We start from the raw sequence: 144179 nt of genomic DNA on the forward strand, positions 1-144179 counted from the left end.
GCGTAACCTTCACCATCCCCATGCTACAGAAACTCACCAAACCCTATCTCTCCTACCTCCTCCACTAGAACGTAGCACCCGTAACTTAACCAGTGACCGTCTACTACCGCTGCTCGTCACCGAACTGCTAACGCAACACAACATCAACTCCCTAGTGAAACAGTACAACTCCCTACTAACTAATGCAGTAGAATCCCTGCGAAACCCACAAAAGGAAAATAATTCCAATTATAATAACACCTGGTTTACCACCCAGCTCCATTCCCTTCCATAAAAAAAAAAATGAGCCACGGAAGCAGCTTGGCAGAAGGATCCCAATATGACTAAAAAGGCACTTGTCTCAGACCCGTCCATTAAGTATAAACAAGCTATCCTCACGACCAAAGCAGCCTCTTACAATAATAGGATTATGGAAGCATCCTAAAGCTTGCATGAACTGCTTATAATTCTCTGCAAACTAGAATCCCCCACTGCACCCCCATCACCTGTCACCAAAGATAATACCTGACGCACCAGAATCCAAGATGCCTTGACAGGCAAAGTTGCCCAATTACGATGCAAAATTAAAGCCAAATCTGTTATCATCACCTACAGGCCACCACAATGCCCCCACCCTCAACTGATCCATCTCTTGCATTTCAACCCTATCTCTGAGCCTGACCTATCCAACACTGTGAAGGGTCTCAAGCCATCCTGGTGCAAAGATGATATTTGCCCTACCACCTTAGTCAAACAATGTATAGAACTTCTCACGCCTCTAATTAAGAACACTCCACCCTCACTCCCTCCCATTCTGGCTTTCGCCCTGGCCATGGAACAGAAACTGCCCTCCTTGATCTGAAAAATCAATTGGATGACGTCAATGACACAGGAAAACTCTCCTTCCTGCTTCTACTTAATCCCTCAGCAGCATTTGATCTGGTGGACCACAAAACCTTATGCCATCGTCTGACCTCCGTAGCTTGGTTCTCACCGGAAGCTGCCAATTGGTTCGCCTCCTTCCTTGACAATAGGATATCTTGAGTTTTCGCAGGCGAGGCTGCACACCCGCTAACACCAACTATATATGGTGTGCCGCAAAGATTTTGTGTGTCCCCAAACCTCTATAACATTTATACAAAACTGCTATTTGACCACCTCGACTCAGTTGGGATCTCCTTTACAAACTACGCAGCCGATATACAGATACTCATTCCCTTACAGTAGACTATGACCAGGCCTGCACCACTATAAACACAATCTATGAGACAATCCATACCTGGATAGCTCAGCACAGCCTCTGTTTGAATGACGAGAAGACAGAGCTTCTTCTAGTCGGCCCCCCAGCCCGTCTCGCAAACCTGTACCCTGCGTACCGCCTCTTCACTATAGATGGCCACAAGATCTCTGTCTCCACATCAGTGAAAACATTGGGCATTTACTTGTTGTAAAGACCAGAGGGGGGGGTCTGCACTTCCGCTCTCTATATGGTAGAGGGGAGGCACAGAGACCCCTGCCAAGATTCTCTATTACGGTAGCAATGGACGAGCAATCAAGGCCTAGCTTCTCGGGAGGTGATGCAAGCTGGTTCTTAAGCACAGTGTAGTCCCCAAGCACCCACGAAGGAATGTCCACACACTGTATCGGTTAAAACACAGTCTTTATATAATTAATATTTAAAGTCATATACACGATCACGATAACTCACTTTGTACTCTGAAAATCAACAATGGTAAATATGTACAATTCCAAAGTGGTACCACTAACGTTACTCGATCTTATTAAAGTGCATACGGTCAGAGTGACACACAGATCAAAATAAAGAGGAAACCACCAGTAGAGAGAGGAAGGGAAACAGGATGGTTGAGCAAAAGGCAGAATACTTATAACTACCGTTAAACACAGCTCAGTGTGGAGATCCCCCCACCTGGGCAACCTGTAAAAGAAAGACACAAGCCCAGTCCATATATTGTTCACCCTTAGACTTCCCAATAGTTCTGCAACCCCAAAGTACCTTGGTGTTGTAGCGTTCCGCGTCGGGGAAATCGACAACCCTTCTTGAGTGTCCTCCCTTTCAGGCAGGAGTCACGGGTCGTCGAACGTCCGACGGAAAACAGGTCGGGCTACGACAGTGAAGTGGCCGCGTCGTTCCTAGCGGTGCTCGTTGACGGGGGAGCATAAACGTCCTGCAAGGAAGAGGCGTGCGGGGCACCTCTGTGCCGATAGTTCTGGACTGCAAAGAGTTGAAGAACTGTGGCCAGCAAGGGCGTCGAGTCGTCGGCATCTCTGTGGTCTTTGGGTGGTGAGAAACCCACCGGTGGATGCTCCTCGGAGCGTCAACGGTCAGGTCTTCTCCAGCAAGATGCAGCGGCGACGATGCGGACGGGAGCGTCCTTGGATCAATGAAGTTTCTTAGGCAATGGTAGCACGGTGACTCCAGTCGGCGACGGCGGTCGGCGACAGTGGTGGACAACAGTCCTGGCGCTTCTCCTTGGAGTTCCGCAGCAGTCCCCGTATCGGGTCGGCAGCCTGTCGAAGGTCTGTCTACCAGGGAGCTTAGGCAAAGATCAGCTGTGCACGATGGTCCCTCGTAGCTCAGGAAAAGGGCGCCTTACCAGGTCCTCTCTGGGTCAGTTCTTGAAGCACAGCAGCTTTCAGATTGTGAAGGAGAGCAACAGCAATTCTTCTCGTCCAGCAGGGCTTCAGGATTAAGCTTCACTCCAGTTACTCGTCGTAGTGAACTTCAGCTTCTGAACATGATTCCTAGCAGTGAGAGGTCCCAAGATATACCGTTGATCTCCCATTCATTCCGCTGGGTTGCAGTCAAGCATCCAATCACGACTACGGGAATTCATGCAGGCAGGCAGCCAATCAGGCACACAAGGTATTCAGGCCATTCACTTCTCTCCAGACACTCACAACAAGTTATGTGTATTGGGACAAGTACCGAGCCATTCAACACTCCAAGCTGCATTCATACCGGTTTCGGGCAGGGCTGTCTCAACCATTGTGTCAAACCCCAGATACTAGACAGTCACAACATAGAATGTACATTCGTCACACACTCCACTCACCCAGGTCCCACCCACAGGCGTATCCACAACATACAGTCGTTGAGAAGGCTCCAGCCAGTCTGGTCTGCACTTCCCCACACTACCATATACGGAACTTCCACCCAACAGCCAGTCAGGGGGAAGGGACAGAGGCAGGGCTTCCCGGGACTTCGGGAAGATCAGGGTAACAGGTGATGGAAGGCAAGAGGCCATAGGGGCCATTTTGTCTCCATCAGGAATCTACCGATTCCAATGACAGGGCCTGGGCATCCCGAAATGGAGGACGCTCAGGGCACCAGTCATTTTAGCACGGAGCTGCCACCAGCCCATACCCTGCTCTGTGGGTCACACATAGGTGCCCAAAAACATACACTAGGGGCACATGGTTGTACCCCTACCCATGGGTGCCATCTGTAGACATATGCAGTAAAATGTTGGTACAGAGAATGAATGAATGAATGGTAGGGATGAATGTGTGTGAGCCTAATTTGAATATACTGAATTTTATTTAAAGATGTATTACACAGCATGTATTTCATCTTTTTTATGATTAGAATAATAAAAAGAAAGATGAATTCCAATTGAGACATTTATTGGTATATGTAAAAAGATAAATGAATATGACCTGTCATCCTCTATCCTATTGGTCCATTGTTGTTATTTACAGTGGCCACGGTCTTCGGTCTGTGGCCCACATTTCCCTCTTTAATAAATAATCAGATCCCGCAGGCCATGGCCTCAGAGATGAAGAATATGAGGTGAGTTGGCCATTTTTAAGTGTTGTCTTTCCTTCGAGTGCCCGTGTGGCTCCACACTGCAGGATGTGGGTCTTGAATCTGAGTTACTAAAGCTATACCTCACCTTCCTTTGGCTCAGCAAGCGGGGCTGGCTGTGACGGTTTGTAGACCACACTATTCCAAGGTAGACCAGTCTCGTAAACCATAATGGTTTCACGCCGATTTTTCAGGAAGCTTCCAGCACCAAGTATCTTCCTGATCATGACATGCCGGCGGTGGTCCTCAAACCTTGAAGCTCAACTGCTTAGGTGATTCAGAAGATGTCCTGGAGAGCACAAGACACTTTAAAAAGGGAGAATGGTGACTGCATTCAATAGAATATATAAGCAGTTCTGGCATTTGGGGTGGGGCTTGCCAACTACTCTAACTGAAGGGGGGCTCAGCATAAAACCGTATGTGGAGACCATTGCTCTATGGTAAGGTACAAGATTTCTAAGGTGAGGAAGCAGGGCCCTGCAGTGGGGTTCTGACCTATTGTTACAGCAATGGGAAGAGCTCTTTTAATTGCTTATCTCCCTCGAAGGCTCGATACTGGCGCAGGGACACTAGTCGATGTTTCTGGTCCATAGCACCTTGATGGGGACAGGAAGCACTGGCATAGCTGAAGCCCCGCTGCCACATGTCATAAGAGGGGACCCCCACGGACTGGCTTCCATGTCATGAAGTGGGGGTGAGCCCTCGGACTTCAAATATAAATACTTTCCTTAAAGCTCTCTGACTTTGCTCCCATAATGGAAATACTTTCTTTAGGAAGTCAGAGTGACTTCAAAAAGAAACAATAAAATGTTTAGCTCATGGGGCCCAACCCCACCCCATGAAATGAAGGCCTCCAGATCCTCTGCACGTGACGGGAACAAGCGTTCCTGGCTGCTGCACGGTGCACAAGGCCTAATTCCCTGGCGGATTCAGAAAGTTAAGAAAATGTATTTTGTTTAAATGTGTGTTCGTGCGTGTGTATATGTATATAATGTAATGTGCGTGAATGGGTGAGTGTATGATGTATGGGTGGCTTCCTGGGTGTGCGTACATGAGTGTATGGTGAATAGGAGCACATGTAAATGTACGGGTGGCTGGATGTGTGTGAGTGTATGGTTAATAGTGTGTGTGTGCCTGTGTTTAATGCCTGGATTACTTTTTGGTAATCTTCATTACTCCTAGCCCTACTCGTCCTCCTCCCAGTACTTATCTTTGAGGCAAGGTGCCTCATACGTAAGCACTGGGATGAGGAAAAAGGACATGGAGGTCATTCTGGGCAGAGGGGCTGATTTTGTGGGTTGATGTCGGCGTGGGAGGGAGATGGGATGTGTGGGGTTGAGGGAAGGGGTTGTGCACTAAATCATAATGGTCATCCATGTCCAAGCTATGCAGGCATAGTGTGTGTTAATAGTGGCTAGACAGGCATTTTGGTGCAGCCAGTCTAGTCATTTCTTACTTTGGCTTAACTTTTTTTAAACTTGCATTCTCTGATAAAGCTGTCCTGCTAAGTGCAATTACCCGGCTAGACTGCCATTTGGGTGCTGCCAGTCTAGCCATTTCTTACTGTGGCATTGCATATTTTTCTGGGCATCTGTGATAAAATAACCATAGGTGTCATTGCTTTGACTGGCATTTTGGTACAACCAGTCTATGCATATCTTAATGTGACATGACATTATTTACTTTAATATGTTATTATGTGTCTAGACAGGTCTACAATGTGCAGCCAGTTGGACATGTTTTCATTGTGGTACAGCTTTTTTTAATAGCAAAACATTCAATTAATCACAGCATTAATGTTCCTGTGCACTGTTGGTGCCTTGCATGTATTCGATTTTTGGGTTGGTGTTACCCTACAAAACAATAGCAAACGCTCTGGGTTTTTAGACAATTCTTCCCAGAAAGTGTGCTGTATAATGCATTAAAACAGATATTTATATCTTTCTCCTAGTGAAGTGTGTGGCGTGCCCTGCAGTAGCATAATTGTGTGTATTGTGAAAGCGTGGAGTCTAGGCCGGCCCAGAGTGCGGCGCAACCCCGTGATTTGATGGCTCACAGGGGTGGGGGCCCACATTTTGTGCTACGCCACTGTAGGAAGGTGAAATGAACACATGCCACGTGTGCACTCCAGTCTGGGAATGGAGCATTGGTGGCCTGCCCTTCCATTTCCTGCTACGAGGTTCTGAGAGGCCTTGAAAATACACAATACACTCAGGAGATGGACATGTTCGCTACTTATCTCTCTCTCAAAAATAATTCTGATGGCACTGCTTTCTTTGCTACTCCGTTTCTGCAAATGCCTCGGACACAGCTTCTCTTCCTGGCATTTGGTGGTTATTTTGTAAAATTTTGCATGCAGTGATTTGATTGTGTGGAAAGTGCTTTTGATTTTATTATTCAATTTTTGATTTTTTTTATCTTATGTGTTTCACAAACATCAAATCCCCATATGTCCTGCTATTATTATTAGCAAAGCGTTCTGGAACCTCATGTTTATTTTATTTACCATATGAACTTTGCACTTCTGCTTTTACCTTGCTCACATTTATGAAATATATGTAATAATGCTGAAACTCACCAGATGGCGCTATGAACTCAGAAAATAAATGATAAGGTTCTAATGTGCAAAGTTTTGAGGGAAAGTGGAGACCGAGCAGCGAAATGCGTTAAAGTTTAGAAAATAAGGAATGGGAATGGAATAAAGTAGATTTAAACCAGAACAATTTAGGAGGACAGCGGGCCTTGACTGTACCGTGAATGAGTCCAGAGGAGCACTTACACAGTGCCATAAGCCTCAGAGAACAGACTTAATAGAAACACAAATGTATACATTCATAATATGCCTTCTGTTCAGCTATGGAATATTGACTCTCTACTTTTCACAAATAAATACCCATGACTTTAAAGGGACAATCCAGTTAGTGATGTCACAATAGATCTCAAAATTCCAACCAGATATTCCAGACAAAGAGACATTCTAGAACACGAATTAGCACCTGAGGGAAAAAGGACTGCCAATCAGGAGGCTGGGAAAGCGGGCTTGCTCAGACGGTATAAGCCAGTGTTCCTTTCCAGCCTCCGCCACCACTCCCCCCATTCTGCATTTTTTCGTTTCCGGGGATGTCCCTGCTCTCTCCTTGTCTCCACCCCCTCCCACCTCCATTTATCTCTTCTGCTCCAACTAGCCCATTTACCTGCCATTCCACTTCCCAGGGCTTTAAGTGGGCTGGGGCTTGAGGGGGCCAATCCCTGGTAGTCTCGCAAAGCTCTGGTTGAGATGGGGATCGCTCTCTACCAGCAACAAAAGACACTTTTGTTTTTTTTGCTAGAGCTTGGGGATTCAACCCTGAGTCCTGCCACTATCAAGTCAGTGTCCGAGAGTTTCTTGTTTTTCAATAGATTCCTTCATGTGACAGGCTTCATGTTTCAGTTCATTGAATTAAACAAAAAAGATTCCAGCACCTACGAAATAGCACAGTGTCAATTCGTAGGTGATGAATTTCTTTAGTTTCATTTAAGACTGCATGACACATGCATCCCCTAACGGGCTTCATGTTTCGAACAGTCTATTGAATGGAACAAAAAAAGTCCAGCGCTTACGAAATAGCACAGTGCCATTTCATAGGTGCTGGATTTCTTTCATTCAAGACTGCTTGACACATGGAGCCAGTAATGGGCTTTATGTGTCAAAGAGCCTTTTGAATGAAACAATAGAATTAGGTACCTATAACATAGCACAGTGCAGTGTGATACTGGCGTTTCAGCAGTAGGGCTTGGCTTCCAACCCCTAGCATGGGGAACTAAAAAAAAAGGCAAGGAAATTATTGTTTTTTTTTGGTCCCATATTGGGAATTCGAACCCAAGCTCTGCAATGATAAGCCAGTGTCACATTGCACTGTGCTACTTGGGAGACGCAGGATTGCTTTTCTTTCATTCAGTAGACTGTTTTACACGTAAAAGGGTGACCAAATGTCCCGAGAGTTTTTTTTAATTTAAAAACCCTGTCCCGGGTAGACAACAATTATAATGTTATTTTATTTTTAATTGTTTAAAAACCTTTTTTTTGCATTTTAAACCCAAAACAGAACACCAAAAGTACCTAAGCAACAACTCACAACACATTTTCGTTGGCACTTTCGAGTTTGAGTTCGTATTGTTCTTTATCTGCTCTGTTCATGGCTAGGCCTCCTTTCTCCCATTCGTGATGTCCATATGCTGTTCTGTGTGTTGCACCCGTGTGTGAAAGGGCCGGCTCTCTTCTCCTTGGGTCATTTCAATTTATCGTCCCCCAGCTTGCTCTGTCCTTTGACTGGTCTTTCACCAGTTCGCCTGGTTCGCCCATGCTGTCTCTTTCGTTGTTTCCAAACAGGTTTGCACAAGAGTGTTCCATGCCAATATCCTGGCCCCACTGTTACCTTCTCCCCTTTGCGTAGCCCTTGCCCAGACTGCTGTTTTGGCTATTGCCCATTTTTGCAGGTCCGCCCACCATCCCTCTATCGAGGATCCCGTACTTGTGTTCCACGCCATTGCGATGCAGCGTTTCGCCAATATTGTCATCAGGTCTTTCATCTTCACCAAATGCGTTCTCTGCTTGTCTCCTCTTGGGAACAAACCCAGTAGGTAAGGTGCCGGCAACCAAGCTTGCATTTGGATTCCTGCCTTCAGTGCTCTTTCCTTGATTGTGATCCAGAAGATCATTATTCTCGGGCATGACCAGAACACATGCACCATGTCCGCTAACTCTGCTTCGCAGCATGGGCAGCTTCGGGTCTGTCTATTCCTCATGTTTGACATTCTTTTGGGCGTTAGGTATGCTCTATGCACAATATAGAGCTGCATCTGCCTGAACCTTGCGTTCCTGGAGACTTTCTTCGCGTACTGAAGGGCCCTGTTCCATTCCAAATCCTTGAAGGGTTTCTGAAGCTCTTCCTCCCATTTGGCTCGCGTATGAAGTACTCTTGTATTGTTAGTTCCCAACATTTGTTCATAAAGCCTGGACACAGTGTGTCCCCCCTCAGAAACATCGTACCATGCATCCAGTGTCCCTCCTGTGTCTTCCGCCTCTGGTAGGGTCTCCCACCTCCTCCTTATTATTTGAACCATGCTGTTGTATAATATGAATTGGCCCCTGTGTATGTCTTGCTCCTCTACCAGGGATTGGAAGTCTGCCCAGTGTCCTTCTTGCCACAGATCACCTATTTGGGCTACTCCTTTGTCTTCCCATTGTGTTCTGAATGTTGCCAGACTTGCGATGCAAGTGTCTACTAGTCCCGCTAGGGGGATTTGCCTGGAGCAGGGGTCCTTCATGTCCTGTGCTTTCCATGCTCTTTTCCATAGTGCTTGGCCCAGCTGAACCATATTGGGGAGTGCTTTGGGTGAAGCTGCGTCTATCCACAGGAATTCTCTTAAGTAATATCGCTGGAGCAATGGTCGAAAAAGTATTGCGTCTATGGAAGTGTCTTCGCCCAACCACCGCACCACAATTTGGAGTTGAGCTGCCAAACAATATTGTTCGAAGTCAGGGAGCTTGATGCCCCCCCACTCGTAGCCCCTTTGTAGTGTGCTCAATGCTACCCTGTTCCTCCCTCCTCCCCACAGGAAATCCCTTGCCATGGTGTGTAGTTGTTTAAAAAAGGGCCCAGGGATGTTATAAGGAATGTTAGTAAAATAGTATAGAAGCCGGGGTAGGACCACCCTGCCTATCATCCTCAGCGGTAGTGTCCTCCAAAACTGCATGGCTTTCCCTATTTTATCCAGGGCCGCCTGTGTGTTTGCCTTGTGTGTCTCAGTAGTGTTGTGGTATATATCTACTCCCAGATATCTAAAGGTGAGTGGGGTCCATGTGAGGCCTAAGTCTGGTAGCTAGTCTGGTGCCCTCCTCTCAGGCCCGCCAAGGGGAACATTGAGGACTTTTCCTTATTGATAGTGATTCCCGATAGCCTGCCAAATGCTCCCAGGGCCTCCAGCAAGTCCGGCAAATGGGCACATGGTTTCTGGACATAGAGCAGCATGTCGTCTGCATAAATTGTTATCTGGTGTGCTCTCCATCTATCACTATTCAGGCGTCCCTGTACTCAGCTTTTAGAAAGGCTGCAAATGGTTCCAGGGCCAGGATATATAACATCAGGGACAGCGGGCACCCCTGCTTCGTACCCCGCGCTATGCTCCACTCCCATGAAACGTGTCTGCCCGTCTTTACCCTCACTCTCGGATCCCTGTATAGCAGCTTTATCCAACGTAGGAACCCTTCCTCTATCCCAAAGTGGGCACGCACTCCCAGAAGCCAGTCCCAGTTCACTGAGTCGAATGCCTTTATGGCATCCAGTGATGTCACTGCGCTTTCTCCCTCTTCCTGATTTGTCTTGTCTATGACGTGATGGAGTCTTCCGGAGATTCCATGCAGTGTTCCGTTCCAGTACATACCCCGCTTGGTCCGGATGCACCAACGTGGGTATCACCCTTTTGAGCCGGTTGGCCAGGGCCGCTGTGAGGATTTAGGAGTCTTGGTTTATTAGGGAGATTGGTCTGTAGGACCTGCACTCTAGAGGTGGTTTCCCTGTTTTTAGTATTGGTACTATTATAGATTCTGACATGCTACACGGGGGCCGACCCCTCTCATATGCCTCTTCTAGCGTCTCCAGTAGTCTCGGGGCCAGGCTATCCACGTACCTCTTGTAAAATTCCCCTGGTAACCCATTGGGCCATGGGGACTTTCCTGTCGGTAGCTGGGTTATGACCTCCGACAGTTCCTCTACGGTGAGGGGTGTATCTAACATTTGGGCTTGCTCCTTTGTTAGTTGTGGTAGCTTGATTTCCGCTAGGGCATCAGCTATGTCTCCCTCTTCTGCCTCCTGAACCCGGGTGTATAGTTTCTCATAGAATTGTGAGAACACTGCATTTATACCCTTCTGGGTCCTTATCACCTCCCCCTGTTCTTCCTTAATTGCGTTTATCGGTTCCCGCTTGTTCTCCTGTTTAGTTAGCCAGGCTAGGAGCCTGCTGGGCTTGTCTCCCTCTGCATGTAGCTTCTGTATATACTTCCTGTAATCCAGCTTCCACAGCCTCTCCCAGAATGCTGTACACTGTTGTCTCAGGATAGTGAGATCTCCCAGTTCTCCTCCCATCTCGCCTGTCTGCGCTTCAGCCCTCTCGATCGCCTTTTCTACTCCGTCTAGTTCGGCCAGAATCTCCCCCCTGAGACCTCCAGTTTTCCCTATTGCCGCTCCCCTGACCACCACCTTAAGGGCCTCCCAAATAGTTCTGGTGCTATCCACGCTACCCGTATCATGCTCAAAATAGTCATCTATCGTGCTTTGGATATACTCCTGGAATTCCCTCTTTAGCAGTGCTTCTGCCCTCAGTCTCCATGTGGGTATGGGGGCTCTCCTGTGTGTGTGCCCATGCTGCTCCCAGTGGGGCGTGGTCAGACAGTGTTCGTGCGTGAACGTGTGCCTCAGTGAATTCACCCTGTGTTTCTTTGCCCGTGAACAGGTAGTCTATTCGGGTAAATGTCCCATGCAGGGCGCTATAATGTGTGTATCACCTTTTGCCCTTGTGTACGTTTCTCCAGACGTCTTCTAGCTCGAGCTGGTCCACTATCTTCTGTAGTGCTCTTGCCGGCGGTGCTGGTTTCTTATGTTTGTTGTCCAACCTGTCCAGTCGGGTGTCCAATATGCAGTTAAAATCACAGACCCAGATGATCGTTGTGTTCCTATATGGGGCCAGCCGGGGCAGGAGTGTCTTAAAGAAGTCTGTTGCGTCGTGGTTGGGGGTGTATGTATTCACCAGGCACACTTCCCGGTTCTCCAGCATTCCGTGTATGATCAGGACCCTGCCCCCCGCATCCTTTTCTTGGTTTATGAGTTAAAATGAGATACCAGGGGCGATCCAGGTCACCACCCCCCTTGCGTAGTTAGAGTATGGTGTGCTGTACATCTAGCCTCCCCACTTCTTGGCTACCTTGGTTTGCTTTTCGGCCGTCAGGTGTGTCTCCTGTAGTATTGCAATGTGGACCTTTGCTTTGTTCAACCAGGCGTAGACCCTCAGCCTCTTGACATAGGCGTTTAGCCCTCTGACATTCTATGTGACCACATTTAGCGCCTCCTGGCCCATGTGTCAGCTGAGGCAAGACACTCCTCATGATACATCTGCTCTCGTCTTTGTCTACTCTTCCTTTTATGCTCATCCTTTTTAAATCGTTTCTCTCGTTCCCTGTCTTTTCTACTCTGTTCGTCTTGATCTTCCCCTCTGATACTTAGGAACCTTGACCAGCCCTTTTGAAGATCCTTCCAGTCAGGTACCTTATTACATAGGTGGAAACTGCATTTTAGCCTTCTTTAATATTATGTGTTATATCACCCTATAATATGCGCTTTTCTCCGGAAACATCTGCATTTATTCTTAATTCCTTTTCATCCATCCTTTATTTCCTTTGTGGCATACACTGTACCCCATCTGGTATTTTTCATTATTCTAATACTTTCCCTACAATCATTCGCTGATATCTAGTCAGACCTCATCCTATTTTGGATGGGCCTGCCCCTTAGCCCAATTAGCAGCACCAGCAATTGTTACTATGAAAAGGTTATCCACATTATCATATGCTATTAGTAGGTCAGACCGCATCCATCTATATATATGGGTCTGCCCTGCATCCCTAGTAAAGCACCATCGCGTCAGAGTAGCGCGATGGCGTTGCGCGACGCAATTACATGGTGACGTCACTACGTGCGTGATGTCATCACGTTCTTGATGCCAGGCCCCATTTCTTCACTCGCTTTTGTGAGTCACCAACACAGCAGGACCCGAGGAAAACAAGCGGTTTTCCCCTGAAAGGATGTCCTAGAAGGACCTACTGCTTCTTACTGACAGTGATCCAGAGAAGGTAAGCCCTATAATTGGACTTAAATCTAGAAGACCTGATTCCCAGAACTTTGTAACAAGCCAGATTATTTACTATTTTTACCACTACTTTTTGTCTCTCCACCTTAGGAGACTGCTTGGAACATGGAGAATTTTTACTGGAAGTCCCTTGGACTACTAATTAACCTATGGCATCTATTTGGCAGGTAAGCTGCCTCTATCCTATGATCCATTGATGATCCATTGATTATGCATAAAGCCTTATCTCATATACAATAAGAACCCCAATTGGTTTTTTTCTCCTATAGCCTTTGGGAATACAACCCTGAAACACTGGAACTCGTGTTACACAAACTTCTTAGCAGTAATCCTAAACACCCCGAAATTGAAGGTACATTTCTCTTCTATCCCTCCATTATCCCCTCTATGATATTCCAACAAATATGTCTAAAATACTCTAGTACTAAGGAGATTCACTTTTTTGTAGGTGATATTCTTGCCTTGACAAGCTACTGGAAAGTGATCTTGAATAACTGCTGTCATTACAGTATTAGAGACAACCTCGGAGTACCATTGCGAGGTAGGAAACTCTATAATGAACGGCAGATTCAATTATAGATTAATAGCTGTGTAATGTGGACCAGATACATTCTGAGAATTATGGTTTCTCTTATAGATATCCTGTAACATCCACATTGAAGTTTAGAAAAAGAAGAATTTTAGAAAAAGAAGTTCTATGGACATGAATAGACTTTTGAGAATCCCTAATACCCACTCCTGATGAAGGGATTTTTCCCAAAATGCGTCCAGTGTTATGCATCATTACCTGTGAAAAATAACAGAGATTGCTACATATTTGCACAATTTTGTATCACATTCGAGTAATTTGTTGATAAATGTTGATGTATGTTAATACGTGAAACCGTGCAACTGCAAAAAGAATGATATGTGTGTATAAAGAAATATCTGTTTTCTAGAAATCACAGTGAAGATAATTTGTTATAAACACTGATAAAAAGTGGGTAATTGTGGAAATATCATTTTTAACTCCTACTGTGTAGACAGACCTAATATTCACTGTACTAGCAAAAGAATTACTACTGGAACTATTCCCTTTACATTTTTTTCCCCCTTAACATGTTGATTTATATTACTACATAGAATCGTTCCTTGAAAAGTTTACCTTTTGACTGTCTATTGGCAGTAACCTTGAGTGTGCAGGGGACGCGAGGGGTCCACAACCTGTGGATACCCTTCCTTTTCCTATTTTCCTAAACTCAGAACCTAGTGTCAGGGTTGTGTCTTTCTCCTCTGCACCTCACTATTAATCTAAAAACTACTAAACAGGTAAATTCCTGAACTAGTCAGGTGTGCAAACATGTTCATTTCTTCCCCATGTGTCAGCTCAATCCGGCGGCCCGTTTGTTCCATGGGCTTGTGCGCTGTTATTCTTCCGGTGTATGGTGCTTTCGGGAATCGGTCTCTCTCCTTTCCCCTTCCGCTCTTTTGACGGTCAACGATTCTGTCCCCTCTCGTGTCCTCTCCTGACCTAGCCGACCCCTCGGCTTCTAGTCTCTGGTCTTTTCTGGCCCCCTTTCTTGGTGCTCCCCGCTGACTTCCTGTGTTTGGGTATGGCCATGCTTGTTCCCCTTCTTTGCCTCTGCTGTGCCCTTATAGTTTAATATGTCTTCCTCCTCTCGTGCCTTCTCTTAACAAACCTAACCACACAACTACTACAACCATAAACAAACGCCCAGCCACCCACCCCCTGCTCGGGCTCTGCTGCATTCCAGGTGCTGCCCTCCTTTTCGTGGGCTCACTCATCACAGCGTGGTGTCTTAGAACTGACATCGCAAACTCTGTCTCCCCTTGGGGTCCTATCTGTGGGTCTTGGCGGTCTGATCCCAGAAGCTATGAGCTCCCATTTTCAAACTACTGGTTTAGGTCTCTATACCACTGTTCCACTGTTTGTTCTGCTTCTTCTTGTTTCATTGGGGTACGTCCCCGGTTTCGTTGTTCCCATAAGGTCTTATGGCATCCGGCGGTCTGCTCAAGTGTTGTTCAAGTTTCCCTCCATCAGGCTATTGGCCTACGCCTCTGGGGTGTATGCCTGTTTCTTGCTCTCACTCCGTGCCTCACCGAGGTGCGTCTCTATTCCTCTCGTTCTCTTCTCTTGGTTGTGGGATCCCTTGTTGGTCCATCCACTTTTGGGCGTCAGCTGTGGTCTCAAAAATATGTGTCCTCCCGTTGTGCAACACTTTTAGTTTAGACGGGTATAACAGCATGAATTTCACACCCGCCGCCCGAAGGCACTCTTTGGTCGGCCAGAACTGTGCCTGTTGTCTTTGTACGAGCGCCGTGTAGTCTGGGTAGACGGTTACTCTGGTGCTATTTCTCATTATTACCCAGCCCTCCCTTGAGAATGCCAAGATCTTTTCCCTGTCTTTGAAGGTCATGATCTTCGCAATCATAGGTCTTGGGGGCGCTCCCGGGCGGGGTCTCCTAGTTAGTGCTCTATGTGCCCTTTCCACTACAAAGCCCTGGGACAAATTCCCTGCTCCCACTTCTTGGAGCAGTAGGCTCTCTATGTAGTTTGTGGGGTCTCTGGCTTCCTCCCCCTCTGGCAGCCCCACTATGCGCACATTGTTGCATCTAGCCCTCCCCTCTGCATCTTCGGCTCTGCGTTCCAGCATGCAGATCCTATTCAGTGCCTCTGACATTTGGGATCGGGAGGTAGTCACATTTGCTGTGTTGCTCTGTACCTGTTGCTCCACCGTTGTCACTCTCTCTGCTAGGTTCCTCGTGTCCTAACTAAGGAGCCCCACATCTACAATCACTGCATCTAGCTTGCCCTCTATCGATGCTTTGAGCGCTTCTATGGCTTCCAAGATGCTGCCTTCTACTTGTCTGATCTCTCCTTGTGTGGGGTTTGGTGTAGCCGTGGCTGCCCCTTTTGTCCCGAGTTGTGAATCTTCATTCTTACGGGCAAATGACTCCATGCTGGTTTGTCTTCCTCTGCCTCCTTTCTGTTTGTCAGGCATGTTTACTTCCTTGGTCTTGCATCACTATGCTTTGTTGCTGGCAATATGTCTCTGAGCTGCCTCCCCTTTGCAGCCAGTGCTCTCTCCTTCTAACAGGCTGTTTCTGTCTGAGCGCTGTCCACCTTGAAGCTTCGCTGTCCCTACTGCTTCTGGGCGCTTTCCTTGAGTCATGCGTTTGTGGGGTCAGTGTCCTCTCTCGGAGGTGTTCACTTTGCAGTCTTCTGTTGGGTTATGGTCACCCTTATCGTCAACCGCGTATGCTGTCTTCCTGGGATGTGGCCTTCTTCTTCTTATTTTGCTCTGTACCCCGGTAGCTACATCCACACTGGTCTGTTTCAGCTGTTGTCAGTGTTTGTGCAGGGAGGGTGTCCTCACTCGCATCAACATTTGTGCGTTTCTCGTTGCCTCTGAGCTGGTGGTGTCCCTTACCTTGTCCTGTGGGGGTCCCTGGGCTTGCCCCCCTTACCCTCAGGCAGTCTGCCTTCACCCCTACAGGGCCTTTTCACAAGCTGGCGTTGCGATCTTCTTTCTCTGACGTGGAGGCCTGCTTACGGGGCTTTTCCCGGCTGTCTGGATGGCCCTCTGATGTGTTGTGCCCCCGAAGAAGGGAGCTAACAGGCACTGGGGTGCTCTCCCTCCGTTGGCTTGTGTCCTTTCCCCTCGGGGCCAGTGCCTGTTCGAAGAGCTATATCCCTTGCATGTATTGTGTACTTGTTGTAGAGGTCGAAGGTCTCCTTCCTTCAATATGACCTTCTATTCACTGGTAACTCTTGGCAATGCTATGGTTCTCTTTCATCCCCCTCTTCTGCCCTTTGCCCTTTGGTGCCAGAGCTGGTAGTGTTGTCTTGTGCTCTGCTTGGATGGGCTGTGTCCTCCCACGTGTGTAACCGTTGGCCCTAGGCTGTTCCCTTCTGTTACTCTGTTATTGGCCTGTGCTCCGTAGTGCCCCTTAACGTGGGGCTGCTCTCCCCTGCTGTTTCATGTGCCATCCATCCCTCTGGGTTCTTCTGCCACTGTCTTTGCAGGGTCCTCCTTCCACCGCCCTTCCCTGCTCCCTGTGGGTCCTCTTGGTTATGTTCCTTTTATCGGCCGCCCAGCCTTGCCCCTGATATAATGTCCACTCTCATATATGCTGATCCGGGTGCTAGCCATTAGTCTTCTCGCTGCCCAGTGCCGTCCGCATTGGAGTGGTCGGGGGAAGATCACACTCACCGGATCATCAATATGGTGAACCCCTCTGGACGCCCTGGTGTGTCCGCCGCTTAGTACTGGGCGCTCGGTATCCACCAAGCTGGGATTCTTCTTCTGTTGTGTGGTCATATGCTCTGGGCCGGGCTGCCCTCCGTGGCCCCTGGCTTTATGGCGGTCCCCAGCCGTGAAGGTCCCCATTGGCCGTGCATCCCTGCCATGCTCCGATGTCTGATGTCTGATGAAGCTCGCCCGCTTTAACAGGCGATCTGCAGCGTGTCGGGGTGCACCTCGAACAAGGTCCAGATCCTGGTGCCTCCTCTTGCGAGTCTGATGTTCTGCGGTGTGGACGCCGTCACTTTTGTTTTTGGCGGTGTGGGTCCCTGACCAGGACCACTGAGTCTCTGATGTCCTCCCCGGTTGTCCTCAGTCGTGGCTGCCAGCGCCCTTGCCTGTCGCTGCGCAGCCTCAGCGGAGCACGTCTCCGTCTTCCACCCTCGGTGGGGTGGGCCGTCTGGCCACCTCTTCTGGTCCCCGGCTGGGTGGTCTCTGGTTTCCGCTGCTCATCCTTTCCCCTTTCCTCACCAGCGGTCCGCGTCCCTGCGCCTGGACTTTCTGTGCCTCCGGCTGCTCCTTCGTTTCCTCAGAGCACGGCCGATCACTCAGAGAGCCGCGCCCGCCATTTTGTGTGACGGTCTTGCGTTTACTTCAGACTCCGTCCTGGCCTCAACGCACTCCGATTCGATTCGGGTCTTCGCTCCTCTGCTCTCCAGACCTTCGGACGTCTCCTCCTTGATTTATTCGATTCTCACTACATTCTATCAACCAGTTTCCAGGATCAAGATACGGATCACACGGGAGCTCCTAGTAACTTTCTCACGCTCGCATGGCCGCCAAGCCACGCCCCCAGACAACAATTATAATTGTAATTATTTTCACAAAACTTTCAGAATTTTGAAGGAAATGGAGGATTGGCTCAAACCCCCAACCTTTCAGGTACAAGCTGTGGATACAAAAATTAGTAAGTCCATGCACTTGTTGTAGCAAGATGAATCCTGTAGAGCCCCAGAGTAGAAAAGGGAGATTAGGTGCGACTAGGCAGTGTTGCAAAATTTGTTTTCTTGTTAACAGATGTCAAATTCCAAGAAGAAGGGAAGGGCAGAGGGTGGTAAAGGCCTGGCACGACAGATACAAGATTGTCATGAACAGCAGAAGTGGATTCCCTGAAGAGGGCCCCTGAGATGCCGAGAAGGGTGTAATGACTGTGCAGTTGTAGGCTTATCAGCTCACCCCAGGAGTGTGTTTACGAGGAACTCTTCTGCACGAAGGAGGGATGGGGAAGGAAGATTACGTGACTAACTGCTATGCTTTTGTAAACTCCTTTGTGCACGTGCTAGAGATTGGAACCAATGATATTTGAAAATGTATATAAACCCTCCAGACCTATTGCTTATCAGCTCACTTCCCCGTTCTCTCAAGGACGCTGAAGTCATGCCCTTCCACGGAAGATTGACAAATAAACCTTTGTGACTTGACCAGCCGTCTGAGTCTTTTGGAGTGGGGTCCCCTTTGACGGAAGTGGGGTGAGCGAAAGTGTACCCCCAAAGCCACAACACTTACTGGCTGTGCCACAGAGACTGGCTTGGAAATGATCGTACAGCAAGCCATGTAATATCAATTAGAGCAAAACCTTGTTTTCAGTTAGCGTGAAAGATTCACAGACAAAACTGCACAATTTAGATCATATATCATTTATACAAAGGAGAAGTGCTGGAAATAGTGTTGGGTGGTGGTTGTGGGGGCATGTTGGGGGAGGGGCGGTAATGGGTGGGCTGCAATGGGGTAGTCCTTTTATAGGATGACCAGATGTCCCCGTTTTCCCAGGACAGTCCCGGGAAATCGACCTCTGTCCCGGTTTCCCAGGTTTTTTTTGATTTTATAAACCCCGTCCTGGGATTGGAAGGGCGGGTGGCTACGGTCCCAGTTTTCGCCAAAATCTGTTTTCGAAATCCAGAAATCGGGCCTGGCGTGACTCTTCCTGCGTGTGAATGGGGGCGCGAAGGCTTTTCAAGACCCCATTTACTCCCCTGTGAGCACCCTCCCACCCGCAATAGGCTAGCAACATAGAAGTAGGACTGCCGTTTTATGTGTGTTTACTTTAGTCCTACTTCTATGTCTATCGCTTGTCCCGGTTTAAAAAACAAAATCTGGTCACCCTACCTTTTATGTTGTTGGCCGTCCCTGTTTTTTGTTTTGGAAATTTGGTCACCCTACACATAAAGCCTGTGTCAAGCAGGCTATTGAATGAAACAGGGCTCGGATTTGAATCCCCAGCACTGGACAATACAATTTTTTTTTAACTGACCGTGAACAAAGCCCATTTTTTTACTGTCCCATGTAAGGGACACTTCAGGCCACACTCATTATTTAGGCCACACACCCTTGTTAAACCCCCTCGGCCCCCTCGACTTCTCACCCTACTTAAAGCACTGCCTCTGTCCCTCACTGCCCACTTCGGCCTGCCACGAAAGCTGCCACTGACATAGAAAACAGATTCATGCCCCTTTCTACAGTGTATGGCAGCAATCTATTTCTTATAAACCGAATCAGGCTTTCACTATAAACATGCACTCAATTCCTTTCAAAAGTAATATTAGCCCCCCCCCCGAGGGTGCTAACAGTGTCAAGCAAAGGGCTGGGCGTGGGCTCGCTAGGTATAAACCGTTGGCACTCATGGGGGTCCCTGTTTCACCAGCCAAACCTGCCATTCAGACGGGTCGGTGCTTAACACGACATGTTGACAATGCCGGGATGTTGTGTCACGTGAGATTCGTAAAGCTCACTTTTGCCATTCACACAACCTTGGGAACTCACGATCATCTTGTGTGTCCGCTAAATTCTGAATGTGGGGGAACTTAATGTCGGTCTGAGGGGTTGGTGTTTGGAAGGTGGCCTCGTGAACACAAGTCACTCTCCAGGGTCACTCTCCATCACCTTCCAGTATGGGTTTGTTGAGGTGATCTGTGAGACGCCTGTCTTGTGGCCTCAGGAATAGGTCAAGGGTGGGCTTCTCCTTGAAAGATAGGGATGATGCATGCCAGTAGTGTATGACAGTAGGGCAGATGATGGTCTGTGTATGGAGGCAAGGGTAACCTTTGATAGAGAGACATGTAGATATATAGACAGTAGACAGTCTGAGATAGGAAGACAGGTAGACAGACACACATCTAGGCCACATGCCCCTGAATGTAATAACCACAAGACCACAAGTTCTCTGTCTTAACCACTTAACCACATGCTCCTGAAAATAACTGCAAAGCCACTAGGCCACATGCCCCTGTATGTAACCACTAGGGCACATCTTCACATGCTTAACCATGCTTTCCTGGTCTCACACTTTCTTATTCTTCCACCTGGAGGCCCAAGGTTAAAATAGTTAGTGGAAGTTGGGGTTTATGAATGATGCACTAGCAGTCTGTGGTCCCAGCTGCAGTCTGTGGCCTTGGTTGCAGTCTGTGGTCCCAGCTGCAGTCTGTGGCCTTGGTTGCGGTCTGTGGTCCCAGCTGCAGTCTGTGGCCCCGGTTGCAGCCTGTAGTCTCAGCTGCAGTATGTGGCCCCCATTGCAGTTTGTGGTCCCAGCTGCAGTGTGTGGTCCCAGCTGTAGTTTGTGGTCCCAGCTGTAGTCTGTGCTCCCAGCTGCAGTCTGTGCTCCCAGCTGCAGTCTGTGCTCCCAGCTGCAGTCTGTGCTCCCGGCTGCAGTCTGTGGCCCCGGTTGCAGTCTGTGGTCCCAGCTGTAGTCTGTGGCCCCGGTTGTAGTGTGTGCTCCCAGCTGGAGTTTGTGTTCCCAGCTGTAGTCTGTGCTCCCAGCTGCAGGCTGTGCTCCCAGCTGCAGTCTGTAGTCCCAGCTGCAGTCTGTGGTCCCAGCTGCAGTCTGTGGTCCCAGCTGTAGTCTGTGGTCCCAGCTGTAGTCTGTGATTCTATCTGCAGTGTGTGGTCTCAGATGATGTCTGTGTAACCAGCTGTAGTCTGTGTACCCAGCTGTAGTCTGTGTTCCCAGCTGTATTCTTTGGTCCCAGCTGCAGTCTGTGGTCCAAGCCGCAGTGTGTGGTCCCAGCTGCAGTCTGTGTTCCCAGTTGTAGTCTGTGGTCCCAGATGCAGTCTGTGGTCCCAGCTGCAGTCTGTGGTCCCAGCTGTAGTCTGTGGTCCCAGATGCAGTCTGTGGTCCCAGCTGCAGTCTGTGGTCCCAGCTGTAGTCTGTGGTCCCAGCTGCAGTCTGTGCTCCCAGCTGTAGTCTGTGGTCCAAGATGCAGTGTGTGGTCCCAGCTGCAGTCTGTGTTCCCAGCTGTAGTCTGTGGTCCCAGCTGCAGTCTGCGGTCCCAACTGTAGTCTGTGGTCCAGCTGTAGTCTGTGGTTCCATCTGCAGTGTGTGGTCTCAGATGTAGTGCTAAATGAAAAAAGCCCTTATTGGGACAAATGGACAGAGAGTTTTGGCCACGTTTTCTCATTTCTGTGAGGAGGAAATTGATGGCCATATTATGAATTAGTCTGACGTGCGTGCCAGAAAGATTAACCTCCATGATAGATGATAACCATAAAGGCAGAGTGACTCGGCAACAGCACCACTCCGGTATGCGGTGTCGGAAATCAGAGAAGAGCGTGGAGGCTTAAGTCAATGATGTCTCTCTCTGACGTGTCATTTTGTCGAAAAGTGCTAAGGCGGTCTTTGTGATCAGCTAATGGTTTGTTTGAATAGCCAGGTTCGGGAAGACCTGCGGTTGTAAGTGCATGCCAAGTGAGGTGCTGTGTTTGTCATCACCACGCCTATAGTTTAGCATACCTTGTCAAGTTTTAAAGAGCTGGAAGGCCGGGCGTCCAAGTGTGTGAAATATGATGTGCAGTTTTGAGAGAAGAAAACGTTTTTTGATAAGAGCCAGACCAGCTACCTTTGCGTGCTCCCCCATGCGCGAATTTGCGCACCCTTCAAACAGTGTGTGGGGTCCCCTACAAGCAGACCTGCATCTCGGGGACCCTGTGCGGGGTCCGCTGTAACTGTTACTGGCACCATGACAACATGCGTATGATTTATCATAACTCGGGTAAAACTCGAAAAATCTGGGTGCCAACCCCCGTAAACAATTCCTGTACACCGCTACACAGCGTACGCGCACCCCTGAGTCAGATCGGAACCCCGGCTGCATACATGCAGCCCTAAATCAACACCCGATCTTACCTCGGCAAGGTGATTTCCATGCTCAAGTGTCTGTATGCCTGCGTGGCCATTTCCCTGCTGAGAGGTTGGACGCGGTCTGATTCATGAATGTGTATCGTTCTGCCCAATTGTGGGCGTGTGATGGACTGCCTGCAGGAGGGCTGTCCCTCATAACTCCTACTTTTTGCCTTGTTCTTCTTCACTTTCCGTGTTTCACCCCCTACCCTGCCCTCTGTGCAAGCCACGCCCACACTCTGCATGGTGTCACGTGCAAGGCTCACTCCTTACAAGGAGACCGGATATTCCCACTAATTGTAAAGCTCCAAGGGCATCCTGCGCCGTGGATAGAAAACAATAAACAATTTTTCAATTGCAGTCGTCTATTAATTAGCAACATGCCAGACATCCATGCCATGATATGATCATTCATTTAGAACGCGCCTGTACACAAGTGTTTCGAGGCGTGAAACTCAACAAACTCATAAACTCAGCAATCCTAGAGGTAGAAGTAGTTGTGTCCTATGTCCCACAGGAAAATTGATTTCTTTGCACCTGGGAAGCCTCCCACCATATTGAACACCCTTCTCATATTCCTCCTCTCAGTAGATGCCTGAAGAATAATGGCCAGTGATGAGTTCCTCAAGTGAGGGCGGCAGAAGAGAAATGTCGGCCTGTGGGAGCCTCCAACCCCCCAAGAAAAGGACAGGAAATTGCTTGTCGCAAATGAGAAAAAAAATGTTTTGCTAAATTTGATTAAGATCAGTAGTGACCTGTCAGCAAAAGGATTACAGACCCTAATTATTTTGAAAACATTTTCTAGCTAATAGAGGGTTTGGATCGCAATATAAATGAATAAACAATACAACACAATTAAATTTGGACAGGTGAAAACGCCGAAACCTGTAAAACACTTGGCCTTGCCAGACTGACCGGATTTGGGAAATCAATCGCTTAGCTGTGTTTCAAAGATGTATTTCTGATTTTGTAAGAAACTCAGCAAAGAATTGAATAATCTGAGAAATGAAACGAATCAAGCCTTCACATTTCCCTGTGTTATAACTAGTGCGCACAGAGACACATCAATGCAGATATGACCCCGGTAAAACATGTGCTGGGTCCATCCAGGCGGATACTTTGAGTGAGTTGCTTCCAATCCAAAGCAGAAAAACCTTTCAGGCAACATCATTGCAAAACTTTGAAAAAACATTGATCAGTCAGATGTGCAAAAATATTGGGGCTGCAACTGTTAAGGAGGTGTGTGGGTTGCTGGATTGCCCCTGTTCCGGTCTACCTTGAATTGCACCGAGCTCCTAACAGGTTGTTGCGCGGCATATCAATCGTGCACATTTACGTCCCGCAAACATTAGTGCATTTTTTAAATCTCCGAAACCCAGGAGCAGCACATGCAATGGGAATTTTACATGCAATGTTGCATGATCTTGAGTGTTGCTTGAGGGCATTAGGTGTAGAGATTTCTTTTAGAAGTGCGCGGTGCAATTGCAGCTTGATGTTCAGGAAATGCTCAATAAAGTTTTGATTCTTGGAATTGAGAGCGCGTAATCAAACTAAAAACAACAGTGAAGAGAATCGTGCATTTAACAACGGAAATTGAATGATGGAGATCAGACACATCGCAACAGCCAGGACCAGCATCTTTCCCCTTCATTAGTAATCCCCGTCATCAAAAACTTTATTCAAATGGATCATTGCAATTCATAAAAGTACATATTATATCTTAAGAATGTACTACAAGAAAACATGAAAGAGACTCCGTTTAAAAGGTTTCCATATACATTCAAGTCACTGAATCAGGGCTCCAGTTGTCATTTGTCGAAGTTAGACAGCTTTTCGCAAATACCTTTCCGACAGTGTAGCAGCCCACAAGTCTGTGCATAAAATCCAGTAGTTAAACGCCGGAGCACACGGTCTTACATTAGCAAATTTCAAAACTGGGATCAAGTGTTGTGTACCCAAGGCGGCATATTTCGGGCACAACAATGCAAAGTGGAGACTTTATCCTATTTTAACCGGACAAAAGGGGCAACAGGCATTTAGCACTTTTCTTTGGTTTTCCATGAAAATAGCCAATTATTTAAAGGCAATACATTCAAACGTAGCATTGTAATCAAGACAGGCCCCCACGAAGCCTGCTTTGTTAACACACTACCCTCTGGAGTGGGTTACTATCCCCCGCTAGGAACAGTCAAGTCATTTGGGTTGGTGAAGGTGGCAGCATGGCCGAAGCCCCAGACTCAGATTCTGAGAGTTTGGGAGCTGCCACCCAATGGCAGTGAGAAGCCAACGCTTTGTTGGCTCGCGCACAATTCTAAAGTGCTGTGCCCTGTGAAACGGCGGCGAGGGTCATCACAGCGGGCAGACAGAGTACATACATCGGCCCTCGGCTTTAGCGCTGACCCGAGAGACAAAGGGAGCTGAAAGCACTGGCAGCGCTTGGCCCGCCACCCTGCATTCCTGGCACAGCCTGTATGGGCACAGATGAAAAAAGGATTTCAGTCCGGAACTTGGGCAGGGTCCACTAAGAGCATTTTCTGCTTAGGTGGCCTGGCTTGGCGAGCCGGCAACCCGACGTGTTGACTCAATTGTGTCTGCTTCTCATTCAGTTTGGGGTTTGTTTTTTGGCAACTTGATTGATGGTTCAGGGTCCAGACTTTCGGTCTATAAAACCTTTGTCAGACATTTGTGGAGCTCGCAAAATAAGTTGAGTTACCACTTAGCAGCGATTCTTGACCTATTCCCCTGCGTGCACCCCTTTTATGTGTTGCCCTGTCCTCACACCAGGAAACATAGTTACCTCTTCAGGTTAGAGAAAAGCCTCTGAGGTTGTTACATTGGACACATGAGTTACATGACCAGTATTCTGTGACATGCTATCATGTAACATGCCATCCTCTCCTACAGGCCAGCCCTTCCTGGGGTCTATCTGAATCCTGAACAGTGAATGCTAGGCAGATCAAGCATCAGTCAGTTGGCTATCAGCCTAGGGCAGGGGCCTGCAACCTGTGGCTCGCCAGTTCCTAAACTACAATTCCCATGATCCATTACCATTCACACTGCTGGCTAGGGGAGGAGGGAGTGGTAATGCACAACATTTGGAGAGTCAAACACTGCAGACCACTTCCCCAGAACCAGCAATAAGACTGTCAGCCTACACACAACCTCAGCTGACAAATACACCCGGGATGGTAGAGTGCCATTATCGAAGGGTGACAGAAGACGGAAGCCTTTTCTCACCTTAATGTTCTAGCCCTATTGGGTTTCTGCCATTTGTCTTCTTAGCACACGTAGACAGTGGTGAAGGATCATGGGAGCTGTAGTCCAAAACATCTGGAAGCCATCCCAAGGACATTAAAAGGGTCTTCAGCAAGAAACATACTAGTAGATGCACTTCATTACACCCCATACCACTTGCATACACCTAGAAGAATTGCATTTTTGAAAGTTAAATATTAATTACAAAATGTCCATTGGTTGTACATGTGGAACCTCTGAGCCTCTCTGGTCCAGCAGGGAATACATATATTACCTTTTTCCCACACTTTGACAAACTTCACTCATTTAAAACGCCTGATCACCTTTGGGAAGACACAAATGCAGTACACACTGAGAGCAGGATATAATTAACATGTTCTTTTTAGATCTGGGGTCCAGCCGTCTGCTGTTCTCGTATTGGAGGCCGGGCTTTCTCGGTGGCCGCAGCACAATGATGGAATGACCTCCCACTGGCTTTAAAAACCCTGTCTAATCATTTGGCATTTTGAAAGTCTCTAAAAACGTATCTGTTCTAATTGTCTGTGTTAGATGGGCTTGTGGATTACTGATCTCTCTCTCTCCAGTGCCATGATACCCACTGGTGACCACACGCTTTATAAGTTTCAATAACATAACATAACAAACGTTGGCTCCCCAGATGTCTTGGACTACAAGTCCCGTCTTCCTAGCCAGCATAGTCAATGGTGATGGATCATGAAAGTCGAAGTTCAAAACAAAAAATCTTGAGCGTGACAGGCTGCAGACCTCTGTTTTAGATGGACCGGAGGCGATAGTTGGCATCTCTGACTTGGGTCCACACAGCTGCCACGGCAGTACCAGAGAAGCATCCAAGCACACTTTAATGAGAAATAGATGGAGCCATTGTCAACACCATTGGTCCATACCGTGTTCTTCCTCTGCCAAAATGCTCTTCTCGCCAAGCTTGTGCATTGATACCTGGTGCACTAAAAATACTTGCCACCGTCACAGAGATGAGTTCCAGGATTCAGGCAAAATGAAAGTGCATTTCAGCTGCACTCACCAAACGGTTGCTGGTCTCGGCATTTTCAAAATGTGCATGATTTATACGAGACAGGCCCCAATCGGGCATCGCAGCACTGTCCAGAAGGCATGGAGCGAACCTTACCCAAAGGTATTTACAATTGCATAGAATTGCAGCAGATTGGAATCGACTTATACCTGAGTTGTTGAGGAACAAGTACATGTTTCATGGCTGAGCTGCTGCACAGCTCGCATAGGAGTGAACTAATATGCAGCATTTAAAAAGAACCCAACGATGGCCTTTACTTTTCATAAGATTACGGTAAACCTCAGCTAACAACGAATTCAAAGTACAAAACTGTACTCTTAAAATAAGAGAGGATTGTGAAAATATGGATTTATGTTGGGATGACGAATGCCTGCACAAGCAAAAAAAAAAAAGAGTTACACTGTTTATCTGCCAACATGTTGAAAAGGTAGTGAGATAGAGGTTGGCACAGCAAGCATGGCTTTGCCTGAGTGGACTGGGTGCACAGCGGGGAGGGGTGACACAGCTGGATCCACGGGATCTGGGCAGCCAAGAATCTTTCATTCTCTATGAAAGAAAATGCAGGGATTTGAAACAAAAATAAAATGGGTCCAATAGAAGGTACATGAAAGAGAAAGGACCAGCTAAAAGTTGGCACTTTCAATTTGTACTCATTCCACCAAGGGCAGCTTCTTGGCAGGACATAAGATGCATAATATGATTCAAAGGCACGGGCCTGCAGCCTAGTGCTCTCCAGATGTTTTGGACTACGACTCCCAATACCCCTCTCCATTGACTGTGCTGGCTAGGGCTGCTGGGAGTTGCAGTTAAAACAATCTGGAGAGCCAAAGGTTGCAGATCCCCCATTCTAAGGGATCAGGAAGATTCTTTATGGGCTTGTGCAAAGGATCCGGTTTAGTCTCTTCGGTCCTCCCCAGGGACTGCGTCCTTCCTCTGCGGCTCTTCTTGTAATGCTATCGTTACCTTATTGATCTTGGGTTGGACCTCCTTCCCCTGTCTTGGAGCCTCGATGCTCAAAATGCCATTGTGGGATAGAGTGGCCTTCACCAATAGGGGATCCACGTTGATTGGCAAGATGTAGGTCCTGCAGAACTCTCTGGAGATGAAGCCATGGCCATCTATCTTCTGCGGATGCTGGGCCGTCACCTCCAGCAGGTTGTCCACCGTGCGGACGGCGATTTCATCCGGCGTGAAATGGCACACGTCTAGAAGCACCTGGAACTTGTGGTCATTTGTGTTGACTTCTGAGAAGCCCCTGTCCTGTGGTGTGTTCATCCTGGGCCTGACGTAATAACCATGATACAAGGTGGGGGCCATGATGTCACCTGGAGCCAGACCTTAAAAAGAACAAAATATAATATTACAATCATGGGAAATACTCAAGAACAATCAATTCATATAACTGCATTGACTTTTTGACACACCAAAAGGCCTTTGACACACTAGACCAGGGGTCTGCAACCTTCGACTCTGCAGATGTTTTGCACTACAACTCCCACCTGCCCTAGTCACCATACTGAATGGTAAGGGATCATGGGAAAGTTGGTCCAAAAAATGTGGAGCACTACAGGTGGCTGACCCAGCACTAGTCATAAGTACTCTGTGACATCATGCAAATAAATACTACCCAGGCACAGGCTATTATTACACGTTAAATAAGGCCAGATACACATACTCAATAATAGCATCACCTCTAAACACTGGCTAGACTTGGGCAGAATTTGACATCATCTCTTTTATGCAATGACCACAGAGGGATACTCTATGACATCATCTCTTTTAAATACTACCTAGACCCACAAGCACAATGCCATCATCACATGTCAGCAATGAATAGACACAGGTACACTATGACGTCATCCCTCCTTAGCAACGAGATGACACTGCTACTCTGAGGCAGCTTCGCTATGACATCATCTCTTTTAAATTCTATCTAGACTCACAAGCACAATGCCATCATCACATGTCAGCAATGAATAGACACAGGTACACTATGACGTCATCCCTCCTTAGCAACGAGATGACACTGCTACTCTGAGGCAGCTTCACTATGACATCATCTCTTTTAAATACTATCTAGACTCACAAGCACAATGCCATCCTCACATGTCAGCAATGAATAGACACAGGTACACTATGACGTCATCCCTCCTTAGCAACGAGATGACACTGCTACTCTGAGGCAGCTTCACTATGACATCATCTCTTTTAAATACTATCTAGACTCACAAGCACAATGCCATCCTCACATGTCAGCAATGAATAGACACGGGTACACTATGACGTCATCCCTCCTTAGCAACGAGATGACACTGTTACTTTGAGGCAGCTTCACTATGACATAATTTCTTTTCAATTAAACAACGGCCAACACATACACTCTGTGACTTGAAACATTGTTGGGGTCAACAATGCTTTTGTTCTACATCCAATCACCTCCTGGAAATCCTCTAGAACCAGTAAAACAATAGAGACATACTCCAGTCCTAGAACAGGTGGGCAAAGTGCTGGACAGTGAGAGGAAAAAGCATTGTTTTCCCAACAATGTTTTTTTTTTTACCACCAATGTAAGCACTAGATACCCTTAATTATCGACAGTGAATAATATTGTCTGGAGAACATTTGTTTACACAATTATAGCCATCCTAGAATATGTTGGGAAGGCTGTTCAGTGGGAAAATAAATTTATCCCAGCAATGTTTTTACAACCGATATTATCACATAGAACTGGACCAGGCCAGATTACCACCCTGCTATCCCAAATCACTTGCTCTTTTGGAAAGTGAATAAATCCCTCTTTCCAATCTATGAGAGATTTCCATGGCTTGACAGATAAATAAGCTGCCTGCTTGGTGGTCATTGTAGGGGCCTGAAACTGTGGATCGATGTAACACATCTGAAATTCAAATTGCACCTGGTTTGTTGCACAAGAGTATGCATAGGATTTGAGTGTGGAAGATTTGTGTGTATGGGAGTTGTATTCATAGCATTTGTGTAGATGGGATTTGTGCATTTGGGATTTGTATGTATTGGATTTCTGTGTGTGGGTGTTGTGTGTATGGCGTGTGTGTGCATGGGATTTGTGTGTATCGAGTTGTGTGTATGGGAGTTGTGTGTATGGGAATTGTGTGTATAGGAATTGAGTGTATGGGGTTTGTGTATATGTGAGTTGTGTGTATGGTGACTTGTGTGTATGGGATTGTGTGTATGGGAGTCGTTTGTATGACATTTGTGGGTGTGGGAATTTTGTGTATGGGATTGAACGTATGGGAGTTGTGTGTCTGGGATTTGTGTGTATGGGTTTGTGTGTATGGGAGTTGTGTGTCTGGGATTTGTGCTGTCTCGGGAGGATAGCTCAGGGGCAATGTGTTCACCTTAGAAGCAAGACGACGCCAGAGCAACACAGATTTGATCCCCGGGTCCCTGCTTAGAAAGCTCTGGGTATTAAGCACCTTATAAACAACCAATTACTGTCATTATTTTTATGGGAGTTGTGTGCATGGGATTTGTGTGTATGGGAGTTGTGTGTATGGGATTGTGTCTACGGGGTTTGTGTGTATGGGAGTTGTGTGTATGGGAGTTGTTTGTATGACATTTGTGTATATGGAATTTGTGTGTATGGGAGTTTTGTGTGTGGGATTTGATGTGTGGAATTTGTGTGCATGGTATTTATTTGTATGGAATTTGTGTGTATGGATTTGGTTGTATGGGATTCATAAAGTGGAAACCTAGCTTGGGTGCAAGAGTTTGCTGATCTCAGGGGAGACGTCGAGATGGTTACAGGTGTGGTGTGGGGGTAGCAGAGGAACTGGATGGGTATATGAACACTGACAAACAGCACTTATACACTATAAACGTCTCTGGTTTTGACCGTGGATGACCACAGCTTCTCCATAATTGTTACTTTGGATTCTCCCTCAGGGAAGTTGTGGTGCAGAGATTCACTGCGCCACAACTCAGCCCAAGGGAGGGGTCACCGTAACAACTCATGAACGTCACGCTGGAACTCAAACACATGCACAGGACCCTCATCAGGTCATGTATCGATTTTAAAAACACACCTGCTAATCTTCTTTGTATAATGTTTGCACTTCAGTGTTCTGGATAACCATAGCCAGTGAATATGTAAGACTTCAACATAAAACACAATTTTGGTTTCCTGCCATTCACACATGCCAATCCCACACAGTACTGAGCAAACCTTATTTGCTCTGATAGCAGAGAATCGCTGCCCGTTAGTACCCGGGGAGTGGGGGTGGTGGCCTCCCAGCCAAGGAGGAGGCTTGGAATGGGGACCTTATCACACAGGGAAAGATTGAGCTCAAAGCCTCCTCAGAGCGAGATTCCGCCATCTTCCCTCACCAGGACCTAAGGAAAGTGCTCTCCCCGAATCCCTTGCTCTTTCCCCTGACCCCCAACCCCCTTATCCACATTTCCCTTCCCCTCCCTGCCCAAACCCCACTTACCTGTGATCCTCTGTCCCTCACTGGTGCTGAGAACAGGACTGTTCCAGGCGCATCTCTGTCAAGCGAGTACACGCAATGCAAAGGGAGAAGGAACTAAATGTAGTCCCTTCACCCCTTTCCATGGTGGACATTTTGTTTGTTCATTTTTTTTCATTGATTTTAATGGCCACCATTGAAAGGGAGAAGGGAATACATGTAGTCCCTTCTCCCTGATGGTCATTTATTTTTTTCTCAATTTGAGAAATGGTTTCAACCCTGTTTCTCATCTTCAGAAACAAATACTATTAGAACCCTGGTACGACGTGCCAGGGTGCTAATAGCAATTGAACCCTCTGAGGGGAGCCTTACCGGTCTGGTAATGCCCGCGCTGCTACATTAAAACTATGGCCCTGAGGGCATTACCAAACCAGTAATGCCTCCCTCCTTGGGTTCTATTGCGTCATTCTACACCCATAAAGGTTTCGATTCTGCCCTGGAAAACTTTATTAATTGTTCTGACTCTGCAGGGTTCACAGCAAAAGCATGTTTTGAAGGTAAACAAAAACAAAACAGCCACATCCCCAAAAAATTATTTGTATAGAAAAGGGGCGGGAAATACTCTGGCGTTGCATTTGCTCGTATAGGACTACGCATTAGGTAATTAAATAGTCGTCATTTAAACACTAGTACATGAATCGGAAACATATTCAATGCTTGCTTTTGTGAGGTGACTTCTAACAAATTGCATCACCATTTGTGCTCACAGTTTATCTGTCACTCTTCAGTACAGACTCATACAGATGGAAACAAGTTACTTTCCAGTCTATATTTTTTTGCCAAATACAGAAAAAAAAGAGAAGCGTAGACAAGCCACGCACTATGACCGTGGGTACACTGGAATCAGTGCAGCCAAGCCCGACCATGTAGTTAGCTCAGAAATGTTATTAGCCCAATGGATAGGGCATGTATTATTTAGCATATTTTGATTGATCCAGAAAAATTAAAATTCAAGTGTCACAGCGGAGGAAATCATAAGACCCACCCCTATAGCAGACGTTAAAAGCTTACGGTGCACGTCTTGTCTCCCCTCCACATACCAACCAAAGCCAATCCTGCTTAGCTTCACAGATAGGCAGGGTTGAGCTGGTGCAGGCTGTAAAGCAGAACACAACCACTGCTTTGTACTAGCATCCTGAATGCTACCAATCATTTGTGCAGCTAAGCAGGATCATCCTTGTTTGGTTTGCGGATGGGAGACTGCCAGGGAAATACCAAGCTTAGTGATTGCTGCACGTGGATTGTGTTTAGAAGTTTTAATTTGATCACAGCAAAGTCTAATCTGTTGGCCATAATAAAAAATATTAACATGATGTATCCCATCCTTAAAATGAAATTAAAATGTATAAACACAATCTAGGTGCAGCAATCACTAAGCTTAGTATTTCCCTCTCCAGTCTCCCATCTGCAAACCAACCAAGGCTACTCCTGCTTAGTTTCACAGTGGGTCAGCAAATGATTAGTAGCATTCAGGGCGCTAGAATACGGCGCACATTGTATTCGGCTTTAGAGCCTGGCTGGGATTGACCCTGGTGCTTGTGAAACTAAGCAGGATCATCCACAGTTGGTTTGTAAGGGGGGGGCTGTTGGAGAAACACAAACATTCATGATTGCTGCACAGGGGTTGTGTTTATATGTTTTAATTTGATCACAGCAAAGTTTAATCTTCAGGAAAGTTCACTCAAATATTTTATGATGTAAACATTGTTGGCCATAATAAAAAAAATATATTAATATGACGACTCCCATCCTTCAAATTAAAACGTATAAACACACTTCATGTGCAGCAATCATTAAGGTTTTGTGTTTCAACTGTAGTCTTCCATCCACAAACCAACCAAGGCTGATTCTGCTGAGCTTTAGATAAGCAGGGTAGGGTCAGCAAACGATTAGTAGTATTCAGGGTTCTAGGACCAAGGACTGGTTGTGTTCTACATTACAGCCCACACAGGATTGACCCTGCTGCACCTGTGGAGCTAAGCAGGATCAGCTTTGGTTGGTTTGTGGATGGGTGACAAGACGTGCACTGGTCTTGTGACAAGGGGGTGGACGTTTCCAATGATGTCAGCACTAGGTATGGGTCTTCTGCTGGGGCACCTGAACATAGGAGATCAAGCAATGAATACAATTAGCACAAGAGATCTAATTAGTGCAACATGATGGCTTCCATATGTACAGGAGATCCCAAATGCAGCCCGCACTCCAACCGTCCATTTTGAAGAACCAGAAACGTTCACGCCGAAATATGTGACGTATGATGAGCAAATAAACCAGCAGAGAGCCTCTGTCCAGTACCTATCAGAAGAACAGCACCTATTGAAGTACCGATACCAAGGAAACCATGGACAGTAAGGTACCCATTGAGAAAACCATATAAACAAGTGAAACAAATTAAAGATCGTCTAAGTATAGTCCTTGAAGAAACCAAAAAGGTCTTAATGGAAGATGAATGGTGACAACACGAGAACCCGGACAGACTCACATATAGAAGAAATGACGACCAGAGAATGACGTAAAGAGACGAAACGCCATGGGCCAGGGATATCGTGAACCTAAAGTGAAAGGACAATGTCAAATGTAGGAAATTTAAACCATGACCATGATGAACATATTCGACCAGTTTACGCATGTACATATGCTTGGAGCTGCAAGAAAGCTAAGAAAATCATGCGGCTTCCTATGCTTAGTAGAAAGATAGTGCGGCAAGCGCCACCTATACATGTCTACCTCAAAAGAAGCACGTTATATAAGTATACATCCACTTTGCACAAGAAGCAGAATTAACCAAGGTTACTAAAGGCCACACGAGGAAAGCTTCATATTTAGCAAAATCGAGAATAAGCAGCAGAAAACTAAACTCAGCAGAAGCAAACCGTGCCAGGAAAACCAAGGTCGTATCAGTAGAATAGACGAACAGTAGCTACAATTAATTGAAGTGAAGAACAGAATATCCTTCTCTGAAAGGTCAAGATAAGTAACTGAAGGCAGGTGGTGGGTGAAACGAAAATCAAATACACACATTACATAAAGAAGAGGCAAAGTCACAGTGTCTGAATCACGTGACCAGCCGAGCAAGGAGAAGTGAGACCTTCACACCTACGCATGGCAACAGGCCAGGCGAAGATATCAGAACTTTTCCAGACAGGAGATGCAGTCTCGAGGCCAACCAGAATGAAATAATTGACATATGGCCACTAAAGTGATGATTGATTGTAACAATAATTGGAGGAAGGCCCGGGGAGCTAAGGGGCACCCTGCACCTGGCCGACCATTCTGTGTGCTGCTAAGGAAAGAGGAAAAGTATGAGTGGGGTTGGTTCCAACCCAATCACAATGAATCAAGTAATCTAGGGTCCCATAGTTAGTAAAACCAATAGGGTGTTGTACTTTTAGTGACGTCTAGAGTAGCCATTTTGAAGGATGGGCTTAGATGCCCCACCTGACAGTGTTTACCCCATCCCCTTACTCCATTACCATATACAGATATAGTACCTATATTAAAGTTACCTTTCCTGAACCAATGGAAGTGCATGCCAACTTTTAAGTCTCACACGTCAATGATGATGAGTTTTCAGTATAAATGTTATGTTTTTTATGAAGTTCGTTGGAGTTGCGAAGCGAGAGAGATGATCATGCATCCGCTGATATTCATGAGACTCCCTGTTTTTTGTACTTGTCATTAAATAGACTCCCTTTGACAAACCGTTGAGTTGTCATTATTGATTTGGTGTTGGAGTATTAATCTGCACCCCCATCCATCTCAAGGGTACTGCTATCTTGTCTTAAAGTACTTCTGGGCAAACCCCGACTCAATGGGCCGGTTGGGGGTCCCGAAGCACACATGTGAGTTGGAAATGAGAAGAAAACAAAGGTAAGACACAGGAAAATGTTTCCGTATCACCGAAATATGCTGAAAAATATATGCACTTTCCATTGGGCCAAAAGATTTCTGAGCAAACTACCCATTTATAGTCAGAGCCCCCCCTAATGCGACTATGCAAACTGCACTGCAGCCAGCCAATGAGGAAAGAGCTCACTGGTGGGAGGGCTGGACTGGGAATCAAAAGTGGGCCTGGAAATGTTTTTCAAAGTCACCGCATATTAAGAGATCCTGGAAGCTTTCTAACAAATTCTTTACTTCATTCCTACTCAAAAGAGGCCCACTGGGAAATCGTCAGAGTTCCCTGTAGGCCAGTGCACAACTTATTTGAGGGAGCACCCTTTTCTTTCCAAAATCCCAATGTTAGGTAAACATGTTGGGAAAGGCCGTTCCTGGCACTGAGATTATTAGGAGTGGGCACACCATTTCCAGGGCACAGGTCCTAACTTTTCCTATCCATACCTGTGGCTGGGCATATGGGGGCTGCCCTTGCAAATCATGAGGCGATGCAGAGGTTGTAGTACATGTTACAGGGAATGACGTAACTGGCTCATGTGATACTGAGTGTCTGTATACTAGCCATGCCCGTTACCAGGCATGTGGAGACAGCCATTTTCTGCTTCTATAGCAATAATAATCCAGTCCAAGCATTGCCCCAGTCATAAATGATCTAGGGCCCAAGTTGTAGGCCTGAGCGAAGTGAGGGTCTAAGCGCCAAGTCTCAGAGCTGTTTCTGGGTTGTGAAGCCCACGTAACAGGTTGTTATTGCTCCTGGGCTGTGGCCAGCGCCATGGGGCTCTTTGTTTCTGGAGAGGCTGGCTTTTTAGTTCAGGCCTCTTAAAAAAAACAGGGGGTTCCACAAGTGTAACACTTTGAGCAGTGATCCTAAATAAGAAAGAATAGGAACAACAAATCATTTTTCTTTCTGGAATTCTATACACTAATTGCTTGGATCATTAAAGGTTTATTTCAGGCACACTTCAGGGGGTGAGTCACTGATTTAGTCTTTTCTTAAACACCTCAAAATCACAATGAAGACAATCGTTCCAAAAAGCATTTAGAGTAGAATAAGCATCCAGTTTGGACTTTGTATTTTGCTTTTCACAAGTTGCAGCAATAACCTGCTTTTTTTCCGCCGTTGTCTGTTACGATCATCACAAGCTTGCATACAGTGTAGACATTTTTAACCATGGCACATAAAGTAGCCCTTGTTTTCATTGTGCCACAATTAATGCTTTGTTTTAATGTGTCTATCTTTCCTCGCATGCTGTTTAGGATGTTTGCTTGCTTGTGTGAGGTACCGAGTGCTCACAGTATGGGTTGCCGTGTGAGTGCGATGCTTTTCCTGCACTACTCTAAATTCTTTAATACACAGTTATGAACCCTCCCAATGGTATGTATTTTTGCCATCCTCTAAAGCCTGAAATGTAGACCCACGCAGGCTTCACATGTGGCCAACTTTGCACCAGACCTGCAGGTGAACTGGCCCGCTGTTAAATCTCACTGACCAGTTTAATGGTATCCACTAAAGAGTGTAATTTGCTTTCTGACTTTGAGAACATTCAGACGTGTAGTTGCTCATTTCACTATAGCCGGTAAACTAGCTCAGTGGGTTGAGTGTTTGCTGCTGCAATGTGTGTGTGATCTGGAGTTTGCAGGTTTCAATTCCAGTAAGGCCAACACGGCCTTTCATGAGGTTGGTAAATTAGTACCAACACAGGTTGGGTGATATTGAATGCATATTTGTTCCGTATAAAGCGCTTACGTGTAAGTGCTATATAATAACACATCATTATCATTTGGCCTTGGACATCTGCTTGCATTAACAGTAATTTGGTAATATGGGCCTATACGCGCTGATCTTAACGATACATACGGTGATCCATTCTTGTATGAAATGTGTATCACATTACAGTGATATCATAGTCCTATTTTACTTAGTGTACTCAGGAACAATGCTATGTGATGCCACTTCCTATTTTGTCAAGGGATGAAAGGTCGTGTTCCATCGCTTCCTGTGATGTCACGTCGGGTGGGGTCAAATGACATCACTTCCTGTGCTGTCATCAGCGGTCTAAGGTCGGGTGCTGTTACTTCTGCTAACCCAGGCATGTTGGTGAAATAACGTCTCTGATACTGACATTATTTTCAGTCTCTGTTCGTCGGTACCGGCACTTCGTCACTGGCCCTTTGTGTTTAAGCTTAAAAGTGTCTCTGGAAAAGCAATAAGGACTGGGGGGAATGAAATGCAGGCCAACAACAACAACAAAATCACCAAACGAACGTTGACATGAAGCGAAGCTCAGGCCGGAGGCTGCAGCCCTCGATGTCTGCCCCTCAGGCATTAAATCGTGAACAGCTGCACTCTACATAACAACAGGCTGCATTCCAAAATGCTGAAACATTGAACTATATTTGAAGATGAAGTCACGCGGACAGATTTATTTATTTGTTATTTTGTATCAGCTGCAGGCAAACAAGATGGTTCAGAGGTTCTGGTTTGATGTAGAGAAATCGGATAGGACAAGAAAAGGGGGGAAAGGAGAAGGTGGGAGCCCAAATGTGCAGGTTTGTCGATGCATAGAAAACACTCTCAGGCACGCGGCATTCCAGCCCCAGGAGACAGAAATAGCAAATATTGATTGCCATCATTATAGGCAAACATGTTTAACAATCGGGGAGCTCTTGACTAATGGGTCTTGGGGAGGACACACTTCGAGAGCTTGGTAAATCCTCAGGAAAGTGTTCCATAAAGGATGTGTTTTTAGGGCTTTCCAACCCCGGTGTTTGGGTTTCCTTGTTCCAGTCTTTGGAAGTGATTTTCATATTGTGGGACCTTCAGCAACCAGTTTTTTTCCTTTTATCTCGTTTGATCTGTAGAGTGATATTTGCTGAGCTCGACCGAAGTATTCTGGGTGGGGTGTGTTTCTTGAAGGGTTTGGAAATGAAAGTGACCCCAAGTTCCATAGGGCTTTCCTTCTAATGCCAAGAGGTTAAGAGTGTAATGCAGTATTGGAAGGGGTGACCACTGTAATGCAATGCAATGTGATGGAATTAAGCAATGTACAATATACCTCATGAGATCCTGGGCCGTTACCTCACTGGTAATGCCCTCCCACGGAGGGGGTTATTGCTATAAACGCACCTGCATGCTTTCCCGGGTGCTAATAATGTTTCTTAAAGTGGAGAAATGGTGCGGTTAACATTTCTCCATTTAAAAAACCCTACAAAATAAAATGGCCACCAAGGACAAAAGGAGAAGGGAAGTACGTGTAGTCCCTTCTCACTTTCTATGGCAAGCATTGCCATGACAGGGAAGCACAGCTGGCGTGGGCATGGGATGAGGCCGTCACAGGTAAGTAGAGCAGCAGTTGGGGGGGGGGGGGGGGTTGGCTGTAGTGGTAATTAGAGGAGTGGGGGAAGGGGGCGTGGGAGGACTTACCTGCTGCCTGTCAGGGAAATACTGCTTCTGAGGATGCTCCGAACACAGGCAGTACCTGTGGAACAGCCTGCCTTCTAAGCTTCCTGATTTGCTGGGAGGCTCATTCCCCCAACACCCCCCACCCCCCGCCACCGGTGGGTGATAATGTAAAGTAGTATTGAGATTAAGCAAGGCCCCCAGGATAGGGCCACCTTAGTAGGACCAGGATCATGCCTGCACATATGTTTTGGATGGCGTGTTCTTTGGCTATCTCTTTTTCATAGCAACCAATATTTATGTGCTATTACAGTATTTTAGTTCTGATAGTACTATGGACTAGATTATCATTATTTCGTGTTGCTTCAAACCATACCTGTTTGCCCCACACAATACCCTGCCCCTCCATGTCCCCGCTGCCACCTGTCTATCCTAATCTTTCGATCCTCTCCTGAAAACATCTAGTAACTTCTGTTTCACCTCCCACCTTTTCAACCTTTGAACCTTGTAAGGTGCTCCAAGAGTCTCTGGGTGGGGCCAGCACTGAACACAAATTCTAATAAAATGAAATAATGTTGCACCTCGAGTGCTAGTGCCATCATTCTCAGTAGGAGCAGCTGGACGTTGGCGCTGCTGGAAAGTACTCCTATTTGCCGTAAGAAGGAAAACTGTCAGATGCTGTCCACTCTCTGGCTTTTCTTCCCAGGCTGCATTGCAGGCCCAAGGCTGCGCGTGAGAGTCTGGGCGAGTCCAAAGCTTCGGCTTTACCTCAGGGTAGGATGACTTTCCTTGTCGAGTCTAAGCAGAGGCCGTTGTCTGTCATCTGTCACAAGATGGCTGCCAGGCAAACTAATATTTTTAAGAAGCATGTGGCTTTGCTGTTGAAGTTGATTCTTAGTTGTGTGTCAACAGTACAGATATTAAATGGCAACTTGAAGTGATAGATGAGCGCAGCCAGTGGGTGGATTAGTCCCTGGGGTACTCCACAGCCCATGTTCACCTGTGTGCAGTCTGCCAAGACGGAACTTGAAGTGATAGATGAGCGCAGCCAGTGGGTGGATTAGTCCCTGGGGTACTCCACAGCCCATGTTCACCTGTGTGCAGTCTGCCAAGACGGAACTTGAAGGGATAGATGAGCGCAGCCAGTGGGTGGATTAGTCCCTGGGGTACTCCACAGCCCATGTTCACCTGTGTGCAGTCTGCCAAGACGGAACTTGAAGTGATAGATGAGCGCAGCCAGTGGGTGGATTAGTCCCTGGAGTACTCCACAGCCCATGTTCACCTGTGTGCAGTCTGCCAAGATGGAAATCACCCGCTTCAAGGCTAGTTCCTGCAGGACTGCAGGCAGGAAGGAAGGATAGCAGGGTCGACGGTGTTGTAAGCTGCCGAGTGGTCAAGTAGATAACTGCTGCTGGTTGGTTTTACACAGAATAAGTTCCCCCATCAAGTACTTTTAAAGGCTATTACAGGTTACCTGGGAGTTATATCACTTTAAAAAGCTCGGAGCCTGTTTTCTGGATATGAAAAAAAGAACATGAAAAATAACTACTATATCACATATACAGTCTTCAGAATGCAAACTTGGGGGTGCATTATTCAATATAGCATTGATCAGGTCCAATGAAGGAGCTTCGTTCTGACATTCCAAGATGTTGTTAACTATTAACAGGCCGGATGCATCAATAAAAGTCTATGTGCATCATTAATCTAATATTAGCACTCAGGGATCAGCCAATCGGTTTACGTGGATTGCGGGATTAATCCAGCGATAAGGGACCACATTCAGAGCCAATTTATGGCCTCCGCCCTGCGCTCCTTCCACGCCTGTAGCCTGATATTCCTCCCACCTCCTCCAAGGTTTCAAACACCCCTCACCTGTCCTCGTCTCTCAGCTAGACCGCCCCCCCTCCCCGCAGGCCGCCATCAACATGAAAAAGGGACTAATTCTTGAAAACCCCTACCAATGTGCCTGGCGGCCAGTTGGGTAATGTATTGTGAACATTATTTTGTGTTGAACCGGCTCGCCCGGCCAGGCCCAAGTCCTAATTCCATGAAAATAAAGTCCCCATTAGCCGCCCAGAAAGGCTACAGGGGGCTAATGGGATTAATGGCCACTGCGGTCCTTGCTTCTCTGTGGCGAATCAATTGGGGTTAGCAGGCCATTAACGAGAGGGTCAGCCCACCTTCTCTTTAGACAATCAGAAAGCGTAGAATACAGGCTCCTACCTCCAGTAGAAGCCCACATCCCATACTTCTCCTTTGTTTTTTTTCCCTGCTTTGCTTCTCCTTTGTTTGTTCTTTTCCCTGCTTTGCTTCTCCTTTGTTCTTTTCCTTGCTTTGCTTCTCCCTTGTTTGTTCTTTTCCCTGCTTTGCTTCTCCTTTGTTCTTTTCCCTGCTTTGCTTCTCCTTTGTTCTTTTTCCCTGTTTTGCTTCTCCTTTGTTCTTTTCCCTGCTTTGCCCCCCTTTGTTCTTTTCCCTGCGCTGCTTCTCCTTTGTTCTTTACCCTGCTTTGCTTCACCTTTGTTCTTTTCCCTGCTTTGCTTCGCCTTTTTTCTTTTCTCTGCCTGCTTCTCCTTTGCTCTTTACCCTGCTTTACTTCACCTTTGTTCTTTTCCCTGCTTTGCTTCTCCTTTGTTCTTTTCCCTACTTTGCTTCTCCTTTGTTCTTTTCCTTGATTTGCCTCTCCTTTGTTATTTTCCCTGCTTTGCTTCTCCTTTGTTCTTTTACCTGCTTTGCTATTCCTTTGTTCTTTTCCTTGCTTTGCTTCTCCTTTGTTTGTTCTTTTCCCTGATTTGCTTCTCCTTTGTTCTTTTCCCTGCTTTGCTTCTCATTTATTCTGTTTCCCTGCTTTGCTTCTCCTTTGTTCTTTTCCCTGCTTTGCTTCTCCTTTGTTTTTTACCCTGCTTTGCTTCACCTTTGTTCTTTTCCCTGCTTTGCTTCGCCTTTGTTCTTTTCTCTGCCTGCTTCTCCTTTGTTCTTTTCCCTGCTTTGCTTCTCCTTTGTTCTTCTCTTTGGTTGAATCTCTCTAGCTAATCAGCAAGTTTGGAATGGGGCCACAACCACCTGTAAATTCTGCATTCTAAACTTCCATTTGTGGTGTGAACACACTGGGCACTGGCCAAGGGGGCATGGGCGCACTCTGCCACAGGAAGCACCAAGTGAGGATTCACTTCGTTTCCCTGGCACAAGCTCTAACAGCGTTTGAGGCCTGTTGAGTGCTAGGTGACCTTTGCTCTCTTCATCTTTAGCTCGTGAACACGGAATTGGAGTGGTCACATATGTGACAAGGTCAGTAATCTGACCTCGTCACAGGAGAAAGAAACCCCTCTTACCCTGGGGTGGGAGACCTAGCGGGATGCAAGCTAGAGACAGTCCTACCTGAGGCGGGGCGGGGGGTTGTTTGGTGGCAGTTTAGAGGTCCCCGATTCCGGTCCACTCCCCCAGTGCCATTTTGTATTTGAATAGTGCCACCTTGCATCACTCCATACTTATGACAATACTTGCTCACCAGTTTTGCTTTTTTCATTGCAGGGAAATTCCAGGCTCAGAGACGCAAGAGAATGAACGTTACTCATCATGGCCTCCACCGTTGTAAGCAGCGAGAAAGAAGGGCCAGGCAGCCGGGGGAAAGTGGCACACTGCAAAGAGTCAGTGGCCTAGTATGCCCCAGCAGAGACGCCAAATGACCCTCTGACAGACTTACATTTCTGTGCCTGGCAGAGACTTGCAACGCAAAACAAACTGGTGTACTCACCAATGCAGAACACCTACGTTGCAGCACGTTGGCCCCGTGCAAGGAAAAGGGGCGGCGCCTAGCCCCTGTTCTGTGAACTGTGACCCACGTCACACCACCCGGGCAGGAAAGACACAGGATCGGGTAGGGAGGGAGGCCCAATGGAAGAAGAAGGAGGAGGATAAGAGGCATGACAGGAAACAGGAAGGTGGGGGTTATTCCGTGAGATTAGAGCAGAAGAATGTAGCGGAGCAAGAGACCCGCCAGAGAAAGGATCCTGTACTGGAGTGTTGAGGCGATTTAGAGAAAAGGTCGGGACTTGGATTGTGAAAGTAAGTGGTACTGTTTGGTGAGTGTGCGTGCCAAGTGTGCGAGTGAGAGTAGTAGGGAAAGTGTACAGAGTGAGTGATACGTGATTGAGAGAGTGATGGGAGGGTGACTGAGAAGAAGGTGGGGAGGAGGGAGTAGTAGTTTAGTGGGGGGCTCTGGGGGCTACAGCCCCGGGTCTTTTGGTTGTAGCCCCAGATAAAATCTCAGGGGCTACAACCAAAAGGCTAGCTAGCCCCGAGTCCTGACAGTCTCGACATTAGCATAGCCACGGATCTTTGCCAGACCTAGCAACACCCCCAGCGTGAAGAGGAGAGATTCGCAGTGTGGAGAGGAGAGGGTCCTAGCATGGAGAGGGTAGCGCAGTAGTGTGGAGAGGGGAGAGTAATTGTGTGACAAGACACCAGTAGGGGGGATTAGGAGGATCTAACATCGAAGGGTGGAGGTAGACTGTAGAAGGAGAGAGAGACATCAGAGGACAGAGGAGGAAGTTGGACAGGGGAAGTTAGAAGGTGGGTGGGGTTGGATGGACGAGAGTAGCAAGGGGAAGGTAATAGTAGCAGATGTAGACGAACTCTAATCGGACATGAGACCACGTTGGAATAGAGTGTCTGTCAGGCACAACCCTATGGATAGGGTAAGCCCAACATAGAAAGAGGGAGCTTTAAAAGCCAGTTACGAGTTAGAAAACAGAGGGCATTAAGCTTTAGATAATAACCTGGGAGATATAGACGCCTGGGCTAGGGTGGAAAAGGCTTCGTCAAGCGAGAGAGTGGAGGACGGCCCTAATTCTTCAATAAAACCCCTTGAAACATCGCTGGGAGTTGGCGTGTTCTTTGGGCCATCTGTGACACATATCACACAACTGGTGGTGCCTCTACGGCTGTGCTATGCATCATACGATTTATAAGTCACACCGAAGAGAATAGTTAGCTGTTTGCAATGTGGAGGACTGTGCAAATGTTTACTTTTTATGTATAATTTATATCACATGATTTGACTCAGCACTCCGATGTTTTACACATTAGAGGACGCGCAGAGAAATACATTGATTTTCCCAGGATCACACATTGTGTGCAAGCAGAGATGCCAAGCTTTCAATTGAATTCCCTTGGTTCATACTCAACAATTTAGGAACTAGACCACATCTTCCGCCCTCTCCATGACCACTCACCTTCTCCAAAATTCTGTTCATAAATCTTGCTTGGATTGGCAAACTCATATGCCGCACTCATGGGGTAGGCATGCGGCACGCTCCTGTCTTCCATGCTTCCCTCGGGGGCGACTTTCTTGGGACTTTACCGGGTACCCTTGGTAAGCTCCCTGGGTTTTTCGGTTGCCTGTCTGAGCACAAATGAGTTCGAAGAGGGCTAGACGGCAGATTATAATGTTTTTATATACAGCAAGTTCCAGAGGGAGGGGAGAGTACGCAAGAGACCTACCGAAATAGACTGAAATACACACTGCTGCCTCGCCGTGTTAATCACTGGGATGAAGGCAGTGTCTGTCTCGCGTACCAGTGCGAACAGCTCTGCGCTGTCGGAAAATGAGCCTATATATATAATATATATATATATATATTTTTTTTTTTATTGGGTTTACTTATTTCAACTACACAATCCTAAATAGACAATAGAAACACACTAAATAATGAAAACCAATTGTATTTGCTGTATGCAGCTTCAAACAAGTCACCGTGTAGCCTCTTCAGAGTTCCCTGTTACACGTATGCCTGAGGAAGACATACAAGTAGAGATGTTAAGGTAGGGGAGACCAAGCGCCCCGGAATTGGGCCTCCTCTGTCCCGCTGTCCACAGAGGTTTTTTTCGATTTAAAACCCTGGCCTGGGTTTGTTAATAGCCAACAATTATAAACCAAACTAACATTATTCGTTTTTCAGAATGTTGTCATCTAAGGATGGGCTCAAACCCCAACGTTCTAGGTACCAGCCTTATGCATTAACTGCTTGCCACAGAGACAGGGTGAGCAACTGGTAAATAGCAAGGCATGGAAAGTCACGTGAGAGCAACAGCTCTTTTGTTATATACGTGCTTTAAAAAAAAAAAGTGTGCTATAGTTGAGCTGGGCAACTTTGCACACTAAATACCAATAACAATCAAGTTCACTGTACACATATAACATTAAAATACATTATTCAATCAGTATTATAGTCTATCATGCTTGTTATTTACGTGCTTTTATCAACAGTCAGAAACGCACAACTTGTATGCAGATTCTGTGGGTTTGGGGGGAGGGTAGAAGGTCAGGTTAAGGCGGAGGAAGAGAGTTCTGAGTGAGTTAGTCCCTCTTTTATGTTGTTGGCGTCCGTTTTTTTCTTAATCTTGAACATCTAGCCACCCTATGTTAAGGACTTACATGGATGCGAACCTTTGGCTCATCAGATATTTTGGACTACAACTTCCATCACCACTAGCCAGCTTAGTCAATGGTGAGGAATCATGGGAGCTGTAGTCCAAAATATCTGTAAAGCTGCAGCTTGCAGACCTCAGGACTAGAAGAAGGGTAGTAGGCACAGAAAAGCGCAGTAGGCATCCAAACACAACAGGCCTGATTCACAAAAAGGTTTTACAATTTTGCAATCCCATTGAAAAACGCTTTGTAAATCAGGCCCAAAAAGCCTTTGTGCAAGGGAAATCCCTCTATTAGGCCAACAGATATTCATATTTTGCCCGCTCTCATGTGGCTCATATCACTTCCCCAGTCTATAAGTGTCATTGATACACTAAAATGTGCACAAAACTTCGCTGAAGGGTGGGGAAGCCTGAGGGTCAACTCGCATCATTAAGATGATGGATCAGTGAGGCTTCAGCGGGGGGACTTGGGACGGGTGTTGAACAGAGCCGGGAAATGCTCAATGTGTCTCGTCTGTGATTCTATTCGGTGCAAACCGCTTCAAACCATGAATATCAATTGGCTCAAATCTGCTTAAACCGTCTTGAATCTGAATAATTGACTCCTAATTCCTTCAGTTGTAGTTTTTTCTTTAACAAATAGCCATATTTACTAACAGTGCTGCTATTACTACTAATAACAATAGAAATGCCAGATATGATTGTTAAAGCATAATAATAAGCAGCATTATTATATTAACAATAACAATCATTGTAATTGGCACTTAAGGGGTTAATAAAGGAGAAAACATTAGAAGGTATTGAAAGGCGAAATACCGAAATCACCAAAAAAGGCCTTGGCACTGGGGGGGGGGGGGACCCATGGCAGTTAAAAGGTTAATACATATTTATTATTATTGTTGTTACTATTATTCCTGCTCCTAACAAGCATATATATATATATTCAGTGAAAAAACTTTGTTAAAGGGACGTTATGGTTAAGTTGCTCTACTTAAAACCTATGAAATTCAGTGAAAAAACTTTGTTAAAGGGACGTTATGGTTCCAAGTAAAACCGAAAAACCCCTGAAATTCGCCAGTTATGGTAAGCTAAGCAACCATAACTCGCGCCACCACCGTGCACTGCTAAGACTAACACCCACGACATCAAAGATGACATCACAAATGTCATTGATGACATCACTGATGACATCACATGTGTATGTACTTTTCATGAAATATGTGTACAAGGGATTCTTATTATAATGTTGCGAAAAAAGTGTCAAGGATCATTGCAATAAATATCATACCCCAATTAGTGCATTGAACGATGCATTGATATAAATAGCATTCTATTATGGGGCTCTATCTAGTATACTAAGCTACTCATGCAGAAACATAGCATTGTGTGCAGCGGACAAGATGAAGGTATAATATTCGTAATGTTAATATGTTGAATAATGAAATGATAATTGTTTTCTTAATAGATTTTTGTGTACTGTGAAATATGTAATAAGTAGCTAATAAAACCCATGCATTACATAATTGCATTACTATAGACAAAACACAAAGAGACAAGAATACATACCAATATAGGTATATAAGGGGAAAGTGAAGTTAGCAAAAAAGCACAAGTAGTAGCAGAAACAATTCATAACCTAACTGATTATTTTCATGCAAATAAATGATTGCTGTTTCAAAGCTGCTATTTACCCTATGTATATGTATCACTTGATGTGATTGGACCCTAAGGAAAGTAGTGTGAGTACAATGTATACAAATATGACCATATACAGGGAAAGAACAGCCATAAAAAACAACAGAACTATCAGAAAGTGCTGATAAGTCTATTGATTATCTTTATGCACAAAAAGGATTGCTGAATTTCAAGCTTTTGTCTTCCCCTATGTATATGTTTCATATGATGTGACTGGACTCTAAGGGAATTACTGTAAGAACCTACTTGAAGGATACGTCTACAAATAAAATACATTTTTTAGTTTCTGACTGTTACTGAAGAAAACCATGTGGCCTAGATATGCTTAGCTTACCATAACTGGAGAATTTCAAGGGTTTTTCGGATTTTCTGGGAACCATAACGTCCCTTTAACAAAGTTTTTTCACTGAATTTCATAGGTTTCTAGTAGCGCAACTTAACCATAACGTCCCTTTAACAAAGTTTTTTCACTGAATTTCATAGGTTTTTAGTAGTGCAACTTAACAATAATGACTTTGACTTTATATACATATCATATGGAACTGACTGAATCTCTTCTACTGTACTTGATGTCCGCGAACTCATTTAATGTTCGCGGACATGTTCGAAGAACAGTACCACTACCTAAAAACTCTGGGGGGGTATGTTTGATTGTTATATCATAACATAGGAACATTTAACAAATTCAAAAAGAAGCACACAAACACATTATATGTACTAATACATAAGAAATGCAACCCATATATGTAACACACTAACCATTCATTTAAATGCACTATGTTCTAAAATGGAATATACCACAAGAAAATAAATTGGCTTCCAACATAATTACCTCACAAACACGACAGAACTGAGAACAAGAGCAGACCCACTGAGTACTGTAAGGGGATTCAATTCAACACTACAGCTAAATCAACGCCTAGTCTATAATACTGAATGAAAACCCTTATTGATATATCTTTAGGTCCAGTTCATGCGTTCTGGATGACTACCCCTATATAACACCCCTCTCTTGGAATCCCCCTGACCCCACTGAGCCAAGAAGTAGTTCTGTTTTGCAAGTTAAAAGGTTTATTTGATAATTTACAATATATATATACCACACTTTATAATAAATTAATAATTGAATATCACACTTAATCTGATATGATAAATATTAACAACGGAGAATCTGGCACTAACACACTTCTTATAATCACTAATGAGTTGACATGAAATGGATAAGGTAGCACACTGGTAAATAGGAACAAAAGTATAATGTGGTAGAGGATGCTTTATGTAAGCTCAGGTGGATGCAATATTCAATGAATGCAGTACAGAAAATACTCAATATGATTTCAACCAAACAATGTAATCACTTTTCTCTGGCAATCCCCTCCCCCCCTTGATGCAAGGCAAGGAAATGGAAGGAAAACACACAGTTCTCAGAAATGCAATCAAATGTGATTCAGTTCACCCCAGCAAGCTTAGACTACAGAAGTTTGAAAACACAGGCCCAAATTGCTTTGATATGTGCTGGCAATGAATTAAAAAGTATGCTAAAATACTTTTAATTCCCTTTCAGAGGTTCAGGGTGATTGGTATCTAGTTAATATTAGTCCAGGCTCCCTCTTGCAATGATGCAGGGATAGTTAGCAGGTTAAACGAATTTCTGGCAAATGGAAGGCAAGCAGCAGCTGTTTTTTTACACGAGGAGAAATTTGCAAATCGCGGCAAAATTTGCGGATGCGCCGAGCGCTATTACAGAGGAACCACAAGGACTATGTCTATCGTTTTAGGGTCCTAGGAAAGCCTAGGATCTCAGCTTCCAAATAAAAGTTACTGCAAGTCTCTAGCACAAAGGTTGCGGAGATATGAGCGATTAAATAAAGGTCGTTTTTCAGATTTGAAATTTTAAAGTTCCAAAAGACAAGTGCAGCTTGCAACTAGGAAATGACAAGTGACAGCTTTACAAATGACAGGTGACAGTTAGGAGGCAGTTCTACTTAGATTAAATAGATTGAATTATATTATTTTAACTAAGAGATTGGTTCTGCACAGTTTTGCTATGTACTCACACTATATTCTTGAGTGAAATGGGCCTCGCCATGGATCTGGTCAGGTTTTAAACTGGCTCTGGTCTCTCTCTTCACAGTGATCTGGGTCAGCTCTCTCTGGTTCTCTGGTCTGGGTCTCTAGTTCTGGATAGATTGAAGTCTCTAGTTTGGCTCTCTGGAGGTTTGATGGAGGTAAAGTATGGATTTTTCCGGCAGAGCGTCCCGCTGCAGATGGAATTGAAGGTCCCTATCTGTCCTGTCTGTCTGCTTTTATGTGTTTAGAATGTGGGTGTGTTCTAGCATCACTGACCCTACCTCTCTCTCAGCTTCTAATTGGTCAAACTTCCATTTATCATTTGATTGGGGAATGAACTGTGAGTCAGAGGGATGTCATTTTATGGCTTGCAGATAGGACACTCCTCTGTCAGATTGCACATATTCTATATTTGATAATAAAAGACATATTTCACAGTTACACAGTTGCTTGAAATTACATATACATGGTGTGGCTTAATTTAGCCATGTCTCTGTCCAAATCTGCTGTTTCTAAGAGCTTGCATTCAGAAATGGCACATAATTGACTTTTTAACTGATTTTTCACTTTCTGACATTGACCCAACTTTACATACATGTGTGCAGGGAGTATGGACATTAACTGATGAAGTTTCAGATTTTTAACATGCATACATTTAGAGTAATATCCACTTTTCCGCTAAAACCCCCCTGAACACGCCACCGGGTCGAAAAACCTCTTAAAATGTGGGCAGAAAAATCACAAGAATTATGGTATCATTTATAAAATTTTCACATGTCCGCTCTATGAATGATCCATCTTTTTAAAGTTATGTTCTGGCTCCAAAGGAGTGTGGTTTCCTCTCAGCAGAAGGTAGAAATACTGGTTTTTCCAGTTCTGCCAAGCCAGCTTGCTCTCACAGGCAGTGCTCCTCCCCTTTCCTCAGGAGGAAGCCACTTTTTACGACCATTTACGACTCCTGCCAATAAAACCTTTGCCTGAGCCAGGACAGGGCTTTGTTCACTTTCCTGCAGAGCACAGGTAATTCAATTATCAGATAGATGGCATATCCTTAGTGTGGCCAGCAAAAAGGCAGATGGCCTGGGAACACAGCTGTGACTCAAGTTTCACTCCTGATGGGGGTAGTTGCCAGGCAAATTGGAATCTCTTTAAGCTGTCATTTCTGTTCCCCAGTTTCTGCATTCAAATAAAACTAAACATTTTCACATATGCAGCTAGAAGGCTGATTCTAAGTTTAAAACTATGACATTTAAACAATTGCAAAGGCATGTGACACCAAACATAGGTCACTCATTTAATCTAAACATTTTCGATTTTAGTGTCTTTAAATCCAGTGCAACTTAAACTGCTGTCTCCATAGCAGTTTTGTTATAAGCATTGTTTTGGGCTCTTCATTTCCCAGATTTTGTAGGCACACAACACTCCATTCTACCAAATGTCTGCTGGTGTCCAGTGAGTTTTTAGATGTGTTGCAATGTTTAAAATAGACACTTTGGCTTGCCTTCAGAGAAACACAGGGTGGTTTTAAACTGCCGGCTTTTGGATAGTGGTGAGTACTGGTACTGCACCCATTTTTGGGATTTAAGAAAATGAATTCCCAACAATTCTAGGTTGCATTTGGCAATCAGCATTGCCATTCCCAATGGTTTCAGACTACTGTGCGGGTAGTCCAATGGTGGTTTTAAAGCGCTTTGAAGCTAACCGGCGCTACTGTTTTTCCTTTGGCAACCCATTTCCCTCATGGCAACCCGGCCTTTCATTCTCGCACTGGTGGGTGGCAAGTGAGGCAACCATTTTGGTGTGCGCACAAACTGCGCAGCTTTCCTGGATTTCGGCGCACATGTGGGTTTTCCGCCATCTTGAATTTTCTAAGCCCACAGCACCAAATGTTGTGGCATGATAGCTTAAACGTGGGTCAGGACACCCAACAGTACATAGGACATATCTTACCTGAAATAGTAAGTGTACTTAATTTTATTCAAATATTTATAAACTTTCTGTATTAGATAAAAAAAATATATTATCTTTTTTCTTTTTCTCTCACAGAAAGGTCTAGTACTCTGGAATGGCTAGAGGAGCAATTCCCACATGAAGAAATGTCACAAGATAGTGAAACTAATGGTAAACACTTTATAATATAAACCATTCAATTATTATTTTGTATACATTTAACATATATATATATTTTTGTACAGAGCATACCAAAACAGAAAATACTTCAGAAAAACATGTTATGGATAACACTTTTCACAGTATAGAAGAAAAAATGGATTTATTGTTGACTAATTTTAATAATTTGAAAACTTTTGTGGAAGATCATTTTAAACCAAAAACCTCGTACCATTGCCCCACATGTACTTGACCCTCCTCACCATATCCCAGTCAATTATCCCCAAACCCTCTTCATAACCCAAAACGTTCTGATGAGACTTCCATCCCTTCTTCACCTAATAACAATCATGTTGAAACCCCTAATTCTCCTGTTTTTGTTTCTGTTTCTGCCTCTCCTTCTCTGTCATAAATTATTAATATATGTTAAATAAAGTTTAATATTTATATTGTGTTGTAAATAGTTTCATTTTTTTTTTAAAACAATGTAGGTGTCCGCGGACAGTGCAGGTGTTCTGAAATGTTCGTAAATAAACGAAAATGGAGGTGTCCTGAAGAACACTATACCTGTTCGTACTGTTCGCTAGCAAGATGAAACTATTCTAAGAACACACGCGGTGTCCTGAAAAGTTCGTAAAAAAAAATAAAATTAAAGTGTCCTAAAGAACACTATATCTGTCCGTAGTGTTCGCTATCAAGTTTAAACTCTTCTAAGAACACAATTGGTGTCCTGAAATGTTTGTACGTAAACGAAAATGGAGGTGTCCTGAAGAACACTATACCTGTTCGTAGTGTTTGCTAGCAAGTTCAAACTGTTCTAAGAACACACGCAGTGCCCTGAATTGTTCGTAATTGAACGAAAATGGAGGTGTCTTAAAGAACGCTATACCTGTCCATACTATTCGCTAGCAAGTTGAAAATGTTCTAAGAACACAATTGGTGTCCTGAAATGTTTGTACATAAACGAAATTGAACGTGTTCTGAAGAACACTATATCTGTCCTTACTGTTCGCTAGCAAGTTTAAACTGTTCTAAGAACACACGCAGTGTCCTGAAATGTTGATTTCACGTGCGACGCAATTTTAATTAGTTCAGGACCCGAACAGTGTCCGTAGAACATCAACGCGCATGCGCTAGCCAATCTCTGTGCATTTGGTGTCCTGCGGACATGCGCTTCCTTCGCGGACTTGTTCGCGAACGGATCATATGACCGCGCCCACGCTGATCGCGTGTTCTGAATGCGGACACTGTTCGGGTCCCCGAACAAATTAAAAGTACATTTTCAATTAATCCATAATATTTTTCAATAAAATCTCACCATGGCACAAGTCCCACATAGTAATCCTGGGTTTCTACATACCTTTTGAAACTTTTCAAACTTTTTTTGTGTTTGATCTGTCCGCGGACAGCGCGCATGTCCGCGGACCGCGCACAAGCACCCCTATAAAAGACCACGCCCTAGAGCTTATTCTCATTGTGTTTCTGGCTGTTCTTCGAAACACAGCAATTTTTGCTGCCACCTGCAGATTTCCATCGCATCTTTGATGGCATCCCTGGCTGCTGAACTGCCACCTGGTGCTGCACCTTCTTCAGCACCACCCCCACCGCCTCCACCGCCACCACCTCCCCAAGGGCCTGAAGAGGGGAACAGGAGTGAGGATGCGGAGGAGGAAGAAGAGGATGATGAGAATGAGTTAGAGGAAAACCCTACTACCGGCACTAGGCGTGAGTCTTGGGTGTGGCGGTTATTTACCATGCATGGGAATGTTCCTAAGGCTCGTGCGAACCGTGTTACCTGCAATGAGTGCAAAATGATACTCAGTCGCGGGAAGCACGGTAAGTACAGCTTTGGGACCACGACTATGAAGCGACACCTGAGGTCATTTCACTCTGGGGCTATTCGCAGGGTTGTACCTTGCGAAGAACGTAGCAGGTTGATTTCCTCTACTTCATCCTCTGTTTCGGATCCTGTCACCACAAGGATCACCTCTGTGGGACAGCGTCTTCCTCAAGCTGCCTCACAGGCCATACAGAATGCTGATGACCCTTACCTTTTGGGTCACAGTTGTATGTATGTACTGTGACACAGTAGTCTGCAGGGGGGAGCAACTTCGTAGTGCTTTTGAGACTATCGTCTCAGAGCACGAGAAGATCTGCTCACTACCCAAATAAAACCCACTCTACATCTTCCTCTGTCAGCTCGCCCTTTCTTATCCCTGTGGTTGGTGTCCCCCCCTTTACCTTCCTTTCCCCTCCTCTCCTAGTGTGTCATGTATAAAAAACCAAAAAAAATACAAAATATCAAAAATCAAAAAGAAAATATGGCTCTTTTCGGAGCCGCCTTTCACAGTTAAAAAATAGACGTGAAAATAAATGAAGCAGGGAACAGTTCGCAAACATTTAAAAAATTGGGTTGCTACCCCATTACAAACATTGCAATTTTCTCTGGGAGGAAGTGGTGGCTCTGAAAAGAGCCTTTGGGAGGTGTTTGTAAGTCAAAAATTATAAAAGCTTAACACCTACTTCAAAATGGATGTTGTAATTCCAAAAAAGGTCGCAATGCATTTTGTACATTTCTCAGAAAAATCTGATTGCCACCATAAGTAAGATGGACTCCATCTTTGCGAAAAAATGTTTGTACTACGAAACAGAATATTTTCATTGTGAAAAGAAGACATGCCAAAATCTTTTAGAAAGGCACAACCAGCTTTATTAACATTGCGCCTTGCTTTTCCATTTGTGGACCAAATGAAGAAGAATGAAGCCACATTTCTCTCTGCGCAATCTGGGAAAATATCACTTGAGAATTAGGAAAAATGTCCATAACCTTCCCAAGTCCTTCTTTCATAGCAAATTGCAAAAGAATTCCAGCCACATGTCCTAAACTGTTCCCTCCACAATGAATTACAATTATGTCTGGATGTTGCTCTGTCTCCAAAGTAGCACAGAGAGGTAGCAAGTCCAACCACTTCATTCCACGTACTCCATGCCAGTGTACTTCCACATGTGGGAATCCAAGATCTACAGCTACTCCACAGCTTTCTGCATGCACCATCAACCAATATATCCATGAATCTCCCAAAATCCATACAATCTTTTTCCTAAAATACACAGACATAGCTATCTGTTGTTCTCTCAGCAAAAACAGTATATGAGAAACTCTCTTCTGGCACAACACACTCACTAAACTTTCCTGACCAATCCCTTTTAGTACTCATTCTCATTTGCATGACGTCTGAACCCAAAAATCCCCGGATGTAACTCCCGATGTCCGCGGACTACCGCCATGTCTGCGGACATATCGTAACATGAACAGCCCTTCTACCATTTCCACTTCACTCTCTCTGCCATTCCCTCATTGGATGTACCTCAAAAATCACCTGACCATGCACCAATCACATTCAAGACCTCTACATCTAACTGCATCATCATAGATCAGCTCTGCAAATGTACTGTGAATCTATCTGAGTACAAGTGTCATATCATTGGCAAGCACCATCTACCGGAAATATTGTACAAGTCTCCAAGATTTCTACTTGCAGCTCCATGCATATCCATATGCATGAACACAAACTTCAGGTATGCATATTTTCTGTACAGTAGATAAACACATTTTCAAACAGACTTTTAGCTTGTGTAATCTGTAAAATGAATTTACTGTATTTTTTTCAATTTCCTAAAATCAACTATCACTTATAAACCTTTATACTATTTACTTTCTTTATACACACACACTCAAATCATGTTAAACTAACATTTTTTAAATGAAATATATAGACTACATATATTCAAACAAAATTGCATGCAAGCACAATCTATGTTTAAATCTTTAAAAAAAATACTTATACAATTTCATATTTTTTTGTTTTTATTTATTTATTTACTTAATTACTTTAATTTAGACATGACATTGAGGCGCTATTACCTAGAACAGCTTAGTTACAGAAATAGTGGTATTCACTGGTATATTATAAATTTCACAAGACATAGTAAAGATATTTTTTTGCTACAGTTAGTCATTCAATACAATTTGTTCATTAAGAACATATCATATGTACTGAACTAATGCAATATATCTTATGTAAATAAATTAGTTTAATGGTTTTAAAGAAGGCACTGAGGATTTCAATTAAAAAAATCAATATCTAAATTAAAAACAGCGCTATGTACAAACAAAGTTACTAATTTGAAGCTTTTACAATTGCAGTGAAGACCAGTCTCCTGAAAAGAAGCAGCCGAATTCGAAGAACAAAGAAGAACTAAGAAGTTACCTGTTAATTTAAGAAAAAAAGTAAGTAGAATATCACCATAATATTTGTATTATTACTCAAACATACTATAACGTTAATACAAGCTATTTCTGTGCCTAAAAATAGAGATTGTGTACCATTTTGTCCAAAAATCTCCATGTCTTAAACAGCGATTTACAGCCAGAATGGCCCACAAATTCCTATTTTTGGGCACACAAATTACCCAACTGAACCGCTACAATTTTCATATTATAGAACAAACAACTGTTTTAATTGTATACATTAGATTTACTATTTGTACTTTTCCACACCACTAGCTTACTTTTTTTGTCATCTGAACTCGAGTTTAGTAACACATAAATTCAAGAATACCTATCCCTACTAGTTGTAGTTCCCAATGCACAATCACACACCATTACATACATCTTTATCATCTTACTCAAACACTCATGCACACAGCACACATACATTCCAGAACACCCCAACCCATATCTTCTTTATTTTTTTCAACAGACCCTAAAGAATGCCTACCAAAAGTCAAGTCCGTAGAAAGCAACGCAAAAGTAGAACAAATGAAAATAAAAGTGTCCAACATAAGCATCCATCTCTAGCAGAATTTGTAAAAAAAATGTTGAAACAAAACAGCTAATACAGTCATTTAGTGAAACACAAGAAGTTTCAAGTACAAAAACTTTGCCTCCTCTATCAAAATGTAAAACAAACCAAAAAACAATTAACAGAAAATCAGCTATCCCTACAGATAAAACTACTTCTTCAAATTTTAATATAGTGCAAAGTAAGCATACCAAGAAAAGTATTTTAGCCAAAATGTACCGTCACAAAGTCCTTCAAAATCTTATAAAAACAGGAGAGAAATCAGGTTCAATGCTTAAAACCTATCATAGGAAATTAATCTTAGAAGCGCTGATGGACAGTGCAATTCTTCTCAAAAGAAAGTTATTTATTTTACTGTTAAACAAAATGAAACCACTAACAAAACTAATAACTAAATTACAAAAAAGACTGAAATGTCAACAGAAATGTCAACAGAAAGAACTTCTTAAGTATCTGCGGAGGTGAATGGAATCACACTACGAGCACAGAACCATATTTTAATGAAGAAGCGCACAAACAAAAGCAAACAAATACAATTGCCATACATAGCAGTGGTCGAGGTTATGAAAAAGTGAATAATACCATAATGGAACAAGAAGTACTCCTTACAAAAATATGCCCTGAAAACCTAGAATTACCCCTCCATTCAACTGAATCAGAATGTCTAGTGTACAAATGGCCATGCACGTCAATGTGTAACATTCCCAAAAAATGTTTCAAATCTTTACGCCAATTCCTCAATAAATATGTAAAAAGCAAAGACAAAATCAAAATTAAATTGCTGCAAAATATGGATACCTGTCCAGTGCGCAAGTACACAGGACTACAAGGACATTCATTGGCCTGCATTACAGGACCTACTTGTAAAACCACTTTCCATGATATCAAAAGGATATCAACACATCATTCAACAATAAGAAATCTAGTCTATAAACTGTACTATGCTAAAAGTCCTGCTTGAGCACTATCAAAGTTAAATAACATCCTTCTACATGGTACAGCAAAAGACCTACTTGAAGAAATTCACTATATCCAGAAAACATATTTTGGAAGTGAAAGCCATTTACAGAATGAAATAGCTTTAAACCAATTAAGCAACAATTCTACACATGGCAACCTTTTGCTAAACACATACAAAAAAGAAATACTAAAATTTAAAAGTACATCAGCTGAAGTACCAAACCATGTATGTGTATGTTGCCGTAGAACTTTTTATAAAAGTAACACAAAAACCGTAGACCTATCATACAAAATAGAAGACAATGAAGATTCTAAATGGTTTGAATTAGCTCTCTACCTAGTAGCAGAAAACAAATACGAAATAACTGAGCCCTTAATACTTTGCAGTTACTGCACTACAAAACTTGACAACAACCAAACTCCTTCACGTGCTATCACAAATAATTTGGAATTATACCCAGTACCAAAACCCCTACAACAACATATGAGAGCATCATAATTCAAACAGTACACCCATTTCAAGCAATAATACGCCTTCAACCAAAAACAGCAAAATTACCTCCCTCTGAATTGGCAAAAGGCATTTGTGGAAAAGTAGTTTATTTACCATTAGATCTAAAAGAAAATGTGCATACTCTAGGAGTGCAACGTCCAATGCAGCAATCTTTAATTATCTTAGTAAATGGAGTACCTACAAAAGACAAAAAAATATGGCAACAGCTGGTAGATTTATATAAAGTTAGACAAGCCTTCCAATATCTTAAAGAGAATAATGAATATTACAAAGAAATTAATATTGAAGAAAACTTGAAAGATACAACTGAAATAATTCAAGAAACACAAGAAGCTGGTCAATTTGAGCTACTAGATCCTGCTACAATATCAAATACTTTAGACCATTATACAATTCATCCTTTGCACTGTAATGACACCGTAGAAGATGTACTGGAAACTTACCAAATGCGTCAAACAAAAGGATCGCCAATCAGCATATGGGAAAAAAGTAGAAGCACGTGCTTTTCCTCTACTCTTTCCTACTGGCAAAGGAGGAAGGTATGATGATAGACCTATTCAAATATCAGCTTCAGAATACTGCTCATTACGGATGTATTCTGAAGATCCCAGATTTAGACAAAATGTGGAATACATATTCCACCTACTCTTTGAAAGTGAACTAGCAACTCTATGTTACGGAGTTGCACACATATTAAAATCAGGATCACACTTTCAAAATATGACAGCTACACAATTATTAGAAAAAGTGCAACAAAAGGATGAGGTTTTACAATCAAATATTACAAATCTATTAGCAAATATGCGTGGTACTAAAGAGTACTGGTTTCGACGTCATGGAGATGTACGTTGTATGATCAGAAACCTTGGCCCACCCACTTGGTTTGTTACATTAAGTTGTGCAGAGTATGCATGGGAAGATTTACATGATTTCCTACACATATCAAATAAAAACAAACCAAACATAGATATACTAACACCTGGAGAACTTTGTTCTTTGGATCCTGTTAATGTTTCAAGATATTTTCACCATCGCTTCATTGCTATGCTACATTTTATTTGTAATAAAACTGTTCCTCCCCTTGAAGAAGTGCAACACTTCTTTTGGAGAAAAGAATACCAAGCCAGAGGAGCACCACTTATCCACATGCTTTTATGGATTAAAGATGCTCCTAAATTTGGTTAAGACAGTGATGCCACTGTTTTACAGTTTATTGAAAAATATGTCACTTGTGAAATTCCATCAGAAGCCACAAATAGTGATCTTCATGCACACATTTTACAATTTCAAATACACAAATGTGGAAAATATTGTCGTCGCAAATACAAAAACAAAGGGAAATACTACACCAAATGCTGATTTGGTTTCCCTAGACCAGTTACAAATACAGGTCAAGTGAACAACCTCGTGTCTTCAGTTAGACATAGTGTTAAAGGTAAGTCACCTAAAAATACATATTACATAAAAAGAAAAGAAGAAGAAAAATATATCAATGATTATAATGCAATCATTGCCCACTTATGGAATGCAAACATAGATGTGCAGTACATTGCAGACAATTCTACTGCAGTTGCATGATATGTCACTGCATACTTAACTAAAGCAGAAAAGACAGAGCTCCAAGACCTCTGGAATGACCTGTCACCAGATAAAACAGTATCTCATAATTTATACAGCCTGGGCATAAAAATGCTCACCCATAGAGAATGTGGATCATATGAAGCAGCTGATCGTTTAACTGGTACTGCATTGTATGGTAAATCTGAAAATATAGTATGGCTAAGTCTTGGTCCAGCTAAATCTAGAAAAAGAGTTCTAAAATCATATGAAGATATAGAAACAATAGCCAAACATGATCCCAACAGCCAAGACATTTTAAAAAACAATTTATTGGACACATACTACCCAAACAGAAGTAATACTTTGGAAAACATGTGTCTATACCACATAGCCCAAAACTACACATACAAAAATAATATGAAACCTGATGAAAAAAAGGTAAATATAGAGTGACAAACTGTGAAGGCAGCTCAGTTAAACTCACTAAACCAAATTTAATTAATCATATCAAATTGTCATTAAAGACTCCTCAACATAAAGAAGTATATTACATGTCCCTGCTACAACTCTTCAAACCATGGAGAAAAGAAGAACAATTACTAAATAACTATACTCATCTGAGGATGCTTTCAAAGCAAATGAAAGCACTATAACTGATGTAAATTTTACACAGTACAAAACAATGTTGCACAATGAACAGCAACACGAAGAAGAACTCCAAGCCCAACTAGATAAGGACACTCCTGACAGTAGTCAACCTTCTGTAACAGGAAGCCAAGAACCACTGGGAGAACCACTAATAATAAATGAGGCAGAATTAGCTATGATAGAAGTAGAAAACACCATGTGTCAGTATGAAGATAAAGCAGACTTAACTATACTACAATCAAAACTAAACAATGAGCAAAGTAGGATTTTTCAAGAAGTAACAAAACAAATTGCACATGGTGTAAAACATGAACATAAAGAATGTTCCTGCCATATTTATAAACCTATACTACTGTACGTCAGTGGTGAAGCTGGTTCTGGCAAAACATTCCTAATCAAAATCATTAGTAAGTTCCTTCAACAATTGATAAACAACAAACTGTCAGCTGTTGTCACTGCCCCCACAGGTTTAGCTGCCTACAACATAGGTGGTGTTACATTACACTGATTACTACTATTACCAGTACAACACCAGAACAAATTAGACTATTACAAACTTTCTGCAGAAGCTGCAATGGAATTACGCAGAGTATTGAAACAAATGAAAATGCTACTAATAGATGAAGTGAGCATGGTCTCCAACCTGATGTTAGCTTTGATTCACCTCAGATTACAAGAAGTACTCAAAACAGACTATGAAGAGCTCTTTGCAGGAAAACACAATATTGTTTTTGGAGATCTGCTTCAATTAACACCAGTAAAAGGTGAGCCCATTTTTAAGACATTAGGACACAAACTCTGCCGTAAAACTGTTGGCAGCATTGGAAATGTCAACCTTTGGCAACATTTCCAATACAGAGAATTAACAGAAAACATGCAGCAATCTGCAGATCTCACTTATGTCAACATTTTAAAAAGTATCACAGTTGGTATACTTTCTAAAGAAGCAGAAGCAATATTGAAAACCTGGCACATTAATGCACTTTATGGTGATAATGCATGTGCTACAGATGTTATGGAACAATTAGCCCACAAAAATGTCAATTGTATGGCCTCAATGCCAACTCTTGCAAGCTGTTTCAAATTCAATGAAATCATGCTAAGTAAAGAAATGCAACCAATCATGGAAATTAGCGCCACAGACAAACTAGATGTACATGGTATGACACTACCCATGTGTGACCAAGCCACAACAAGACTAAATAGTTTAGAAAAATCAATCTCAAACACAGCAGGCTTAGAAAAGATATTAAAATTATCCTTAAATTGCAGAGTAATGCTTAAACGTAACCTTGACGTGGACGAAGGACTAGTTAATGGAGCACTGGGTACAGTTGTTGGCTTTCAAACATACCCACGCGACAACAAAATTCAGTTTGTCAATATACTCTTTGACAAACTTTCAGAAGTAAAAAGGATAGGACGCTCAACAGCTAGATTCCTTCTCTTCAAAGATATGTATGTACGCAGAGAACAATTTTCTCTAACTCTTGCATACGCAGTGACGATTCATAAATCACAAGGTCTTACCCTAGACAAAGCAATGATAGATATTGGTAACACAGTCTTTAAAGAAGGCATGAGCTATGTAACACTATCACGCTTACGTACACTTGACGGTCTATTTCTAATCAACTTTGATGCAAGTAAAATAAACGCTGATATTCCTTGCATTTCAGAATACAATAGACTTCGCTCACTATACAGTACCCACCTAAACACATATTCTGTTCCACAAAAAGTAAAACGTTATCAAAGAAAAATAAATCAAACAGAAATGCAACAGGATGTCACTGCAAATCCTCCAAAGAGAGTAAAAGAAACTAATACTTCATCAAGTACCACAAGCAAAAAAGAATCAATTAGGGAAAGTAAACCAGGTACTTCTTTAAAGAAGGAAGACAAACTCAAAAAAAAGCAGTTAGATACAGAACTACCTGGACCATTTAAATTCTCAAATATAGTTGGTGTAAGTTGCTACGCAAATGTAGCAATGAATATTCTATTTCAATTACCACCAATTGTTGACAACATTTACTTACACAGTACAGACCCATTGTGTTTGCAAATGTTAGTACTTCACAGAAATGCAGCAAACAATCCTGACAACACGTTTAGTGTTTATGCAATAAGACAACAATTGGACTACTGTGCTGGAATGGTGAAATTCACTATAAACTCACAGGAAGATCCACAAGAATGTCTAATGTACTTACTACAAGTACTGGAAAACAAAAACATACCTATACATGAAATCTTTCGGATTTCATACATGTGGAAACATACATGCACTCTCTGCAACAATGTGACACAAGAAGAAATCCCCAATGAACGCTTCATATATATCAATACCAAATTGTGAATCCATTCCATTTCAGCAACTTGTACAAAATGCAAACCATGGTAGATTATGCTCTACCTGCAATTCAGATAATTGCTCCACGTTAGTAATACAAACACATAGTAAATACATAATACTAATGCTTCTACGTTACAATGCAGATGGTACCAAAAACAAGTGCAAGCTGACTGGATTCACACATGGTCAAATAACACTTGGTAAGAAAACCTTCACAACAATAGGTATAATCTACCACGCAGGAGCCACAACCAATTCAGGGCACTACACTGCATATATAAAAAAGAAATGTGGATGGTTTGAATGTAATGATAGTACCATTACTCTAAAGCAGAGATTACCAGGAAATCTTTCAAACGCTTATTTGATGTTCTTAAAACCAAAATTTGATAACTAAACTGTATTTAAACCCTAAGTAAACTTGTGTTAAAAAAATATAAACTGTTAGAATACTCCAAAAGCTATCTAACTGCTCAAAGATTCTACAACAACTAATCAGATAAATGAATACCACTAAATTAGACCAAAAAATACACAGTTAGAATACGCCAATTGGTATCTAACTGTCCCAAAATTTAACAATATCCAAATAGATAAATCAATACCACTAAAATATATTAAGAAAATAGACAGTTAGAATACGCCAATTTGTATCTAACTGCTCCAATATTTTATAATATCAAAACAAATAAATAATATGTTACTGCTCCAAAAAAATACAACAAGCCAAAGTATAAAGCATTAGCCAGAAACAACAAGTGAACACTGAAAACAAACAAACAAATAAACTGTAGCATAACAGAAAAAGGTTTTTTTTTAATCCAACATGGATTTTTCTTTCTCCCACAGACCCAATGATTTTAGCAACAAATACAGAAACTGAGCAAATTGCACAGTACTCTGATTTGTAATCTACTAAATATGAGGGTCCAAAAAAAAGTATATTGATCATACAATGTAATAAGTCATTACAAAATACTAATACTAACATGCTCTTTTCTTTTATCACAGAAATTAACAAGAAATACATGTACTCCGGTTACTAGACCAAACAGTAAGTATACAATAATAAGGAGGACCATGGCAGCATATCACATCCATAGTATCTAATACCTTTGTTCCTTATACATTTGTTTTTCACCCAAAGTTATAAGCAAATATGAATGTGATATGTTGCGGTGGTTGTTGCCAGGGCATAGAGTCTTGGGTGCATGGCCAAATGGACATGCACCCAAGACTCTATGCCCTGGCAACAACCACCGCAGCATATCACATCCATAGAGTCAAACATTTCAACTATGGTTTATGGAAACCTTTAATGTCTGCGGACATTATGAGTGTTCTTAGAACACTTTCAACTTGCCAGCGAACAATACGGACAGCGTTTTCAGGACACCCCCTACGAACATTTCAGAACAACGCGATAGTTCTTAGAACACTTTCAACTTGACAACGAACAATACGGACAGTGTCCTCAGAACACCCCCATTTCGTTTATTTGCGAACATTTCAGGACACCATGAGTGTTCTAAGAACACATTCAACTTGACAGAGAACAATACGAACAGCATCTTCAGGACACCCCCTACGAACATTTCAGAACAACGCAAGAGTTCTTAGAACACATTCAACTTGACAGAGAACAATACGGACAGCGTCCTCAGGACACCCCCATTTTGTTTATTTGCGAACATTTCAGGACACTGCGAGTGTTCTTAGAACGCATTCAACTTGCCAGCTAACAATACGGACTACGCCTTCAGGACACCCCCTACGAACATTGCAGGACACCGCGAGTGTTCTTAGAAACGTCTTCAGAACACCACCATTTTGTTTATTTGCGAACATTTCAGGACACCGCGAGTGTTCTTAGAACACACTCAACTTGACAGAGAACAATACGGACAGCGTCCTCAGGACACCCCCTACGAACATTCCCCGGACACCGCGAGTGGTCTTAGAAGCGTCTTCAGAACACTACCATCTTGTTTATTTGCGAACATTTCAGGACACCGGGAGTGTTCTTAGAACACATTCAACTTGACAGAGAACAATACGGACAGCGTCCTCAGGACACCCCCATTTTGTTTATTTGCGAACATTTCAGGACATTGTGAGTGTTCTTAGAACACATTCAACTTGCCAGCGAACAATACGGACTATGCCTTCAGGACACCCCCAAAGAACATTCCAGGACACCGCGAGTGTTCTTAGAAACGTCTTCAGAACACCCCCATTTTGTTTATTTGCGAACATTTCAGGACACCGCAAGTGTTCTTAGAACACATTCAACTTGATAGAGGACAATACGGACAGCGTCCTCAGGACACCCCCTACGAACATTCCCCGGACACCGCGAGTGTTCTTAGAAGCATCTTCAGAACACCACCATCTTGTTTATTTGCGAACATTTCAGGACACCGGGAGTGTTCTTAGAACACGTTCAACTTGACAGAGAACAATACGGACTGCGTCCTCAGGACACCCCCATTTTGTTTATTTGCGAACATTTCAGGACACCACAAGTGTTCTTAGAACACATTCAACTTGTCAGCCACAACCCCCATTCATATTTGCGAACATTTCAGGACACAGCGAGTGTTCGACAACGTCTTCAGAACTCCCCCATTTTGTGTATTTGCGAACATTTCAGGACACTGCGAGTGTTCTTAGAACAGTTTCAGTTTGCTTGCGAACAAAACGGACACATATTGAGTCCTCAGAACACCCCCATTCAGTTTATTTAGAACATTTCAGAACACCCATGATGTCCGCAGACAAATCGAACACTAAAAGAACGTCTAACACATAAAAAGACACAACTTTCATCCTATCTCATACACTCCCACCCTCCCCAAACATTCCTACATACCAACACACTCTACTAAATACAAATTTTGAACAAAGTTTCACCGCGCTGTCCGCGGACGACCGCGAATCCAAGATGGCGGGCGCTACCGAAAATCTGACGCGCATCACGCTCCACGCCGTCCAATCAGCGAACACGTTGCATGTCCGCGAACATCACGCAAGCAGATTGGCCTATCAGCACACTGTCCGCGGAGCGAACAGGGAAGTGTGTCCGCGGACTGAACACAGATATCACTAATTTTTTTAGACCTACTTTTTGGTCATTTTAAAAAAAACTACTGAACGGATTTTCACCAAATTTGCAAAAGCACGCTATCGGGACCAAGCCGCTGCTCCTGGTCTGAATTTGGTGAAAATCCGTCCAGCGGTTAGGGCTGTAGACGCGAGCAAAATGTTTTTCCCATTCAGTCTATGGGAAAAAAAAAAGTTTTGGGACCCCCCTATAACTTTGCCCCCCTTGGACGAATCCTCACCAAAGTTTGCAAAAAAATTCAGAGTGACCCAAATACTTTTTTTTGCAAAGTTTGGTGAGGATTCGTCCAGGGAGAGCGAAGTTATAAGCCACCCAGAATGTGCTCTTCCTATGGAAACACCAACTTAACCATAACTACATGGCCACTACCGTGGCCATGTAATATATATATATATATGTATATATATATGTATATATATATATATATATATATATATATATATATATATATATATATATATATATATATATATATATATATATATATATATGTAATTTAAGTGGTCTCATTGACAGCCTTTTTGCCACTTTTGGTGGACTGGCTGCAAGTGGCTCTTTAAAAAAAAAAAGGCAGGGATTGTTAGCGAGGTAGTGGAAGAGGCAGATGTGAAAACACTGGTGTTGATGGGTACGGTTGGCGGTGCCTGGTTCCTGTGTGCCCATCTTCTTTCTATGGGTTTGGTGGAGAGACTTGGGAGAATGTTATCCATAGGGGAGAACCCAAGATGTGATGGGCTTCAGCGCTTTGGATCCGTTTAGCCGATGATGTCGGGCGGGGCAGCGGGGGTGCTAGGGCTGAAGAGAAGAGCTTAGTTGTGGTTCGTTCGTGTTGATGTACTAATGGCTTGGCATGTGGTGGCCGTTCATGGGTGGTATGTGTGTGTAGCATGAGGTGGTAGGAGATCTTGGAGTGGAGATGGCTCATCAGTGGATGAGAGGAGTAGGCCTTACAAGGCAAACCTTCAACCCTGCACTCCTGTCACTTGCCTCTTGCAGAGAAGTCCCATTTCACTATCTCACGTTGGCATGTCTATCTTCCTCACTGTTAACAACGTGATTCAGAATAATAAAAAAAGCTACCACTGGCCTCAATTATGATGGCTTTGCAGTTGTCTGAATCTTAGCTAAAGCGTTGCAATACCCCAAAAGTGCCCACCTCCTGATGAAAAAACAGGAATGCTTGTACTCACAAGGAAAATCCTTGATAGAGGGGAAAACCCAAATCAGGAAACCGCTGCTTTCAGATTCCAAGATGTAGTCTGAAAGTGAAGAACAGTAGAGTTCTTGGTAAGTCAGTGACTGCTCAGGGTGATCCCCACTGTGACCAGGAACCATGCCTGTGAAGAAGCAGGAATGAAAACAGTAAAATAGACCAGAGGCACGAATCTGAGCCGCAAGCTGTTTGCAGAAGTTGGAATGCAGAAATAAAGCAGGTAGGGATGTATACCGCAGAGCTATGCAGGATGAACGCAGCGGGAGAAGGCAAGCAGACAGGTCAGAATTAGAATAGTCTAGAGGAGCAGATGAATGCCTCTGCAGGAAGTCCTGCCCCCATTTTGCCTATATGTTGGAAACCGGAAATTGCGACATGCGCAACGCCAGTGGTGGTGCCTATTCCACGAAGAGCCTTTGAGGCAAGATATCCATTGAGAAGACATTATGTGACGTACCCTCGCAGAGATGACAATCTCTTGGAGGCGGGCCCAGAAGGAGTATGAAGATGAGAAGAAATGGGATGGTGACTTCACAAGAAATGAGCGGAACGCACTGAGACGAATGGTCAAAGAAGAAGATGCATACACCTTATAGAATCTGATGAGGAAGCAAAGAATCGAGAAGACTTTCATGTGCCGAATGAAGATTGCACTTGTGAAGAGCACTGCAGAAAACGCAGGCCATTTTATAACTGTACAGATGCTGTAATGCAAGTAGACTTAGTAACCATAAAGGCTGGCTATACATGGTGAATAGACTGCAGGCGGTGCTGCCATTATATAGAATTCTGGACATCGGTGTCACATATTTAGTAAGGTCAGACCTGTGAAGAAAGAAGGATCAGAGGGCTGTGTGTCACAGTAAGAAAACAGCTGAAGATCGAGGAAAGGCCTGGAATAGCTGTCTGGCCTGGTGTCAAAGGATGGAGCAGCCAAGAACCGGTTATCTATCCTTGAAGAACATTGGACGTGAGAAGCTGAATCAGCCCTTGTTAAGATGCGAGGAAAAAACACCATGAGTGGCAAGTTTATTGATTCAAGACAATTAAATGCTGCAAAAGAGGCCGAAATAAGTAGCACGTGAGTCGAGGATGAAAATAGGAGTGGATGCTCCGACCTGAACTATGATAAGGATGTGCCTATACTCTCAAATGTGCCTTTAATTCTCAGGAGCAGTGATACTTCGCAAGGCCAAGTTCAAAGACAATCTGAATGGCAGAAGGCATGAGCGATGTGGGATGTAGGGTTAATTGGGTGGGGAGACACGGTCAAGTCCACCCACTAGTACCTGGGGTACCAGCTTACATGCTGCTAGTGAGCGGTATGTTCCATCGAAAGGGCCTTATAGTTTGCGAGCCAATAGTGTATTGTGTATCTAGTGACCGATGAGGATGACTTGCACTAGGGGTGGGCCTAAGTTGTCCACCTGACTAAAGAGGTCCAATCACAACCTGATCCCCTAAAGAAAGTATACTTAGATGTTCCCCTTGAACCTATCACAATCCCACATAGGTTTTCTTAGTTTGCCACATAGTATAACGCCACTTATGACCAGTGTTTAGTACTTAAGTGTGTTTTTTATGCAAAATGATTGAGAGTACTCTTGATCAACTGTTGATGTCTGTTGTAACTCCCTGTTTTAGAAAACTTAAAATAAAACAGTCGGAGGAGACAGTTTGCCAAACTTCCTGAGTCGGTCTTATTATTTGGTGTAAGAGTTATTCTGCATTCCCATCCTTGTATGACATGGTACTGATTTAAAAGGGCCCATTTGTGGGTTCAATAGAAAGGCAGCAGCATGCGAGCAAGTCAGCGGTTCCGCTCAGGGCACAGGATTCCAAGGTAGGCAGAAGCGAGACAAGGCAAAGAACAAATGAGCTTGCAAAGGGAAATTCTCAGAACAAACAAGAGCCAGGATTAAGCAGACGCAACGTGAGGAGCTTAACTTTTCTGTCCCTTATGTAATGAATGCTGATGTTCCTGCATCGGAGAGGACTCCACCATCTTGTGGGAACACTAGACCGTTGCATTCAGTTCTAGTGAAAGGCACAGAAGAGCACCATGTTGAAGGATATATCTATCCTTCGAATGGGTAATCATTTCCACTTATGACAGAGAGACCAGGCTGTGTACAGACTCCTGTCTCTCTCAATCTCTCAAATAGATACATTGTACCCTATGTACAAGAAATAAAGGACATGAGAATTGGGAGATGCGGGAGAGGGGGCAGTCTAGAAACTCCACTCTTTACCATAAACTACATGCTAATATTTAAGGGAGGCAAGAACTACTGGTTCAGAGAAAGAACTGCCTGAAATTCACGGACCGCAGGCGCCTCTTTCACCTTCCTAAATATGTTTGTTGACAGTCTGAGCAAAGCCTCAACTCTCTCTCTCTCTCTATCTCTCTAACGTGCTCAGGTGCTGTGCTCAGTGGCCTGTTGGGACTTGTTTCCATCTGGGGATCGCCCGTTGGCAGTAGGACAATGTGTTTGTCAGGCGTTCTTTTGGTCTGGGGCCAGAATCCATGTTTGTTTCCCCAAGAGGTTTACCCTGCTGTCTCTCAGAAGCCTCAAGCTTCACCCTCACAGTGCACCCAACCGGAGGCCAAAAGGAAATTCTCCCCGCCCTCACTGGGCATCACTCAGCAGGTGTTGCAGCAACACCAGAACTACGGTTTCAGAGTGATGCTACAACCAAGCCGGCGGATCTTCACAATGAAATGAGGAGCAGAAAATATAGAAGGTGGAGTATGGATAACTCGAAGATCTCAACTCTAAATGATTATTCTAGATTGAAAGGTGCTCACTTTCCTTGATTACACATTTCGTATTACAGATATCAAGGCACAGTGACATTATGGAGATCTGACATTTCCACTAAGAGCCAGGACTTTGAGCTCCAAGGGCTACTTTGCAATGGACATGGATCACTTGTCGGATGTTGGGATGGCAATCCTGAGAATGGGTGTTAGGGAGGCATTGGAGTAATTGGGTTGTAGATACAAGGGTTTGGCAGGGTGATGCAGCACCTCGGGAGGAGAGAGAGAAGACAGGGCAAGAAGAACGCCACTACGCGGGAAGACAGCAAGGGGCCAAAAGCTAAGGGGAATGCGGAGGATGGCAGAACAGTGCAATAAAAGTTGTATGAGAACCAGTGGTGTGTGGCATAAATACAAGGTCAGAATGGATCAATAAAGGTTTGAAATAGACCAGTGGTGTGTGGTGTTAATGAAATATTATGATACAGCAATGGATGAATGGCAATAGAAGGATTAATGGAAAGGGATAAGGGACTTGGGACAGGGGCTTAGCTATGCAGGAGGTGGAGGAAGGTGGGAAAAGGCTTATCTGAAGCCCTGCAGGAGCGTCTGACCTTCTTCTGTCGGGTGCGTGTTCCAAACCACTCCTTCCCCACAGCAACACAGTTTGGTAAGAATAAACCCTGTGTACTGTACAGTAGGGAGTGGCTGGAATGATGTTCCCCAGTGATGGATGGATAGGTCCCCAGTGATGGTTGTGTAGGCCGAGGCGTAGCTGAGGTGTAGAATCAAGGGGTAAGACAATGGGAGATTACTTATTGCTAATACCTACTTCCCTCTGCTAGTTGCTCACACCTCCTTCCAATCTCCCTCATTTATACCCACTGGTTTTACTGGCTGGCAGGAAGGCTGGCTCACCTCTTGTTTTGTTGATATGAACCCACGTGTGCAAGGTAAGGCACCAAGTCCAAGTCCGTCACTGGCGATGAGCAGTCCAGTCCAGCTGAGACTTGCGTGGTCCTGGGGCAAGGTGCCCTCTCTGTTCTTGCAGTGTTGCTTGAATGTCTATATAGATGCACACTACGCCCACTAAGACAACAGTCTCTTTTTAAAATAAAAGTATAGGAACAGTAATACTTAGTAGAAAAAAGTAGAGTAGACCGTGGGGAAAGAGGAAGTGAGGAGGAGGGCAACCACTTGGGTGGGAAATGAGCAAGTGGGGAAGAGGTCAAGTCACTGGGGCACACAATTAAGGGGATAGAGGGCAGGACACCTGGGGAAACAAATAATGTCAGAAAAGCTCCGGAGTCAGGAAAGGGAGTGAGTAGATAAGGGGTCAAGACACCTGTGGAAATACGCGATTGGGTACAAAAGTATAACCACGGTCGAAAGGAGTGAATGGGAGAAGATCAAGGCACTGGGGAAATGGGCGTGATTTAAGAGGCCCTGGGTAATTACAATGGGATAAGAAGGCAAGACTGGCGAGGGGGGGCACGAATGAGGAAGTGGGGAAGAGGGCAAGATCCCTAGGGAATTAAGGGGTTGGATAAGAGGTCAAGGCACTGGACATAATGACTATTGGGAGTAAGGGCGGAAGAGCTAAAAGGAACCCGGGGAATGGAGTAACTGTATAAGAGGTAAAGACACCTGGGAAATGAGTAATTGTGTAAGAGAAGAAGGAGTAAAAGATGGATGCACAGCAAGCTGCCAGGGACGTCAGAGTTGAGAGCTACGCAATTGCGGCTAATATAATTTACTGAAAACAGCACACTTTAAGTTTCCACAAGTGGCAGAAAAGAACACAGTCAAGCCTGGAAGAAGTCCTTGTGGTCGAAACACGTGTCGGCTGTTTTCACTTTCATTAAAATATTCCATTCATCTAAACTTAACGTGTATGCGCAGTGTGGTTGTGAATCCGTTGTACTTAAATTCTTTGTTGGTTACCCTGGGTATGGATCCAAATCATCACAACCGCCCGCTTCAACTTCATTAGAGAGACAACCAATTCTCAACCTTGAATTAGAGGGTTAATATTTACATAGCTCAAGTTATAGCATTGACAAGCGCTTTGTGGTTCCAGTCTTATGCCATACAATTATTGTTGTAATTGTGTAAGAGGCCAAGAAACCCTGCGAAATGATTAACTGCATATGGGGTCAAGTCACCTTGGTAAACAGTATTGCATAAGAGGTCAAGAGACCTGGGGAAATGAGTATTGGTTTAAGAGGTCAAGACACCTCGAAAATGAGTAATTGTGTAAGAGGCCAATAAACCTTGCGAAATGATTAACTGCGTTTGAGGTCAAGTAAGCTTGGTAAACAGTATTGCGTAAGAGGTCAAGAGACGTGGGGAAATGAGTAATGGTTTAAGAGGTCAAGACACCTGGGAAACGAGTAATTGTGTAAGAGGCCAAGAAGCCTTGGAAAATTATTAGGTGCGTATGAGGTCAAGTCACCTTGGGAAATAGTCCTAGGTATGAGTTGAAGGCACCTGGGGAAATGAGGAGTGGCGGAAGAGGTTCAGGCACCTGGGAATCACCTGTTCGTTATTGTGAATGCAAGCTGGAACTGTAAGTTTCCAAGCAACCACTGTGTTTTCATTCATCCGAGAATAGCCAGATTTAACTTCAAGATGGCCACCTGATTAAAATCTTAGTGCAAAGCTATCAGTCTGCCAATGATTGGCTACCCCAGATAATTACTGACCAACCCGTGAACCGGTAGGCGGAAGCCGGCCCCTTTGCTGTAAGGCCCTGTATGTAAGGCGTCTGTCCCGAGACTGTCGGAGCCGGGTGGGACGGGAGTAACGCAGTATCACGAAGGTAAACTTCAAAAATACCACTTGCTCACTACGAACTGGTGCAACCCCTACTACGTACACTGCACTTGCTGCTTCTACGTAAGCACACAATCTTTTTTTTAAAAAACTCTTTATTGTTTTTAAAGCACCCAATTCTTAACGCAATCACTGTCTTTCAACCTCGACAAAATCATTACTCGGAATTGCTGCTCGTTAATGCCTAGATTGCCATTTTTGTTTCCTTTTTAACACTGCACATTCCCACCATTGCAATTACCAAAGTCGCTTGCCCATATTTGTAATAGACCTATTCTAAAGCGGTCCTCGGTTGTACACACTGCCACCACGGTGCATTATTCTATGACTGTAACGTTGCCTAGATACATCCTTTGACTGTTACACTGCCCTCTAGATCCTTTGTTTGCATTACTGCCTAGCTTATTCCTGTTGAGACTTATAAAATCGTCCCCAATGTTGGTAATAGACCTTTGCATTCCTAACTTGGTCCCCAGGTGCAGTGCATTATTCTGCATTATTTTATGTTTGTAACGTTGCCTAGCTATATCTTTTGACTGTAACAATACATAGCTCACTATATTGTTATAACTAAAGTCATTCGCGAACAATGTGTCTAAGACCGGTACATGCCTAATCAGTTGCTAGACATTTAGATTGCTGCTGCTGCCTATGCTAATTACGGCCCGCAGCCACTGCTGCACCTGAATTCCTACCTATGCCTCAGTTGATCTCGACTTAAAGGGCTGATAATGCTGCCTTGCATAGATCAGCTACAGGCGGCGCACACCAGCCCTCAGGGTGCATAACATAAGGCAGCTACACATGCCCACTCTTCTCCACAGCACAATACCACCTTGCTCCTATGCTCCCCAAACCAACACTAGTGACATGACCTTGAGGCCGCCCAAATCAGACCACATCCCCCTACTTCCCTTATACCCTCCTTCTCCAGCCCCCCCAAAATTTCACACACTCAGAAATCCTGTGCCAAAGTTAGCCCCCAGAATGCTATGTCTGCAGACTAACTATGCCAAGGTGTCGCACTGAGCCTCACCTATACCAAGTGCGCACTAGGCCAACAGCACATAGAAACCTACTACTGGGCTTGCGCTCTTCACACACCTCAGCCCCCATGAAGCCTAAGTCACACTCACAATCACCCCACCCCACCAACCACACATTCCCCACCTCTCCGCCAGCTACCAACATCGCTCTGCCCAAGTCACCCCTAGGCACACTCACCACCAATCCAAGTACTCCCCTCACTGCACTTCAATGTGCCCTCATAAACACATGCTCGCTACCAGCGCACGCTATGGAGATCCATGACATTCTCACTAACCTCGACCTGGACCCCCTCGCCGTTACCGAAACCTGGCTTCACGACGCAGCTGGACCTGCCATCTCACTAGCCCTTCCACCAGGCTACACCATACTCCGGCAGGACAGACTGCATACGAAAGAGGGTGGAGTAGCGTTCATAGTCAAGGAATCTCCCTTAGACAAATCAACTCCCCTCTGGAAGGTAACTCAGACTCCATGGCCGTCAAACTATCCATCTCCCCTAACTGCACCATTGCCATTCACATTGTCTACCGACCCCCAGGCCCCTCCACTGACTTTCATGAAAACCTACTCCACCTACTAGGTGAGAACTTAAAAACCTCCACCAAAACCATCCTACTGGGTGACCTAAACCTGGGCCTAAGTGACCCTAGAGGCAAGCGAGCCAAATCACTTGCAAGGGCACTTCAGGACATGGGATTCCTGCAACGAGTCACTAACCCCACTCACTCTAAAGGATGCACTCTAGACTGGGTGGCAGACCATAACTGCCCCGCCGCCATTAGCTCTAACACCCCATGCCCCTGGACCGACCACCACCTGATTCACCTTTCTATCACGACCTCCCCCAAAGCCATTAAACCTAACAATCCCTCACCACCAGCACTAGCTAGGAGCGCCCACAAACTTAGCAAAGATAAGCTCCTGCCCCTTCTGAAGGACCCAGCCCTCAAGCCTCCTTTCTCCAATGACCCATTGGTCCTAGCAGAATTGTATAACCTCACGCTCAAAAAAGCAGTTGACTCCATAGCTCCGCTAGAAATAAAGAAAGCCAAAATGGCGAGGCACGCTAACTCCTGGTTCACATCAGAACTTTAGAAACTCTGCACCCTCAAGTGTATTGCGGCAACTAAGTGGCAAACTAATCCACAAGACTCCACCAAGAAGAATACAAAAAACTGTCCACCCAATACAAAAAAGCCATTATCTTAGCCAAATGCACCTCTTACTCCATGAGAATTACGAATGGCAAATCTGAATCCAAGGAAATGTTTGCTATATTTAGGGAACTTGCTACCTATGCCCCAAGCACCATTCACCATTCACTGCGTTGTCCCACAGGGCTCTTGCACCTCCCTCACCCTGTAAAATATAATTACCAAAGCTCTCTTCGACAAGCTGGATGCTCTCGGCATAGCATACACAAACTATGCCAATGACACCCAGGTCCTCCTCCGATTCTCTGGCTCTAACGAAAAAGATGCCAGGACACAGCACAAGACCTATGCCACGGCAAAGCATACACAAACTATGTCAACGACACCCAGGTCCTCCTCCCACTCTCTGGCTCTAACGAAAAAGATGCCAGGACACAGCACAAGACCTATGCCACCATCCAAGGCTGGATGGCAGCCAACGGGGTCTGCCTCAACGGGGACAAAACTGAAATCGTCCTGTAGGCCCCAAGGAAACACTCAATAAAGGTAATAAACAATACAGCGCCTTCATGATAGAGAACACACAAATCATTGTCTCACCCTCAGTAAAGACTCTGAGGGTGTACCTCGACTCCACACTCTCCATGACACGCCAGGTAAGTGACATTGCCTCCTCGGCCTCATTCACAACTAAAATGATCAATGCAGTTAAGCCCTACCTGTCAACGCAGAACTGCCTATCAATAGCCAGAGCCACCATTGGGGCAAAGCTTGATTACTGCAACGTTCCTTTTACTGGCACTTCGGCAAAACATCTCAACAGACTTCAAATCATTCAAAATAATGCGCTCAAAGCTGCCCTGAACATTCCCAAGAGGGAGAATATCTCCCATGCTACCGCGCTGCACACTGGCTCAACGTCAAAGAACGCATCATATTCAATAACCTAGCCATAACCCACAAATGCCTCTTTTACACAGCCCCCTCCTATCCCTCAGAAAAACCAGTCAGAGCCAGCTCTGCCAGACCCAAACGATCACACTACGCCAACCTGCTGAACATCCCCACCGTCAAAAGGGCCAAAGCGGGCGGCTCCAGGTTCCCATTCATAGCTCCAAAACAATGGAATGCCCTCCCAAACCCCTTCAGCAATGAGACCTCCCACATGTCTTTCCGCAAAGCACACAAAACGAGACTCTTTAACTAAGTCCACTCTACATCCCTAGGCGCACCCAGACATCTTTGTCCAGGAAGGTACTAGAAGGTACTAGTTGTTTCCGGTTCCCCTGTAACCATTGAACCGCAGAGCTCACCACCCATTGTAACATGTCTGGAATTAGGTTCATTGTAACCACGAACCACAGATAGGCTGTCTTGCCGGCGGTCTTTCCTTCTGTCTCTTGTAACTAAGTAAGACACGATTGTAACAGCGCCACAGGGCTGCTTTGTGCGCTTTATAAATGTAAAAAATAAAAAAAATAAAAAATATGTTAAAAAGATCTAGACAGGGATGTATGGCCGCCATTTGCAAGAAGAAGATAATCTGGTTATAAAGATGTAGGTTGCGCGCTCAGAGCAGAACCCTGATGCTGCACCGCCAAAATCAGAACACCTCAAAGCTATGCGCGGCCTAATAAAGCAGCTGCAGCCTTTTCCATCCGCAATTGGTTGTCTGTTTGATATTGTCACTGCGGGGCAAAGGGGCTGGGCGGCGGAAGGCAAGGAAAGAGGCAGACAGGGGCTGTCAGGGAAAGGGGGTGCAGGAACTTACATACGAGTTTGGGGGGCCTCGTTTGCGCTGTTGCAGATCTACGCAGTGGAACAGGATAGATTGGGTTTCCAGAAGATTCTCCCCTGAAAATGGCCCTGGCTTCCTGAACTAAGCGCTGAGATAAGTCTTAAACCGTGAGGACCAGGCACAAATGTAACAGAGGCGACTGTGACAGAAAGAGCAGTGTTACTGGTGTGCATGAGTGGTGTGTCCGACCGTCAGAGGGCATTAACAGACTTTAAAACAACATCATTTAAATGTCCCATAATAAGGAGTGTTGTCATGTCTGGCCCCCCGTTCTGATGTCTTCCATTTGCTTTTGAGGAGAGCTCTCTAATTGATGTTCTGTACTCAAGACTCACAGGGGAAGCTTGCTTTTCAGAAGAGCTCTCTAATTGATGTTCTGTACTCAAGACTCACAGCGGAAGCTTGCTTTTCAGGAGAGCTCTCTAATTGATGTTCTGTACTCAAGACTCACAGCGGAAGCTTGCTTTTCAGGAGAGCTCTCTAATTGATGTTCTGTACTCAAGACTCACAGCGGAAGCTTGCTTTTCAGGAGAGCTCTCTAATTGATGTTCTGTACTCAAGACTCACAGCGGAAGCTTGCTTTTCAGGAGAGCTCTCTAATTGATGTTCTGTACTCAAGACTCACAGTGGAAGCTTGCTTTTCAGGAGAGCTCTCTAATTGATGTTCTGTACTCAAGACTCACAGCGGAAGCTTGCTTTTCAGGAGAGCTCTCTAATTGATGTTCTGTACTCAAGACTCACAGCGGAAGCTTGCTTTTCAGGAGAGCTCTGTAATTGTCGATGTTTCCAAGACTCACACTGGATGCTTGCATTTATTTTTGAGAAGAGCTCTCTAATTGCCGAGGTTTTGTACGCAAGAATTACACGAATTGCTTGCTTTTGCTTTGAGGCAAGCCCTCTAATTATCGATGTTTTCGATACTCACGCTGGATGCTTGCATTTGCTTTTGAGGACATCTCTCTTATTGTCAATATTTAGCAGTCAAGACTCACAACGACTGCTTGCATTTGCTTTTGAGGAGAGCTCTCTAATTGACTCACACTGGGTGCTTGCATTTGCTTTTGAGGAGAACTCTGTCGATGTTTTGTAGTCACGGCACACACTGGGTGCTTGCATTTGCTTTTGAGGAGAACTCTGTAATTGTCGATGTTTTGTAGTCAAGGCACACACTGGGCGCTTGCATTTACTTTTGTCGGGATTCCGTCCATCTATTTCCTCTGACCCGGACTTACTCCACCCTGCGGGCGCAGGAAAGGAGACGCGTAATTAGCAACATTGTCCTGCATCCCTGTTATACCAGCAGGGGTGACAATGGGGTCAGCAGCAGAGACAGAGTTTGGTACCGGAGGGGGCAAAGGCATTCTCAAGGGGCACCGGTCAATTACATGTCACTACTTTGTAGGTTGCAGGGAGGGGGTTTTAGGATGTGAAAGAATCCCAGTGGGGTTGAGTCCCCCCTCTCTGACTCCACCCATTGGAGTAACTCATGACATCTAAATGAAAGGGACCCCTGCCAAATGAGTGGGACAAAATGGTGTTCCACAAAAGTTCGGGGGGACAAACACCTTTGTCCCCCCCCTGAAATTACGCACTTGGCTCTCCACCACTAAAACTCTTTGGGTTCTCGTCTCTCCGAGGTGGGGGGTGGGGAGGTAGGGGTTATTTGTGTGTGTCTCAACACATTACAGGCGATCTGCACTGAGCTTCACCCTGCCTCTGTGTGTCTGAGCCTAGTGGCTGAGCTGGGTCCTCGGGCTTCCGGGCCATCGAGTACAGTATCATACGTTCTGATTGTGCACCTCTCTTTTGATAACAAGCCCCGGGCGGCGCGCCATCCGCACTTCTTGCTGACTAAATAGGCACGGGAGCGGGGAGGGTTAGGCCCCCAGGGCACCAGAGGCCATCAACCCCGGTTGAATGGCACTAGACAGTGAGCCAGGATAATGAAAACCCTGACCTCACAGTTTTAGAAAGTTCAAAGGGTGGGTGCGCGCGAGGGCATCGGGGCCTACATAAAGGCCCCTTGTGTGGTGGCGCTGGCAGGACTCCGCGGCCAGGCACCGACATCTTCTCCCTCTCTCTCTCTCTCTCACCCCCTCTGGGCTAGTGGTACCTTCCAAGCGACAGGGCGATGGATATTACCGTGCAGCACCCCTGGGCCCGTCGCCCCTTTTACTCCTTCCTCAGGCCCAGCCGGATCTTTGATCAGAGCTTCGGGGACCACCTGTCGGAGGTCGATCTGGTCCCTTCAGTTGGGGCCCCAAATCCCTTTTATTTCAAGTTCCCTTTCCTAAGAGTGCCAAGCTGGGTAGAAAGTGGACTCTCAGAGGTAACTATTCTGGTGTTTACTTCATTGCTGGTATCGCGTGCTATACAGTATTATTTGCTGGTTCAAGTAGTTGGAAATGTCATATTTATTTATAGACACCCCACCATTAAGGGGTCCTTTAACAAATGAGTATCTAAAGTGCATGCCCAAGATCACACAGCACATCAATGAGGTGACTGAGGCTGGACTGTACAGCTTAAAGGGGGCCATTAGCATTCTTAATACATGAATAGCTGAATACGTGAGAGGGAATTTCTGTATAGTGCTTGATGCAAACTGAATTGCCTCTGGGCACTAGTGACTCTAGATCCCTTATGGACACTATCTAACCAGTGCGCACTACCAAACCCGCCACAACCCCACACAACACACCAAAACCAACACAAAACACTACCACACACCCGAGGCACTAAATCTTGCCCATATGGTTACAATGCACGAGGCCCCTTACACAAAGTCCCACAAGCGAAACAACACTTACAGATGCCAGTTCCTCTTGGCTCTGAACCTATCCTCTCACACTAGCCCCCCTAACCTACCCACCCCTCTCCCTTGCAGAGCCACGCGAGCGCCTGGGGACTGCCCTTGGGTGGTAGCGGTGCACGGTATAAATCAACATAAAATAACCCCTGCAGGAATAGTAGGGAGCAGTTTCAGCACTTGATAATGGTATAGGAGAAAGAGAACTAGGCAATGCCATCTTCCAAGACAGTGCAAGCCATCAGCACACTTCAGATTACACTCTGCGCTCAGACAGTCCTCAGCCTCTCTGCTGAGACCGCCAACAGGCTGCTGATTGGTCCACATTGCGATGGACTGTGCTACACTTTCAGCAGGAATGATTTCCAGCAAGTATTATTTTTGGGAATGGATGCCTATTATTCTGGCTTAGAAAGGGGCAAATTCTCCCAAAAAGTTTTGGCGCAATTGATGAGATGCACCAGTGCACTCCTCATTCACGACAAAAATTAATATGCACCCTATTCCACAACGGCATTTGAATATGTGCATCTTGAATATTGTTGTGCTCGTTTTTGAGAATTGGACCTATCGAATTTGGGGAGGAAATCTGTCGAATCCGGCATGTGTATGGCTGGCATGTCAAAACTTGCCATGACAGTTCAGTCGTCAAGCCTGAAACTCTACCCAGGATGCACCTGGGTGCCTTCTAGATGACATTGGGAGCTTCACCTGGAACTGTAGATGAGCAAGGTTGGTAGCCAGGGAAGTCTGTACAGCAGAGGAGTCCATTTTGTTAATATTGAGGAGAAGTTATGAAAAAAATCAGTGCTATTTCAAAACCTTTGGAAAAGAGATCAGAGTTGTATCATCCTTAGGAAGGTGCTCTGGAAGATCATATTTTAGTAAAGTGGAATGGAAAGACGTTGCCTGGCTGAGAAGAGTCTCCAGTCACCGGCGGTCTTATTTTTGAGGGCATGTGAACTGCCTTGCAGGACCTACACTTTATTTATTACAACCGTCCATTTTCTACTACCATTGAGAAATGAGTCAAATCCAAATAGCTGACATGGATCACAACTAATACGAAGCAGGCCGTGAGGCTGCTCTTGCGCACCAAGCCCAGCCATGGCCGCAGTTTGGTGCCTCTTCATTGGCTGCCAGTGACCCAGAGAATTCAGTCCAAAATACTCCTTACCACACATGGAGCCTACTGGGGCGATTTAACTTCATCAAATACTACAGAGAGACAAGCAAATCAGGAATATTAGGCCTTTGCTGAGCATGAAGCTTGGACCTCTAAATGGGTCTGTCATGGAGGAAAGTCTCCTGCTGCACTTGGCCTGACACTCTGGAACAAAATGTTGCCAACCACAGTCAGATCCGAGGAAGGGCACCGAAACTTGAAGGAACTTCTAAAGGCTGAACTCTTTTAGCCAGCCTTCAAGACAAGGCATTTTTCCGTTGATAATCTTGAGCTTGACATTTCGAATTCTCTGTTACTGAGGCATCTTCCAGGTTAAAGGTCACCTCTATAAGCTACGCCCTTTGATGCGTTCATTTACCCTGTGAATGGTTGCTGTAACCCTTTGTCTCTCTCCCTCTTTTCATTTTTATTTGATTGCTTAAAGTGCGAACCTAGTTTAAGAACATTGGCACACGTTACAGCAGGATTGTGCCAGCGCTGGGATTGGCATTCTGTACAGTAGTGCAGTATTTTTGCTGGAGGGAGAGAGGGATTTTTAGTCCTCCGGCAGGTATTGTTGAAAGAGCCATGTTTTTAGTGTTTTGCGGAACTGGAGGTTGGTAGGGGCATTTGGAGCCTCTACTGGGATTGAGTTCCAGATGGTAGGGGCAAGGCAGGAGAAGGACTGGTTGCGACTGTTCTACCCATATCCTGCATACATGTCCCTCTTGGTGCCTTGAAACAGTCCTTTGCCACACACGGCACCTTACAAATCCCCAATAAATACTTCCTTGTAGTGTCCCCCTCTATTAGATGAGGATAACTCAGTAGGATAGGCATTGCAAATATCCAGTGCAGAGATCAGTGTGAGACCTGCTACTAGGATTTAACCCCATTGTGTCCAGTGAACAGCTTCTTCTTTTGAGGTTGATAAAAGGAGTACCATTGAGCTGGATATTGATCACACCTTTTAGTAATGCGTAACACCAGTGAACCCTTTAAAATGAACTATATGAGTTGACTTGTGCTCTCTACAACCTCCTCCGCTCCTCTCCCACCTCTGCTCACTGACTGCACTGCATTTTCACTTTATTTAATACAATGGTGATTCGTGAGACCCTCCACCCCTCTAGACTTTACGTATTGGTGGGGCATGGGCCCCCTGGTATATGCCACGATGGTGGTTCAATAAAGGCATGAGAATAGAAGCAAAACGTGGATTTCTTTCAAAGCAGAACCTTTGCACCGGTGCAAGTGCAATTCTGGGGTTATATACTCTGAGGCGGCTGGCCGGCTCTGTTGGTAATGGCCCGCTGGGCAAGCTAAGGGCCTGAGCAAAGTGAGGGTCCCTTAATGAGGGCGGTATAATTTTTGTTTTAAAAAAAAAGAAAAGTACCTCGCTGAGCGGCCCGGCGCCGTTGTTTCCCCAAGTCCGTTTTCAATGTTGGTAACCATCACGTCTGCAACAATGAAACAAACTTGGGAAAGCATGGTGCGGTGCCGCGCAGCGAGGTAAGTTCTTTTTGAAAATTACACACTTTTAGCACCGGAGTAGGACACTACATGGGTGTTAAGAGTGGGGGGAGAGGGGCGCAGGGAACAAAAGTTGGGGCTGGCTAGCAGCACCCAGGCTGCTCGGAAGGAAGGCTTGTACCATACAATGCAGCCTGCATTCCGAGCATCCTGATTGGCCAGCGCCCCTTCCAGAGTGCTAACGTGCGGTATTAGCACTAGGTTGCAAACATGCATTGAAAGAATACATTTTTTGCACTACGGTAATTGTTGCCCTAATGCTAATTCCGTACAAAATTGCACCATCTGCACGTGACATAAGATATGCATAGATAGTAATGTGAGTCATACAAAAGTGCACCTTTTCGGGTCCTGTCCTTTTGCCAGGAGAGTCCCAGTCTTTAAGCTAGATGTCCCGCCGCCCACCTATATATACATTGTAGCAAGTGGGATTCACTGTTACCAGAGCATCCCTTTGCCCCGCAAACACGCACTGCTCATATCATGCAGATGCTGCTGATCGCCAGCGGGCCGCACCACAGCACGCGATTCTCGGACGAAGGATCAACGCCCAACATGCACAGCGTAAGAGCTGTTCACCTCTTGGCGCACAGGTTTGATCACCATCTATGCCAACAGGCCCCATTTCAGTTGCGAGACGCTCAGCAATTCATGTTCTTTTCTTTGCATCCTGGGACTTGTATTCCTGGATGTATAATGGGAACAGTGAAATTGCACTTCCGGCGGCCATATCGTAATGCTAATATATGACAGGAGCCTGGCAACCATGTGCATGCTGGGAGCACATTTCACCAAGACGGGCTGTTACAGAGACAGGGCGGGGAATATTTACAGGAGGGGTAGCAGAAAGTGAGCGAGACAGGGCGGGGAATATTTACAGGAGGGATTTACAGGAGGGGTAGCAGAAAGTGAGCGAGACAGGACGGGGAATATTTACAGGGGGGGTAGCAGAAAGTGAGCGAGACAGGGCGGGGAATATTTACAGGAGGGGTAGCAGAAAGTGAGCGAGACAGGGCGGGGAATATTTACAGGAGGGGTAGCAGAAAGTGAGCGAGACAGGGCGGGGAATATTTACAGGAGGGGTAGCAGAAAGTGAGCGAGACAGGCCGGGGAATATTTACAGGAGAGGTAGCAGAAAGTGAGCGAGACAGGGCGGGGAATATTTACAGGAGGGGTAGCAGAAAGTGAGCGAGACAGGGCGGGGAATATTTACAGGAGGGGTAGCAGAAAGTGAGCGAGACAGGGCGGGGAATATTTACGGGAGGGGTAGCAGAAAGTGAGCGAGACAGGGCGGGGAATATTTACGGGAGGGATAGCAGAAAGTGAGCGAGACAGGGTGGGGAATATTTACAGGAGGGGTAGCAGAAAGTGAGCGAGACAGGGCGGGGAATATTTACAGGAGGGGTAGCAGAAAGTGAGCGAGACAGGGCGGGGAATATTTACAGGAGGGGTAGCAGAAAGTGAGCGAGACAGGGCGGGGAATATTTACAGGAGGGGTAGCAGAATGTGAATTTACAGGAGGGGTAGCAGAAAGTGAGCAAGTCACCCGATCTGACTCTTAAAATGAATCAGAAACGTTACAGGGAAGAGGATTTGCAGAAGCTAACACGTCCCGCCATATTGACAGTGCCATTCCTCTCTGCAAAGAGACTGGCAGGGCGTCGGATTATGCCGCATGTGTGTAACATGGGTATGATCAGGGGTAAGCTGGGGACCACATCAGTCAAAGCAACTGAGCGGGCACTCCAGACCATCTGTAAAGCCTGCACAGAAGGGTTCTTTATATCATAAAACATATACAGGCAATATCCCCTGCATGATACCACTGAAAGGTCTTCATATCAAGTTAAAAGGAAAGGGTTTATTCTTTGTAGGGCAAAGGGTTTATAGTTTTGTTTATATGTGTGTGTGTGTGTATATATATATATATATATATATATATATATATATATATATATATATATATATATATATATATATATGATCTCAAACACCATCAAATGTATTGTGGATTTTGCCCTGCTACCTGAAATTGCAGAATAGAATTGGCCTGTTCAACTAACAAGCCACAGCGCCACTTAGTGGTCATTCCGGGAACTTCCCATCCAGTTAACACCCCATTGTGCAAGGCATGGAAATGAGCTCAAAGCATGCTTTGTGCTCCAGAAAATGATCATTTCACGTGTATAGCATCACTATTTTAAACACATTTCCCCCTCAATATGGATTATGAGTGCAGTATTATCTGACAGCCTTATGGTTCAAGCAGTTGGGTATGTCTAGCAAACACTTCGAATCTTATGGTGAGTTTCAAAGCATGAACAGCATCCATCTACCCGAGATGTGAGAGGATAATGGACCTTTTCAAGCCGCACATGCCATGGTGCCATCCAGGAGCCATCCCTGAAAGTTCAACTCTGGTTCAGAAATTACAGCTGGTAGTTAGTGGCTGTCAAGCCTGGGGGTGGTGAGTCTGAGTGCAGGTCAGGGCCATTAAGGCTGTGTCGGTTACCAAGCACGGGACTTAATGCTATGAGCGCCGGAGCATGTCCCTACGGTGCTAAAAGCATTTGACTGTTAGTAGCAAAAGAAGGTTTCCTTTGATGTACATGCAGTGGTGTACCCGTTCATCAAAAGGAAGCTGGCACTGACTAAAGATGGCCACCATACAGACATGAGTGGGGATCGGGAGCAAGTCCTTTCTTCCTTTCCATGGTATCTACACCTAAGAATGATGGTTCTAGAGGCAACTGTAAAGGAAAGAGAAAGCCATTGAGTCTGAGTGCCAGTGGTGGGGAGGGCGAGTGGGAATGGGGAGAGGTGGGCAGCAATACAGTTAAGGTGGAGAAAGGGGAACAGAAAGGCTGACCTGTCACGCGGAGGAGCAGCTTGCAACTTCCTGAAAACCTAGGCGTATGCCAAGATATTTGGTGCAACGTTCCTGGAAGTTGAGTGCTAATAACTCTTGTTACGCAGTAGGGTATGGATACAAATGTTCCAAAAACCCGAAGCTAAGGAGGTAAACACCCTCCCCTATTATGGAGCTTTGAGTACATGTCAACATTCTATATCACTTTGGAGGGAGATTGTCTCAAAGAAATTGGGAGAATCAAATTCTTCCATTGGATTGCCTTGGGGTTACTATTATTTTAGGAGGGAGAAACGAAAAAGTAGCAATATTTTCAATAGAAAAATCAGGACCCTCCTACCTAAATCGGAAAGGTTAGACGGGTGGGAGTGACATAAGAGTCTTGGGTGGAGTGGGTGTTAAGATTGGCTTGCTGCTACATTTGCTGAATTTCTAGACTTTTGAGGTTTTGTAATGTAATTGTCATTTGTGTAGCGCCTTTTCCCATTGGTATGTTCTCAAAGCGCTGTTGGGAACGCCCTCGGGGGACCGAAGTCCAGGTATGGGAAAATCATCAGAGGAGTTTAGAATGCATGTGTGCATTTTAGCCAATACGACGGTAGGTAGGCGTGGCCAAGTCCCAGCTAGCTACCCATGTGGAGCTGACTTTTGTCAGCTTAATGCAACTATATATATTTTCACTGGTACATGTTCTTTTTTGATCTATCCTAATTATTTTACCTTTTCAATGCCCTTGGGCCATACATACACAAGTCTTGTCTTGCCACAAAGTGTAAATATGTCACAATCATAGAGGGGCTGGGTGGGCTCTGCCTTCTCCAATCCAACCCCAAGGATTCTGCGCACCCTCATGTTAGTCCCAGTGTTCTAGTCCTCTGGGTGTGGTGGGTGCTGCTTAAACCTTAATAAAGTGGCACTGCCATCCCGTGGGTTGCTTTCACCAGCTCTTGCCCTAGTCAGTGGCAGGTGCATCTCTCTTTTTGGCAACTCCATCTACAAATTTGCTTCCATGTCCCCATCCACAAACCTGACATCAAAACTTTCGAGAGTGGTGGCCAAAAGACAGACAAGTGCCCACTTCCTACACTACACGTGAACAACATTTGCCTTTTCCTGTGGGAGTGAGCGTACAGCCTTAAGGGGAGTCACAAATGCCCACAGAACTCAGCATGATGCCATGTTCTACTATGTAAAAAATCAGGAAAGCTAAAGAAAGGAAATTGGGGACCAGGGCAACGACTTTCCATGTTTGCTGATGCTTAGCTTTGCGCCAGGCCTTCCTCTTGAATAATCTCTAACCTAGACATTTATTTCCTAGATGCGCTTGGAGAAGGACAAGTTTTCCCTGAATCTGGATGTGAAGCACTTCTCACCGGAGGAGCTCCAGGTGAAAGTCCTGGGGGACTTCATTGAGATCCATGGGAAGCACGAGGAACGCCAGGTATGGGGGGCGCGCAGTCGCGGCTCATTCTAAGAGGTCACCCCCATTTTTATGGTCCATGTCCCCTGGCCATGAGCACTTCCCCAGTGATCGCACCCCAGAGGACTCTTCAACTCATGCTCACCTAGTAACCCCAAATCTAACATGGCCACCCATGATTGTAGGACCCCAGAACTTCTCTATATTCCTCTCTCTTACCTATTCCCCCCCAGACTAACACAGCCATGAATGTTAGGATCCTGAATTTATCATATAGAAATCTTCCCGTCTCGACGGAGAGTCGCAAGGCGGAAAGGAAACTGCCCATAAGTGCCGAGTGCATTGGACTATTTGATCTCCTTCAGAAAGGTGCTAGATGGGGGTCTCCATGTCCGGCCCTTAAATCCACTCCATGGTTTTATGATATCCACACTAAACATGTTTGAATACAGTGTATCTACATGGGAGTTATTCATCTAGTCTGTGGTCATCATGAAAACCTGGTGCGCTTGGTGATCTCCATGATCGACCCGGAAGATCCCCGCGTGAAATCCAAACTCTCAAACTGATACAAAATAGAGAAGAAAAATACCTACGCCTTTGACAGTGTCCTGTCCTATGCTAATCCTGCCTGACGGCTCCTGTACAGACTGCTGGTGGAAATCCAATATCATTTAATATCCTCTGCCTTGTCCACAACATGTGCTAGGACCCGCCTTCCAACGAGCTCCATGAACTGTCCACTTCTATACCTCAATACGAGGCTTTAGATTGGACAGTCAGGTTTCCCATGGTGAGTGACAGACTCTAAAGAAGAGAGACAGGGTTCTAAACGAGCTCAGGACAAAACTCTTTCACTGATAAATTCCATCCAACCTCATCGCTTCTCAGCCTCCTCCGCTAACCGCCCTACAAACTCCTGTCAAACTCAGGCTCATGACTTCCAGTCAAACCTGTGCTGGCGTAAGGACCTGTACTGGCATGCACGGCTGGGCAAAGAAGCGGGATCCTGGATCCATCTGGAAGATTTCCCTTCAAGGCTCTTGTCAAACCTGATCCTGGCTCTACGCCTCAGCTCCTGTCTCAGGCCCCAAGCCCTAGTCCAATGGCCTTAGCCAAAGAAGGGAGCGCAGGGAATCCCGGGCACTGCCAAATGTGAACGCTGGGATGGAGTCGGAAGCCTAGTGAGGTTAGGGAAAGATGGCAGCTTGGGAACATGGGAGAGGAAGAGGAGAAACAGCAGCTGCCTTCTTATGAATTACATTTTTGGTATTCGGTCAAACTTGGGCCTAGCTCCCAGAAGCAGCAGAGCACTATACAGAGAAGGCTTACTGTAGCAGGAGCATCTAGATCAGGGACAAGTAGTTCGCCATGTGTTTGGGACTACAACTCCCATCAACCAAAGCAAAAATGCTCCATGATGTGAGATGATGGGAGCCACATGTTACTCTCCTCTAATCTAAAACACGAGGTTCTGGACAGAAAATGGCATCAGGATAAGGGGAACAAGGACATGACGATGAAGAATACCAGATAGCACACGGTACAGGTGCGTTTTTTTTTTTACAAATTTACATCGCATGTTCTTGGTCAAGTACCAGAGACAAGATTAGAACCCAGGCCTCGAGTTACTAGGGCCAGAAATTGGTAATTAGATCCTATCCTCTGCACTGTTAGACTGGACCTGCAAATGGATTACAGAAGGAAACGAACACACCTGCCTTATTAACACAAATAACACAACTTGCTAGCACCAATAGGTCTGGTTTCACGATTAGATCTTTTTAAGAACACAATGCATGCCATGTGTTCAGTGCAGCCAGGCAAACAGTGCTATATGTGGATATTGTAATAATTGTAGGGTGACACACTACTAGTGAAACACTGCAGTGTAGCATGCAGCGTTCTCCAAGATCAGTCTGCGAGATCGAAACCCACTCCATCTTTTCAGAATACCCGATATTCTAAATGTTACAGAGTCAGTGGCGAGCCTGAAAACCGGGCCCGCTGGGGGCTCTCGGGGACGGCACTTTTGAAACCTGTGACACCGACCCTGAACACTGACCTAGCTGTATCACATGCTTAGTGCCGTTAGAGGCGCACAAAGAGAATAACAGCACTGCACTATGTGTTGCATGCGCTTAGTGCAGCCACCACAGAGGTGAACCGAAAGCACCACATCAGGAATTTAGTGCAGCGAGACCCACAGCAAACATGACCTGCACTATATGTATCACAAGCTCCGTGCAGCCAGACTGTAGGCACAGAATTATCTGTATTGCATGCTATGAGTACGCATACTGAAACAACTGCACTATATGTATCACATGCGTAGTGCAGCCAGACTGTACACACTGCATTATTTTTATTGCATGCTTAAGATAATCAGACATACACATGCAGTAAAAACCAACTGCACTATTTGTATCATGTGCTTAGTGCAGCCAGACTGTAGGCACTGCATTATTTTTATTGCATGTTTAAGATAATTAGACATACACATGCAGTAAAAACTGCACTATTTGTATCACGTGCTTAGTGCAGCCAGACTGTAGGCACTGCATTATTTTTATTGCATGTTTAAGATAATCAGACATACACATGCAGTAAAAACTGCACTATTTGTATCACGTGCTTAGTGCAGCCAGAATGTATGCACTGTATTATTTTTATTGCATGCTTAAGATAATCAGACATACACATGCAGTAAAAACCAACTGCACTATTTGTATCATGTGCTTAGTGCAGCCAGACTGTAGGCACTGCATTATTTTTATTGCATGTTTAAGATAATCAGACATACACATGCAGTAAAAACTGCACTATTTGTATCACGTGCTTAGTGCAGCCAGAATGTATGCACTGTATTATTTGTTTTGGCATATTTAGGGAAATCAGACACACCCATGCAGTAAAAACGGCACTGTTTGTATCGTGTACGCGGACACAGAAAGATTGCTGCGCCTGACTTTAGTCAAATAGTTTTTAATTTTTAAAATTTTATTTATTTATTGTGTGATATAGTTTCAACTTTAGCGCAACTTTACACACATAGAAAATTAATGCAAAATGTCAACACATTTAAAAACAGTAAAAACATTGGTAACCACATAATGCATTGAAAAGTAAAAAACTGGAACTTAATGTTCCAATCCAATAACAAATATATTCTTTCCGCACAGCCTGTCATGTGACACAAAGCCCTTCCTGCGAGCTTAACCTCAGAGCAGCCATATTCAAACTGTGGGGGGCAACCCGCTGGGGGGCCGCTGCCTCATGTTGACGGGGTCGCGCACCCACAGTCACATGAAGATAAAAAATATTCTTTTTTTTGTTGAGTCTAGAATCTAGAGTCTAGATTGTAGACAAAAAAAATGCTTCAGCTTGCAGTAAATATTGTGTCTAATAGTACCATTTCCTTTATAGGGCTATCATCACACTACATTTCTTTTCCGTCCGGATTCTAGACAGAAAGAAATTTAGTGTAATGATAGCCGTATGCAGGTAAAGGTTACCATCACACACAATATTCATTGCAAGCTGAAAACCAGATTTAGCAAAGACGCCATTTATAGCCAGCTGACAAATGTCAACAAGTATGTAGAAGCCCAGACATCACAGGTACCCCAGTGCTTCCCAAAGTTGCTTGAGAAGGTTTCCGATCAAGTAAAACAGAATCGCTTTGTAAGCATTTAAAAATAATGACACGAAAAATGAAGTATAACTGATTTTGGCTCAAAGTACAAAAGGGGAATTCTGGAAACAGACTGTCAAACTCTAAATGTCTGACGGAGTGAATTGTCAGGAACTTCGAATGCCTGGTGTTCAGCCACAATCTCAGCCACTCACAGAAGATGGAAGCGCTTGGATACCCAGTGTATAAGCACTACACAAACTGCAAACTACAAACCGAGATATAATTGAGAATTCTCAATAAGATGCGGCTGAGCCGCGGACAGACTCGCGAAGTATTACGGCTAGTGGGCACGCAACCTGCAGTGTTTGGATTCAGCAGGCCACGCCAGGTTCCTGATATTCCAAACCCTACTAAATAGCTGTGGCTGTTTAAAAAGTATATTCAATGCTGTTCTCTTTTAGTAAAAGGGTCATCATGCCCTGGGCACCTGTGACAGACTGAAACATTCCAATTCAGCCTCTTTAAGTGCTGGTATTCTTGGGAATAGTTTCTTAGCATACTGCGTGTTAGTGGCATTCTCAGTTTTTAGAACATAAATGGATCATAGAGAAATACAGCAGCTGTCCAGTAAAAAATACCACACCTTCCTTCTGCCCCCTCACCCCAGTGCGAATTGCAAACTGTTTGGATTTTTACCCAATTTCTTTTAAAAGTGTGCTCTAAAATGTAGCATTTTAACCCATAATTTTAAAATAAATCCTGGGGTTACTCCCCCCCCCATGTTTGGTTTGGGCTCCCTCGCTATGCTCAGTCACTATAGCATATCTGGGGTAAATATTTATGCCCCTCCACTTAAAAAAGTCACCAGCCTCCACTGGCCCTGGAACTGTGCTGGGAGCAGAGTGGGGGGTGCCCAGGGACTGTGGTGGGAGCAGGATTGGGGGGAGCCATGGGATAGTGGTTCGAGTAGGATGGGAAGAGCCTAGGGACTTTGGTGGGAGCAGGGTGGGGAGAGCCCGGGACTTTGGTGGGAGCAGGGTGGGGAGAGCCCGGGACTTTGGTAGGAGCAGGGTGGGGAGAGCCCATGCTCTGTGTTGGGCTGGGGTGGGGAGAGCCCAGGGACTGGGCTATGAGTGTGATGAGGAAGTCGAGAGACTGGGATGTGAGCAGAGTGGGGGGAGCCCAGGGACATTGGTGGGAACAAGATGGGGAGAGCCCCTGCTCTGTGTTGGGCTGGGGTGGGATAGCCGATGGACTGTGATGTGAGCAGGTGGGGGAGCCCATGGACTGTGCTGGGAGCAGAGTGGGGGAGCCCAAGGACTTTGGTAGGAGCAGGGTGGGGAGAGCCCAGGGACTTTGGTGGGAGCAGGGTGGGGAGAGCCCAGGGACTTTGGTGGGAGCAGGGTCGGGAGAGCCCGGGACTTTGGTGGGAGCAGGGTGGGGAGAGCCCAGGGATTTTGGCGGGAGCAGGGTGGGGAGAGCCCGGGACTTTGGTGGGAGCAGGGTGGGGAGAGCCCGGGACCTTGGTGGGAGCAGGGTGGGGAAAGCCCAGGGACTTTGGTGGGAGCAGGGTCGGGAGAGCCCGGGACTTTGGTGGGAGCAGGGTGGGGAGAGCCCAGGGACTTTGGTGTGAGCAGGCTGGGGAGAGCCCAGGGATTTTGGCGGGAGCAGGGTGGGGAGAGCCCGGGACTTTGGTGGGAGCCGGGCGGGGAGAGCCCGGGACTTTGGTGGGAGCAGGATAGGGAGGGAGCCATGGGATAGTGGTTCGAGCAGGGTGGGGAGAGCCCAGAGACTTTGGTGGGAGCAGGATGGGGAGAGCCCGGGACTTTGGTGGGAGCAGGGTGGGGAGAGCCCAGGGACTTTGGTGGGAGCAGGGTGGGGAGAGCCCGGGACTTTGGTGGGAGCAGGGTGGGGAGAGCCCAGGGACTTTGGTGGGAGCAGGGTGGGGGGTGCCCAGGGACTTTGGTGGGAGCAGGATAGGGAGGGAGCCATGGGATAGTGGTTCGAGCAGGGTGGGGAGAGCCCGGGACTTCGGTGGGAGCATGGTGGGGATAGCCCAGGGACTTTGGTGGGATCAGGGTGGGGAGAGCCCGGGACTTTGGTGGGAGCAGGGTGGGGAGAGCCCAGGGACTGTGCTGGGAGCAGGGTGGGAAGAGCCCAGGGACTTTGTTGGGAGCAGGGTGGGGAGAGCCCATGGTCTGTGTTGGGGGCAGGGTGGGGAGAGCCCAGGGACTGTGCTGGGAGCAGGGTGGGGAGAGCCCAGGGACTTTGTTGGGCTGGGGTGGGAGAGCTATGTGTGTGATGAGGAAGTCCAGAGACTGTGATGGGAGAAGGTGCGGGAGCCCATGGACTGTGCTGGGAGCAGAGTGGGAGGAGCCCAGGGACTTTGGTGGGAGCAGGATGGGGAGAGCCCATGCCTTTGGTGGGAGCAGGGTGGGGAGAGCCCGGGACCTTGGTGGGAGCAGGGTGGGGAGAGCCCAGGGACTTTGGTGGGAGCAGGGTGGGGAGAGCCCGGGACTTTGGTGGGAGCAGGGTGGGGAGAGCCCGGGACTTTGATGGGAGCAGGGTGGGGAAAGCCCAGGGACTTTGGTGGGAGCAGGGTGGGGAGAGCCCAGGGACTTTGGTGGGAGCAGGGTGGGGAAAGCCCAGGGACTTTGGTGGGAGCAGGGTGGGGAGAGCCCAGGGACTTTGGTGGGAGCAGGGTGGGGAGAGCCCGGTACTTTGGTGGGAGCAGGGTGGGGAGAGCCCAGGGACTTTGGTGGGAGCAGGGTGGGGAGAGCCCAGGGACTTTGGTGGGAGCAGGGTGGGGAGAGCCCAGGGAATTTTGGTGGGAGCTGGGTGGGGGGAGCCCGGGACTTTGGTGGGAGCAGGGTGGGGAGAGCCCAGGGACTTTGGTGGGCTGGGGTGGGGAGAGCCCAGGGACTTTGGTGGGAGCAGGGTGGAGAGAGCCCAGGGACTTTGGTGGGAGCAGGGTGGGGAGAGCCCAGGGACTTTGGTGGGAGCAGGGTGGGGAGAGCCCGGGACTTTGTTGGGAGCAGGGTGGGGAGAGCCCAGGGACTTTGGTGGGCTAGGGTGGGGAGAGCCCAGGGACTGGGCTATGTGTGTGATGAGGAAGTCCAGGGACTGTGCTGGGAGCAGAGTGGGAGAAGCCCAGGGACTGTGGTGGGAGCAGGATAGGGCGGAGCCATGGGATAGTGGTTCGAGCAGGGTGGGGAGAGCCTGGGACTTTGGTGGGAGCATGGTGGGGAGAGCCCAGGGACTGTGGTGGGAGCAGGATTGCGGGGAGCCATGGGATAGTGGTTCGAGCAGGGTGGGGAGAGCCCAGGGACTTTGGTGGGAGCAGGGTGGGGAGAGCCCAGGACCTTGGTGGGAGTAGGGTGGGGAGAGCCCAGGGACTTTGGTGGGAGCATGGTGGGGAGAGCCCGGGACTTTGGTGGGAGCAGGTTGGGGAGAGCCCGGGACTTTGCTGAGAGGAGGGTGGGGAGAGCCCGGGACTTTGGTGGGAGCAGGGTGGGGAGAGCCCAGGGACTTTGGTGGGAGCAGGGTGGGGAGAGCCCAGGACTTTGGTGGGAGCAGGGTGGGGAGAGCCCAGGGACTTTGGTGGGAGCAGGATAGGGAGGGAGCCATGGGATAGTGGTTCGAGCAGGGTGGGGAGAGCCCAGGGACTTTGGTGGGAGCAGGGTGGGGAGAGCCCAGGGACTTTGGTGGGAGCAGGGTGGGGAGAGCCCGGGACTTTGGTGGGAGCAGGGTGGGGAGAGCCCCGGGACTTTGGTGGGAGCAGGGTGGGGAGAGCCAGGGACTTTGGTGGGAGCAGGGTGGGGAGAGCCCAGGGACTTTGGTGGGAGCATGGTGGGGAGAGCCCGGGACGTTGGTGGGAGCAGGGTGGGGAGAGCCCAGGGACTTTGGTGGGAGCAGGGTGGGGAGAGCCCATGGACTGTGCTGGGAGCAGGGTGGGGAGAGCCCGGGGACTTTGGTGGGAGCAGGGTGGGGAGAGCCCAGGGACTTTGGTGGGAGCAGGGTGGGGAGAGCCCGGGACTTGGTGGGAGCAGGGTGGGGAGAGCCCGGAGACTTTGGTGGGAGCAGGGTGGGGAGAGCCCAGGGACTTTGGTGGTAGCAGGGTGGGGAGAGCCCGGGACTTTGGTGGGATCAGGGTGGGGAGAGCACAGGGACTTTGGTGGGAGCAGGGCGGGGAGAGCCCGGGACTTTGTTGGGAGCAGGATAGGGAGGGAGCCATGGGATAGTGGTTCGAGCAGGGTGGGGAGAGCCCAGAGACTTTGGTGGGAGCAGGATGGGGAGAGCCCGGGACTTTGGTGGGAGCAGGGTGGGGAGAGCCCAGGGACTTTGGTGGGAGCAGGGTGGGGAGAGCCTGGGACTTTGGTGGGAGCAGGGTGGGGAGAGCCCAGGGACTTTGGTGGGAGCAGGGTGGGGGGTGCCCAGGGACTTTGGTGGGAGCAGGATAGGGAGGGAGCCATGGGATAGTGGTTCGAGCAGGGTGGGGAGAGCCCGGGACTTCGGTGGGAGCAGGGTGGGGAGAGCCCAGGGACTTTGGTGGGAGCAGGGTGGGGAGAGCCCGGGACTTTGGTGGGAGCAGGGTGGGGAGAGCCCAGGGACTGTGCTGGGAGCAGGGTGGGGAGAGCCCAGGGACTTTGTTGGGAGCAGGGTGGGGAGAGCCCATGGTCTGTGTTGGGGGCAGGGTGGGGAGAGCCCAGGGACTGTGCTGGGAGCAGGGTGGGGAGAGCCCAGGGACTTTGTTGGGCTGGGGTGGGAGAGCCCAGGGACTGGGCTATGTGTGTGATGAGGAAGACCAGAGACTGTGATGGGAGAAGGTGCGGGAGCCCATGGACTGTGCTGGGAGCAGAGTGGGAGGAGCCCAGGGACTTTGGTGGGAGCAGGATGGGGAGAGCCCATGACTTTGGTGGGAGCAGGGTGGGGAGAGCCCGGGACCTTGGTGGGAGCAGGGTGGGGAGAGCCCGGGACTTTGGTGGGAGCAGGGTGGGGAGAGCCCGGGACTTTGATGGGAGCAGGGTGGGGAAAGCCCAGGGACTTTGGTGGGAGCAGGGTGGGGAGAGCCCAGGGACTTTGGTGGGAGCAGGGTGGGGAAAGCCCAGGGACTTTGGTGGGAGCAGGGTGGGGAGAGCCCAGGGACTTTGGTGGGAGCAGGGTGGGGAGAGCCCGGTACTTTGGTGGGAGCAGGTTGGGGAGAGCCCAGGGACTTTGGTGGGAGCAGGGTGGGGAGAGCCCAGGGACTTTGGTGGGAGCAGGGTGGGGAGAGCCCAGGGAATTTTGGTGGGAGCAGGGTGGGGGGAGCCCAGGACTTTGGTGGGAGCAGGGTGGGGAGAGCCCAGGGACTTTGGTGGGAGCAGGGTGGGGAGAGCCCAGGGACTTTGGTGGGAGCAGGGTGGAGAGAGCCCAGGGACTTTGGTGGGAGGAGGGTGGGGAGGGCCCAGGGACTTTGGTGGGAGCAGGGTGGGGAGAGCCCGGGACTTTGTTGGGAGCAGGGTGGGGAGAGCCCAGGGACTTTGGTGGGCTAGGGTGGGGAGAGCCCAGGGACTGGGCTATGTGTGTGATGAGGAAGTCCAGAGACTGTGCTGGGAGCAGAGTGGGAGGAGCCCAGGGACTGTGGTGGGAGCAGGATAGGGGGGAGCCATGGGATAGTGGTTCGAGCAGGGTGGGGAGAGCCCGGGACTTTGGTGGGAGCATGGTGGGGAGAGCCCAGGGACTGTGGTGGGAGCAGGATTGCGGGGAGCCATGGGATAGTGGTTCGAGCAGGGTGGGGAGAGCCCAGGGACTTTGGTGGGAGCAGGGTGGGGAGAGCCCAGGACTTTGGTGGGAGCAGGGTGGGGAGAGCCCAGGGACTTTGGTGGGAGCATGGTGGGGAGAGCCCGGGACTTTGGTGGGAGCAGGTTGGGGAGAGCCCGGGACTTTGCTGGGAGCAGGGTGGGGAGAGCCCGGGACTTTGGTGGGAGCAGGGTGGGGAGAGCCCAGGGACTTTGGTGGGAGCAGGGTGCGGAGAGCCCGGGACTTTGGTGGGAGCAGGGTGGGGAGAGCCCAGGGACTTTGGTGGGAGCAGGGTGGGGAGAGCCCATGGACTGTGCTGGGAGCAGGGTGGGGAGAGCCCGGGGACTTTGGTGGGAGCAGGGTGGGGAGAGCCCAGGGACTTTGGTGGGAGCAGGGTGGGGAGAGCCTGGGACTTTGGTGGGAGCAGGGTGGGGAGAGCCCGGAGACTTTGGTGGGAGCAGGGTGGGGAGAGCCCAGGGACTTTGGTGGTAGCAGGGTGGGGAGAGCCCGGGACTTTGGTGGGAGCAGGGTGGGGAGAGCCCTGGACTTTGGTGGGAGCAGGGTGGGGAGAGCCCAGGGAATTTGTTGGGAGCAGGGTGGGGAGAGCCCAGGGACTTTGGTGGGCTGGGGTGGGGAGAGCCCAGGGACTGGGCTACATGTGTGATGAGGAAGTCCAGAGACTGTGCTGGGAGCAGAGTGGGAGGAGCCCAGAGACTGTGTTGGGAGCAGGATAGGGGGGAGCCATGGGATAGTGGTTCGAGCAGGGTGGGGAGAGCCCGGGACTTTGGTGGGAGCATGGTGGGGAGAGCCCAGGGACTGTGGTGGGAGCAGGATTGCGGGGAGCCATGGGATAGTGGTTCGAGCAGGGTGGGGAGAGCCCAGGGACTTTGATGGGAGCAGGGTGGGGAGAGCCCGGGACCTTGGTGGGAGCAGGGTGGGGAGAGCCCGGGACTTTGCTGGGAGCAGGGTGGGGAGAGCCCGGGACTTTGGTGGGAGCAGGGTGGGGAGAGCCCAGGGACTTTGGTGGGAGCAGGGTGGGGAGAGCCCGGGACTTTGGTGGGAGCAGGGTGGGGAGAGCCCGGGACTTTGGTGGGAGCAGGGTGGGGAGAGCCCAGGGACTTTGGTGGGAGCAGGATAGGGAGGGAGCCATGGGATAGTGGTTCGAGCAGGGTGGAGAGAGCCCAGGGACCTTGGTGGGAGCAGGATGGGGAGAGCCCAGGGACTTTGGTGGGAGCAGGGTGGGGAGAGCCCGGGACTTTGGTGGGAGCAGGGTGGGGAGAGCCCAGGGACTTTGCTGGGAGCAGGGTGGGGAGAGCCAGGGACTTTGGTGGGAGCAGGGTGGGGAGAGCCCAGGGACTTTGGTGGGCGCATGGTGGGGAGAGCCTGGGACGTTGGTGAGAGCAGGGTGGGGAGAGCCCAGGGACTTTGGTGGGAGCAGGGTGGGGAGAGCCCATGGACTGTGCTGGGAGCAGGGTGGGGAGAGCCCAGGGACTTTGGTGGGAGCAGGATAGGGAGGGAGCCATGGGATAGTGGTTCGAGCAGGGTGGGGAGAGCCCAGGGACTTTGGTGGGAGCAGGGTGGGGAGAGTCCAGGGACTTTGGTGGGAGCAGGGTGGGGAGAGCCTGGGACTTTGGTGGGAGCAGGGTGGGGAGAGCCCAGGGACTTTGGTGGGAGCAGGGTGGGGAGAGCCAGAGACTTTGGTGGGAGCAGGGTGGGGAGAGCCCAGGGACTTTGGTGGGAGCATGGTGGGGAGAGCCCGGGACGTTGGTGGGAGCAGGGTGGGGAGAGCCCAGGGACTTTGGTGGGAGCAGGGTGGGGAGAGCCCATGGACTGTGCTGGGAGCAGGGTGGGGAGAGCCCGGGGACTTTGGTGGGAGCAGGGTGGGGAGAGCCCAGGGACTTTGGTGGGAGCAGGGTGGGGAGAGCCTGGGGCTTTGGTGGGAGCAGGGTGGGGAGAGCCCGGAGACTTTGGTGGGAGCAGGGTGGGGAGAGCCCAGGGACTTTGGTGGTAGCAGGGTGGGGAGAGCCCGGGACTTTGGTGGGAGCAGGGTGGGGAGAGCCCAGGGACTTTGGTGGGAGCAGGGTGGGGAGAGCCCAGGGAATTTGTTGGGAGCAGGGTGGGGAGAGCCCAGGGACTTTGGTGGGCTGGGGTGGGGAGAGCCCAGGGACTGGGCTACATGTGTGATGAGGAAGTCCAGAGACTGTGCTGGGAGCAGAGTGGGAGGAGCCCAGAGACTGTGTTGGGAGCAGGATAGGGGGGAGCCATGGGATAGTGGTTCAAGCAGGGTGGGGAGAGCCCGGGACTTTGGTGGGAGCATGGTGGGGAGAGCCCAGGGACTGTGGTGGGAGCAGGATTGCGGGGAGCCATGGGATAGTGGTTCGAGCAGGGTGGGGAGAGCCCAGGGACTTTGGTGGGAGCAGGGTGGGGAGAGCCCGGGACCTTGGTGGGAGCAGGGTGGGGAGAGCCCGGGACTTTGCTGGGAGCAGGGTGGGGAGAGCCCGGGACTTTGGTGGGAGCAGGGTGGGGAGAGCCCAGGGACTTTGGTGGGAGCAGGGTGGGGAGAGCCCGGGACTTTGGTGGGAGCAGGGTGGGGAGAGCCCGGGACTTTGGTGGGAGCAGGGTGGGGAGAGCCCAGGGACTTTGGTGGGAGCAGGGTGGGGAGAGCCCAGGGACTTTGGTGGGAGCAGGGTGGAGAGAGCCCAGGGACTTTGGTGGGAGGAGGGTGGGGAGAGCCCAGGGACTTTGGTGGGAGCAGGGTGGGGAGAGCCCGGGACTTTGTTGGGAGCAGGGTGGGGAGAGCCCAGGGACTTTGGTGGGCTAGGGTGGGGAGAGCCCAGGGACTGGGCTATGTGTGTGATGAGGAAGTCCAGAGACTGTGCTGGGAGCAGAGTGGGAGGAGCCCAGGGACTGTGGTGGGAGCAGGATAGGGGGGAGCCATGGGATAGTGGTTCGAGCAGGGTGGGGAGAGCCTGGGACTTTGGTGGGAGCATGGTGGGGAGAGCCCAGGGACTGTGGTGGGAGCAGGATTGCGGGGAGCCATGGGATAGTGGTTCGAGCAGGGTGGGGAGAGCCCAGGGACTTTGGTGGGAGCAGGGTGGGGAGAGCCCAGGACTTTGGTGGGAGCAGGGTGGGGAGAGCCCAGGGACTTTGGTGGGAGCATGGTGGGGAGAGCCCGGGACTTTGGTGGGAGCAGGTTGGGGAGAGCCCGGGACTTTGCTGGGAGCAGGGTGGGGAGAGCCCGGGACTTTGGTGGGAGCAGGGTGGGGAGAGCCCAGGGACTTTGGTGGGAGCAGGGTGCGGAGAGCCCGGGACTTTGGTGGGAGCAGGGTGGGGAGAGCCCAGGGACTTTGGTGGGAGCAGGATAGGGAGGGAGCCATGGGATAGTGGTTCGAGCAGGGTGGGGAGAGCCCAGGGACTTTGGTGGGAGCAGGGTGGGGAGAGTCCAGGGACTTTGGTGGGAGCAGGGTGGGGAGAGCCTGGGACTTTGGTGGGAGCAGGGTGGGGAGAGCCCAGGGACTTTGGTGGGAGCAGGGTGGGGAGAGCCAGAGACTTTGGTGGGAGCAGGGTGGGGAGAGCCCAGGGACTTTGGTGGGAGCATGGTGGGGAGAGCCCGGGACGTTGGTGGGAGCAGGGTGGGGAGAGCCCAGGGACTTTGGTGGGAGCAGGGTGGGGAGAGCCCATGGACTGTGCTGGGAGCAGGGTGGGGAGAGCCCGGGGACTTTGGTGGGAGCAGGGTGGGGAGAGCCCAGGGACTTTGGTGGGAGCAGGGTGGGGAGAGCCTGGGACTTTGGTGGGAGCAGGGTGGGGAGAGCCCGGAGACTTTGGTGGGAGCAGGGTGGGGAGAGCCCAGGGACTTTGGTGGTAGCAGGGTGGGGAGAGCCCGGGACTTTGGTGGGAGCAGGGTGGGGAGAGCCCAGGGACTTTGGTGGGAGCAGGGTGGGGAGAGCCCAGGGAATTTGTTGGGAGCAGGGTGGGGAGAGCCCAGGGACTTTGGTGGGCTGGGGTGGGGAGAGCCCAGGGACTGGGCTACATGTGTGATGAGGAAGTCCAGAGACTGTGCTGGGAGCAGAGTGGGAGGAGCCCAGAGACTGTGTTGGGAGCAGGATAGGGGGGAGCCATGGGATAGTGGTTCGAGCAGGGTGGGGAGAGCCCGGGACTTTGGTGGGAGCATGGTGGGGAGAGCCCAGGGACTGTGGTGGGAGCAGGATTGCGGGGAGCCATGGGATAGTGGTTCGAGCAGGGTGGGGAGAGCCCAGGGACTTTGGTGGGAGCAGGGTGGGGAGAGCCCGGGACCTTGGTGGGAGCAGGGTGGGGAGAGCCCGGGACTTTGCTGGGAGCAGGGTGGGGAGAGCCCGGGACTTTGGTGGGAGCAGGGTGGGGAGAGCCCAGGGACTTTGGTGGGAGCAGGGTGGGGAGAGCCCGGGACTTTGGTGGGAGCAGGGTGGGGAGAGCCCGGGACTTTGGTGGGAGCAGGGTGGGGAGAGCCCAGGGACTTTGGTGGGAGCAGGATAGGGAGGGAGCCATGGGATAGTGGTTCGAGCAGGGTGGAGAGAGCCCAGGGACCTTGGTGGGAGCAGGATGGGGAGAGCCCAGGGACTTTGGTGGGAGCAGGGTGGGGAGAGCCCGGGACTTTGGTGGGAGCAGGGTGGGGAGAGCCCAGGGACTTTGCTGGGAGCAGGGTGGGGAGAGCCAGGGACTTTGGTGGGAGCAGGGTGGGGAGAGCCCAGGGACTTTGGTGGGCGCATGGTGGGGAGAGCCTGGGACGTTGGTGAGAGCAGGGTGGGGAGAGCCCAGGGACTTTGGTGGGAGCAGGGTGGGGAGAGCCCATGGACTGTGCTGGGAGCAGGGTGGGGAGAGCCCAGGGACTTTGTTGGGAGCAGGGTGGGGAGAGCCCATGGTCTGTGTTGGGCTGGGGTGGGGAGAGCCCAGGGACTGGGCTATGTGTGTGATGAGGAAGTCCAAAGACTTTGATGGGCGAAGGTGCGGGAGCCCATGGGCATACTGGAAGCAGGGTGTGGAGACGGCACACCATATTTCACAGCCATTTGGACTTAATGGCCATTTGGCATTTTTGGGGGGCCCAGCCTGCCCGTAATTTGCTCAGGAAGCCCAGGCCAAAAAAGTTTGGAGACTGCTGCCTTAGAGCGTCTTCAAGACCTAGCTCCCTGAAGTGGGATGGTTCTCATATTTGGCGCTGTATAACATCAGCAACGGAATACGAGACTTAAAATAATCTAAAGGTGCGCCTATATTTATTGTCCTCCCTTTAAACATTTAGTCACTGACAAACCAGAAGATAAAATGTGCAAAACTATTACTTAATAATATTCATATCAGGTAAAGAAAAGGGCAGATAAAGCATAACTTGGCAATTTGCAGTCATCCAACACAGACGCTCTTGCAATCATAGGGTGTTTCCATGTTTTCACATGTCAGGCGAGCAAAGACATTGAGACAAAGCACGAGGCATCTGCAACAGAAGCGGGTCTTAGTTCTGTACCAACATAACCAGAGCACGGGGCCAGCAGACACAGTGCCCCTTCTGTTGACTTCACACAGCTGGGAAAGTTGTTGGCTTAAAATGGTGCTAGGGCACCAAGCCAGTGAAAGTTGAAGAAGAGGCGAGAGGGGGAAGAAGACAGATGGGAACGAATGAAAGGGACAGCCCGAGAGAAAGACGAGGAGAGAGAGAGAGAGAAAGAATGTGTGTGAGATAGAGAGAGAGAGAGGGAGAGAGAGAGAGAGAGAGACCGAATGTGTGTGTGTGTGTGAGGGAGAGAGTGAGAGAGAGAGAGAGAGAGAGAGAGAGAGAGAGAGAATAACAAGAGACCAAGTGCGAAAGAGCCCCAGCCTTCATTTGGCCATGAACGCATTTGAAATCAATGAATCCTGAAATATACAGTGGATAAACACTCACCAATCATTTACAAAAATATTTTCAAGTCTACAACATGTTTACATTTTAAAATCTTTTTTAAAGCCAATTACATGGGAATGATCAACAATGACATACAAACAAACCAAAATTGATGTTAAATCACACATAATTCATCCGGCACTATGATTTACAATAGTTCATAGTCACGTATACATGATTAGGACATAGCTTTTCATCCAAAGAGAATGTTGACTCACTGTGTTTCGGCCCTTTGAGAGCTAACTGACTCGTTGCTCCATCATTGTCATTGCCTTCATCAGGACAGACATCTATTCTCCGACAGTTAATGTACAGCCATCTATACTGATGCCTTTGCAGTTTTCAATCTTCTAGTTTATCCCTTCTATTCCACACCTTTGGGACTGACTGCAGTATATAGGAGCACTTATCGACTCGCTTTAACAGAACACTGCCCTTTGTTCGCGTTTCTGTTTGTTGGCTTCTTCTAGTGTCTCATTTACTTCTTACTCCTACACGCTGCTGTGCACTCGACACTGCTGCGGAATAAAGAAGCCTCTAGCGACAAACATGTTTCAGGATCTGTTGAGTTTTTCCTGGAAAGATCAAGGCTGAGTAGCAGGCCCCTCAAGTTTGAGAAAGTGTAGATAGTGAGAGGGAAAGAGGGGCATAGAATGAAACATGGAGCGACAGAGAAGAAATCAGACTGAAATAGAAATACCACGACTGAGACAAATACCAAGAAAGAAAGTGACAGAGAGTCCAATAAACAGACAATGAGAGGGAATGTGAGAAGGGGCGGCGCCCACACATAGCCTTGGAAAGGGATAGAACTAAATGGAAAAATACATTATAGATGTTACCAGAATAGAGCAGTAAATAAGCACATTGAGAATGCCAAAAGGAGAGAGAGAGAAATAGCAAGAGGGAGAGAAAGAGACAGCGGAAGAAAGAGAAAGTGGAACATAGTAACTATTAGTGGCTTGAAGCAGATTCATAGAAAGAAAGGGAGGGAGGGATATAAACAGGGAGATGGAGGAAGCCAAGGAAAGAGGTGAAGTGGAAAAAGTTAGAGGACATAAAGAGCGGCTTCCAATCAGAGAATTAAAGGAACAGAAGCAAAGACTATGGGAGAAAGAGTGAAAGGGAGGCAGAAGAGGAGACATGGAATCAGAAAGGTAGACAAAGGAAAGGGACAAGGGAATCATAGAAGGAATTAAACAAAATGAAGAGTATATTAAGTGAATCAGAGAGCTACTGGGAGTGAATGAGATAGAGTATGGGAGAAAGAATGAAAGGGAGTGAGAAGTAGAGACACAGGATCAGAGAGACAGAGGAAGTGAATGGAAGTGAGTATGGGAGAAAGAATGAAAGGGGGTGAGAAGTAGAGACATATAATCACGGAGCTGAAGGAAGTGAGTATGGGAGAAAGAATGAAAGGGGGTGAGAAGTAGAGACATATAATCACGGAGCTGAAGGAAGTGAGTATGGGAGAAAGAATGAAAGGGGGTGAGAAGTAGAGACATATAATCACGGAGCTGAAGGAAGTGAGTTTGGGAGAAAGAATGAAAGGGGGTGAGAAGTAGAGACATATAATCACGGAGCTGAAGGAAGTGAGTATGGGAGAAAGAATGAAAGGGGGTGAGAAGTAGAGACACAGGATCAGAGAGACAGAGGAAGTGAATGGAAGTGAGTATGGGAGAAAGAGTGAAAGGGGGTGAGAAGTAGAGACACAGGATCAGAGAGACAGAGGAAGTGAGTGGAAGTGAGTATGGGAGAAAGAGTGAAAGGGGGTGAGAAGTAGAGACATAGAATCAGAGAGATAGAGGAAGTGAGTATGGGAGAAAGAATGAAAGGGGGTGAGACGGGCAAGCATGATTAGAGAGAAGGAAAGAAGCAACAAGGATAAAGGGATTGAGAAATAACATCAGAGAAAAAACTAGATGGTGAAAGAGAAACAAACAGAAAGGAGGAGCTATTAAGAGAGAGGGAGGAAATAATTACAAAGAAAAAGTAAATGGGTGGGAGCAGAGGTGGAGAGGAGGGTAATACAAATAAAAATCCAAATAGGAAAAAAATAAAAAGATTAGAAAGAGTAAAAGCGAGAAAGACACAGAGAGCGTTCACACATATGTCAGGGACACAGATACAGCCAGTTAGACAGTAACACATGTGTAGTGTTTTATGCTAGATTTCCGCCACCGTGTCCAAGCGCTGTAACAACAGTGTTAATATTACACAAGGTGTGGTTTATCCTTTGAGCTTTGACGACATGCTGGGCCCCAACAGGATGCAAAGTTGTGGCTGTAATTTAAAATCCTAATGTTGAAGCGAGAAATGAACTCCCCTGCACAGCTTCCACAGATAAAGAGGGAGACAGACACACACAGACAGAAAAGGGATGATTCCTTTTTGCCAAACTAAAGACTTTAAATGCTTGCCTTCCAGATCTATATCCTCAACATTAAAGACTGAGAGCAAAGTCTAGAATCTCAACTGAATGACACTCAGGCACAAAGCGCGATGGTGTGACCCACGGAACACCGGACAAATCGGCCTCATTAAGAGCTTGGTGGCATCTGGGCGGTAAATCTGAAGAGATACCACCAAACTGTATTACCGATAACGCCACTTGGTCCGGCCCTATTACCGTTGGATTACAAGTGGCAGTAGGCAGTGTTAGTCCCCATTAATTGGAGTCCAGAGGACTCCATGGGGGATGTCGGCAGTAATTACGCTAGTGTATATACTGCCGAATTGGCCAATTCTGGGTGCTAAGCTGGAAGAAATACCACCAGCTTTTTGATGGAGGTTTTTCTTCCACCTTACTCCCAAACTCGTAGTCATAATGAGGCCCTAAGAACGGTCTTCATTCAACACATATTATGTGCCCTCCTTGGCTTTAGTTGTGAACTATTTATGTACTTTAACTTAGGAAATTGAGATTGATGAGGCAGAGTATCAAATCTGGTGCTGATATAGATATCATTCTCCAAGGATGTCTGTGCATTGGGGACTGGACATGTGCACACAAAGACAAGCTTACGCAACACATTTGAGCTCTCAGTGATCTCAATCATTTGTTTTGGTTTTTCCTAGGATGAGCATGGCTATGTTTCCAGAGACTTCCACCGGAAGTACAAGATGCCAGTGGACGTTGAGTCTCTGTCCATCACCTCGTCGTTGTCCTCCGATGGCGTACTGACTGTGATCGGACCGAGGAGACTGTCTGACGTGCCCGAGCGGATCATTCCCGTCACCCGCGAGGAGAAGCCAGCGATCGCCGGCCTCCATAAGAAGTAGGCCAGCGATTCACCAGCTGAGGGGTGCCTTGCCATGGTACGAGGGTTTGCACCAGCAGTGCCTGGATGCTTGTGTTTACATGATGTGTGCCCATGCACGCATCCTGCACCCCGTTTACTCAACCCAATAAACTTTCCAACCGAGTCGTACTGTGTCATGATTTCATTGCCATTGACTTCCTGTGTCGCCAGGCAGCGAATGATATTGAAGCATTCAGTGGAAGGGCCTGTTTCACAGAGATTTGCACTAGAGTGGAGAGGTGCCCGTGAACAACTCAGATTTGCACCTTCTACCGTGCACACCATGAAGCCTAGAGCAGGAGCTAATCTTAAGAAGTCTTGAGTATCTTTCAGAGACTGATGTGCAAGAGGGATTCACAAGAATGTGCTAAAGGGCGTCTCTGAGAGAATGTGTTAAAGGGCGTCTCCGAGAGGCTTGAGATCTGCTCCAATTATTGGCTTTGGGAATCAGGTATAAGGGAGCAGGTGTAAATCCTAGAAGCATGCGGCCTCTCTCTCTCTCTCTCGATTTGCTGCTGTGCAAACCATTGTAAAATGACATCCAAAGAGTTATAAAAATAACTTGCTTTTACATAGCGCTTCATGCCATTGTCGTCCTGCCTCTACGCACTGTCATAATATAGCTTTATAGACCTGCAGCGAGGGCCGTACTGGGAATTATGAGCCCTGAAGACCGAGTTAATGCTTACTTTGGTGTGTATGAAAGTGTTCATATGCAAAGCAGGCAGCTTCCACGTTGCAGAATACAACGTTGAAGCTGCTTGCTTTGCAAACACCCGATTTGCGGGCTGTGATCAATCTGCGGGCTATATCAGTGCGTATAGCCCGCAGATTGACCAATCAGCTTCCCAGAAACACCACTAGGGTGTTCTAATAGGTGTTAATATTACCCAACTTAAATGTACTCCATTTTTCGACCACAGAAGCAGGAAGGACTGAGGTGGTGCTGCCAGGATTCAAACCTCTGTCCTACAGGTCGAAACAGATGTTGGGATAAAGCGCATAACTTAGTCGGCAATGGGTGAATGGGTGCTGGGTAGAATAATTGTCGCTGCAATGGGTGAATGGGTGCTGGGTAGAACGAGTGTCACTGCAATGGGTGAATGGGTGCTGGGTAGAACGATTGTCGCAGTACCTAAAAGGAAATCTGAAAAGCCTCTAAATTAAAATACAAGAATCAAAACATTCCATTCGAAAAGCAAGACCAAAAATAATCACCCTTAAGTTTAAAGTCAATAGTCGTCTTGATTCAGAGTAATGTGAAAAAAGTTACATGGCATGAAATATAACGAGACACAAAGGGGTGTTGCATGAGTCAAAAATACAAAAGAGCATGTTTTGGAAAAAGTCTCTAAATACTGGTCACATTCGGTTCCTGGCATTTAGGGGTAGAGTCACAAACATTTAGCAATAAATATTGATCAAATGATTCATTTATTGAATGTATTCAAGGGAGACAGATTGATCTGGGAATGGACTTAATTGCCAGTGTAATTGCTGTGGATGAAATGACAGGGCATGTTTATTGCAGACTGAACCCGCCAGTGCAAAAACCGCAGCTGGTCCAGAACCATATGATTTGAAAGGAATGTGTTTCATACATGTTGCAATGCAATATATATCACCTGCAATTTCAAGAATCTTGAAATATAATATTTGATTTTACAGAAAAATATACCATTGCTTGTTAAATCCTTTACTCAAAATATGCTCAAATGCATTGGCCCTCATTACGACCCTGGCGGATTTTTTCCGCCATCGGCGGACTTTTCCGCCATGGCGCAAAGTCCCTTTACGCCATGGCGGATGGCGGACTTACCGCCCCATTCCGAGGTCGGCGGGGCGGTAAGTCCCCATTGACCCATTTACCCTTCCCCATTCCCATTTCGGCCCCATAGGGCTCAATGGGAGTGGGGAAGGTGTTAATTACGCCACCGTACACTACGGTGGCGTAATTAACACCGAGGTCCCATAGCGCCATGGATTTTTACGCCCGCAAAAAGCGGGCGGAAAAATGACCATGGCGCTATGGGAACTCGTAGTTGGCGGTAAGGGGTCGGCGCAGCTAACGCTGGCGCAAACCCCTTAGCGCCAGGGTCCTAATGAGGGCCATTGTCAGTTAGATGTATAACAAACACATCATGCATTTATTTAAAAAACAAAACTATTTATTTATATATTCGTTTGCAACACACCAAGAACCAATATGCATTAAGGTGGACATGAAAAAGAAAGATAAGTAACAACTGGAGAACGCTGCGGAGCGGAAGGCAAATTCATAAACCAGAAACTGAAACCGGCAGAGGTAGTCAGGGATAGAAGTAGCATTATCAAATCCAGCAACAGCTTATTTAATGAACTGAGTCTTAAGCGCCTTCTAACATAAGACATGAGATTTCTGTGTATGTGTGCTACATAATTCAAAAAAGGAACTCCATACTTTGTCTGCACAAATAATTCAAACTAGCTGTGCCCGGCATGACCATTCTAGAAATCAAACTACTGTGCCATGCCATGTAGCGATGCAGCTGTGGGCCCACTACTGTGTCGTGCCATGTTGGGCAGCTGTGGGCCCACTACTGTGCCATGCCATGTAGTGATGCAGATGTGGGCCTACTAATGTGCCGTGCCATGTTGGGCAGCTGTGGGCCCACTACTGTGCCGTGCCATGTAGTGGTGCAGCTTTGGGCCCACTACTGTGCGGAGCATGAAATCACACTATGAGCAAGGCAAAATACACAAGGACGCAGCAGCTCCAAGATGGCAGTTTAATACGAGGAGCGAAACGGCAAGACCAGAGAGGGTTGCAAGGAGGGAAGTGCCCTTGACCTTTTCAGAGGAAAACCGCTACTTTCACGAGCCTTCGAAAATAAGAAACATAAGATCTGGAATTAAAGCTGAACAAACCTGCATTGTGTGTCGGTGGTACTCAGGGCTCTCCCACGTCGATAGCCAAGGCGGGAGGATTGTTTGCTGCTGTGGTACTGTCCCTGGCTCCTACAACAAAGCAGAGCCAGTAAAGTCAGCACAGCCAGTGAGTCGGGAAGACTGATAGCAGACCGGTCTGTGTTAGAACCAAGGTTGCAAGTGGCAACATTGTATGGAGAAATCTGGAGAGAATAGTGTGTGAAGCATATGTAATGAGTGACACAAATATGATTGCACATCAAAGCAGTCGCTGAAGCTTTGAAGCCAAGATACATACCAAATACAGAGTGGTCCAGCGCCACATGGGTGCTCATTCGAAGGTCTCTGTTAGGTATCCAACTGAGAGGTGGCAAATGTAAAAAGGAATTGTGAAATCGAAGTGGTCCTGCAAAGGGTCAAGCTAAACCCCATGCACATTCGAAAGTCTTCGATAGTTAATACGAACTGAGATTGGTCCAAGCCCGTCTGAGGGAGACTAATTGTGTAAGAGGAAGGTTTGAGCCTGGCTGATAGGGATCCGGGGTGAACTGTGTGTCACCCGAGAAAGAATATTTTCTGAACATTGGAGAAAGGGATCTGAGCCCGAAAGAGGGGGATCCAAAGTAACAATCATGGTATAGAAAGGGATCAGAGCCTCGCTGAGAGGGATCCAGGGTGAACAGTGAATCACCCAAATTGAGTACTTGTAAGAAGGAAAGGAACTCGTCATTTGTTTTGGTACATCAAGCCCTCTGAATCAAGAGACTTTGATAAGTAAAGAGACTTGGGCATAGAAGGCCCTGATGCTGGTAATGGAACTGTATCCTTGTGCGAAGAAGCCAGAGAGTGTGATATGCTCGACTGAACCACCTTGTCCCGTGCTGAAAACATGGGGAAGGGAAGCCAATGGCCTGAACATCCTGACATATAATTTTTGTGAACACTTCTTTCTTTTTCATAAACATTACCTCACACTATGCCTGACAGAGACGTAGTTGCAGGCGAGCTCCGCCCCCTCTCTTGTACAAGCCGTTCCTCCAGGGATTCGTATCTTGCATGTTGATTGCCAGCCACCTCATCATGGGGGCAGCACTGCAGTTATTTATAGGGCAGAATTTATTATAACTCAACTTAACTGTCCCCATGACATTCCCAAGGAGGCTCTTCTCTTCAGATGTGTCATTTCATCTAGGAGAACTTGCCACTTTCTACTTATATACCGCCCTCCTGACTCCCAAAGTATTATTCTTGAACATTTTCCTGATTTACTAGCCAATATCCAAGTGCTATATACCGATCTGGTGGTTCTGGGAGATTTGAAATTGAACTTGCCCAGACCCCCAGTTCTTGATCTGTTTGCTGACAGTCTGACAGATCTTGAACTCTATCCGCATGTAAAAAGCCCTACACATAAATTAGGCAACACGCGGGATCTGATTTTCGCTAAAGAATCATTCCTGTCTATTCAGTTAGTTGAACGTACTCTGTGGTCGGACCACTTTCTGGTATGCTGGAAGCTGTGGACAGACCTACTAAGAACTCAGTGGGTAAAATCTGGCAGCGTTCATGGAGCACCGTAGACACTCAGTATGGTTACTTTGATCTGGGCCAAGTGTAGTACTGCCACAGTGGCTTCTCTGTCCCTTCTTTCTCAGGCACTTTTAGAGGCTGCTAATGTGGCCGCTGCCTTACTACTGGTTCAGCCTCGAAGGCTGCCATCAGAGCCGTGGTTTACGGATCTCCTGAAGGATGCCCGCCTCAAATTGCAACAGGCTGAAAGTAAATGGCGGAGAGCATACAACCCTGCTCAAAAACTACAATATAAAGCCTGTTCAGTAGCTTACTCTGCTGCCATCAAAGCGGCAAAACTTTATACCACACAACTAAAATTGAGTTCTCTTTATGTTGGCCCAGGGCTCTCTTCTCAGCAGTTAAGGCTCTCTCTCTTCTGAGAAATGGACTCCTAATGTCACTCCTACCCAAGAGCTATGCAATGCTTGTCGCAATATTTTATCATGAAGATCGATACTATTCGTCAAAACATCTCTATTATCGTTACTGCGAGTTCACCTGCTGCAAACAATTCTACTTACCCTGCAATTTTTACTTACCCTGCACGAAGAGCTATGGAAGCTATTCAAAAAATGAAATCCTTCTGATGCTATCCCTCTACGGGTTATGAAGGAGATCTCTCCGGACCTCCTTTCAGATATTACGGCAGCCATTAACGACTCATGCCAGTCTGGGCTGGTCCCACAGGAACCGAAGGCAGCTAGGGTAATCCCCCTTTTGAAGAAGCCATCCTGGATCCCACTGTTCTATGCAATTTCCGCCCCTTATCACTTCTTCCTCTCTTATCTAAACTTCTAGAGTCACTGGTGTCACCTCTGCTCTCTACATTCCTTGAGTCCTCCCATCCCTTGACTCCTGCTCAGTCTAGTTTTCGTCCTGGTAGGGGCACTGAGAGTATACTGGTCGCTGTCCAGGATGACATGGCCAGGCTGGTGGACGAAGGTGAAGTGGGAGCCCTGATTCTGTTAGATCTATCAGCGGCATTCGACAGTTGGGCATATCAGGGCAAGTATTGGCCTGGTTCACTTCATTCCTGGCAGATCATACATAGACCCTCTCTATGCCCCCCTTTCTCTCTGCCCCTTGTCACCTCAGTTGTGGAGTGCTACAAGGCCTCCACGTCCCGGGAGGATAGCTCAGCGGCAACGTGCGCGCCTTGGAAGCAAGACGAAATGAAGCACCACAGGTTCGATACCCGGGTCCGCGCTCACAAACCTCTAGGTGTTTAAGCACGTTATAAATATGCAACTAAGGCAAAAAATGCAACTAAGACAAAAAAAACAATTACGCAACTAAAAAACGAACCCTTCCTGTAACAGCGCCACGATGCCCGCGGGCTCTTTGTGCGCTTTAAAAAATGCAAAATAAATAAACAAATAAACAAGGCTCCTCCTTGCCTCCAATCTTATTTAACATCTATATTTGGGCCCTTGTAAGTTTGATCCGCTCCTTCGGCATTAGATGCTACTCGTACGCCGACGATAGTCGGATCCTGATCCGATTAGACCTCGATCAGGCTGAGGTGTCGTCGTGCCTGCGGGAGTGTCTGGCGGCCATGGGAGAATGGATGAACTGCAACTGGCTCAAATTGAAATGAGACAAAACTGAGGTGATGGTGGTGTGTTGCCCTCCTGACCCCACACTCTGGGTGACCTCCTTTTGGCCCTCATCTTTGGGTCCTCTCCCAGTGCCGGTTGGCAAGGTGAAAAATCTGGGGGTTATCCTTTCTGCGTCATTATCTATGGACAAGCAAGTCACTGCGGTATGTCAAGCTGGCCATTTCCAGCTAAAAGTCCTAATGAAGGTACTTTCCATGATTCCTGCCCCACTGTGTCCTCCAGTGGTGGCAGCCATGGTGACATCTGAGCTCGACTACTGCAACTCCCTGTATCTGGCTCAACCCAACGGCCTGATTCAGCGGCTGCAACGATTGCAGAATCTAGCTGCGCGTGTAGCAACTGGCACGCCCTATGGAGCACATATTTCTCCTGTGCTCCGAGTCCTCCACTGGCTCCCGGTAACCCAGCGGGTCAGTTTTAAATCACTGTGTATAGTTTGTCGAGCCCTCCATGATCAGGGCGCTGAATACCTCCAAGCTAAGTTTTCCCACTGCCATCCTTGCCATAACCTGCGCTCCGCCTCGGCAGATCGACTGGTGGTACCGATTTACAAATGGGTACGGATTAGAGGCCGTGCATTTTCTGTAGCCGCTGCAGTTCTATGGAACAACCTCCCACTAGTCATTAAGAAAACATCTAATTACCAAGCCTTTAGAAAGGCCGTTAAAACACACTTATTCCAAGCTGAGCTGCGCCTGAGCTTCGGCTGTAGCCTCCCTCCCTCAGCGCCAACATACCCCTGGGTGACCGTGCACTTTAGAAGTAATACTAACATAACATAACATAACATAACATTTGTATTTAGAGGTAAGGATTGGCAATATCCTTTTTTAGTATAGGCCCTTTTCTTTTGATGAGACTCCACTAGGACTGCATTATTATTTTTTGATGGTCGTAGCTTGCTCCCATCTGTAGATTTAGGATTAAATAGGCATTTATCACACCCTTGTTGAAGTTCAATAAACACCTTTGAACTGTGGTCACTTGTGTCTGTCTTACTGTTGATATCATGCCTTCCTTATATGTGGTGACAGGGATGGGATGTGACTAAATTGAAACAAAATGGGGAACCCAACAATTCCAGAAGCTTAGCCACAGAGCCTCAGGCCCCTCTGTTGCCACAAAGGAATCAATAGGCTTTGATATCTGTAGCAGCACAGAGGCTACTATCCCTCCTGGGAAAAGTGGAATGATTCCCACAGACTTAGTTTTGATACCCCCTTCTGGGTGTTATATAAGATTGGTCCCACAATGTGGCCTGGCCTGGAAGTCGGAGTCATCAATCCCGACCTCTGGGGAGACAAAGGTTCTCTTAGAGAACCATGGTGAAATCCCATTTGAAGTGCATCGTGGGGACAAAATTGCACAAGGAATTCTTGAAAAGGCTCTATTTCCTCATTTTAAAGAGATTAAATCAGAAGAAACGGAGAGAGGCACCTTAGACCAAGGGGAAGCGGATTAACTATCTACCACTGAAGAGAAAAGGGAAGAAGAGCTTACCATCTTTCCCGAACTGGCCTTAGCCCAGTGAAATGACCCAGCCCTCGCTGAGGCTTGCTTACAAGCAAATCCTGAAGGAGAGAGAGTAGACAAGGGAAGTCCTTTTTTCTTCTTAAAGCAAGGATTGCTAGATGATATAATATGATAGTTTATTTGTATCGCGCCCATACACAAGTATTTCAGGGCGTGAAGGGGCAAGGGAGGATAAAAAACAATAAAAACAAAATGATCTTACTAGGCTTACTGACATTGAGAACATACAAGTGCAGGGGAGAGGGGAGGGGGGAAGTACAAATGGAAAGTGCAGAAAGCAGATATTACAAATAATAAATAACAATAAAAAAGTGCATTCGGCATGTGCCAATATAAGCGCAGACACGAGTGTCAGATAAGTGCCAGTAAGGGGACTTTAGGGTTTCAGATACAGACCCAGTGCAAAGGTTGCCAAGAGGCAGTGCATGTAAGTAGATGGGTGGGCAAGAGTTCTGGGCCTGGATACTGAGGGTAGACCAGGAGCCCAAGGGCAGAGAAGGACATATCAGGAGGGGAGGGGAAGAGAGAAGGCAGAAGCAAAGAGGAAGGTCTTGAGGTGCTACCGGAACCCGTGGTTCTCCTCGAGTTTCAGAGAGGCAGGGAGGCTATTCCAGAGGGAGGCCCCAGCCGAAGAAAGAGACCTACCACCAACTCTATAGAAAAAAAACATCCACAGAAGGCCTAAGTAAAGTTAGTAATCTCCAAAACCCACCGAAGGATCGTCCTAGAGACTCCGCATTGCCATCTGACAGGGGGACACTTAAGACAATCGAAGACCCAGGCCCACATCAGTGGGAGGTTTTACTGGCCAGGTATCCATGCCGAAATAAAAACCTTTTTTCAGACATGTGAAATATGTCAGAAAAACAGTACTCACATCCCATTGTCTGCCCCTCTGAATCCTTTACCAATAATAGAAGTCCCTTTCTCAAGAATTGGGATGGATATCATTGGACCTTTAGAAACGTCTAGACTGGGTAACAAATATGTCCTCGTGATTGTCGACTATGCGACCAGATACCCTAAGGCATTCCCTATGCAGAACAACACCACCCAGCAGATTCTAAAGCACCTCCTACCATATTTTTCCAGGGTTGGCTTTCCTAGGGAAATCCTAATGGATCAAGGATCCATTTTCATGAGCAAGCTCCTGGGTGAAGTCAAGGACCTGCTCCATATTACCACCTTATGAACTTCAGTTTACCATCCCCAAACAGATGGATTGGTAGAAAGATACAACAAAACACTCAACATGATCCTAAGAAAGCTGGTAGATAAGGGTGGGAAGGAATGGGACCGTATGCTCCCCTGGGCACTATTTGCAGTAAGAAAAAAACCCTTAGGCATCTACTGTATTCTCTCCTTTTGAACTACTTTATGGTAGGGAGCCTAGATATGTCCTGGACATGCTCCGGGAAATCTGGGAAGAAAGAGAGGAGGCACCCATTTCCCGTTAACAAACTGCGACCAGTTTGAGACTTGTTCGAGATCAACTCTATACTCAAATGGAAAAGGCCCAAATCCAACAAAATTCCACCTGTGACAAAAAGGTAAACTTATGATCGTTTTCCATAGGACATAAAGTACTGGTCCTCTTGCCTACCTCGGAAAACAAACTTGTCTCAAAGTAGCATGGGCCATATGAAATACTGAAACAAACAGGAACATGTACCTATAAGGTAGCACAACCTGACAGGATACAATAAATTCCATCTATATCACATATATCTTTTAAAAGAGTGGGAGGAAAACCTGTCTGCCACCAATGCCATGATACTATCCTGTTTGGTACCAGAAAAAATAGATAACTTTGAATGAATTTTTCAAGAGCTATCTAATCAACAACAAGAAGATTTAAACGATTTAGTTATATAATTCCCCGATGTATTCTTAGAGAAACCCAGAAGAGTGAAAGGCACTTATCACTACATTAGAACACCGAAGGAAAAAGTGGTCCATCTGAAACCGTATAGACTCCCGGAAGCCCATAAACAGATAGTGGCTGAGGAAGTGAATAAAATGTTAAGAGAGCACATTATCGAACCCTTTTCAAGACTGTGGCCCTCCCCTATCGTATTGGTCACAAAACCTGACCATTCCTGGAGTTTTTGCACAGACTTCCACCAAGTCAATGCCATTTCCGATTTCAATGCTTATTCCATGCCATGCATCGAAGACCTGATTGATAAACTCGAAAACGCCACTTTCCAACCCTAGAGTTAACAAAAGGGTACTGGCAGGTCTCAGTGTATGGACGTGATAAGGAAAAAACAGGAAGTACCAAAAGGTACAGAGAATTAGTTACCCCTTACTATTCTAGCTCCAGAGTTGACAGAGATCAGGATACTATAGTCACATATATTTACACCAGACACACAAACATCACTATCAGTGGAGCATGGGGGACTAGAAGGAGAAAAACATTCGCCACAGGAAAATATTAGCAAATACTTTTATTTATATAAATATAAAAAAGACAGAATCGATTCCAACATCAATGTATCAAAAGATACCAAAAGCTAAAAAAAGACATAAAATACATTAATACATATATGAATGTGTCAACCAATGACCCTATTCTTAGAAAGAATTCATAAGCTATATTGTCACTCATTTAGACATTAGCTGAGGTGAGAATTTCTCCCCCGTCAACAAAAAATTTGGGACTGTGCCTTTTTCGTTTGACTACCCGTGATAAGGAAAAGACAGCTTTCATGATGTGGATGGGACATCATTGATCTACAAATTCGAAACAGGGGAATGACATTACTTCACACATAACCATATGTACATTACATAGTTATTTTAAAATTCTTTTCTAAAGGAGAGACATTCCATAACAATACATAAATGAATTTTATGTAAAACATATATCATATTTGACCATCCACATCACTTAAAAGACCAAGTGTGAAGAAATTATATGTCCTGAAGATGGCCACAATATCTATCTCGAAATAGACATTTGAGGAAATGTCTGATTTTTGTATGGGCCGAAACATGTCGACAATTTACACCTCAGCTAATGTCTAAATGAGTGACAATATAGCTTATGAATTCTTTCTAAGAATAGGGTCATTGGTTGACACATTCATATATGTATTAATGTATTTTATGTCTTTTTTTAGCTTTTGGTATCTTTTGATACATTGATGTTGGAATCGATTCTGTCTTTTTTATATTTATATAAATAAAAGTATTTGCTAATATTTTCCTGTGGCGAATGTTTTTCTCCTTCTAGTCCCCCATGCTCCACTGATAGTGATGTTTGTGTGTCTGGTGTAAATATATGTGACTATAGTATCCTGATCTCTGTCAACTCTGGAGCTAGAATAGTAAGGGGTAACTAATTCTCTGTACCTTTTGGTACTTCCTGTTTTTTCCTATCACTGGGTCCCTCTTGAGAATTTCTCCCCCGTCAACAAAAAATTTGGGACTGTGCCTTTTTCGTTTGACTACCCGTGATAAGGAAAAGACAGCTTTCATGATGCCCCAGGGACTGTTCCAGTTCACAGTCCTCCCTTTTGGCTTACACAGGGCTCTAGCCACTTTCCAACGACTTATGGACAAAATATTACAACCCTAGTCTGATTTCTGTGGAGCTTATATTGACAATAGCTTCATTTATAGTAAAATCTGGGAAGACCATCTTTTCCATCTCTTTAATATTATGAGAGCCCTCAGAGAAGCTGGCCTAAATGCCAATCCATTCAAATGCAGACTGGCCCAATCAGCTGTGAAATACCTCGGCTTCTTTGTAGGGAATGATAGTGTCCAACCTCAACACGATAAAAAGGGAAGAGCATCCTAGATACCCCTACACCTAAAACTAAAAGAGATCTAAGAGCATTCTTAGGGTTAATCGATTATTACCGTAGGTTTATCCCAAACCTCTCGGACAGAACAGCTAGGCTAACAGACAAATTAAAGAACACAGAACCCCAGAAAATTAATTGGACTGACAAGGATGATATATGTTACAACAACCTAAAACAAACTCTGGTCCAGAACCCGATCCTAAAGGTAGTAGATTTCTCAAAGGAATTTGTACTGCAAACAGACGCCTCCCTTAATTGCCTAAGAGCAGTCTTGTCACAAATCTGCCACGGATTGGAAAATCCCATCTTATTGACCAGTCGCAAACTTTTCCCACGTGAAGAAAATTATTCTGTGCTGGAATTAGTGGCCCTTGCCATCAAGTGGGCCATTATCCACCTTAGATACTACCTCCTTGGAAGAAAGTTCACACTCATCACGGATCATTCTCTACTAGTTTGGATTAGCCAGCGAAAAGATTCTAACCCTTGAGTCATGTGATGGTTCTTAGACCTGCAACCCTACTGTTTCACTGTGGAGCACCGAAAGGCCAAAGACCAAGGAAACATGGATTTCCTTTCTTGGTTTCCTTGTGAAACAGATACAGCTACATCACATAGGGCAAGGGTATGTGAGAAACCTGAAAGTGTCTCAACCGCTAGACCCCGGGGAGCTGCCATCCAGGGGGCAAGTACACGGCCATCGCTTTTGGATCCAGTTCCTGTGGGTTGACCAGTGTGGATGAGGATCACCTGGATGAGGGGTCTTTGGGGAGTGAGACACCGGGGGGTGAGAGCAAGTATCTCTGTACACCTTTTCCCCATTTTACCAGGTAGGATACTTAGGAACTCAACCCTCCCCCATCCCCCATTTCCTGACATGAACACTTTCTCGCGGACAACTCAATATGATAAAAAATGGACTAACACCCGAGCTGTATACCTGACATGTCCCAACACAATGGTCAGGCAGAGTCAGGCAATTACTGATCATTACACACACTGACTTCCATCACACTTCCCCACATAGATAAAAGGCGGAGCAAGAAAGCACACTCTGAGCAAGCCAAAACACACAAGGAAGCAGCAGTTCCAAGATGCCAGTTTAATACAAGGCGAAAAGCGGCAAGACCAGAGAAGGTTGCAAGGAGGGAAGTGTCTTTGACATTTTCCATGAACCTTCGAGAATAAGAAACATAAGACCTGGAATTAAAGCTGAAAAAACCTGCATTGTGTTTCAGAGGTATCCGGGGCTCTTCCGCGTCGACAGCCAAGGTGGGGCGGAGCGTTTGCCACTGTAGTACTGTACTGGGCTTCTACAACAAATCAGTGCCAGTAAAGTCAGCACAGCCGGTGAGTCGGTGTTAGAACCAAGGTTGCAAGCGGCAACATTGTATGGAGAAATCTGAAGAGAACAGTGTGTGAAGCAAATATGACAAGCAACGCAAATATAATTGTACATCAAGTAGTGACTGAACTTTTGAAGCCAGGATATATACTGTATTCAGATTGGTCCGTCACCATGTGGGTGCTCATTTGAAGGTCTCTGTTAAGTATCAAACTGAGAGGTGGCAAATGTAAAAAGGAATTGTGAAATCAAAGAGGTCCTGCAATGGGTCAAGCTAAACCCTGTGCACATTCGAAAGTCTTAGATATTTAATACAAAATGAGATAGGTCCAAGCCCGGCTGAGGGAGACTAATTGTGTAAGAGGAAGGATCTGAGCCCGGCTCAGTGGGATCCGGGGTGAACCGTGTGTAACCTGAGAAATAATATTTTCTGAACATTGGCGAAGGGGATCCGAACCCGGAATAGAGGGATCCGAAGTAACAATCATGGTATAGAAAGGGATTTGAGCCCGGCTGAGGGGCATCCAGGGTGAAGAGTGAATCACCCAAATTGAGTACTTGTAAGAAGGAAAGGAACTTTTAATTTGTTTTGGTACATCAGGCCCTCTGAATCAAGAGACTTTGATGAGTAAAGAGACTTGGACATAGAAGGCCCTGATGCTGGTAATGGAACTGTATCATCATGCCAAAGAAGCATGAGAGTGTGCTATGCTCGACTGAACCGCCTTGCCCTGTTCTGAAAGCATGGGGAAGGGAGGCCAACGACCTGAACATCCTGACATATCCTTTTTGGGAACACTTCTTTCATTTTCAAAAACACCACCCCCACACTATTTGTATTTAGAGGTAAGGATTGGCAATATTTAATTTTCCTATATTATTAGGCCCTTTTATTTTGATGAGACTCCACTAGGAATGCATTATTATTTTTTGATGGTGGTAGATTGCTCCCATCTTAGATTTAGGATTAGATAGGCGTTTATCACACCCTTCTTGAAGTTCAATAAACACCCTTGAACTGTGGTCACTTGTGTCTGTCTTACTGTTGATACCATGCCTTCCTTACAGTAGCGAATGGTAGGACTCTGCTCTGCATCCCTTAGTGTGCTCCTCTGCTGAGTTGTGTTCTCTCGCTTGCGCGTGGTGTCTCACTGGTGCACTGCTGTCTTCTTCCTGTACACAGCTCGCTCTCTCCCCTTGCATTCACAACTGTGGTTTTAGCATAGCATTCGACTCTGAACGCTGAGAAGCCAAACTCGGAAAGCTTGAGTGCTGCCATCTAGGGGTGGATGAGTGTTTATGCAACTACGACTATTGACATCCTCAACCTTTTATATGGAAGAGCATTCCAGTGGTTGCATCGTGGAGCTTCCATAGTTTGGTTACGGTAGGGTTACCATTTGCCAATGTATGCTGTTCGTACTTTAGATATGCTAATCTGTCCTTCATGATTGGCTGTTTTGTTCCCTGCTGCTACCCAATTTGGCAATTTACTCCAAGGTTTTGTTAAACGTCTGCCAATTGGATGTGCGTTATCTTTGTGACAGCGGCATAACCATGAACTTCCTAATAAGAAAAGCTATTCCAGAAAGTAACAATAACATATAGAATGTCCACTGTGAACGATTAGGATTGTGTGTGGTTAATTCACAAACATCTATGGATGGAGCTATCAGAGGACACTTCCACACCTGCTGGTGTCACCCTGAAAGTCTCCACTTCGCGTAGACGTCTTGAAGATGGCACTAGTTGAGGGCTAAATGGACCCCCAACCTACTCAACCATGCCTTTCAATCAGTCATGTATGAATTTTCTTACGATGATCGGATTAGCCCTCCCTCATTGGGGTTGGAGGGGCGAGGCAGTGAAGGGGCAAGCTGGGATAAGCAAAGATTTGGACCAAAACGGAGGGAGGGGAGCAGTGGCCCTGTTTCAGGACCCTCACCCACTGGGAAGAAACATGCATTGAATGCATGCATCATGGAGTGGGCTGGGGGATATAGTTAAACAAAGCAATGTCATTGTTATGGTCAGTAAAACATGCTTGAAAACATCACAAGTATATTGTTGCTGGAACAAACATGAAAAGGGACAAAGACATTAGCAATGACAAAGGTCAGTGGTGTGCAACCTGCAGCTCTTTACATGTTTTGGAGTATGAGTCCCATGATCCTATGCGGCCTAGGGCTGATGGGAGTTATAGTCCAACACATCAGGAGTGCCAAAGGCTGCGACCTCTACATTAGACCATGATATCCATGTGCAGCTTCAGATTGGAGCATCTATAGAAGATGCTAAACCGTGGACCACCTGTAGGGAAAATGTGCATAAACTCAACAAGCAATGGATTCTGGGCTAAAAATCCTTGATCAAGGGTTGGAGGTGGTGTTATGTGAAGATGATGGAGGGTGGGGATTGCATTTCAAGCTGCAGGACACAGCATCACCACGGCCTTTTCACTGCGGGCCATTCTACCACTGCAGATGTGGGGCAGTCATGGGGTGGTAAAATAGAGGGCATGGTTCTGGAGGCTAAGTAGGGAGTTGGGGTGGTGGTTGAATGAGATCCTGGGCGTCGGCCCCCAATTACATTTTATGCAATATATGCAAAATATGGTGACATGTCCACAGCAGTGAGATGGGGTGATCGGAAAACATCCAAGTGGGAGTCATTTTTAAAGCAGATGTCTGAGGGGTCATGAGTGAGGTAACATTTTAAAAGCATGGAGGCTCCTGCCTTCGCACTTATGATGTAGGAGGGCTTTATTTCCTGAAAACAAAACTAGCGTTTGGGAATTTCAGTGTTCTGGGGCATTGTTTATCGTAATAATGCAGTCTTGCTATCAAAATGCTGAGGTAGTAGAACTGTTCTGGTTTTGCAACCTGGAATACTGCAGGCAGTAATTAGCATTTCCAGATGTGTTATACTATGGCGTTCTTACCCATTCCATGGGCCAAACTGGGGGTAACGAGTCGGCAGCCGGAGATAACGGCCGGAGTAAAGCGAGGGTGGTGAACGAGGGCACCAGGACGCTGCGCTCGGTATGGCATGTGGATCAGGTTAAGAACACCATTAGCACCCCAGGTAACAGGGGGTGTTAAAAAAAAGCATTTTCGTTAATTGATATATGTCATTTATGATGCACCTGCACACAAGTGTTTCTAGGCGCGACAAGACAAGGAGGGGGAAACAAAAGGAGGACAAAGCAACGATCTTACTAGCTCTCAGATCCTGCAAGTGCAGGGAAGATGGAGGAGAGAAGTGCCAGGCAGTGCAGTGAATCAATAAGTGCAGAGATAAGGTACTGTAGGGTTGCAAATACAGACCCTTAAGTGCTGGGAAGCCCGGGGCAGTGCGTGGGCAACTGGACATGCAGGAGCCTGGGCCCGAGTTCAGAGGGTGACCAGGTGACCAGTGCACAGAGCAGTTAGGTGCATCAGCAGGGGAGGGGAAGAGAGAAAGCAGAAGCGAAAAGGAAGGTCTTGAGTTGTTTCGGAACTGGAGGTGGTTCTGATCAACTTTAAGAGAGGCCGGCAGACCTGTTCCAGAGGGAGGCCCCAGCCAAGGAAAGAGATCTGCCCCCTGACTCTCTGCTTGGAAAAGCATCTGACCCTCAGAGAGTTGGAGGTGGATGAGTCGAGGGCTTGAGAAGGAAGATGCTTAGGAAGAGAAAGTTGGAGCTAGTTTGGTCCCAGGCCCCAGAAAGCCTTATGAATGATGCAAAGGGTCTTGAACTTGATCCTTGCAGCCACAAGGAGCCAGTGCAGATATTTCAGAGCTGGAGAGATACGATCTCTGGGCTTGAGGCCAAGGAAAAGTCATGCAGTCCTGTTTTGGATAAGTTGTAAAGGTCGAATAGTAGAGACAGCCAGATTTAGAAAGAGGCTGTTGCAATAGTTCAGCCTAGAGAAGAAAAAGGGGCTCTGGAGACAGTGAGCTTCTGGGGGAAGGAGAGGAAAGGAAGAATACCTCTGAGGAGGTGCATCTTAAAGTGTGACTTCTTAAAGATGTCAGAGATGTGAGGAGAGAAATAGAGAGTGGAGTCGAAGATGACACCAAGGTTCTTAGCGTCACAGGAAGGGGCAGGAAGAGGGCTGAGGGTGGGTGGCCAGAGAGAGAGAGCTAAGGAGGGAGCAGGTGTTCCGATGAGGAGAATCTCAGTCTTACTGGCATTAAGGCAGAGATAATTGGCGGCACACCATTCCTGAATTGCAGGCAGACAGTCTGGCATGAGAGAAGGAGCAGAGGTGGCTGAGGGGAGCCTGAAGGAGAGCTGGTGTGATCCGCATAACACTGAAAGTTAGAGCAGAATTTAACAATGCAGTGGGCAATAGGTGCCAAGTAGTGGTTGAAAAGCAAGGGAGAAAGGTAAGACCCCTGGGGAACACCACAAGTAGAGAGAGAGAGAGAGACAGAGAGAGAGAGGGGGAGAGAGAGAGAGAGAGAGAGAAAGAGAGAGAGAGAGAAAGAGAGAGAGAGAGAGAGAGAGAGAGAGAGAGAGAAGAGAGGAAACACCCCAATTGGACCTGGGAGGGTCGGTCAGTGAGAAAGAATGTCAACCAGGCCAGGGCCTGACCAGTGACACCCAGGTTGTCACAGAGGCAATATGGCATGGTTGACCGTGTCAAAAGCAGAGGATAGATCGAGGAGAATGAGGACAGAAGGAAGATTAGAGTCCAGATTTGAGAGCAGGACTTCATGGCTGTTCAGGAGAGCAGTTTCCGTGCTTCTGGCAGCTCTGAAGCCAGACTGATGGTCATGGAGACAACCAACAGATTCAGTGTGGAGAGTGAGCTGAGCGATGGGCAGCTTTTTCAGGAGTTTGCCTAAGAAAGGAATGCTGGAGATCGGCGATAGTTAGCCGAAGTGGAAGTATCGTCACAGGGCTTCTTAAGAAGGGGGCGCACAAGGGAGTGTTTAAGGGGGGAGTGGATGCTTTTTGCATCTCGTTCAATGAATGAAAATGCTTTTCCAAGATGGCCGCTATGGTAGTAGCAGGCGGGGCCCCGTACAGAACCCCTCTTCGATTACCATGGTGGCCGGAAAAGGAAGAGGCAGGAGAGCTGCAGTGGCGCTGGGCCGCGCTGCCGCCTCAATCAGGTAAATGGGGTTTGCGGAGGGGGGTTGGTATTGACCAAAAAAAAATAAAAGGGGAACGGAGGGTGGGGGAAAGATGGCGGCCTGTGGAGTTGGCCATCAGGAGGCTTGTAAAGAGGACTAGATCGGGAGTATCAGCCCACGTTTCCAGCACAGGGTGCTAATGAAGGATATATCAGCATTACCAGATGCGCTGTACGGAACGATATGTACACAGAACATGCTTTAATGCCGGCACACGAAATTCAGGGCAAATATAATTTCTGAAATAAGCCACGTCAATTAGTTCTTATTTTCCAACAAAGCCTTTCGATCACTGTTTCAGGGATGCATATGGTAAAATAGACTTTCACAGTGCTCCCGTACACATAATTCAAAGAAAGGGCCAATAATGGCCCTTCTGTGCATGGTGCGTTTCTGTTCATACAGGGATGTGATGCTCTCAGAAGCCCCCCATTCTCATGCCCTTGTGAGTCTCCCACATATTCTCCCCAAAGTAAAGCAGGTGCACTTTAGTGCCAAACAGATTTGTTATGCAGGGGACATTTTTTTTAACCCCACCTTTTCGGAGGAGGTAACATCTTGAGGACCATTTTGAGATATTACGTCTGATTTTAAAGAGGCATTTGAAAGCATAATGGTGTTGTATTTATTGCATGCAGCGTTTAATGAAGCAGGAATTTGGTAAATACTTCAATACTCATATTTAGAGAGATTATAAAGCAGACAGCCTTCCAAATACCACATGTATTTATGGCTACTCCTGTGCTCGTGATGGCCGCCCAAAATATCATCATTGTAGCTGTCACGCCCCAGCGGCGGCACAGACATGGGATGTAACGGGCCAGAGCCTGGGCTTTGCTCGGGCCTCAGTTCGGGCTGTGGGATGTTGAATCCCATGTCCGCACTGGGATATACCAGGGTGCAAATAGTTTTCATTTTTTTTTTCTTTCAGACGGCAGATGAGCCCATCTCTCGTAATAGAAAAAAAAGGAAAAAAATGCCCACCATCAAAATAGAAAAGGGACTAGGTCCCTTTTCGGATGAGGGCAGCCATGGAAAACATGGTTCAAAATGACCGCCGTCATCCGAAAAGGGTCATAGTCCCTTTTTGATGTTAATGGGGGCGGCCATTTTATTTAACTTTTTTTTTCTTTCACTGCGGCCAGTGAGTACACATTCATGCCCTGGAAAGGCAGATTGTGACTGGTTTAACTGCCTTTCCCGGGTGAAAATTCACTATCAAAACTCCCTTGGGTCCCTGTTTAGTCTGCAAGCCTTGATTAGATGTATTTAGTGTTGCATAACGTAAGCATTGTTTTAAAACCCCTTTCGGCTGATTTATTTTAGCAGGCAGCTTGAACCCCCCCTGCTTTCCGAGACAAAGTATGCCTCAACTTTATGACATTGAGGCAAGAGGTTGAAATGACACGCATCCAGGCATTGAGGACACCTTTGAAGCATTGCTTTGCTCTACTGCAAACCTGGGCTAGAGTGGACCACGCAGCAGGGTCCTGAAGCAGTCCCCCAAAACAGAATCTCACAACAAGCTGCTTCCTCTGCCACAGCAGGGATCACCATTTAAACACAACACCAAAAAACAGCCATGATCATTGAGAACAGGATCGGAGTCTCCAGGAAGTGCTGTACATGCACAACACACAAGTTGACACATTGACTCATCGAGTATGAATATTAACTCCAAATAAAGAGCAGATGCTGCACAAAAAAGTATCTGGAAAACAAATGGTTCAAAATAAGGAACAAATCTAAGGTATGAAGTCTTTATATCGAATATTTTATAAAGAATGAACATATATCGAACGTTTCATAACAGAAAATGTCGTTATCTAAGATGGGAGCAAGCTACCGCCCGCCCCCAAAAAAAGTGCATTCTCTATAAAAAAATTATGTATAAAATATTTCATATAGGTTCATTCTTTCTTAAATATTTCGGTATAAAGAGATGTAACCAAATGTAATGCTGGACGGATTAGGCATTAATTTTTCACCCAAGCGGAGAAGATTTCTTCAAAGCACCAGCAGGACTCTGGGTCCTTGAATGCAGGGACCTGCAGACGGGTTACAAACTCCTCACTGATTATTGATTGCACTCTGGTGGGACCAGAAGGAATCCCTTTCTTTTGCACAAAAGTTTTTCAGAAGGCATTGTCCACATGTTTTATGCACTCTTAAGTTAGTCTCTTTTTTAGTTTTTTTGGGTGGTATGCTGGAATAAAGAATGCAGTTGTTTTGGGTGGTGTGCTGGAATAATTGTTAGGAAAGATTTCGTTATTGTAGGGAACTTTCCTTCCATGTGGCAACCCCTAAACTTTTTGCTATTGTTTTCAACCTGTTTTCTTGACTTTGCCAGAGAAGTGCAGCCTTCTGCCGTACTCCTCTGGGCTTTCGCTCCTTTCTTACGGGGAAACTGACATGCCCTTAAGACAGTCAGTACCGGGGAACGCTGTTTCCCGTAGTTTCTTTTATCGTGTCGCCATTTTAGTGCAACACGACACAAGAGGGCACTGTAAGCTAAGTTACAGCTCTCTTGGGTCTCTAGCCTTCTACAGACCCTAGACACTCTTTTAGGATGGTTTTTGGATCGGTGCAAGTCATTCAGGGACTGGGCTGGTGGCAGCGATCATTTGGTTTATTTTGAGCTCCTTTTGCCGTTCTGAGCACCTTTTTGCCGCGAACACAAAAGGGTGGCCCGGCTACCCAAAATGGCCGGACCACGAGGCTCCTTTGTCTCGTCCACTGTCCGTCTTGCTCCCTTTACCTTCCCCCGGGTCAGGCGACCCGGGGCCTTCCTTATTTGGGCATGTAGTTTCCCGCGAAACACGGTTGCTTTCGCGGGCTTCTACATGTCGTTTGAGTGCCCCCAGGATGTGGGCTGGGCTGTCTGGTCCCAATACACATCCTGGGTGCCAGAGAGTCTAGGGTGGTGTGAATGCCTGGGACCACCGTGGTCCGTGATTGGTCCACGTATGGTATGTGTGTTGATGAGCGGATCTCCCATTGGCTCCCCTCCGTTTTGGCGCGAAGGGAACCGTGGATAAGAGGGAGCTGGAAACACCACTACCATGTCGATCTCCTGAGTTCTTACGAACCCAGGGATACAGGAGCCAAGTATCCTGCGAACACGAGGCTGGACCGAGGAATCGCTGGTGACCTCCTGAAGAACTTCTGCTCCTCATTGCTGTCGTCCGGTGAAGCCCTTTCCACCTAAGATCGAACAAGAAGGCCTGTACTGGCGCTTCGACCTATTGGAATAGCAGGACCAGCTATTCCCGGCACCTTCATCAACTCCTGCCGTAAGCCTTCGGAAGTGTCTCTGGGCCATCCAGTTGACTGACCAGCTTACTAAGGAGTCCTGCTCTGTAATCGCCGACAGGTTGGGTGGTATTCTGAGTCCGGGGCACGCTCACACGCTTCGTTTGCTTAGCAACCCTAAGCTAGAGGTGAGCGGTGCTCGTTTGGCTTGAATACACCCGGCCGTTCCGTTGCCCTGCCGTGGCGACAAAACTGTGCTTGTTTCTTCGATCGGGACGTCTTTTTACTCTGCACGACGACGAGACGTTCCCTGCTCTTCAGAACCTGCCAGAAGCTGCATCTATCGAGGAGAAGCTCGGGCCTGCTTGCTTCGGGGACCGGTGAGTAGATTAGCTAGGATCTGGTCGCCCTCCTGCAGTGCCCCTTGCTTTTCCCCGCTGTAAATACAGCACCCCTTGTCCGTACTCGCGCCCTGCTTCTGCCTCACAGTGGAGGCTGCGCTAGAGTCGCGGACCGTGTTCTCCTTCATTAGGGCACCCTACAGAGCTGTCCAACGTCCTCCGAAGAGCTTCACCTTCTGCCCATTGGCACCGGCGTGTGCAGGTACTTTTGAGCGCTAGGCTCCACTCTTCGTAGGGATTGGACTACCATCCAGTTAGGGGCCTCAGAAGGCGGACATATCACACGCATTGGTTCGCACTGCCTGTTTTCCTTCCCCTGCAGGTGGATAACATATTTCGTGCTGCTAATGCTGTGAAACTGTGTATTCTGTATATATATTGGGTGGATAGTGTATGTGTTGGTTTAATATCGTTGTATATTGCTGCTTTTACTGTGGTTATTAGTTTCAAGGCCTTATAATAAATGCGTATCTATTTTTGATATAAACAACTGTTTGGAGTAGTTTGTAAGCGCTCTTGCTTTGTGTGCTCACTGCGGGCTTTCAGTCACCCTCACCCCTCTTGAGACCTAGTCTTGACCGCCGCGATCGCTACCTTGATTGGTCTGGCTTGTCCAGAGGTTACCCTGTTCCAAGTAATTAGGTTGGCCTTCTGAACTTCTGCGCCACCAGGACAGAGTTCAGAAATCCGTCTTAACAAATTGGTGTACAGCGGTGGGATACGACTGAAGGTATCCAGTGTTGCGCACGAGCTAAGGCGTTTTCAGGTTATTCCAACCAGGACACCCAGTAAAGTATTGAATATAACGTTAAAAAGGCCATAGTCCTATCAACAGTATGGAAACGAATACTTTATTAACCTTAAATGCTTCGAAATCTGAAACATTGAAGAAGATGTGTGCGGAGAGAGGGGTTTCCTCTCAAGGCACTAAATTGGAAATGATCCAGAGAATCGTGGCGTGGCAAGAAGCGCAGCTTGACGCTATAACTTCCGAGGACAGTGCAGAAGGTGGTGGGGCTGCTCTCACTGGCAGAACCGACGGTTCTGCCGCTGCACTGATCCATCACGACCACGAGGACAGGGAGGATGTAATGTCTAACGTTTCCTCTGCCAGTGTTGATGGGGAGGCTATGCTTGAATTCAAGAAGCAAGAGCTGCGGTTTAGGCAGCAGGAGCTTGAATTCAGCATAGCCAAACTGAAAATCGACCAGGCAGAAAAACAAAAAGACAGGGATCACCAGTTGGAACTGGCCAAGCTTCAGTTCGCAAATGGGTCCAAGGGTCCTGGACATGGTTCTGGGGCTTCCTCTCATCCACGGTTTCCAAAAGATCTGCTCAGTGTGTATGAGGAACGAAATGACATTATGGACTGGTTAAATGCGTTTGAGTATGCATGCGAGGTTCAAGAGGTTGATAATGCGGATAAGATTGCATGGTTACTCAGCAGACTGCCCCATTCTGGTTGCAGTGCCATTATGGAAATGTCGAAGGCTGAGCGCGCTGATTTTGCAATGTTGAAGCAGACTCTCATTTTAAAGTTTGGGAAGACTCCGACCCAATATTTGAAAAGGTTTAGAGAGTATAAGAAAAAGGAAGGTGGTACTTGGGTGTCGTATGTAGCTGAGTCCCTGAAAAACTTGACTGGCTGGGTTGAAGGTTATAAGGTTTCTACCTTCGAAGGCATGATCAATCTGGTCATGCTGGAACACATTTTTGCTTCTTCTTCCCCGGAGCTTAAGCAGCATTTGGCCGATTCGAAGGAGATAGATCCTAAGAAGCTGGCCATTGCAGCAGACTTATGGGTGTCACATCGAGTGTCCCATAAGGACAAAACTCATCCTGGTAAGCAGGAGGAAGGGAAAAAGTCCAAAGATATGGAGGGTGGGGAATCTGCTAAATCTTCTTCCCATAAGGGCCACAAAAAGAAAAATAAGGGTAAGCCATACGAGAACTCACAGGGTAGCGGAGGTTCGCCTCCGAAACAGAACTCTGGTTATAATAAGCCTCCCTACGTAAACAGACCCAATGGGGCTTGTTTTTCTTGTGGAGCAACTGACCATGTGAAGGGGGATCCCCGGTGTAAGGTTAAACCTTTGGGGGTCCACTCCGCTAATCTGGCCTTCTCCTCCTACGAGGAAGAAGAGATTACAGGAGCATCCTTCTCCTCAGACTCGTTTCCCAGCGGGATCGAGGCTGAGGTAGTTTTAGTGTCCCTGGGTTCCTGGGAGCCTAAAGTCGCAGAGGCGTATGCTAGGATTCCGGATAATACCAAGCACTACTTTAAAGACAGTGTGCTGATCAATGGAGTGGATACTCCAGCTCTTAGGGATAGTGGGTGCAGTCGAACTGTAGTGGATTCTACCTTGGTAGACTCAGAGGAAGTTGCCAGAGCTCCTCTGATGCCCACTAAGTTGGCTGACGGCCCCCTCCGTATGTTTCCCGTGATCCCTGTTAATCTAACTTTAAATGGTACAGCAGTTAGGATTCCAGTGAGCATTCAGAGAAACGTCCCGGGAAAGGTCTTGTTGGGCAATGATCTCAGAGCTCTAGGGCTCGTAGGAGACACTGCCGAAAGACCCTACACACGGTCTCAAGCACGGGCAGCATTGGCCAAGTCCAATACGCCGCCCCAGCCGAAGGGGAAACCCAAGGCGAAAGGAGTCAACAAGTCCCGACGGGGGAAAGAGAATATTCCCCCGAGCTCGCCTACCACTGCGGTGGAGGGAGTTGGTCAATCGCCCGAGCCTGACGAGGAGGTGGCGATGCCTGAAGTGTTCGACCCCAACGACCATCCTGAACTAAAAGACTTGTTAGTTGAAGGAGGTCCTGATAGGGACGACTTCAGTAAGGGCCAATGTGAGTGCCCATCTCTGGAAGGCCTAAGGAGACAGGCCTGCTCCCAGCTTGAGGGTGAACCTCCTGGGAAGCATCGGATTTATTGGGAAGGTGGACTCCTGTACAGTGAGCCCACAGAGTCTACAGAAGGAGACCATAGGAGGTTGGTGGTTCCCCTTGCTGTTAGACCCTTCCTCCTGCAGTTGGCGCATGAAGTTCCCCTTGCTGGTCACCTTGGAATGAAGAGGACCAAGCAAAGGTTATCTATGCACTTCTACTGGCCCAAGATGGGGGTGCAAGTAGAAAGTCACTGCAGGAGTTGTGCCTCCTGCCAGTTGTCTGGTAAGGTTGGCGCGACAATCCAAGCTCCGTTGGTACCGCTCCCAGTTGTGGGGGTACCATTTGAAAGGGTAGGGATCGACATCGTTGGTCCCCTTGACCCGCAAACATCCTCAGGCAATAGGTTTATCCTGGTGCTGGTCGACCATGCAACCAGGTATCCTGAGGCCATCCCATTAAAGACTGTAACTGCCAAGTCAGTTGCAAAAGCTTTACTCGGCATATTTACTAGGGTTGGCTTCCCTAAAGAAGTTGTGTCAGATCGTGGCAGCAACTTTATGTCGAAGTATATGCAGGCTATGTGGAAAGAATGTGGGGTCACCTACAAGTTCTCTTCTGCATATCACCCCCAGACCAATGGTCTGGTGGAACGTTTCAACAGAACGTTAAAGAGCATGATTGGGGCTCTGGAGGAGCCCCAGAGAAGAAAATGGGATCTTCTTTTACCATGCTTGCTGTTTGCCTACAGAGAGGTACCACAGGAGGGTGTTGGCTTCAGCCCCTTCGAACTTCTGTTCGGTCATCCCGTACGGGGACCCTTAGCCATCGTCAAAGAGGGATGGGAGATGCCCACTCCCCCTGTTACTACCAATGTAGTTGACTATGTGCTAGGGCTCAGAAAACGGATGGTACTCCTGATGGGCTTGGCTAGTGAAAAGTTGAAGGCAGGACAAGCGCTGGTGAAACATTGGTACGACCAGAAAGCTTCCTTAATTCACTTTACCCCTGGTCAGCAAGTCCTGATCATGAACCCTATAAGGCCTCGCGCTTTACAGGACAAATGGTCAGGCCCTTACACAGTGGTGGAGCCCCTGGGTGAGGTGAACTATTTAGTGGACCTTGGAAGGCCTGGACAGGCTCCAAAAGTGTTCCACGTAAATAGGCTGAAGGCTTTCGTCCCAAGAGTCGAAATCGCAGCACTGCTACTGGCGTCAGACGTTGAGGAAGAGGAGTCAGAACCTCTTCCCGACCTGTTCCAAAGCGGTCCTTCAGATAGCTCCGTTGAGGGTGTCCGAGTGGCCCCTCACCTGACTTCTGATCAGCAGGCTGAGGTGAAAAGTTTGCTTAGGCAGTTTTCCCCCCTGTTTTCACAGTCGCCTGGTTTGACACCTTGGTGCAAACATAACATTGACACAGGAGACAGTGTACCTACCAAAAGTAGGGGATACAGGATGTCGGATAAAGTGCGGTCTTATATTAAGACCGAGGTCAACAAGATGTTAGACCTTGGGGTGATTGAACCCTCTAGTAGTCCTTGGTCCAGTCCTGTGGTATTGGTTCCAAAGGCAGGCACTTCTGAATTGAGGTTCTGCGTGGATTACAGGGCTCTGAATGCTGTCACCAAGACAGACGCTCACCCCTTGCCTCGAACTGACGAGCTGGTGGATACCTTGGGTGCCTCCAAGTACCTCAGCACGTTTGACCTGACTGCGGGCTATTGGCAAATAGCTTTAGCAGAACATGCCAAGGAGAAGACAGCATTTTCAACTCCCGACGGGCTTTACCAATTCCGGGTAATGCCGTTCGGATTGAAGAATGCACCTGCCACTTTCCAGAGGCTTGTGAATCATGTGTTGAATGGGTTGGACGAATTCTGTCTTGCATATCTGGACGATATAGCAGTTTTCAGTGCCACCTGGGAAGACCATGTGAAACACCTCGGGATTGTGCTCCAGGCTCTTCAGAAAGCCCACTTGACCATAAAGGCGAGTAAATGCCAGATTGGACAAGGCTCAGTGGTTTACCTTGGGCATGAAGTAGGTGGAGGAAGGATACAGCCTCTCCCCAGTAAAGTACAAGCAGTACAAGACTGGCCTACCCCCACTACACAAACCCAAGTGAGAGCCTTCTTAGGACTCACGGGTTATTACCGCAATTTTATGGCAGACTATGGCACCATAGCTGCTCCTCTGACTGCCCTCACAACTCCGAAGAAACCCAAGAAGGTAACTTGGACTGACGAGTGTGAGAAGGCCTTCAATGGCTTGAAAGACTCCTTGTGCCAGGCCCCTGTGCTCAGGGCCCCTGATTATCAAAGACCTTTTATCGTGCAGACGGATGCCTCTGACACTGGGATAGGAGCTGTACTATCACAAGTAGATGAGAAGGGTAAGGAACACCCTATCGGTTTTATTAGTCGCCAGCTTAAGGACAGAGAGCTCAGATGGTCCACGGTAGAGAAAGAATGTTTCTCTGTTGTGTGGGCCCTAAGGAAGCTGCGGCCCTACCTCTATGGGACCCACTTCACTGTGCAGACTGACCATAAGCCGTTAAAGTGGCTAATGAACATGAAGGGGGAGAATCCAAAGTTGCTTAGGTGGTCCATAAGTCTACAAGGCTTCGACTTCACTATTGAGCATAGGCCAGGTGTCCAACATAGCAATGCTGATGGGTTGTCCAGAATGTTTTACCGACCTGAACAAGAGACTCATCCAGGGGTGGATTAGTTCCCCCTGTCCATAGTCTGGGAGGGGCGAGTGTTAGGAAAGATTTCGTTATTGTAGGGAACTTTCCTTCCATGTGGCAACCCCTAAACTTTTTGCTATTGTTTTCAACCTGTTTTCTTGACTTTGCCAGAGAAGTGCAGCCTTCTGCCGTACTCCTCTGGGCTTTCGCTCCTTTCTTACGGGGAAACTGACATGCCCTTAAGACAGTCAGTACCGGGGAACGCTGTTTCCCGTAGTTTCTTTTATCGTGTCGCCATTTTAGTGCAACACGACACAAGAGGGCACTGTAAGCTAAGTTACAGCTCTCTTGGGTCTCTAGCCTTCTACAGACCCTAGACACTCTTTTAGGATGGTTTTTGGATCGGTGCAAGTCATTCAGGGACTGGGCTGGTGGCAGCGATCATTTGGTTTATTTTGAGCTCCTTTTGCCGTTCTGAGCACCTTTTTGCCGCGAACACAAAAGGGTGGCCCGGCTACCCAAAATGGCCGGACCACGAGGCTCCTTTGTCTCGTCCACTGTCCGTCTTGCTCCCTTTACCTTCCCCCGGGTCAGGCGACCCGGGGCCTTCCTTATTTGGGCATGTAGTTTCCCGCGAAACACGGTTGCTTTCGCGGGCTTCTACATGTCGTTTGAGTGCCCCCAGGATGTGGGCTGGGCTGTCTGGTCCCAATACACATCCTGGGTGCCAGAGAGTCTAGGGTGGTGTGAATGCCTGGGACCACCGTGGTCCGTGATTGGTCCACGTATGGTATGTGTGTTGATGAGCGGATCTCCCATTGGCTCCCCTCCGTTTTGGCGCGAAGGGAACCGTGGATAAGAGGGAGCTGGAAACACCACTACCATGTCGATCTCCTGAGTTCTTACGAACCCAGGGATACAGGAGCCAAGTATCCTGCGAACACGAGGCTGGACCGAGGAATCGCTGGTGACCTCCTGAAGAACTTCTGCTCCTCATTGCTGTCGTCCGGTGAAGCCCTTTCCACCTAAGATCGAACAAGAAGGCCTGTACTGGCGCTTCGACCTATTGGAATAGCAGGACCAGCTATTCCCGGCACCTTCATCAACTCCTGCCGTAAGCCTTCGGAAGTGTCTCTGGGCCATCCAGTTGACTGACCAGCTTACTAAGGAGTCCTGCTCTGTAATCGCCGACAGGTTGGGTGGTATTCTGAGTCCGGGGCACGCTCACACGCTTCGTTTGCTTAGCAACCCTAAGCTAGAGGTGAGCGGTGCTCGTTTGGCTTGAATACACCCGGCCGTTCCGTTGCCCTGCCGTGGCGACAAAACTGTGCTTGTTTCTTCGATCGGGACGTCTTTTTACTCTGCACGACGACGAGACGTTCCCTGCTCTTCAGAACCTGCCAGAAGCTGCATCTATCGAGGAGAAGCTCGGGCCTGCTTGCTTCGGGGACCGGTGAGTAGATTAGCTAGGATCTGGTCGCCCTCCTGCAGTGCCCCTTGCTTTTCCCCGCTGTAAATACAGCACCCCTTGTCCGTACTCGCGCCCTGCTTCTGCCTCACAGTGGAGGCTGCGCTAGAGTCGCGGACCGTGTTCTCCTTCATTAGGGCACCCTACAGAGCTGTCCAACGTCCTCCGAAGAGCTTCACCTTCTGCCCATTGGCACCGGCGTGTGCAGGTACTTTTGAGCGCTAGGCTCCACTCTTCGTAGGGATTGGACTACCATCCAGTTAGGGGCCTCAGAAGGCGGACATATCACACGCATTGGTTCGCACTGCCTGTTTTCCTTCCCCTGCAGGTGGATAACATATTTCGTGCTGCTAATGCTGTGAAACTGTGTATTCTGTATATATATTGGGTGGATAGTGTATGTGTTGGTTTAATATCGTTGTATATTGCTGCTTTTACTGTGGTTATTAGTTTCAAGGCCTTATAATAAATGCGTATCTATTTTTGATATAAACAACTGTTTGGAGTAGTTTGTAAGCGCTCTTGCTTTGTGTGCTCACTGCGGGCTTTCAGTCACCCTCACCCCTCTTGAGACCTAGTCTTGACCGCCGCGATCGCTACCTTGATTGGTCTGGCTTGTCCAGAGGTTACCCTGTTCCAAGTAATTAGGTTGGCCTTCTGAACTTCTGCGCCACCAGGACAGAGTTCAGAAATCCGTCTTAACAATAATGAATGCAGGTTTTTTGGGTGGTGTGCTGGAATAATGAATGCAGTTTTTTGGGTGGTGTGCTGGAATAATGAATGCAGTTTTTTTGGGTGGTGTGCTGGAATAATGAATGCAGGTTTTTTGGGTGGCGTGCTGGAATAATGAATGCAGGTTTTTTGGGTGGTGTGCTGGAATAATGAATGCAGGTTTTTTGGGTGGTGTGCTGGAATAATGAATGCAGGTTTTTTGGGTGGTGTGCTGGAATAATGAATGCAGGTTTTTTGGGTGGTGTGCTGGAATAATGAATGCAGGTTTTTTGGGTGGTGTGCTGGAATAATGAATGCAGGTTTTTTGGGTGGTGTGCTGGAATAATGAATGCAGGTTTTTTGGGAGGTATGCTGGAATAATGAATGCAGTTTCTTTGGGTGGTGTGCTGGAATAATGAATGCAGGTTTTTTGGGTGGTGTGCTGGAATAATGAATGCAGGTTTTTTGGGTGGTGTGCTGGAATAATGAATGCAGTTTCTTTGGGTGGTGTGCTGGAATAATGAATGCAGGTTTTTTGGGTGGTGTGCTGGAATAATCAATGCAGGTTTTTTGGGTGGTGTGCTGGAATAATCAATGCAGGTTTTTTGGGTGGTGTGCTGGAATAATCAATGCAGGTTTTTTTGGGTGGTGTGCTGGAATAATGAATGCAGTGTCACAGCTCATTTTTATGTTTGGGTGGTTGCATCTGTAACCTGCATGTTACACACAGATCATTGCAGTGGGTGCATTAACTTTCTGGACTATTTTACTAGCCTGTGAAATTGTAACCAGGCGAAAACAGGCATATCTGTGCAACATGCACTGTAACCTTTCTTTCAAAATCCTTTTTTCGACGCACAGTCATCAGGTTACAAATGGGTAAAATAGATGGAAAACCATACTGTTAAAATATCACAACAAACCTGAGTAAAAATAAAAAATGTAACATTAAATACAGTTGGTACAACAACTCCAAGCCTCAGTTATCACAATCAAGTAGATCTAACCATACCCAGAAGCGATTGTGGCACCAGGAGAACAACACTCGCAGCTATAACACCTGCATCTATTTGAGAGGAATTTGGAATAGCGTTGACTTATTTTGATTTTGTTTTGACTACTTTTATTTTAGTAGATTTCTTGACTACTGATTCATTGTTGATAAGAAGCCCCTGATGAAGAGTGTTAACTCGAAACACGTTGGGCATTTTTTGCATTACATTGTTATGAAACCATGGACTAGTGTACTGTTTTACTACATTTGATGAATGGTTAATTTATGATAAAACTGGTTCAATGTCAAATATAAATCCCCTGAACTCTAACTAACCCATAAGTAGCGAAATTGTATTTCCTCAATAGGAACCTTTTTGCCACTTTAGTCTCACCACTTGCCTGTCCTTATAGGGAACTTTCTTTCTTTCCGTTAGTATAACAACCTAGATGCCAAGGTTGTGTTTCTCTCCCCTCCCCCCGCACCTGAATTTAACTAATACATTATTGGAATTAGAGTGACTCCTGGAGATTCAATTTAAAACCTACTGTCCCAGCAACCACACAATAGGTAGGTGTGCGTTGTGTCAATTTGGTGTAGCTACTGATTAATTGTGCCATATTGAACACAGCAGTCAGTGCTTCATTTGTACGAAAATAAGTGCCAGGGCCCAAATATTTGTTATCACTCTCCGGGAGAGCACCACTGCTGCCACCACCCACAGCTGCTCACTGCAGTGTCGACATATTGGGGTTACACTGCAGCTCACACCTGCTCATTGTGGTTGATGGATGCACTGACTATCACCACTTCATAATTAAAGTGTGTCTGAGACATTAAGTACCAGGGCTCAAAAATAAGTGCCTGGGCGGAGCCCTGGCAAACACCCCCACAAATTAAGCACTGACACAGCTTCATTTATGTATTTTTCTACAGGAACATTTTGTAATAGAGTACACATTCAGTTGTGTCTTTTAGGCCTCCTGCCTAGTTACATAGTCCATCCCTCTTTTGAAGGGCAGTGGTTACTCGCACTAGTTTGTTTCAGACTCTTCTCAAGGCCTACCTGCAAAAATAGTTTCATCAGTCGTTATGGCCCTGTTGTGAAGTGCTTGGTTGGTGACGGTTAATGAGTGCTGGGTAAGGAAGGGAGATGTGTTATATAGTGCTTCGTTAGTTGCGGCTGGAGAGTGCTGGGTAAGGAACGGAGATGTGTTACATACTGCTCTGTTAGTTGCGGCTGGAGAGTTTTGGGTAAGGAAGGGAGATGTGTTGTATAGTGCTTCGTTAGTTGCGGCTGGAGAGTGCTGAGTAAGGAAGGGAGATGTATTATGTAGTGCTTAGTTGGTTGCGGCTGGAGAGTGCTGGTAAGGAAGGGAGATATGTTATGTAGTGCTTCGTTAGTTGCGGCTGGAGAGTGTTGGGTAAGGAAGGGAGATGTGTTATATAGTGCTTCGTTTGTTGCGGCTGGAGAGTACTGGGTAAGGAAGGGAGTGTTATATAGTTCTTGGTTGGTTGTGGCTGGAGAGAGCTGAGTAAGGATAGGGAGATATGTTATGTAGTGCTTTGTTAGTTGCGGCTGGAGAGTGTTGGGCAAGGAAGGGAGATGTGTTATGTAGTGCTTCGTTAGCTGCGGCTGGAGAGTACTTCGTAAGGAAGGGAGCGTTATGTAGTTCTTGGTTGGCTGTAGCTGGAGAGTGTTGGGTAAGGAAGGGAGATGTGTTATGTAGTGCTTGGTTGGTTGCGGCTTGAGAGTGCTGGGTAAGGAAGGGAGATGTGTTGTATAATGCTTTGTTAGTTGCGGCTGGAGAGTGCTGGGTAAGGAAGGGAGATGTGTTGTATAGTGCTTCGTTAGTTGCGGCTGGAGAGTGCTGGTAAGGAAGGAAGATATGTAATGTAGTGCTTCGTTATTTGCGGCTGGAGAGTGTTGGCTAAGGAAGGGAGATGTGTTATATAGTGCTTTGTTAGTTGCGGCTGGAGAGTACTGGGTAAGGAAGGGAGTGTTATGTAGTTCTTCGTTGGTTGTGGCTGGAGAATGTTAGGTAAGGAAGGGAGATGTGTTATTTAGTGCTTCCTTCGTTGTGGCTGGAGAGTGCTGGGTAAGGAAGGGAGATGTGTTGTATAGTGCTTCGTTAGTTGCGGCTGGAGAGTGCTGGGTAAGGAAGGGAGATGTGTTATGTAGTGCTTGCTTAGTTGCGGCTGGAGAGTGCTGGTTAAGGAAGGGAGATGTGTTATGAAGTGCTTCGTTAGTTGCGTCTGGAGAGTACTGGGTAAGGAAGGGAGAGTTATGTAGTGCTTGGTTGGTTGTGGCTGGAGAGTGCTGGGTAAAGAAGGGGGATATGTTATGTAGTGCTTAGTTGGTTGTGGCTGGAGAGTGCTGGGTAAGGAAGGGGATGTGTTATGTAGTGCTTCGTTAGTTGCAGCTGGAGAGTGTTGGGTAAGGAAGGGAGATGTCTTATATAGTGCTTTGTTAGCTGCGGCTGGAGAGTACTGGGTAAGGAAGGGAGTGTTATGTAGTTTTTGGTTGGTTGCGGCTGGAGAGTGCTGGGTAAGGAAGGGAGATGTGTTATGTAGTGCTTGCTTAGTTGCGGCTGGAGAGTGCTGGGTAAGGAAGGGAGATGTGTTATGTAGTGCTTCGTTAGTTGCGTCTGGAGAGTACTGGGTAAGGAAGGGAGTGTTATGTAGTGCTTGGTTGGTTGTGGCTGGAGAGTACTGGGTAAAGAAGGGGGATATGTTATGTAGTGCTTAGTTGGTTGTGGCTGGAGAGTGCTGGGTAAGGAAGGGGATGTGTTATGTAGTGCTTCGTTAGTTGCGGCTGGAGAGTGCTGGGTAAGGAAGGGAGTATTATGTAGTTCTTGGTTGGTTGGTTGTGGCTGGAGAGTACTGGGTAAGGAAGGGAATGTTATGTAGTTCTTGGTTGGTTGTGGCTGGAGAGTGTTGTGTAAGGAAGGGAGATGTGTTATGTAGTGCTTGGTTGGTTGTGGCTTGAGAGTGCTGAGTAAGGAAGGGAGATGTGTTATGTAGTGCTTGGTTAGTTACATCTGGAGAGTACTGGGTAAGGAAGGGAGTGTTATGTAGTGCTTGGTTGGTTGTGGCTGGAGAGTTCTGGGTAAAGAAGGGGGATATGTTATGTAGTGCTTGGTTGGTTGTGGCTGGAGAGTGCTGGGTAAGGAAGGGGATGTGTTATGTAGTGCTAGGGTGGTTGTGGCTGGAGAGTGCTGGGTAAGGAAGGGAGATATGTTATGTAGTGCTTCGTTAGTTGCGGCTGGAGAGTGCTGGGTAAGGAAGGGAGATATGTTATGTAGTGCTCCCTTCGTTGTGGCTGGAGAGTGCTGGGTAAGGAAGGGAGATGTGTTCTGTAGTGCTTGGTTAGTTGCGGCTGGAGAGTGCTGGGTAAGGAAGGGAGATGTGTTATGTAGTGCTTCGTTAGTTACGTCTGGAGAGTACTGGGTAAGGAAGGGGGTGTTATGTAGTTTTTGGTTGGTTGCGGCTGGAGAGTGCTGGGTAAGGAAGGGAGATGTGTTACGTAGTGCTTCGTTAGTTACGTCTGGAGAGTACTGGGTAAGGAAGGGAGTGTTATGTAGTTTTTGGTTGGTTGCGGCTGGAGAGTGCTGGGTAAGGAAGGGAGATGTGTTATGTAGTGCTTCCTTCGTTGTGGCTGGAGAGTGCTGGGTAAGGAAGGGAGATGTGTTGTATAGTGCTTCGTTAGTTGCGGCTGGAGAGTGCTGGGTAAGGAAGGGAGATGTGTTATGTAGTGCTTCGTTAGTTGCGTCTGGAGAGTACTGGGTAAGGAAGGGAGTGTTATGTAGTGCTTGGTTGGTTGTGGCTGGAGAGTGCTGGGTAAAGAAGGGGGATATGTTATGTAGTGCTTAGTTGGTTGTGGCTGGAGAGTGCTGGTTAAGGAAGGGGATGTGTTATGTAGTGCTTCGTTAGTTGCGGCTGGAGAGTGCTGGGTAAGGAAGGGAGTATTATGTAGTTCTTGGTTGGTTGGTTGTGGCTGGAGAGTACTGGGTAAGGAAGGGAGTGTTATGTAGTTCTTGGTTGGTTGTGGCTGGAGAGTGTTGTGTAAGGAAGGGAGATGTGTTATGTAGTGCTTGGTTGGTTGTGGCTTGAGAGTGCTGAGTAAGGAAGGGAGATGTGTTATGTAGTGCTTGGTTAGTTACGTCTGGAGAGTACTGGGTAAGGAAGGGAGTGTTATGTAGTGCTTGGTTGGTTGTGGCTGGAGAGTGCTGGGTAAAGAAGGGGGATATGTTATGTAGTGCTTGGTTGGTTGTGGCTGGAGAGTGCTGGGTAAGGAAGGGGATGTGTTATGTAGTGCTAGGGTGGTTGTGGCTGGAGAGTGCTGGGTAAGGAAGGGAGATATGTTATGTAGTGCTTCGTTAGTTGCGGCTGGAGAGTGCTGAGTAAGGAAGGGAGATGTGTTATGTAGTGCTTGGTTGGTTGTGGCTTGAGAGTGCTGAGTAAGGAAGGGAGATGTGTTATGTAGTGCTTGGTTGGTTGCGACTGGAGAGTGCTGGGTAAGGAAGGGAGATGTGTTATGTAGTGCTTGGTTAGTTGCGGTTGGAGAGTGCTGGGTAAGGAAGGGAGTTGTGTGGTGAAGTGCCTGGATGGATGTGTGGAATGTGTTAGGTCAGAGAGAATGCAGTGAGAATGTTGCTGTATGAGTGAGGGTATGCTTGTGGGGGGAGGCCCCACCCCAGGCAGATGGAAAGATGTGAGGCTGGTTTATGGGAGTCAGTGGGTGCATATTAGACATCTTGATGTAACCTGATGACAAGGAATAAAGGGACTTACCTGTAACTCCCCTGACGTGCCTGCAGAGCGGCTTTATTTCAGGCCCCCTTCCATTTCGCATCCTACTCAGAGCAGTGTGCCAAACCTCGATGGCCTGATTACAAGTTTGATGGCAATGGTTAAAGCATTGGGCATTTTAGAACACTAGAGGTTTCACCACTCTGCAAAACATGTTTCCGAAAAAGCATTAACAAATGCGGTAGTTACCAATCTCCATGGAATCCTATGGAACTTCAAAATGGGGATGGAAAGAAAGGTCTACCAGACTTGGAATCATGCAGACCATTCTAGGTACTAACATGTTGCTCCATGAGGTTACAGTAGATGGGTTTAGTGGTACTACCAAAGGTAATACTGCCAAGGTCACAATCAGGTGCAAAGTGAAAAGGCCTGAAAAGGTTTCCAAATCACCCGTTTGCTCCATTCCGAGGTGTATTGGAACTCTGGAATGCTCTGTGCAAGTGTTACAGCAGGGGATTTTTGGGACCAGAGTTTCTGAATATTCAAACCTCAGAGTAGGAGCAGGTGGTTTTATATCACGCCAGAAACTTGCAAGCACACTGCCATTCAAGCAAACATTGCACATTACTGCAAATGCAAGCCTGGGTCTTTATCCAATAACACTGGCCATTCAACACCTATGCGCAAAGGCAAGGCTTCATTTTCATAAAAATGTCCTTGGAGCGCATATGCGAGCCCTGAGGAGGCATGCTGCAGAGCAAACACGTGTCAACTCTGGAAGAAGTGATTAATAATGATTTCATGTTTTTGGGATGCAACCTGGAAGAATTTCAGCTACCATAACATAACATTGGAACATTGCTAACTGCGCTAACATTGGTCTCAAGCCCCTAATAAACAAATGGACTGAGGACCCGAGCGAAGGTGACTCGCTGTTTTTCCATATTGCCCGCCATGTTGCTCCTGATTCTCTGTACGGCCAGGTCTAAAATCCTTTACACCTGTTTCACTTTCAGCATTGGAGACCCGTCAAGACACGTACGTGCAGCCAATCAGGATGCCCAGAATGAGGGTTTTATTCATCATTATCATCTGAGGCGTGGGTGGCGGGGGGGCAGCCAATCAGGTTCCATGAAACGTGGGTTGAAACTGCTAATCTCAGACCACGTTCCATGGAACCCACAGCCTCCACCGGCAGGCCGCCATCTTACCCCCACCTTCTCCCATTTTTATTCTTTTCCCCAACCCCCTCCCCAGTCCAACTTACCTGATTAGTGCGGTGGCGGCACCCGTGCTGCAGCAGCTTCCCTGCTCACTTTTCCAGCCATCATGTGTGATGAATCAGAGATGGTTATCCAAGAACAGCCTGCCTGGGACCCTTCTCATATGGCCAAGGAAAGGCAGGCGCTTTCTGATCCTGACCCTGGGGGTGGTGTTCTGCGGGAGGATCAAATGGGGGGCGCGAGGGGTAATCAGGTCATGAAGACAGGGAGAACCCCTTCATTAACTTCCCTAGAGACCCTACAATGTTAACGGCCTATTGTAAAATTGAACCCTTTGAAGGAAAAAGTAATCAGAACATTGAGGACTTCAAGTCCCACAATACCCTAGGTACTGGGATGAGGAAGAGGGACTCTGAGGCACTTAACTGCAAGGTGCAGTCTACGGGTTCTAATGACTCACACCTGAGTGAGACTTTTGAATATGTAAGACCCCTCAGGTGCAGGCCAAGAGAACACCAAGGAGGTGGAGTAGTTGCAGAGGTCGCCAGCAGCAGTTGCGGTGGAAGAAGAGAGATGCCGGAGCCACAGCTATTAATGCGGATGTTGATACTCAGAGGGTCTCCAAGAGTAATGGCTTTGAATGCAGTGGCTACGCAGCGGGAGGAGTTGTTGTATCAGGCCTTTGTGTCCCGGTGGCTGGCAAGCACTGGAGTGCACAGGGAGCTGGAGAAGCTCCTTTCCTGGTTGGTGTGGCCCGCAGGAAACCCCGAAGCAGTCAGCCATGTGAGAGGCAGCAGAGGAAGCAGAACGAAGAGTGGCAGTTGATCGAGCAGATGTGTTTGTAGACACTAGTGAGTTTACCTTGGTCAGGTAATCCTGGTACAGTCTGTGATCGTTCACTGATAATTATTTTGAATACCAAACTAATGTAAAGAAGTCTCATTGGCATAATGGGAACTTTATAGGAAAGCAAGACAGAAAAGGTTATAATCATTGCTATCAAAGCCAACATAATAGCCAAAGTAAAGAGGGGCAATATTGAAGCAAGCTGACTATACCCACCATTGCCAAAGAAAAGAGGGAGCAATGCTTCAAAGAGAACATACTACACTTGGCTGCATAATAGGAGAACATTATGTCAGAAAGATTATAACTGTTATTCCTCAGGTGAGGAAGAAGCAATAGTTGAACAAGACATCAGTAAACGTTAACATGAAAATGCAGACAAAAGAATGTCCCAATATTATGGCTGCACAATATTCTCAATGGATGATTTTTTCAAGGGGGTCATTCAAATTGCGCCATCTTATGTGATTTAAATGATCACTACAAATTCAAAAGGGTGAACAACATAAACTTTAATAGAGTAAATTGGTTTTTGGTGAAAAAACACTTTCTCCAATAATTGTTTTACTCCATTTTCTTAATTGTCAGTACACATTAGTAAAGTTACTCCAATGTTTGAATCCAGTGTACACAAAGTCAATCAATCACTATTTGAAAATAGATTCCCCTTTCTTCACTGATTTTTAATCTCACCTTCTTATTTGTTTTAATCCAAGAAAAAATGAAATGTTTTTTTGAAAAATAAATTTCCTTTTCTCTAATTTGTAACCTTAACACATGTTTCGCCACTGTGTCTCCAGTGTGTCATCAGGCGGTTACTATGCCGAGAGTTTCTTTTATATCAAGATGGTGGTAAGGGATTACCGGCACCGGTAATCCCTTACCGCCCTACTACGAGGTCCCTTTGCTGGTCCCTACCTTAACGGCTGGTTTTACCAGCCGTTAAGGAAGGGACCCGCAAAGGGACCTTGGAGGCAATTACGGTACCACAATTTGCGGTACCGTAATTGCCGCCTTCCCCATTCCCATTGAGCCCTAGGGGGCTCAAATGGGGAAGGGCCAATGGTGAATGGGGAATTATGGCCCGCTAACCTTGGAATGGGGAAGTAATTCCGCCATTCACCATGGCGGGATCGGTAAATTACCTGCGGCAACTATGGCGCTAATAGCGCCATGGTTACCACCTTCCGTGTAATGAGGCCCAATGTCTTTTCTCTGAAATAATGGTTCTAATTTACCAGGATCAAAAGGAGAAAAGAAAAAAGAATAAAAGAAAGAATTTTGTTTGATGGCTATTCACATATTGTAGGTTTTAAATAGCAAATAGTACATGAGCACTCACCCTTTTTATGCTTTTATGGGGTACAAAACTAGAAAGTTGTCTCTTCTAATGACTTCCTAATTAGATTTGATAGTCAGAAAATATTCATAATAATCCTTTTAGAAATATCTTATTGGATTGTCCCAAAGAGTAAACATACGGTAACTGGGGATGCATATACTTAAACATTTCCAAATTCAGTTCATTACCTGTTTGTTAGATGACTAAGAACTAGTATTCGATTGTCCTTCCAAGAACCGCTGATCTGCCTAAGGGATCAGGTTTTCAAAATGGCCGATATTTGTTTAGGTGCGTGCCAACGTCATCACGCTAGTGTGCGCAATGACGTCATCATGCAAATGCGTCCACAGCCACCTTGAAATGAGACAAATAATGTTTTCATATATACCTGATAGAGTGACACAAATACGAGTGAATAAGGTAATGTAAGTGTTACCAAACATGATTTCAAAGACCTATGAGTTCCTATCACAAGCCCACTAAACCTAATAAGTAGGGCTAATTGAGCTCAATTGATAAACAATAAATCTATGTATTAAGTACTTAAATGGATTCTCTGTGATATTCAGGGTGATATGTAACTGATGTATAATGTACTGGTGTGCACACAAAAGAAAAGAGCTGTTATACCCTTACAGACATAGGGTGAATCTGAGCATATCCCATTGAGTTACAGCGAATCCAGCCATATTTCAAATCACAGAAGGTACAAATTAAACCATAAATGATCATACATTTCATTATCTTGGTTTAGGCTAGAAGCACATGTGTCCATTACAGTCATCCATCTAGTCTCCTTCTGTCTAAGTAATAGTTCTCTGTTTCCACCCCTATGTGTCCACTTTTTCCAATCCAAAAAACCTGATTCTTTCTAATGGTGTATTTGGGTGTTCTGTACAGAAATGGATTGCCATGGGACATTTAAGATCCTGATTCTTGATTGCTCTGAAGTGTTCCATTATCCTAAGTTTGAGTGAGTGAATTGAACTTCCGATGTAGAATTTGTTACAAAGGCATTGTATAGCATATATAACAAATTTAGTGTTATAGTTGATGAAATTAAGTATTTGTTTCATTTTCAAATTCGGTAACACAATGTTATTGTCACCACTTATCATTTGTGGGCATATTCTGCAGTTACCACACTTATGGTTACCCTTGATTGGTTTCAAGTTCCACATTGTACGTAGATCCTTAGGTTCTGCTATAGGTTTGTGGAAACTCAGGCTGATAAAAATGTTAATAGCGGACAAAGTCCTGTATGTAAATGATAGTTTATGCTCTAAATATTTGATTAAATCTTGGTCCAACTGGAGTATGTTGCAGTGTTTGTTGATGATGTTCTGTATCTTATTTGCATCCAAGCTATATGTTGTAATGAATTTTAGTTTCTCATTTGTTCTTTTAGTTGGGTCTTGAATGTTATCCGCTAGTAGATTTGCTCTTCCATCAAATTTACTTTGGTCATTGCTTTACTTAGGTGTTTTACTTTGTATCCACGCTGACAACATTTCTACAATGACTTTTCCACATGTGTTAGGTAATCTTGATGATTACTACAGTTTCTTTTTATTCTCAGCATCTCTCCCCATTGGATGTTCCTAATAGTGTGCCTAGGGTGGTTACTATTTGCATGTAAGGTGCTGTTTCCTGCTGTATGATTTATATACAAAGTTGTTTGAATAGTGTTATTTTTTACATATAGTTCCAGATCCCAAAATCGTATCCTTTCAATGCTTTCATTCATTGTGAGTTTAATGTTATATTTATTTGTGTTAAGGTATTTGACATACTGTAAGAGAAAGGGATTATCTGTCACCATCCCAAATCATGAGAATATCATCAATAAAGCGTCCCCAGTAAACCACATTATTTTTCTTTATGAACACT

The 144179-nt window shown here is 46.5% G+C and overlaps 2 protein-coding genes across 4 annotated transcripts; one reads left to right on the forward strand and one right to left on the reverse strand.

The window, feature by feature from the left end:
- Nucleotides 1-23687: 23687 nt before the first annotated feature.
- Nucleotides 23688-43634, reverse strand: HSPB2 (heat shock protein family B (small) member 2). Its single transcript, XM_069614298.1, has 2 exons — nucleotides 43460-43634; nucleotides 23688-27763 (listed from the first exon to the last, which is right to left on the reverse strand). The coding sequence occupies exons 1-2, from the start codon at nucleotides 43551-43553 to the stop codon at nucleotides 27321-27323; spliced, it is 537 nt and encodes a 178-aa protein (XP_069470399.1). The 5' UTR covers nucleotides 43554-43634; the 3' UTR covers nucleotides 23688-27320.
- Nucleotides 42181-103920, forward strand: CRYAB (crystallin alpha B). Of its 3 annotated transcripts, XM_069614300.1 has the most exons (4): nucleotides 42181-42290; nucleotides 50469-50543; nucleotides 85067-85189; nucleotides 103579-103920. In XM_069614300.1, the coding sequence occupies exons 2-4, from the start codon at nucleotides 50511-50513 to the stop codon at nucleotides 103780-103782; spliced, it is 360 nt and encodes a 119-aa protein (XP_069470401.1). In that variant the 5' UTR covers nucleotides 42181-42290; nucleotides 50469-50510; the 3' UTR covers nucleotides 103783-103920. The 3 variants fall into 3 exon arrangements, with proteins under 3 accessions (XP_069470401.1, XP_069470402.1, XP_069470400.1); XM_069614301.1 differs by lacking the exon at nucleotides 50469-50543 and having other exon boundaries at nucleotides 42198-42290; XM_069614299.1 differs by lacking the exons at nucleotides 42181-42290; nucleotides 50469-50543 and adding an exon at nucleotides 77432-77701.
- The last annotated feature ends 40259 nt before the right edge of the window (nucleotides 103921-144179 follow it).

Source organism: Ambystoma mexicanum, chromosome 9, assembly GCF_040938575.1.
Source record: "Ambystoma mexicanum isolate Mex_15411 chromosome 9, UKY_AmexF1_1, whole genome shotgun sequence".
NCBI classification, from domain to species: Eukaryota; Metazoa; Chordata; class Amphibia; order Caudata; family Ambystomatidae; genus Ambystoma; species Ambystoma mexicanum.

Coding starts and splice junctions, on each gene's coding strand:
- HSPB2 (XM_069614298.1), bottom strand. CDS start 43,553: ATGGAAGACAGGAGCGTGCCGCATGCCTACCCCATGAGTGCGGCATAT. Junction 27,764..43,459: donor TGAACAGAATTTTGGAGAAG/GTGAGTGGTCAT, acceptor GTTCTTTTTAAG/GTCTGGCTCCAGGTGACATC.
- CRYAB (XM_069614299.1), top strand. CDS start 77,504: ATGGATATTACCGTGCAGCACCCCTGGGCCCGTCGCCCCTTTTACTCC. Junction 77,702..85,066: donor TAGAAAGTGGACTCTCAGAG/GTAACTATTCTG, acceptor TTTATTTCCTAG/ATGCGCTTGGAGAAGGACAA. Junction 85,190..103,578: donor GGAAGCACGAGGAACGCCAG/GTATGGGGGGCG, acceptor GGTTTTTCCTAG/GATGAGCATGGCTATGTTTC.